The 123,614-nt window shown below is 39.4% G+C and overlaps 2 protein-coding genes across 2 annotated transcripts; one reads left to right on the top strand and one right to left on the bottom strand.

Moving 5' to 3' along the window:
• Positions 1-9,178: 9,178 nt before the first annotated feature.
• Positions 9,179-66,327, top strand: KCNK10 (potassium two pore domain channel subfamily K member 10). The gene is made up of 8 exons (XM_036384784.1): positions 9,179-9,279; positions 10,138-10,195; positions 33,187-33,515; positions 38,915-39,032; positions 42,017-42,177; positions 53,948-54,134; positions 57,210-57,352; positions 59,300-66,327. Exons 2-8 carry the CDS (start codon positions 10,144-10,146, stop codon positions 59,918-59,920), a joined length of 1,611 nt encoding a protein of 536 aa, XP_036240677.1. The 5' UTR covers positions 9,179-9,279; positions 10,138-10,143; the 3' UTR covers positions 59,921-66,327.
• Positions 66,328-116,421: 50,094 nt separating this feature from the next.
• Positions 116,422-120,648, bottom strand: GPR65 (G protein-coupled receptor 65). Its single transcript, XM_036384705.1, has 2 exons — positions 120,626-120,648; positions 116,422-117,750 (listed from the first exon to the last, which is right to left on the bottom strand). Exon 2 carries the CDS (start codon positions 117,627-117,629, stop codon positions 116,592-116,594), a length of 1,038 nt encoding a protein of 345 aa, XP_036240598.1. The 5' UTR covers positions 117,630-117,750; positions 120,626-120,648; the 3' UTR covers positions 116,422-116,591.
• Between the last annotated feature and the right edge of the window lie 2,966 nt (positions 120,649-123,614).

Raw genomic sequence — 123,614 nt, 5'->3', positions numbered from 1 at the left:
AAAATTAAACTAAAGTTAAAATAAAATAAGATTGGGTTTTGTTTTTTTTTTTGCAGGGGAGTGGGCAATACTGGTAATTTTCATTTGAAGATTTGACTAACCATTTCTGTTGCATTCCAGAAGATTTTGAGGAATACATTACTGGTAACTAACTCATGTTTTCTGTGTTATGACTGATGCAGTGTTACTGATTTGAAAACTCATTTGTCATAAATAAAATGTATAGCTATATTGGTTTTCTGTTGTCAGTTCCCATGGCAGCCTCTCCAGCTCTAAAGATGGTATCAGCTGGCAGACTATTCTGTATCCAATGGTTGCAACAGCTGGATTTCCTCCTACTACTATGTGTTTGTTTTAATTACATCATCCCTGAAGCCAAAACTGAAATATTACTCATTTTGGAAAACTTCATGACAAAGAACAGCAATCTTAGAGAATATTCATGCACAAAGTTCTAGTCTCTGTAACTCAAAATATGTTGGTTTGTGTTCATTACATAACCAAAGAAAAAACCCACTTGTTTAAAATCCATCCCAAGTCAGTGAAGCAGAAAGAGGTTCTATGGGCCATGAATATGCTACAACTCTGAAGATGAAAAAAATGTGTTTAAAAGACAGATACTAAATATCACCTCATTTGTTTTAGAGCTTGTCACAACTTAAGTGATTACTGCCTTCAGTGTTTTTGGCAATTTCCTACAAGAAATGGGCAAACAATAGGTTTCCAGCATTTCTGTAGTTTACCTTGAGTGAATGTCTTTACCCAGTTATGAGAGAAGCAATATTATGTTTAAAAGAACTGAGCATTGTGCAAAAAAAGTTTGCTTTCTAATTATATAAAGTTGAAATAGATATTTAATGAACATACCTGTATTTAATTCAGTTTTGACCACTGCTTCTCAAGACAGTGGAATGAAGATAAAAAAGACAAAGAGCATTATGGAAGTCAGAAAAAGGATGTTGAGGCATGAGGTTAAATTGACAGGTATAAGTTTCTGTTCTTACAAAATGGAAAATTAAAGAGTCTTTGTGATTTATCCTTTTTAGACTGTTAAAAAATCAAGGAAGAGATATTTATTATAATTAAAAGATGATGCTATTCTTCCATAAAGTGATATGAAATTGCTAGCATGTATAATTTATAGATGTTTGTGGTAATTGAGGGAGAGAGTGGTTTTATGCAAAGATTTAATATTGAATAGATTGCTGGAATAATAGGTGTAATATTATAAAGCAAAATGATAATTACAGTTATGTGTATATCTTGGTTCTTATACTATTTCTTTAACAGCAATGGTTTTCAGTATACCAGTCTGGGTTTTTAGGTCATAAAATTACCCTTTTTTCTGATTAAGTGGTTGCATTTTGTAAAACCTCATTTTCACTTTTCACTGTATTGAGAATTTTCATGAAATTAGATGACGTGCTAGACCATTCCATATAGCAATTAAATAATCTGAAATGGCTATAATAATATTTATTCTAAAGGGTTTCCATGATTCAGTTTATCTAGTGGACTGTTTTCAGACACTGAACTGGAAGACATAAAGAAAATAATGTTAGTTGCATTATTTTTCTACTTGAAATAGCATGTACAGGCACTGGAAATTGCAAATTATTAATCTGCATAGCAAAATTCCGTGCCTCTTTACATATTTAGCAGCATCTAATGTTAGTTAAGTCCAATTTATGGAAACAGTTTTACAACCACAGCTGCTCTGAGTTCCATCCCAGCATTCAGAAAGCTTGTACCATTAATCATCACCTGCGCACTACTTCTGAACTCGTTGACAATGGAGTCCACCGTTATCACTTTGTGCAGATAGAGAATTATGATGGTGTCAGAGCCTTCATTCCATCACCTTTCTTTACTCAAAATGCTGGCCAATAGAGTGCTCTGCTAAATTCTTTTCTTCTTTAATTCCACTAGCATGGTTACAGTACTGATGCATTAGGTGATATGTGCTTAAGAGATCTGCAAGGTATTTAGATGCCTACCTAACTGTCATTGACTCAGAGTTTCTTGCCTAAATACCTTTGGGAACTTGTGAAACTATTTCTTTGTGATAATGAAAAAAAAAGGAGAAAGTGCTTTCAGACTGCTTAGCAGAGTTTTACATGCCTTTTTTAATAACAATTTTTATCTGGCTGTTCAATAATGTTGTCTCTGGGATCTAGATATTGCCTACATCACATTAGTTTATATAGTAAAAAGGCAGATCAGAATTATTAAGTGGGATCTGTATAGACAAATACAATGTAAAGATGTAAAAATACATAGTGGTTTATATTGTTCCTTTTAAACAGAAGATCTCAAGGATTTTTTATGCATTACATACAGAAGTAACTGCAGCTGGTTTAGAGCTGTAAGGGTGCATTCCTGAATTACTCCATAAAAGGCTTGAAGGGAGTGTTCGTTCAAAATCTAAATGTATAATGGAGGCTGCCTGCAGACAACCTGCAAATTTTAGCTTAGGAAATTAATATATATTACATTTTTCCATTCTTCAACATGAAGATATGTTATCTTCAAAGATATATAATAGTTCCCAAATCACATAAACTCTTCTTTGCCTTTATATTACCAGAATACAAATGGTCCAGAACATTATTACAATTATATACAGTGACACATTTCTTTAGATGTGTACCTGAATGAAATGCATGTCACCTCTTGGTCTGTAGGCTGTAGCAGATCTGCTAACTGTGAGAAGTCACTGCCTATGGGTTGATTCACAGTGAGGTTCTCACTTTGCTGAGAATATGCCATGTGTGAGTAACACTGCATTCTCTTGCCATGTTACATCTAAACTGTTGTAATTCCACTATATCTTCTCCCACAAAATACTATGAAACAGTTAATGAAATGGAGAATGGTGATTATTCCAGAAAGTTACATTATGTATTAGGATAAATCCAATTTTTTCAGTGCTCTCTTTTTGCCAAATGCACTAGATTCCCCTCATGGATTTGTGTTGGGGGTTTTCTTTTTGTTTGGTTGGTTGGTTTTGGGATTTTTTGTGACTCTAGATGTGTATGCACAATTTGCGTAGAAACCCAAATTGAGATGCACCTACTGTTAGGCTTTGCATCTTCAGAAATGCAGAAATAGCTTTTTCCTTGTGAGTATATTAAGACAGTCATGAGCTGTTTTCATGATTGTTATACTGCCTGACACACTGTTCCTACTATTAATATTGATGATTTCTAACTTACACTCAGAACACAGCCCTCACTCTTCCTACAACAGAATAATAATTTATTGATTTGACTTTGCTTGAAATATCATCCTGTTTCAAAGTAATTTTCCCCTGAGAGCTCCTGCACTGAAGGTGGCAATGGTGTGCAGATAAGGGGACACAGGCAAATCCCAGTGTTAACCTTCTGAACAATGGCTAAACTAGTGATTGCAAAAGTTCTACATCTGGCTGAAAAAATGCATGTCTTGTACTAAAAGGCTGAGGAAAAACGTGGGACAGTGTTGGAGTGAAACTCAATAGAAAGCCTCTTCTCATTCCTTATTCCACAGCTCCAATCTCAATTCCATTGCTTTCACTTTTTGGGAACTGCTTCTTACTACTCGAGCCATGTGAGAAATATGTTACTGAATTTAGAAAGTAGTAAAGCTCTTCTGAGTACTGTAAAAGTGATGATGATTAATGCAAGAGTTGTAGTCAGCCCTTCAAATGCTCAGTGTAGCTTCTTTCTTCCCTTGCTATTGAGAGTAGAAAAGAAATAGGCAAGACTGAAAGCTATAGGAGGACTGGTCACAGTGAATGGTGTTTGTGCAGACTGTTCCTCCCTACTTCAACTGTTCTATAGCTGCATTAATCCCCACATTTAATAGGCTGCTGATATGATATATTGCATTGCAAAACACTGAAAGGAACAGCTGCTGTTAGTGGTTGATTCTAAGAAATGTGGAAGTTTTCAGTCAAAATGGGTGGTAAGACATTTCTTTTGAGATCAGCATTAATGTCTTTGGTGTGGATGGCCCCTGATCCTGCCCCACTGGCTGATGAGGCCACTGTCAGCTCTGTGGGAGGTAAGGTCAGAGTGCAGGATAATTGTTCTTCCATGTAACTGCATTCGTTCTACTCTTCCTGCTGAGGAACAAGCAAATATGCAGGCTAGGCAGCAACACAGAAAACAATCTGAACTCTTACCCAAGATCTCTGTGTCTTCTAAGTGCAAAGCTTTGTAGGTTTGTTTCTTATATCTGAAGGCTTTAAACAAAGGGACATTAGTGCAACAAGCATATACATAAAACTGTGGGAAGTTTGGCTCTATTTTCCTTTCCTTTCTACTCAAGCAGTGCAATTTTGCACCTTGCATGTGAAGGTGTGGTTTAATGTGTTTCTTCCACTCATTTATCCCTCGTTCTGTATGCAAGCTAGTGAGTCTCTCCAACCTATTTATCGTTACCCTTCTCATGTCAAAGCCATTTATTCTTTGATCTTTTATTTGTATTTCAAGTGTTGGGGTTTTCCTGTTTCTTTCTGAGCTCCCCACTAACATGGTTGCCCATGCTTCTGTCACTATGCTCCTGATGTTGATTGTCTTTCATCTGCTGCCTCTCATTTTCCCTTTCTGGATATTTTGTGTGCTACTCTTCCTCCGTGCCTGCTGCTGCGTTCCTTCACAAGGTGACAGTGCCACTGCCCTGGCGCTGCATTGCCTTGGCAGGCGGGACTCTCACACGGGGCATGGACCTCATGCCCAGCGGGGCTCACAGCCCCGTTTCCCCTCCCCGGCCATCCCCAGAGCCGTGGGACCCATGGGTAACAGACGGCCGGGGCGGCAGAGGGTGTCCCTGTCCAGGGTCCTGAAAGCTGGCTAGGCTGGCTCCTGCCACCCGCCTCCGCCCATCCTTTCGTGGCTCTGCTGCTGGTGTTAATGGCAAAGAAACGGAGGTATCTTCGAAAGCTAACTCCCAAATTTCCTGTTTAATATGGAGGAAAGTTATCAGCTGGATAAGATAGAGTTTCATGTATCTATCAAGTAAGAAATCTTTGAAAAGTGACATGAGGGAAGAGAATAGTACTGCTTAAAATGAACTTGATGGCTTGTTTTTATTAATCAGGCTTGCTATTTTTGTCAGATATCAGCCTTTGATCTTATAAGAATTCTTCAGGGACATCATGGAAAAACTGAGAGCCAGATTGTAACTCTCTCATGAGTATGATGCAGGAGTAATTGAACTGAAGTCAAATTAAACTAATGTGAAACAGATGTAAGTGGGTTCAGACAGACTCAGTTTCTGCAGCTTTAGTTAATATTTGCTTACAAGGCAAAAAAAATCTACACTACACTAATACACTAATAATGTGCATGTAGTTTTTCAAATAGGAGAAAAAGGTGAGGGAACTACTACACTACAGTCCCTGCTGGCCATAGAAAGGGACTGATATAAAAGGTGTCTGAAAGCAGGAGTCTATTTAATGATGAAAGGATACCAGAAAAGAGCCAAGAATGGTGAAGATGATTACAAACTGTGAACCAGGTACCCCCTGTGCTCTTCTGGCACTTAGATGACTGATGTGTTAGGATGTGAGAAGCAGGATCATGGTGTATTCTGTTTAGTGTCACTGGCCAAAGGAACTGCAGACAGGCTGTGGTACCATCCCAGCATAGTTTAATGCTGATGTGTAGTTTCCTCAGGCAGATTCACTGTTTTCATTTAAACTGTTTCTGCCAATCAGTACATTTTCTGTTCTGAGCATTAATCCATGAAATAAGGAAAACATGGCACCTCATGAGGTAACTTAAAAAGCGAAAAGAAACTCCATGCAATAAAAGACAATAAAAATAACGTTTCCTTTCCTTGCGTAGTCCTGTTTCTTAGTTAACTCTCTGATTCCTAACGACAGTAAACCTTCTGAAAACTACTTGAACAAGAAGTTTTCAGGTTATCCTAAAGAGGAGGTTTTAAATGTTCTCCTTGACAGAAAGCTTCCTGGAGAATAAAGAAATTATAAAAGGATTCTGCACTGGATCATGTCCAAATTAATACTACTGCAGGATGGGTCAATAGAACATAAAGAACAGGATGCAATTCACTTGAGTTGCTCTCTTGGTTTCAGTGTAAATAACAGCACTCCTGTGCCAATAAACTGAAAGAAGAATAATCTTCACAATTAGAAACACCAGATTTCAAACAACTATATAGGTAACCATAAACTGAATAGTTATATACACAGAGTACAATGTTAAGTCTAGAAAAAGACTGTCTAGGCTTCCATCTAGCCCTGCCTCATTTCTTCAGAGCATGTAAGAAATGGAACGAACAAGTTACACATGATTTCTGTCTACTATCAAGGATCAAGTTATTTTCCCATTCCTGCTCACTAGATTTAAGTAGGTATAAGTGGTATTTATTCATCTGGTTTTCTATGGCTTTCTTTGAATTACATCAATTTCACTTCTAAATCACTCACCACATTAATGAACAGTAAAAGGGCACTTAGCATTTTATTCATTTTCCAATGAGATGGCTTGCAATAGAAGGCCTTTTATCTTTTGTGTTGTGACTGTCACAGGCCCTGTCGTGTAAGGTGCTGATTTTCAACTAACTTCAACTCTGAGGATTTTGAGTCTGAACAATAAACCCTGAGTGAGAAGTAAGAATTTAGGAAGACTAGTCAAATCCTGAAAATTCCTGTCCAGGTACTAAAATAGGTTTATTTTCTTGGTGATCTTTCATTTAAACATTAAATACTACTGAATCCACTTAGCTTAAAAATTGACAGAGTAACAGCTTGAAACACTATAGCTTCAAGGCACCAGTTCTCCCTGTCATAAGAATATGACATCACTGAGGGGTGAAAGGCCTTTTATTTGCATAAGATAATAGTTACGTTTCTATGCAGCAGCTGTGCTGTCAGTGAAAGATGCCAAATTTATCTCTGAAGTAACCCCATTGATTTTAAATGAGTTACTTTGGGAATAAATTGGCCCTCTCAATAAAATTGCAGGTTTGAGGCATTGAAATAATTGAGCAAGTTTTCCACGATCATAACATGATTAAAAAATTACAAAACAATTATATGATGTCATGCATTTATGTACCCGATAGACCACAACTGATTTGCCACAAGGTTTCTCAATCATAAAGCTAGAGCAAGTATGTAGAGCTTACAGATATTTTTTGGGAGTATGGGATTAAGGGGATACAAGAAACATAAATATGGTATTGTGCCATTATTATCTATTTAGTTTTACAGTAAGTCAAACAATTGTGAGATGTCTCCATCATGTCATTTTCATGACAATTCCTCTTCTTTAGCCAGTAACAATCAGGATGCATTTCTGGTAATACACCTGAAGAATTCACCTCCAGACTATAGACTTCTTGCATAGACATCTTAGCAGGAATTTAATGCCCTCAGCTTATCAATGGACTATTTCAGTTTGGCCATCTTAGATGAGTTCTCAGTGTACCAGTGTCTGTGGCAGAATACACTTCATCAGTTAACTGCTGATAGTTATGGTGGAGGGACAGGGTAGTGCTTGGGTTAGGGTGACACAGCTGAGTGATATTTGTCTTTATGTTAGGTTTTCCCTGGTGATATACAAGGAAGACACCAGTAAGCTGGAAACTTCTGCATGCTAAGGAAAAGTTATTTACACACATATATATATATTATACATGTGTGTGTATAAATACATGAATTGTTCTTTATTGATACATATTTGATAACTTGTCTTGTTGGGGGTTCAGAAAGCTTCTGAAGCCTTTTAGGTCACTGTAACCATAATTAAAGTGATTACACAGCACAATTAGCAAAGCCTACCCTCAATTTTGTTCCCACTAAGTTTGCAGAAGTAACATCAACAGAAATCCCGAAGCGTGTTCAGAATGCATTGTGGTTTGCTTGCAAAGGAAATACCTTCTGCTACTGATGTCATCATTGCAATCATCTCAAATTCAGTCTGACTGAGCAGGCTCATTATCATTCTCACCATGTCCTCCCTTAGAGCAGCCTCTCCCTCCTCCTCCTGTACAGCACAAAACAAGAGCCACAGGGGTGCTCAGATTAGGGGAACGAGAGACTCCTAGCACCTCCCCCAAGAAAACTTGCTGCATTACTTCCATCTAGTTTCTTCAAACTACGTGCTGCTTTACAGGACCTTGCACCCCAAATGAAAGAGTGGATTCCCAGTACTGATTTCCTCTTCCTGTTTAGGGTTGAACAAAGACTAGGAGAAAGCATGGATTTAGTTTCACAACGTCGATGTGAAAAGAGTGTGTCAGTCTTCACAGTAAGAGTTTCCTAAGGAGAGTCACACATTTTGGACTGCTTTGAGTTTGTTTTTTTTTTTCTTCATCAGGGCAGATTTCTCCTTTTTGGTCTTATGAGGTTAGCTCAGAGCTAACATCGAGCAACAGATAGAAAAGAAAAACAGAAAAAGGGCAGTTGAGAAAAAAAGTACAGGGAAAAAAGCAGAGCACAAATTATCACAGGATCACAGGCATCAGGTTTAGATCCCAACCACATTTCCTGAAAATTCAGAAGGTCTATGGACCTCTGGATTAATTCTGGTATGGGTCTCTGACCATGACATATGAGAATCTGTAGATCTGTCCACTAAATCATTCCCTGTAGGTGATCCCCTTCACACAAAGAGTTGATTTCCACTGTGAAAGAGAATAGGCGAGACAGGGTTAACCTCACACAGTTTTCCTTCAGGCTCCCAGAGGGGCTGGGGTTTTGTTTTCCTGGTTAAGGGAGGGAAGCTGGGGCATGTATTGTATCTGGAAGTGGAGACCTTTCTGGTGTTACTAGCCTGTTTTGGGTTTGAGGGAAAGCCTGGAGAATGAGGAAGAGGAGGGAGAATGCAGGTCTGGAAAGAAGCAAGCGCCTGGTAATTGCACAAGTGTCCTCCGTTTCCCCGAAGGCCCCTGACAGCTTAGGGCAGCTTCGAGGAACCTCCAGCCTCCTGCCCCCTCCCTGCAGCTTGGCCGCATCTCACAGCCCCGCTGTGCCAGGCACTGCCTTGACGCGAAGTGTCTGTCCCTGTCCACAGTGCGGATCGAGGACAGAAAGGGTGCAGGGGTCCCTTGGCTTTCGGGGCACCCGGTCCTGGTCCCCAGAGGCTGCGGGGGCTCGGGCGATCCCCTGCCCTTCCCCTCCCCCTGCGCTGCAGAGCCTCTGGATGCTGTCGTACTCCTGCCATGTGCTGCCGCCGCCGCTCCTGCTGCTCGTAGCTTATTCGAGCGTGTCTCCGGCTGCAAACTCCGCCAAACAAGGCTGCATTCCCCTCCCGGGAAGGATTCCTCGTGAGTACCAGCCGGAGCCTGCCCCCTCCCTAGGCACCCGCCACTGCCTCTTACAAAGGGACTCGCAGGCTCTCCCCACCCCCTTTTTATGCCAGTGAAGAGAGGGGCTCCGTGAATTCCCTCCAAAGCTATAGGGTGGCTCCCTCCTCCTCCTTCTCTTCTTCCTGCTCCGGCTCTCCTGGGCGAGCCAGGCTGCTGCTGCATTGAGCCGGGGTAGTCCCAGCCTCGCCCCTGCCTCGCCCCAGCCGCGCTGCTGCGGCTCCCGCCCCATGGCTGACTTTTGCTACCCCTCTAGAGCCCGGGGCTGAACGGAGGTGCGCTCATTTTTGGGGGATGGCTGAGGCCAGGGAGCTTGTGCACGTGTGGGAGGTGTCTCTGGGGGCGTGGGGGGCTGGACGACTCCCCGATCCTTGCAAGCCTGCGTTGTTTCCAGCCCGGGTTCCCCTCGGGTGGGCGCAGCAGAGGGGCCGCGCTGCAGCGGGGACCCCGCCACCCTGACATCTGCAGGTGGACGGGGCGAAACAGCTGCGGGAGCCTCCCCAGGAGCCAGCAGCTCCCTGGACCCGCTGCCTACCTCAGTCTGCTCCGTTCCTGCTCCTCCAGATTCTCTCCTGTCCTCAGTCCATCCCTTATACCCCTCTCTGTGCTGGGGTGCCTGCAAACCCCTCCATTCCACTCCCCTGCCAGCCCCTCCCCACCTTCTTCGATTTATTTGTGTATTTCTTTCCTTGGCAACCACCAGTTTCCCTCTGTCAAACAGCGCAGGCTCCCTATAATTTGAAATTAATTTGTTTGACTGCAGCATCAGACAGGAAGGTTGGGAATTTATTTAATTCTTTTTACTCCCTTTGCAAAAAGGAAGCGATGAAATTTCCAATTGAGACTCCAAGAAAACAGGTGAACTGGGATCCTCAAGGTTGGTGATTCTCTATTACTATCATTACTACTGTAATGACAATTTTTATTATTCCTTGTGTCTATTGACTTGTAGCAGACTATGTGATTCCAAATGGGAGGAGGCATTGGATGTTTGTCTGCTTTCCATGAGCACTGCTCAGTCTTTCTTGCTCAATCCTATAGCAGTGCATTAGAAAATGCTACTGAGATGTCGGGTTGGGTGGCTGCATGGCTAAAACCTCTTCTAGGTATAAGTTTTACGGTTTTATATTTGATATCTCTCTTGCCTCCCCCTCTCCCTTTTTCTTGAGTATTTTCAAGGCAAACTTGGCTGGCATGGCAGTGATCTCTGGCTCACAGCATTGTTTGTTTTATCAGTGGCTCCTTTGTTGTTTCTAGTGATCATTGTCTCTGCTAAATGGGTGGTACAGGAGTGGACACAGATGTGAGTGCTTGTTCAGGGCTCCTTGATGGCACGTGTTGGTTGGCAGGAGCAGAATGCTGCAGCAATATCACCTTTAGTGTGGACAGAGCTTTAGTCTGAATGGTATAAAATGACACATTAAATAAGGGAGCCCAAAGGGACCTTCACACTCTTTACTGTGTCCTATTAACAACTGATCAGCCCAAGTGGATAGTTTGATTAACTACATTTGGTACATTTGGACTCAATCTTAGGAAATGTGTTTGTGTGATGGTGGAATGAGATTTACGCCAGTGCAGTGGTTTTCAATAAGATGATCCAAGTAGCATTTAAAAATAAACCATAGTCAAATACTCTCTTTGCCTGACATGGGGAGGAGGTTCATCTGCATCCTACAGAAGTGACTGAAAAAACTCTTTTGGTAATTTGTACACTGGTGTGTCATATTTCTGTGCATTGGTACAGGAGCAGAACAACTTGAAGCCATTGCTCAGGTTTGCAGCAGAACTGCTGGCAGCCAGTTGCTGTACAGCAGTGCTTGCAGGAATTATGAAGTGATAACACGGGCTTTGATTATTCCTCTTTATTCCACAGGTTTGGTTTTAGTGGTCAATTTGCCTGTCATCCTCCATGCCCTCACATTTACAAAATGAAACATTAGAAACAGTTTCTCATGTTATAGAAGGAATACAGCAGAACAATCTGCTGTACACACAATTCAGGTTTAGTTTAACCCTCAGTATATCTTTAATTAGATGAAGGCTGAAATTGACACATCAGCCTCCTCCGCCCTCATCTTTCTAATGAACACATGGGTAGTAGTGCTAACAGAGATTTAATTATTTAAAAAACAATATATTCCTTATCCTAGGGTCTAAATTTTTTGTGGTGAAAACTTGGTCTACCCAGGTGCTTTTCTAAATGTGTGTTTGCTGCAGTTTAATTTAAATCCATTTTATGAATTGCAAAATATCTTTTAATGAAAAAATCTTTTTCCTTCTTTTCTCTGACAAGACACATAGGAGGATATATGATGGCATTCTATGCGCAGCTCTTTGCTTGGCAATCAGCTTTAAAGCATATGGATCCAACAGGTGGTTGGCCACAATTTACTGATGTGATAAAATCATAGTATTTTAGCAGTTAAAACACCCCAAACCCAGCAGGTTTCCTCGCCACCTGCTAAAAACTTCAGAATCCTACCAGTTATTTCCCCTCAGTGTATTGACTTTGTTAGGTAGACAGAAAGGATGCTGATGTGTTGCTAAGAAGGAAGCAAAAAAAGTTCTTTTCTAATTCTCCAAGAGACTCAGAAAATAGATAAGATTTGGTATAATAGAAAACAGGCAATTTGACAAGGAAAAGCTGTCAAAGTCCCTATCCTTTAACCAACAGAGGAACGGTGCAGTGACATTGTACTCACATAGTCCCACTGAAGAATTATGAGTGTAGAAGACAAAGTAGATCAGAAATCTGTTATTTTTGAAACAAAATATATTTATGTAGATATAAATGTTACCAATGATCTGTGTGAAATAACTAAAAACTCTAAAATGAATTTGATTTACAATCACACTTATAGTCTGTTCTCTGCATGTACAAGAATGATGTTATGGTTTGCATCCTGTGTGGTATCTCTGGAATTAAGAGCTGAAGTAGCTTTTCTCAGATACAACAATCAATGTGTAGAAAGTTGGTGGTGAAGGGATGCAAAGAGTCCTACGTATTAGAGCACAGCTCATGTCCAGTTAGCATTCTCACTCTAATACCAGGCTCATTTCAGAGTTTATTTTATAACTGTGCCCTGTTCTGATTGTCAGCCAGAGAACATGCAGTTTCCATACTTTTGTCTGGTAGGAATTGTGATAACTTGTGCTAACAGTATTTGGAATAGATCAACTGATGCTCCTGGCAAGCAAGATAGCAAGGACGTAAGTGAGGGCTATGGCATCTCAAAGACTGTTTAGACCTGATTATTGCAGGCAATATTTTCTAGAAACTATACACATTTCTGAAGGTTGGGACTCTTTTTTTGGAGATGTGGCTGGCTTGGAATTGATGATATTGCTGGTTTGAACCCAGATCAGAATGATAGTAATTGAAATGAATTAATGCTCAATGCCATAATGCTGACTAAACTATAAATATTTACATAGATAAATAGATTAGGGGTTGCTGGTGGCTCTCTCTGGCATAGAACTAGTATTCTCAGTTTGCATCAGCAAAAATCAATTTACCATAGAAACTCTGTTGGCCACAAAATCAACAAAGACTTGGAGAGTGGAGAGAAGGTGTTTAAAAGAATATAATTGACAGGAAGAATGGTCTGACAGACAGGTGATGGGACACTGATTTCTTAGCCATTAAACTGGTCCAAGCAGGGCTTGGAGATGAAACTGTGACTTTATCATGTTGTGAATTATCTTCATGTGTCTTGGGCATAAAGTATATCTCTGTGTTACATGTAAATGCTGAGTGTGTTTTATATATAAATCAAATATTTCATAAACCTGGAAGTGTTAAGTCTGGATTCCTACAGTGAAGTCCCCATACTAAATCAAGCAATCAAACTATATGAACCCCTTAACAAACAGATCAAACTAAATCACAAAAATCATTGGGACTTGGCCTTAACAATTCAATGTGAAATATGCCCTAGAATTTTATATATATTGATTAAAACCCATGTAATTAATATTCAGTGAATTAATAGGTTAAGAAATGACTAAAAAACACCCAAGCAGGTACTTCAAGAATGTTTTAGGGAGCACTGGACATGTTGAGTAGGATTAATGATATCACAGTACCTGGCCTTACATTTAAAAAAACAAGCTTGCTATTTTGTGTTACTGGTGGAATCAGCATGTATGTACTCAATCAGAAAACATTTGATCTGCCAATATCTTATTGTCGCTTCTCACATTTGGTGCAAATCTCATCTATACATTCCAGAATATAAGATTGGATTTTTAGCAGCATATGAAGACTTCAATTCTCATAATTGTTGTTCATATCTCTCCTTTCTTGCAATCCTCCTGCTGTTTGTTACACCCACCTGTTTTCTGTGCTTGAATTAGCTCATGTCTTTGCACATGTATTTTTATATAGTACCTAAAACAAAGTGTGTCCCTCATCCTGTCTGAGACATCTGGATGTCACAGAAATATAATTTTTTTCCTGAAAATTATCTGCTTAAAATTGGTGTTTCTTTGTAGGAAAAAAAAATAGATGAGACAGCTTCAAATATGCTTAGAAATTATCCCCAAGTGTGACTATCTTTTAGGGTGAGGATGAGATGTCTTTTTCAAGGGAAGGATGTCTTGTGATGCTCATAGCAGGGAGCAAATGGAATTCAGTCTTGTTTGTTCCTTTGTGCCTGCAGTTTCTGCTGTCATTGTAGTGATATGGATTGTCAGAGCTTTTTGGATATCCAGCTCAATGTTTACCTCAACATTAAAGTTTTGGAACTCTGAAGTTTGCATTCAAGTTCCTGCATCCTTTTACAAATGCACTGTTTGCAGTTTGAAACTCTACAATCATGTATTTATTACCATCCTTACATTTAGCATGGGAGTTAATGGTCTGTGGGAAATAAAAACTGTGGTTGAGAGTCTGGAGTTCCTCTTCAAATTTTGCTACTGACTTACTGTTTAACCTTCAGGAAGCCACTTACCCTTTCTTGTCTTCCCTTTTTCCTAGACTGGAAAACAGGAATATTAATACTTCCCTAATGCACAAGGGTGTTGTGAAATATAATTAACTGTTCAGAGCAATCTAAAATCTGCCATTGAAAGAAGAGCTTATGCATTGCAATTAAATGCTAAAACAATTAGGAGGGAGCAAAACAGCCTGTCAAGATACACAGATCACATCGATTAAGAAATAAGGTTGTCTCTGAACGTTACAACTAGAGGAAACTAGTATCATTTCTGCTCCTTTACAGAAACTGAACAGCCAATTGAGTTTCCCATTAGAAGTACCAAAACACCTTTGATATTCCCCAGCTGCTGCTTCAGAGAAGCTCAAATCTTCCATAGGTCCTTTGTCACCGACCTTGGGATTTCTCAGATCTGAGACACCTCAAGCAGCACTGGACACCTATGTGTGGGACAATTAGCTGAGTCTCAAATGCCTTCATGCAGGTATCAGGATTGGACCATCCCTTGATGACTGTTTGAAAAATCTTCAACATCCGTACTCAGTACAAATTAAATTGATGCTGCTGGTGAAGTGTTACAAATTGTTGCAGTACCTGCTTTTTCTGTTATTTTGTTTGAAGAGACTAATGCAGAAGGTAAGCTTGATTAGAAAGGCAGAGATGAGTAGAATAAAGGTGCTTGTTTCTGTCCTCTGTTTTCAAGGAGAGATGTAGAAAGGAGTAGAATGCAACTCTGAGTTGGACAATATCTTTCTGCACTAGCAAGTCAGTTGTTACTAGCTCAGTAAATAAAGGCTGTTCTGGGAAGATGTAATGTATGAAAAATTAGGTCTGATCCCTGCCAATGACCCATGATCAGGGGGTACTGACCCTGTGCTAATTGTGCCACAAAGTCATATTGGCTACTTACCCACCCATCGGATAGACTGGGACTGCTGTGCCTGGTTAGTATGGATTGTAGAACACTGCAGGGAGTTTATTTAAATGAGATATCTGAAGGAGGATATAAACTGGACAAACAGGAGGACACCTGGAAGTGCAAGGTGTAGGCACAATAGTGCCAAATACAGTAAGGTGGAAAATTTGAAGAGTTTGGAAAACAAATAGAAGAGAATAAAAAACCCAGAGCTTTACTGAAGGCTGTGTGGAACCTGCAGAGAAGACGGATAAGTACTGTGGATGCCAGTGTGGTAAAAGATAGAAAGATGCAACTGAATTAGGAGGAGAGGAAGAAAGACAGCAGACAGCTATTAGTTTTCTCATTGTTGTCATTAGGGTGCCCTGGTAATGGTAAAACAAAGGATTCAGAAAAGTAAAATCAGTAGTAAGAAAGTGGCAGAGCAAAAGACTTGACAGTAGCTTTCTTAGAGTAGTGAAGGAAGAGTGAACTCTAGTCAAGGTAAGAAGTATGGAGGGAAGGGTATCATTAAGATGTCATCTGTAGTTTGAGGAAAAGGGAATGAGAAAAATCAAAGGCAATAGGAAGCTGTAAGTCTAAGATAGGAAGAGCAATAGAATTGTCATCAGTGGGAGAGGTTAGGACAGGATTTTGATTTCAGTGAAGAATACCAATGCTCTTTTTTGCTGTGTATGTACAAGAGTAATCCGTTAACGTCTTTTGGACAGAAAAGTCCCTTGGGCAACTCTTGAAAAAACTGATGGTACCTGAAGTGATGGAGTTTGCTCTTGGGATGAAGATATATGATACCAGTTGTAATTGGGCAGGTTTTGGTTCAGCTTTTGGCATTTATGTGGATTTATGTAGCTAGTGTGTGGACTATATCAGCTTCAGGCAGAAGAGTGCATATAGATGGCGATACAGTTTAATTCTTACCCTCCTTATTTAATCCAGAGCTAGGACTTATACCACTCCCTTCAGTGTGAGCAAAATGCAATTTTTCATTTTTAAAGAACTGTGTTTTTGCTGCAGGCTACTAAGTTAAGAGTAAGGGAGCGCCTGGAATTACTGGGAAAACAGAGGCCCTAGATTTTGTGCTCTAAATAGGGTAAGCACCTGGAGTGCAGAAATGGGAAGGGAAAAATGAAGAGGTCGATATAAGAAAGGGATAAGCAACACACTAGTATTCAAGGTCGATTATTAAAGACCTCAGTGTGATGCAAGGGCGTAACGTTTATTTTATAATAATCTCAATGTAATAGCAAAGGCCAAAGCAGAGAATATGAATGCTGAGCAGTTGTCTTTTTTTTATATAGAAGTTTTATGTAAAAGAAGTGACATTCAGCAAAAGGCTAAATAATACCTTTTAAAATACCTTTTTCATAGGAATATCTCTGGTCTTTTCTGTAGGAGTTAAAAACATCCTGGGACCTGGCCTTTGTCAAACAGAGGCTGCTTATATCCCAGTTCCTGAGACATTGGTTATTGGTAGTTTGTCTATAATGTAATGGGAAACCTGCTCTAAGATGAACCTGCTGACTTTCATAAATGATGTGCCATGCAGTTCTCACTGGTTACCCCAATGAGATAAAATAACAGGTGAGAACAGCATATATCCTACACCCTTGCACTTCACTGTGGTAGTACCAATCCTTTTTAGTCCATGGACCACTATTATTCTCCAAGCATACTTTCTGGACTGCTTTTCTCACAATCAAATACCAACTCAGAGTATTTAAACAAAAATATACTTCAAAATTTAACTATGTATCTGTTACCACGTTAATGAGTCACAGAATTTAGGGACTGTTTCCTTGGTTTGGGAATGCTGAAACCAAGAATTCAGATTTCATCTTTTTCTTTAATTGCTAACCAATCCATATGCTATTACAAATCTTACTATTGGCAAAGTGTCTCAAGTACATGTGTTAGTATGTGTTACCCAGTTGTCCTAAAATATGATGAGCATAGGAGAACATTGGTGCAATTTTGAGGTTAGGGTAGAATTTTCAATGTGGGTATATCATGGTGTTGGAAGTTGAAATAAAAGCTAGTAGGGTGATAGAATATGTTATCAAAATCTATATGAGAGAATAAAAAGGTGGAAGAGAATGCACAAGCCTGGCTTAATTTTATTTTTATGCTTTTAAAATGGAAAGGAAACATCCTGCTGGAAACTGGAGTTGTGACAAGAGGTGTGAGATATAGCATATATGAAAGGGATTGAAATATGCTGCACTTAGGATCTGGAGTCCTGAAAAGGAGTAGTAATCAGTTGCAAAATCTGGGTGTGGTTCAATTTCTTTTTTGAAACTCAGACGTACTTATTTCCAGCATTTTGTGAGAGTTTGCTATTTGAAATTTTAGAAGGTATTTGAAAAGATATAAAGACCTAACAGAGAGAGACAAAATAAGTTGCTTCAGGAAATATGGATTACAAAAGTGTGGGTACAAAGTGTGATAGGGTCAAATCTGCTGACAGAAGTACAGAAAATGCTGAATGAACAGAGTGTACCTGTGGTAAGGCAGAAAATGCAGTGAAAAGAAAATAAATGTGTAGACATAAAGATGACTTTGTCTGCCTTCAACTAGAATTCACTGTTTTCAAGTACATGTTGTTATTTTGACTCTTAGAAGTAAGCATATATTTTAAAAATCCCTGAAATATCTTTGTGTTCTCTATTGGTGCCACAGGCATGTATCAAGTTCTTCTGTGATTCAAACTAAATCACATTATAAATAATCTCATGGACATATTACAAAATATTTTTAGCTCACGAATTAAGTATCTGTCTTAGATGATGATCTGTTTATTTCACTAGTCTTTCATTGGAGAAACATGCTTAATGTTTCTTCCTTTTGTTCCTCTATTTTGTCCTCAAATGGATGCATTTAATAGAACTTTAAATTGCCTCAGTTCTTTTTCTGGTAATCTGTGTATTATGCAGGACTGTGTGACATTTTTTTTGCTGAAGACAATGGACTGTTTTGCTAGCAGAGGATGACAAAAAACAACACCCTAAAAATCTTGGAAAGCAATACAAGTTATTATGGTATCCCTGTCCTACAGGATCATCACAGTGCCTTAAGCACCAGGCTTTGAGTACCCAGGTTTGTTAGAGCCATATGTTCATATCTCAGCAGGACTGACTCATCTTTTCTTCCTGGGGAAGAAAAAACAACATGCCACTGACTTTACTGGATGAAGATTTTGGATTTTGGCAACTTCAACTTGTGCCACTGAGTTTTTGAAGATTCAGTGATATGTTGTTGAAGGGTGTTTGAATGATTTCCTACTTGATACTGCACTATAATAATATTAGTGTGGTTTGAAACCAGAAAATACATACTGACAGCTTGTCCGGGGCTTTTAACCTCTCAAATTTCAGCTTTTCATCTTAGAGAAACAAAAGGCAGTCACTAACTACTGTGTGTGAAAGACCTCATTGATTGAAAGAATTATGAAAGATGGTACTGCAGAAGCTCCCAGCTGAAATGCAGGAAGCAGCAAGAACATCTCAAAGATGTTCTTCTAGGTTAACCCAAATCTATCACTGATTACTTAAATGTTAACATTGCTACGTTTGGATTGCACAGGAAAGCATTGGGCAAAGAGGCTTGAATAGCAGCAGTCATGACAATTGCAAAAACCACCTCAGAGTCACCTCTTCAGGATCCTACAGCCTAATTTGTCTTCATAGGAAATAGAGTCTGTTTATTGGGTTACAGTGATGAACTGACATGTAACTTTGTGACCTGAATTTTTCATTCCTATCAGACATTTTTTTCTTGATTCAGTTTTCTAAAAATAGGCATCTGCTCATATTTAAGGGGCTTTAAGGTAGGTGACATATTTGAATAAGCCTGGAATATGTGATAATAGACCTAAGGAAGACTTCTGCCCTTCTGGAGCACAGCTTAAGGTGAGTTAGGTTATCCCATAAACTCACACTTGGTTGTGGTATAGGCAACTGAATTGCACCATTTGAGTATGACTTAGTTGGAGAATAAAACAGCCACAAATAAGTAGGTATCTGAAATTCTAGGGTATTCTAAGTTTCTAAGGACCTTCTATGGTTTAGGGAGCTATAGGCAAATATGGTTATTGGAGCCAGGAGAATTTTCATTTAATGTCTGGTTTAGGGTCAGCAGATTCTCTCTAGGCTGCACTGATTGATTTGACCACATCTGTATTGACAGATTAATGGCATGTAATCCAAGTTACAGACAAGCAAAGAAATGAGACAAGGGTTGTTTCTGTTGACTTACACACTGAAAGTGTAAAAGAAAAATGTGTGTCTTACAAAGAATTTAGAGTAAGAGGATATAAAAATGCCTATGCTGAATAAATATGTTTCAAACAGCAACTTCTTATTCCTTGTGAAAAATGTTTTCTGCACAGATTAATCTTGTCCCACCTGTTTTGTATGTATTCTTCATCCCGTTCCAGAATAGGTTTTTAAAGTATTGAGAAGCTTTCATTCACTTTAACTAAGAGTATTACAGTATATAAGAACTTAAGACCACAAAATAGATTGAATCCTCAGGTTATGCAAATAGTATAGCTTCAGTGAACTAAGATTTCAGACCATTTCCACATGGAAAGATCCACTTTTATTGCTGTTGCACAGAAAATTTGAGAAATTATCACTTAATTGAAATGCTAATGAGGTTTGCTTGAATTTGAAGTATTTTTCTATAGTTCCTATGCAGTAATCAGACTGGGGGACATGCCACTAGCCTGATGTCGAGTCAGTGATGCTGCTAAAGTCCCCTTCTCATGACTGAGATGATCAATAAATTCCTTCACTCACTGTAAGGCTGTACCTCTGGCAGACAGCCAGCATTAATCATATTTCAATGTAGATAGCTTACATAGCTTCCTTCTAGGAAGGCCAGCACGAATCTTTGCTTCTTGTCTCTGCCACTTGATTGCTTTACCCCTAAGTTTCTTTTAATAAGAAAGTCCCTCCCTTTGTACACAGGCCTTCTTATGCTAAATTCCAAGACTGAGGTTTCCTTGACTATTTGGTCTGGCCATGCGACCATTGGCTGAATTTCTTTTCTGACTCTGTGAGACAGAATATTTGGAAGATTCCAGCAAAATCCCTGACCCTACATCATCCTGTGAGTACTTTGAAGAGGAACACACTGAAAACCTGTGGTGGGAGATTCAGACTCTTCCTAAATATTGCTGGAATCCTGGGACACTTCCTATTGAGGAAAACTAAACAACTTGCTTCAGACAAAGCACATAATGGTGTAATGAGAAATTTTGGTTTATTCTATAAAAAGAAGATTATGGATAAATAGAAGCATCATATTCAATCTGTCTGTTGTTCACTGAAGGGTGAAATCTGCAGAGAGCCAGAGAGCAGCTGTTTATTCTTTGGTGCTTGTACCATACTGACAAAAAATCAGTTTTTCTATATGTTACCTAGTGAGGAAAAACAATGATATGGTCATTTCTTTTGACAGGGACTCTTTTTCATAAAGTCATCTCTACACCTCAAGATCTTGAGCCAAAAGCACTTGCTTCCTATTTGGCAGAGGAGAGACCTGCATGAACTAGAACTCTCAATTTTAGCAGGAGCAAGAACTACCAATCTATTGCTAGGGAAACAAGTTTTCGTATGATCTATTACTTTTAGTCTTATTTCAGGAAGAGAAAGGTGAGAATTTTTCATGAGTTTCTCCGTATTCAGTTTCTCTATAAATAGCCTCATAAAGCTGATAATAGCTCTGCTGCCAATGAGTGTGTTGGAACAAACACAGTCACCAATCTTGAAGCAGGATGGTTCCATATTTGGGACTTGCCCCTGCCAATCACTTCTAATCTCCCCTCAGTACTTTCCTGCTCCTCATTGTAATGCTCTTGTGCTCAATTTTTCATTCTCCTGAAGTTCATTGATGAGCCCTGTCACACATGGACATGGGCTTAGATGTCGGGGGCTGTGGGAAGGGTAGTGCTGAGAAGAGGAACTGAACAGGGAGGTAGGGGTGTGCTACCTCCCATGCTGCCAGCACGGTTGGAAAGAAGTGAGGGACAAGAGCAGATGGATGGATTTGGAGGAGGGCAGGGTAGAAGAGAGGTCAGGAGAGAGAGAAGGCAAAAACAAGGGAAACAAAATCCAAACAGCCCTCCAGCAGTGAGTGTACAATCTCACTCCAGCACGAGACAAACCTCTATCAAGTATTCGTCTGGACTTGGCAGCTCTGTAAGTAGTGCTACAAATGGTGTCAGCAGCAGTGCATCTTCCTGCAAATGCCAGTGCTAGCTAGGAGCCTCCCTAAGGACTGCTGTCCTGAAGCCAAATGAGAAAAAACCCCTGATGCTTTCAGCTATTCCTGGAGTTCATGTCCTGCCTTAGCACATCCATTCTTTTGACCAGTGAGCTGTCACGTATGCATTAGAATAGCGCAGTGCCTGGGAGAGGGAGGAGGGAGGGGAAAGTATCCCAGCATCCCATGACCATGACTTTTGCAGATTTTTTTTAATGTCAGTGGATAAGTCCTGGCAGATACCTGCTCAAGCCAGCCTTGGGCTTCCTGTTGTTTCCCTGACATTTGCATAGCCTCAGCAGCAGGAGCTCTAAGGCTGTGTTTGCAGAGACTAACTTTTGGGCACTCCGTTTTCAGTTCACGAGCACGCTCAGACTGCAGTTCTGACAGAGGAGAGGCTGGTTCAGAATCTGGAAATTCTTGTAAATAATATTCTAGACCAGCTTACACATGGTCATCATATTTTTCCTTTATAACCAACAAAAGAAAGAATCTGGTTTATGGCTGTCCATTATATTTGTAACAGATAGAACGGCATTCTAGTAGCATATAGTGGAAAAGAGCACGTCCCCTAAAAGAACTTGAAAATTTGCTAATACATTGATGAAAAATCATTGTACCTTCTTGATGCACATATGAAAAAGAGCTTGTTTGATCAGCTTTTGAAATTAATTTGCTAAGTTCTCTGTGGCAGTGTTTACATGAAGCAAATTGTGCACACATACAGTGTTGTTTCTTTCCAGTGTCACAGGGGTTTATCTATTATTTGTGAAATGCTATGAGATTTAGCACAACTGATACAAAAAGGAATGTTGAGGTGTGAATGACTATCTTACATTGAAGGGGAGAGAAAGGATTTCAAGAGCATTTTCCTGCTAGGAGTTGAGACTAGATTGTCAAGATGGATGATTTTTATTTATTTATTTAATTATTTCTTTTAATATACCTTTAACATTTCAGTAGTTGGGGTTTTTTAACAGATTCTGGATGTTGAATATGAAAATATTTGCTTGTTTTTCTCTGTTACCCTTCACTGGTAGCTTTTCTTCTTGGATTCACAGGGATATGCAGGACATGAATAACACTGACAGTTTCTGGCAGGTGATTTTATGCCCTGTTCTTAGATACTTCCAATAAAGCTCATTTCAATATATTGATGGCTGTTCCCATGCTTAGCTCTCGTTGTAGCTAGACTTTTTCCTAATATATATTCCCCTACTTCCTTGGTACAGATTAATCAGTTATTTCCTGCGCTGTTCTTAAGAGATCTAGGAAAGAATTTATCACTCTCTTTAGTTACTCAGTGTCTGCTTTTTCTTATTTTTGTGAAATTACACTTCACCTTTTTACATATAATCTAAACAGCATTTTCATTTATGTTAAGCAAATACTTTGGAAGCTGCAATGGAAATTGATGTGGGATGTTGAATAGATGACTGCATTGACTATTAATAAGGACATATACAAAAACTAATTTAGGAGCAAACTTATTGGCATAGTGAGATTTTCTGGGGTTTATATGGTTAAGGGCACTTAGATTTTATCCCTTCAGACTTCTTATTTTCCTAGACCACCACTGTGAATTTTCCCTTTCCCTGTTTTGAAAGCTGCTGTGAGATGCTTGAACTGCCATTCTTCTGTCCTTTAAAACATTCACAATTAGAAATGGCACTGCCTTTCAGAAATAGAATAAGCATGAAAATGGTATTCAGACCCTCCTCTCTCACTACACTTTCTTGACTAAAATTAAATTTGCTGATGCATACGTTTTTCTATCTCTTTAGGGACAGTAGGTTCAGAATTGCTAAATTATAGAATAGCAGAGTTTTACAACACCCTCACAAAGCAGAGGGACATGGCATAGCTCAGGGGAATGATAATTGCATAGACTTTTTAATCTTTTGCATACTTGTTAAACTGATTACAACTAGATTAATAAGTAATCCAACCTCTCAGGTTTACCCAGCACCCAATTTCAAGCCATTTAACATCTACAAGAAGACTGAGGTTTTCTTATACTTTTTTAGGATTTTCAGAGGCATCACATTGTATTGGTACCTCATTGGTTACGTATGCATGGGCTTCCTGCCAACATGAAAAATTTAATCAATTTGACATTTAGCTTTATGTGAAAATGTATGCTGCTGGCATCCATTTTTCTTAAATGTGTGTAGAAAGTGAGTGAAATAAAATGCTTATGTTTGAGAAGGGAAAACTAGAATGAAAGGTAATAAAAAGTGAAAAAATCAAATCCACTCAACAAGACAAATGAATGTTTTTGTTCCAAATTGACTCAGCTCCAGTAGAGAAGGACAAAAATGCCTTATTGTTGGAAGGCTGTTTGCTCCCTCTGTAGCTAACTCCTGTTCATCATTGTTCTTTAAATCCTGATCTATACATTGATGTTCTTAGTGCTTGGACTGATGACTTTTTCACAAAATCCATATGCAAATAACTGCTGGGACTCAGGGGAAAAGTGTTGCTGAAAAATACAGTCTGAGTTGTGTCCTCATCTTTATTGCACTTGTGCAAACTCTCTGTGGTGGGTTGACCTTGGCTGGCTACCAGGTGCCCACCCAGCCACTCTCACTCTTCCTCAGAGATAAAAGCAGGGAGACCAGTTAGAGATTGCCATCACAGGCAAATGAGACTTGAATTGGGGAAAGTTTATTTGATTTATAGCTAATTAAAATAGATCTGGGTGGTAAGAAATAAGGACAAAGGTTAAAATAACCTTTCCCTGCTTTACTTTTTCCTAGCAACTTTATTGCTTCATTCCTGACTGTTCTTCATCCTCCCCACCTCACATGGTGCAGTGGGGATAGGGAGTGGGGGTTTTTGGTGGGTCTATCTCCTCTAGACTGCACCTTTCTCCTTATACTTTTTCCTTGCTCCTGCATGAGTCCATATCATGGGGCTGCAGTCCTTTAGGACAGACCTCCTCCAGCATGGTCTCTCCACAGGTAGCAGCACTTCAGGAAATATCAACCTGCCCTGGACTGGGATCCTCCACATACTGCAGTGTGAATATCTGCTCTGGTGTGATCCTCTCCATGAGCTCCAGGGAAATACCAAATCTATCATGATCTCTTCCAAAACTCACAGGCTGCAGGAATATATCTCCTACAGCTCCTGGAGTGCCTCTTTCTCTTTCGCTGACCTTGGTGTTTTTAGGATTCTTTCTCACACTTTTTTCCTCATTCTTCAAAGTCTGTGCAATATTTTCCTTTTCTAAAGTATGCTTTCACAGAAGTGCCACCAGCTTCCCTGATGGGCTCAGCTATGTTCTGTTGTGAGTCTGTTGGAATCAATAGGAACTGTCTGTGTCCAGAAAGGGGCAGCCCCAGGCTTTCCACAGAGACCACCACTGTAGCCACCCTGCTACCATCACCTTGCCACCTAAGCCAGGTTTTTGTTTCTGTCAGGCACTTGCTGCACAGGTAAATGGGAGCAGTATGTTCTGGTAGTAGGACAGTGGAAACTGGAGAAGATATCCTCAAGATTTGTTCTTTGGAAAAAAATGGTTTCAGATAGGAGTGATATTTTCCTTCAGTGGAAGGTAAAATTCATTCTCATTACTTGCTGCATAGCTAAGTTCTTGTCTGACACTAAAGAAGCTCTTTAGGAAGAGACAAGAGGCTTAGGTTCTCCTTAGTTCTGATGATTTACAGTGCCACCAGAACCACCACTATGTGTAGACTCTCATCATTGGAAAGCTCTTTCTAAAGAGATACCTTAACTCAGGCATAACTGATTTCTTAATTTCTACCATGTTCCAATTTAGGCTGCTTAATTTTTTTTTTTTTTGCCTAAACTATAGTTTTCTAATGAAAAAGAATGAAAAAAATTATAAAACAGTGCCTTTTTGTTCTCTCATAAAAGCTGTGTTCCAGATTAATTAAATAGCTAGGGTATTCCAAGAGTTATTAATTTGTATGTTTCATTTATAACTGATACAGCAGAATTACGTAGATTTTTTTGTAAGCTTACCAAGAATCATTATTTTGAGCACTAGATGGGAATAAATGACAAATGGTACAGAAATTACAGAACCCTTTTGGTATGACATACTTCCCAAAGCTGCTGCCAGGGATGGCAAAACAATGGCCAGATACAATTCCCTCTGATACATAGTGCTGACATTTCTCTCCCCACCAACAGAGACAAATCAGTATTTTTTTACTATTATGAACTTTTACTCTATTTCACTAACATTATCCTATAATAGGAAGAAAACAGTGCCTTTATTCCCTATGCAGCATTGTAACCTAACTTACTCCCCCTTTTTCACCACCCCACTCAGGGAAAGGGGCAATTGGGAGGAATCAATGCTACTTTTCTTCTAACAGCACATCCAATCTATTTTGTTTAATGTGTATTGCCCTTTCTGCCTTTACCTGTCTCCCATACTCCATGTAATGCCTTGCTGCTGATGACTGCATTTGCAGCAGACAGCTGAGATGTTGCTGAAGTCAGCAGCACTAATGCTGCATTAGAGAATCCTCTTCAGGGAAAACAGTGTTAGATTTAACCCAGGGGGCTGTTGCTGCAGTGAAGAGCTCTATGCTCTGAGCCACTCCGTGTTTTCCTAACAAATAATATGTCAAGCTTTGCTTTCATGAACAGTAAATGCAATAGTAATGTTTCTCACTTGAGTGGCAGTTCTCAGCAAAAGGCTGTAGAAGCAGTAGGGTGAAATTCCCCTCGTGTGGCAAGCTTGCGATGACTTCCACTGCTCAATTTGTGTGCCTTGAGGATAGGCAGAAGGACCAGGGCCAAGCTGGTGTAAAACATGTCAGCACTGATAACAGTTTTCTTGATCCATGACTGTAGGAATCCCATGGTCCCCAGACAGCAATTCTTATTATTCTTATTCCTCAATCCAGAAAAACTGCCACAGGGATACTAGTGTTCTGTCCCATATGTGTAATCATAGCCTGCAGGCAGGATTTTTCTCCCATTTCTTGATCACAGCTGTAATGTCACCTGTTAATTAGCCCACATCATGCAAAGATGCTGCACAAACACAAAGGCAAACATGATCATTTTCTACTGGGGTTTTGTTCTAAAAGCCAGACTTTCTAAACCAGCATCAGATTTTTGAATGCCCAGTTATAAAAGTTCAATATTCATTGTGCTGGTTAAATGGATGCTCCCTACAAAACCTGTTAAAAACCACAGCAGAAAGAGATGAATGGGAGATGAGGGGGAGTGGAATAACAAGCAAATCAGGTAGTGGAAATTATTTGCCATATCCTCAAAATGCAAAATTTTGACGGTTTAATAATTTTTTGGTAACACATGGATAGAAACTTCAGTATTTCAATATTTTCACCTGCTTCCTGTTAGACCATCCAATTCCCTTCATTCACTGATCTGCATGCATTTTCTGTAAGTGATGTATTCTTGAGAAGTTCCTATAGGTGATAGCTTAATACACTGATTGCCTCCACTGTTTCTCTAACATACTTCTTATACTTGCTATGACTTCCAAGCACAGCCCTGCTATCCTAACTCCAGCAGCCCTTATCTGAAAGAACCTGAGGAGTCTGTGGGAAAGATTTGAGATTGGAAGCAAACGCTAGATGCCCACATCCCCCAGGAATTTCTGTTTGGAGATGAAGAAAAGCCTTGGAGTGAAAGATTAATATTTTATCCACTGGTGGGCTGCTCATTTCCCTGGCTTCTATATTGTTCAGTCAGGAAATCTTTTAATCTTAAATTCAGTGTGTGGCTATTTCAGAAGAGGAACTGGGGGAGGAAAAAACCCTGTCCAGTTTAATTGAAATAAATGACTTTAAAACACTTATGGTCAGTGAGGTCCCTTCATTCCCTAGTCCTTTATGATCCATTCTAAAGAAGGTGGATCCACTTACTCTTGGTGGTCAGTTCAGGGAAGCTCTAGTGGACTTTGTCAACACCTCACAGACATTTCTGAGCTTTGGTGCATGAGTGCTCTGTCCTGCAACTTCATACACTTGACAAAAAATTGTATTTTTTGTCAAGTGTATGAAGGATTGTATACAGTACAATATAAAAATTGTATTCAGGAAGGAGTGCTGGCTTATTAAGTAGTGCTACAGGAAGGATGTAGAAGTGCCAATAACCCAATGTAGGATCTTGTAAAAGCTGTAGGGAAGACTATTTGCTCCTGAATTTTCTCAGTGAAACTGGACTATATGATGAGATTATTTTATAATTTTAACTAAATTTCTAGTTTAATATAAACATAAGAAAGGCTTCATGGAAATTTGGATGTTTGACTATAAACATGTCTGAAGAATGCATAATTTTCTTTCTTTGAAGAAACCTCCAGTTGTATTATGAGGATTTTGGGAAAAAATACTGGTACATACCTTTAGACATGCATCAAAAAACCTTTTTACTTGAGCTATTTTATTTCCTTCCTTTGATGGCACCAATAAAATAGGAGATGAAATGCTGAGTTTCATTTTTGATCAACTAATATTTCAAGCTTAAAGCCTGGGCCTGATTTTATGAATGTGTAAGTGCATATAGCCTCTATGTAATTCTGTGTTGAATCCTACGAAAGTAGCATTTTTATTAGATGTGTCTATTATTCTCTCATTAAAATGCACAACATTGCTGTGTGCCTGTGTAACACAGGAATGTGGAAGAAAATGAGGTACTAAATAAGATACTGTTAGACCTGACTTACATTTTTTCACATTAGAAATTGTGACACCAGTAACACAGAGGAGGGTGTGTTTATTTAAAAAAAATATTTGGTTTAAACTATTTAAGAAGCTCTCCTCCAAAACCAGGAGGTTTTCTTCATATCTCCTATCTTCTTAGCATATTGAGTAAGATAGTTGTCAGGAGGTCACAGAGGTCACTGTGGCAAAGCCACATTTTGTTATTTTCACAGTCAAAAGTAAGTGAAGACTGAGGCAAAAAAGTTGTTGAGTACCCCAGCTTTCTCTTCATCTGTTGTTACCAGTTTGCCAATGTTGTTTATCAGGGGGCTTCTTTGACTTTCCTTTTCTGGTTAACATACCAGTAGAAGCCCTTCTTGTTATTATTGGTGTCCCTTGTGAGGTTGAGTTTCAGCTTTGCCATAGCCTTCCTTTCCCCGTCCCTTCATCTCTGTACTCTTACCAGGTTATGTGTCCTTGTCTCCACTGTCTGTGCATTCATCTCTTTACCTTTAGTTCGACCAGCAGTTCCCTACTCTGTCTCAGCTACACCAGTCTCTTGCCTTTCTTGTCCAATTTCTTGCTCCTGGGGATTGCCAGGCTGCCTTCCTAGAGGAATTATTCCTCTCAGATATTTCCCTGGTGTTTCCCTATGGCTCCTTTTAGGACTCCCTGGCTCATCTCCCTACGACTGCTGGTATGGTCCGGGATGGCTGGCACAGTTCAGAGTCACTGCAAAGAGCCCTCCCTAGCACCCTGTCCCTCCATCTGTCTATTTTCATATCTTCTCACGTTTGCCAGGGACAAGCCTCATATTGCCCCTCTACCTGCTCACATCCAGTTCAAAGCCTTGCCAGTGAGCCCCACTAGTTCCTGAGCAAAGACTCTCTTCCACCACTGAGAAGGGTGAATCCCATCTGATGCTAGCATGCCTAGGGCTGTGTGGAACCATTTCATTGTCAAAACCCCCAAAATTCTGATGATGACACCAGCCGTGGAGCTCCAGACTCAGTTTGCCCATTTCTTCCCATGTTGCCACCTTCAACTGTAACTAGAGAGCAGACTATAACCCCCACCCCGGATTCCCTCACCAAACGTCTGAAGGCCCTGAAGTCCTGTTTGATCACCCTTGGACCATGTAGGGGCCCATTTCCTCGGCCCCTTCCGTGGCAGAGCGGGACAGGCAGCGGTGTGAGGGCCGTGCCAGCTGGAGGTGCCCCGGTGATGGCCGAGCCCCAGGCCCCAGGGCTGGCGCGCCCTGCCGTGGGCTAGGCCCAGTCAGCACCCTGGGCCCTCTGCTCTCCCCGGGAAGGAATTGCCTGCAACTTTAACCAGTGAAGATGTACTCATCTTGATGATGAGTGAGAGTTTTGCTTCCTCAATTCCCATCAATTTTAGCAGAAATTTGAGGTATTTAAGCTCCTGACACGTGAGACCTGGCAGTGATGTATGCCAATAGAAGAACAGGTAATGTGGTGATCTCAGATGTGAACAACTGTATAGATCCTAAGATTGCAATATCACTTGTAAAATTAATATCTTCAGTTGTTTAATTTTGAAGGTTATAAAAAAAATCAAGAATATACCTTTCTTTGCTCCTTGGCATCCTTTTACTGGGATAAGGCCTATTTTGAAACACTGGAGTGCTCCTTTGAGGGTTCTTGACCTATGAGATTAGCTGCCAGCTAATATAGTGCATGCATGTGAATGGATATCTATCATTGCTTTCACTGAGGCTGATTAAGACTTCTTTGATATGATTTAACAAACATATGGATGAGGCTCTGTTTGGGGAAAAGCCTGTTCTGATAGCAGCTTGTTTTGAAAAAACATGAACAAATTAAGAAGGGATTGTTCTGCATTTATTGTAAACATGTCCTCTTCTCTTTTGCTCTATGTTTGTCCTAAACTGTGGTGTAAACCATCTTTACAAATGCAGGAGTTTATGTAGCCCTTTATTTTTTTTAAGATTTAAGGTCTAAACCTCTGCACATTGTTGAACTGCCAGTGTAGTTCATCCTTTGACTTTAGTAAAACTACCTGTTAAACTTCTGGAATTTTATGTAGCTCTTATTTTCAGAAATGGACTCTCCCAGGGAGCTTGTAGAAAAGTAAGCACTACTTTATCTTTTTGCAGTTGATGACACCATGATTTAAAGGTAAATGGCAGCACTTTTGTGAGAGTTCAGGTTCACAGAGACAGAGTTCCAAATAGAAATTAGGATTTATGACCTCTTACCATGTGCTGAAGTCACTAACCCCACTGTCTTGTAAAGAGTGGGATAGCTCCTAGATGGAGTATCTACAGTGTTCTTCCAATACCTAACTCCTGCTTAAAATTCTCAGCAATATTGACTGCTGTTGTGTCTTGTGCATTGGCTTTGTAAGACCATTTCTGTTACACATCAGTTGCTTAACTAGCTGCTTTAGTACAGTCTTTATATTCATTTATATAATATAAAATACTTTAGGATCAACAGTTCTACATTCACTTAGGATAGCTATTACTAATAAAAGAAAATGAAAAACTAAAACAGTTCTCTTCTTTTTAGAGATAAGCAGGCTGAGCACAGTAATCCACTAAGCTCTTTAAGTGACAAAATATTTATAAGAACGTTTTGTGTTCTCTACTGTGAACTTCCCATCTTGTTCTTAAATTAGTACAACACATTCTCCTTAGAAGACAGAATCAAACAGGCCATGATTTTACTGTAAGGCTGTTACTAACACTTTGCCAGAAACATTCTTTGAATAAGAAAAATCATTTTTACTAGCAGACAGAAAAAGGAAACTCACAAACACTGTTTTAATGGTACCAGCTCTTTGCTTCCACCTTCTTGACTTACTTGTGTCATATCAAAGGCACTGCTTTCCACTGAGAGGCTCACCCAGTTCTACACTGGACTATGCCAGTTGTGGTAAGGTGGATACCTGTTTCAAAAAATCGTAGCATTATTACATGAACTCTGCTCTCTTCTTACCACATGAGCCTTGGATCCTGACGCTGAAAAGTGTGAAAAATCAGCCCTCAGGCTTGCAGAATTTTTGTTGGTTTACAATATACACAGTAGTTATGGGCTCTAACTAATTAAAATGGTATGAATTTTATGGAATCTATGTTACACTATGTTACACTGAGTTACATCAGCTGAGCCACTTCTGTGAGTACTCAAATTTAGTTCAGTAAGGAGATGCTGTGACTCAGGTTTAGGACACTTGTCTATGGAGAAAGGGTAGTTCTAACTGTTTCATGCAACCTCAATATTTTATGTTTCTTCTGCATACTTTTCTGGTGTTTCCTGTTGAAATTCACTTTATTACAATAATACTTTCAGGAGACTTAGAGAATAAATATACTGACATTCTACAAAAAATGTGACTTTTTTCTAATACTGTCTCTCTTCTTCCTATTGTCACATAAAGTTCTTAATAGTCACATGAAATACATCTGGAGGTAAGAGAAAATATCCTTTTAAGTTTGATATTACTCCATCCTGGTTAGTAAGTGTTGGGAACCATAAAGACCTTTTGATGGTCAAACTGAACAGCTATGCCACAGGGTGTTGCAAAACAAACAAAAACCGAATCAACTACAAAGGCTTTTGCCCTGATCCTGGATCCTTTCTAATCTGGTATCTGGAAACTCTAAATCATATATGAAATGAAATATTAACTGTAAGCATAAAGCAACTATAGATTTCTGTAGTTTATTGATTATCGAGGAATCTGGAAGCTCTATCCTTCATGTAATGCTTCAGAGTTGTATTGCTTGTAGGAAAACATGACTGTAGTAAATGCCCAAGTTCTGAAATTATTCAGGATCATAAAATGGTTTCTGTTGGGAAAGAGTTGTGGCCCACCTCAGAATCAAGGTATAATCAAGTTGTATGTTTAAATTTTAGAGAATGCAGTTACAATGCCACTCTGATGGGATGTTCTAAATCTTTCTGCTTTAATTTCTAAGTGAAACAGCACAGACACATTGTGAATAAGTTCAGAGAATGAGCCTAAAGTAGCTGTATTTTAACTGTAATCTGATTTAGGTCTGATATGCAAAAAATTAATCTGGTTTCAAAGAAATAACAGGCCAGTGGCAGCTGCACCATGGTAAGATTACACAGGAATTTGGTTTAAAATGAATCCAGCATCTTCAAATCCTACATGTGGTACCCTTATGTCAGTGGATGCTGAGGAACCTGGCCTCATCTTGCCATTGGTAACACTAGCAACACAGAGTGGGGAAGTGTGATGATGGAACACCTGAAGTATTTGGAAGGGACTGAGCTTTGATTTACATGCCTTGGTAGCTTGACACAGTGGTTGGGCTGTTAAGTCCAGCTGGAGGTCAGGACTGGTTAGCTCTGATGTTTTGTAAAGGTCACCTGGGCTATGCAGTGTCTCAGTCCCAAGATGAGAGGTCCACAGTTGCACTTGGTGTGTAACTTTGATCTCAGACATCTCACATACTCTGCCTAACACATGATTTATACTAAATTTTGTGAAGCTTCCAGGCTGTAAGGACATTTTCATGAGTGATGCTTTTGTGAATCTAGATAAATGGTATGGGCCACTTTATGTTAGTGAGCCAGATAGCCCTGTGATTTGCAAAGCATTTTCTGTTTCTGTCAATACCAGGTCAGGTGGTGATCAGCGTTCATTAGCAGTTCAATTTCTTAGTGCTATGAATACTGTTAGAATTATGATTTAAGTTTATAAATCACTGCCAGGGTCCTTCACCAAACACCACCATGTGTAATTTATATGCTAGCTGGTCAGAATTTCCATGTTCATTTTGCATAAATGGTTTTCTGCATATTTCTGAACTTTTTGCACATGTAACTGGCCTGTCCAGTTCTAGAGGTAATGGGTGAAGTTCTAGAGGTAATGGGCAAAGCAAACCCTTGAGGTGTCTATTGAATATGAATGGACAAAGAAGACATGGAACTTTCTAGATGAGAAGAACCATATCTATATGAAGAACGTGATTTATGTAAAAGTCTTGAAAATATTATTTAAGATTTTTTTAAATGTAAATCAAGGTTATACCTCAAGAGATTTGATTCTGAATAAGGTTTTTTGCTTTGTGTTTCAGCGGCTGTTCCCCCAGCAGTGAGGGCTCGTGAGCCTGAGCCCAAAAGTATCAGGCATTACCCATCCTCACAATTCGCCGTTTCCACCCAAACCACTGTTGTTGCTGCCATGGAAGACACTTCTCAAGGCCGGCAGAAAGTCATGGATTGGAGAGCAGTGGTGGCCATCTTTATCGTGGTGGTAGTTTACCTGGTGGCAGGAGGACTCGTCTTCCGTGCCTTGGAGCAGCCCTTTGAGAACAGGCAGAAGAACACCATTGCATCAGAGAAGGCTGAGTTTCTTCGGGAGCACCTTTGTGTCACTGAGCTAGAGCTGGAGGCACTCATTCAGGTAGGCCATGTGAAGAAGATGGTACTTGGAAGTTAGGAGAAACAGCTCAGTGGTTTATTGACCAGCTGAGTTGGTGGGGAGCAAAATTGTTCACAGAGACCTTGGAATGGGCAGGCTCTTTCCCAGTCATTTTAAGGTCTGAGAAGCAGAAACTATGTGTCCAAAATGTTGTAAATATATGTAACCATAGACTCATAAAATAAGCTTGGGTAGGAAGGAACCCATCATGATCATGGAGTCAAACTCCTGACCCTATGCAGGAGACCCTGAGTCACACCGTGTGCCTGAGAGCATTATCCAAATGCTTCTTGGACTCTGTCAGGCTTGGGGCTGTGACCACTGGGTATCTTGGTCCAGTGTCCAACCACTGTCTGGGTGAAAAGCTTTCTCCTGATATCTCTCCTGACTCAGATTCAGGTCATTTCCGTGAGTCCTGTCACTGGTCATGAGAATGAAGAGATTGGTACTTATATTCGCTAGAATTATGAAAGGTGTGTGCAAAGAAAAGCAGAACATAATATCTGGGAAAGAAAATTTAAGAGAGGTGATAGATTTGCAAGACTTATGCCCTCATCTCTACAAATTTTCAAGTAGTCTTAAGTTCTTAATTCTTTCTTCCAAATTAAACACAGCAACCAGGAGAGCACATAGAATATGACAGGTGGGATTTTTGAAATAAATATTCAGCCAAGAATTCTGAACATACAGGTTTACTGTTGTAATTTTAAAATAAATTAAGGAGGAAGAAGTATACAAATCAAAAAATAACTGTCATTTAAAAGCTTTGGAATTTTTAGTCTGATGTAGTATGAAAAGTTTTAGAATCAATTTTGAAGGAAATAATTATCGAATATGCAAGGATAAGTGGAAAATGTATTAACATGCAAGAAAGGTCTGTCAAGGATAGATTTATCTACCCTTAATTGATTAAAACTCTAGACAAGGAAAGTACAATGGATCTTACAAGACTTCAGTAGAGTTTCTTTTGGGATTCCATGTAGAAGCCTATCAGTTAGCCTGGATTTATGTAGTCCTGGAGAAAACAAAGATTAGATAAGAAATGTAACATACCTAAGCCTCAGTATAGATATATAGGTAGATCACTTCTAGGTTGATTGGTTCTTAAAGTCCTTTGTGGGATAGGTAGAAATATGGAAGGAATGGACTTTGAAAGTTGTTACTTTTGATTAAACCAGAAAAAAATTGCTGGCCTTGGTCCTTAGAAAATGCTGTAGTGGAAAAGTGAATAAATGTCAATTTATAATGAGGGTCTCTAATCACTGTATAAGAGGTGGTGAGAATAAGTAGAGAGGTAGGCAGTATATTAAAAAGTTATTAAAGAATTAGTTATTAAAAGCTGTTTGCTAATGAGAAGCATCCTAATAATCCTAATCAAGAAATATCAGAGCATGAAAGGCAATTGAAGCAACTCTTTGTATGCCTGATAGCAATCTGCTTGGAAAAACAATTGTCGAGGGAGATAATAATTATTGGATTAGAATGATCTGTGAAGAGGAATTAATAGAGCTAGGCAAAAAAAGGACTAGAATTTTCTTTTCCTATGAAATTCCTATCCTTTATAACAAATAGAGTAGATACATCTTTGACTGTCTTGAGATCATATCACTTGAGAGGGATATTATCCTTATCCTTGAAAAATATTTTTCTTCTTTCTACTTGGGATTTTACTGGAAAAATTACAGAAACATGAACAAATGAAGCAGATAAAAAACCTTTCTTCATGGAGAAACCAGAAACAGTCTGTTTTGCTCTTCTCTCTCCTCACCAGCTGCACTGGCTTCCAGCTATCTTTTTGCTTGTGTAAGTGGAATTGATGAAGTGTACTTCAGACTGAGATGCAATTTGGTTTCACTCTTTTTGGGAATACAGGACTCAATTGTCCCAGTATCACCACAAAATGCTGGGCTTCTGCTCTGGGATTTGCCTTCAGTCCCATGCAGACCATGTCACCACACTATGTCTTTTTTCTTCCAGAAGGACTTTACTGTGTTGATACTAAAGGGGCTGAGAGTAAAACACACATCTATGGAAGCATGGGGAGAAAACCAGAAAATTGTGATCAAAAATACATGTTTTTAAAAACAAATAATATCAAGTACTTTTATCTACTTCAGTAGTTTTGTCATTCTCTTTGCTCCTACCTGTCTGTTTGCTTTAGCATGCATCCATCGCTTGAACATCCAGAAAGACAATTTCTGCCCTTTGAGGTATTTCAAATTATTGCCTTCCCTGAAATGGGTGGCATTTCAAAAGAAAAAAATACCATAGGTTGGTAGTCATTCAGTAAAGAAGATTGGACGTTCAATTTATAAGCTACACTGAAAAATACTGTGTACTTGTATACTGTGCTTGTAGCTCCTCTGGAGAAGGAAAAAGAGATGGGGAAAGGAGCAAGTGTGAAACAGCTTTGGGTACTCTGATGACCTCTTACTGTCAACAATATTTCGACTATAGAAGTTGCTGAAACTACTAGTTTAAAATATCTTAAATATGTGAGGCTTGTTAGCAAAGTGTTTAGCACTCTGGAAATTAGCTTTTTTCCTACTCTGAGATAACCTGAGGATGCCTCTCTTCAGGTCATTGCTGCAAAACCAATCTGAAGTTTCAGATGGGAAACTTGTAAAATTTCATGGATTGTGTGAACTGGGAGACTCTTGCCAGTAATAGTATCATTGTTTAAATTTTGTGTCAGTTTCCATCTAGCAGGATAGTTCTGTGTAGGTGGACTTGTGGTGGTAGTAGTAAGGCATCCTTTTCTCATGCATGAGCTGAAATTGGTTGTTTAAGTGCTGTTAGCTGCAGGCTGACGGCTGCTTTTGTTTTGCTGCTCTCTTTTTGTCCTCCATCGCTGTATGCAAAATACAATGTATTAAAAGACAGCATTGGAATAGATGGATATTTATAAATGAATGATGTCAGTGAAGATTTAAAGAAAAAATTAATTTTTTCTGGATGAGAAGGGAGTCTGAGAATCTCAAAGCTATCTAAGGCAACAGCATACTCCTTCACTTCAGGGGTTCGTGCTTGGCCCTGAAAGACTTGCTAAACTGTGTAAACTCAAGTGTGATTTAAGCGTAATTAGCTTGCTGACATTCACACACTCACGGGGAGGGCAGACAGCATTCTTTGGCAGAAGTAACCAGGGTAGCTGACAGTGTGTCATGGCCTATTTAAACGGGCAACCTGTCTGTTGTGCTGATTTATGCTGTTCTGCATAAACCAACAAATGATCTCTGCTTTCACACCACCTGCAATATGCAGCAACTGGTACAGAAGCCCTTTCAAAGGGTTTGGTCCGAAACTCATCCATTCTCTATATCCCTAATTCTTGAGGTATGGACACGTGCTGAGGAACCCTGGCTTTCTGCCCACATGAAATGAAACTGTTCCAGCCTGGAGCTTGATTGTGCTCTAGTTTCACTATCAGCTTAGCCTGGCATGTAGTATCTCTATGTCTAAAAAAGGCTGTCCCATACTGATGTCTTTAGATGTAGCTGTCTCTGTTCTTGCCCATACACCTCTTCTCCCACTCGTTTCCCTTTTGTGAGGCAATGTGATGAATAACTAAAAGCTGGGAAGCAGATTAGCTACAGCTTGCCCAGGCTAAAAAAGCAGTAGAGGAACATTTATGACCATGAAATGAGTTGGAAATATAGGCAAAAAATGAGTGAGAAAAATGGAAGTGGAAGAAAGAATGTGGTAAACAAAGCATTGGTGGAAAGAGATTAATGAGGAGGAAAGTGTATCCTGAAGGCTAGGGAGAGAAGGTGTTAAATGAATGTGTTTAAAAGTCAGTGCTAAACCCATATAGGAATGTGAGGTTTTAGAGAAGATTAAGAGATAACTCGTAGACATGACCAGGTAAGAAGTGGGGCAATGGCAAAATAGAATGGCTAAACTTGCTTTGCACATGGACAGTATAGGAGAAGGTGAAATAGAAAACCACCAAGACAATTGATAAATCATATGGAAAAGGGAACTAGTTAAAGAAATGCAATAAGAAAAGTCAAATCTGTGTTGATAGGTGGGAATTCCATTTTGAACATGCCAAAGAAACAGAGGATGCAAGAGGTGGCACTTTGCTTCACCTGTTGAGCCCAGCAATCAGTTCACTGAAACTACCGAGGCTAAAGATTGGTGGCAAGATTTAGGAGGAGGAGCAAATAACAGAAAGAGAAGGAGAAGGTCTGGCAGTAGTGTGAGCAGCTGATAACAGCAACATGAAGTGAGGCTGGACCACAATGGGAGAAAAGCAAAGAGCTGGAAATGTTAGGAGGAAGAAAAAGAGAATCTTGGTTCCTCTGCAGTGGTTTTATGGAAATTAGAGTTGGGAACATTTGGAAGGGAGAAAGGCAGACATTTCTGCTGCTGTTCAAGAGTGAGGTCTGAATTTCTCTATGATGAAGAATACCTTGTATATGATCTAAAAGCAACTTGAAAATACCTGCTGAAGGGCATATCAAAAGTCATCTTAGAGCAATTCAGGTGAGTATACTGGATGCTGATGAGAGATTTATTTCTGTACTTTGTAGGCTGATGTGCTCAGCTCTGTCTTCCTTTGGACTGTGAGGCTGCAATGAACAGTGAATGTGTATGTCCCCATGATACAATATGGTGCATTTTTAGAAATTCCCAACAAACATTCAGGAGGCTGATATGTCTGCCTGGTTTGATTCAGTATTATGTGGGACACAGGACAGTGACCAGGAAGCAGTATAGCTACCTCAGCTTCTATCCAGAATATGCTTCATTCAAGCACTGTCTGGGAGTCTCTGTATCGTGTTGTATTTATGGACATGAGATCATGTGTAGTGTGGCAACTGGGAAGCTTGAGCTGATCACAAACTTTATTTATGATGTTTCCATAGATATGTTATTTGTTAATTTCAAACAGGGTATATATATGCCATATTTTTTTCTTTTGTTAGCATAAAATATAAATTACTTAATCAATTACTGATTGCCTTGGAATTTAAATTCTTGGCTGACTAACTTCAGTTGATTTCAGAAACACTATTTGTATTTACCACCTTTCTAGCTGCTTCTAACATAACTGTTCCCAATGAGGAATTTTTCCTTTGGCAGTAGTCGCTACAAGAACAATATTTATGGAAGAATTTATGGTGTTGGTCCTTTACTTCTCAATTGCTTTGTATCTTTTGTCATTTTTTATGCATTTTATCTTTCTTCTACCTTAATGGGTAAGTTCAGTCGTGTGTTCAACTTATGTGTACAGAAGAGCTGTACTATACTCTGAGCACATATTAAAAACTTGAGGCTGTTTCCATGGTCCTAGAAGTTTCCCTTTGGAGCCTATACGAAGTAGCATAGGTACAGTAAGGCATGCCTGATGCTGATTCTTTGTATTCTCTTTGCAGCGTGCTGTTGATGCTGATAACTCAGGAGTCAGTCCCGTTGGAAATTACTCTAACAAGAGCAGTCACTGGGACCTTGGAGGTGCCTTTTTCTTTGCTGGAACAGTCATCACTACTATAGGTATGTTTATTGTTTATTTTTTAAAAAGACACAGTCACACTGAGACATAGATAATGAAATAAATTTGAGGAAGGTAGGCAAAAAAGAAATAAAGTAGCTGAAGTGTATTTCTCTGTTGGCAGAAGACATGACTCCAGCATGTGTGAAGGGCACTGAATCTTAGGGTAGGTGTCAGAAGCTTTCTACATAAATGGGGTAGAGTAGCAATGCTGAGCTGAAAACAGGTAAAACTCATGCAGGCTTTATAACTGTTCTTGATATAGATTGAAGCAATCTACAAACAATTGCTTGAGAACAAGCAATTCTTTTCATATCCTCCCCCTTTCCATAACTGGAAATATCTTCTCATAACTACTACATCCTTTTAAAAATTCTTACTTGCTTTCATACTAACAATTGGAAGGAATTACACAAATGATACATTGTATAAAAAAACCCCTTTTTTTCTTTCTAGAATTCATGGCCTTGATTATTGATACATTTCTCTGTATTAAATGAAGAGTACGCTGAACTGCTCCATTCACTTTTCTTGAACCATTTATTTTAAAAAGATAATTATTCAGGCCCTTATCATCTCTCTCCCCATGCATTGTGTCCAATATATTTAGAATTAGATCTCTGAATGTTGTTCTTAGGTATGCTAAGGTTTTTAATCTCTCCTCTGTAAGCCAGTTCCTCTCTTGAAGAATGTTCAACAAGCTTGGATTTCAGAAGATGGTCTGAAGAAAAAAGAAAATAAACCAACAGCATTGTTGATATAGTTAATCTGCAGAAAATTATACTGTAGTTTTATAATTTTAAGCTTGATTTCAGTGCTGTCATAATAATCAGATCAAGAGATCTAATTATTTGGAAGTCACTGGCAAATTGTTATTTTATTTGCATTTTCTATGAGTATTACTCTGTTTTCAATATTGTATAATTTGCTTCTCCACATTACAGCTGTGGTGCACACACTGGTGACTGTACAGAAAAATAACTTGATAATCACATAACCCTTCAATAAATTATGAGAATCTGACTAAATTCTGTAGGCTTTTAAAACAGATAATACAATAACAACAAAAAGAATCCTGTGGCAGTTGAAGACTTGCTGTGGTGATCATCTCTAACAGTAGAGTTAGAGATGCCTTTGGCTCTGCCTTTTCTTTGCTGTCAGAGTGAGGGGGAAAGAGTGATTGTATAGAGTGTTTCTCTATATTAAGCTACATTACCACATATTTTTGATGGTTTTGATGGTAGCATAAAACCAGAGGGTGGCAAGAAAGAAAAGATTTCTGATTCATACGTAAGAAACCCACCCCCCCCCTTAATATTTGTTTACTCAATAGACCCAAGTGACAAGCTTTTAAATTACTCATTAAATAAATGCCACGACGTAGGCATAGTTCATGCAGGCATATTCATTGACATCTGCTATTTAAATAATTTTGAAAAGACCTTGTATTTTTGCCCATATTTGTTGTAAATTCTCCATGAATGAGATTTTTATAAATCCCATTCTGCATAAAATCTGTGTATTGTGTCAGGGCATGAAAATGGTTTTAGTTTATGCACCAGAGGCCTGTTAGGCCTCCTCTTAGGCAGAAACTCAGATTACCTGGTCAACCTCAGTCCAGTGGCCCATGGAGCCTGGACTTTCTTGGAATTTTAGGAGACATCTGAGATTATAGATGCAGCCTGAAAAGGACAGTAGGTTATGGGACATGCATTATTGTGTGTCAGTAGTTCTTTCAGCATCCCATGACAGAGAGGTATATCTGGTGCCAGTGATGCCAATCCAGCAGGAGCAGGACCTGACACTTTCATAGATTTCCTCCTCTCTGGATGCTTTATTGATGCCTTAAGATTTAGCTTTCATATTTTCCAGATTCTTTACTGCATTAGTATGTAACTCTGAACTTCATATAAAGTGCTAGCAAGTTCTCTTCACAATTCAGTTAGGCAAAACAATCCTTTTCCAGCCTGAGAACCAAGGACACCCTTGCAGCTTCAGGCCCAAAAAATATAAACAACAGTGAATTAAGGAGAGCAATTTGGAAGGATGGGACTTCATAACCTGAATCTGTAATTGGACAATTAACCCAGTATTAAATATAAAGTATTAAATGGACCAAAACTTATAAAAGTGTGAAAACCCATGACTCAGGGTCCATCTTGGGTGTAGCCATGGTCAGGCTCTTGTACTGCCCAAGGTGTATCCTTTGAAGGCCTTTTAATAAATACTTTATTCCTTTAACAAGGTCTAGCCTCTGTTCTAGGTAGCCTCTCAAGGCATCATTATTGCATCAGGGGTTTGTGATTATAGGGTAATTTTTAAGTAATAATGTATAGTGAAAATCAAAATCTCTATGATATTTCAATTAAAATAGCCGATCTTAAATAAAAAAGGTGCATATATTACTGTCACAATTCTTGGGTTTTTTTCTCTTTAACATTTTAACAGAAATACCATGTCTACTGGAGTCATAATGGTTTATTGAAAAGAGTTCAAGGGCAGATTTGCATGGTGTGGGTACAGTTTGGAGGCTGCAGTGTAACTAGTCAGTATGATGAGGGGCTGAGCAAAGTATGAGCTAAGCACTGAAAATGAGCCTTGTCCACTGAAAATGAGCCTTGTCAGGTGAATCACACTCCTGTCAGGAGACCAGTGGCACAGGCCAAGAGGAGCAACAGCATGCAGGCACCAGGCCAGCATGGAGGGATTTTTGTGCTGTGGCATCAGTTAGGTCAATTAAGCAAACAACAGTTTTAGAAAGACAGAATCTACAGAAAATATGGGTAGCTGAGGCTTCAAGAAAAATGGAATAACAGAGGGTGGCTTACCCAGGAAATGATGTCATGCCATTGAAAGTCTATAAATAGGAATTATAGATGGAACAAAGGTATGCCTGCAGGAAGACCAGTTTTTTAAAATTGGTTAGTTTGTTTTCTAAAAAGCCATGTATAAGTTCTGAGAGTGTGACAATTGTTTTTCTCCTCAGGATATGGGAAGATTGCCCCAAGAACTGTTGGTGGCAAGGTTTTCTGCATCTTGTATGCCCTATTTGGGATTCCACTGTTTGGCTTCTTGCTGGCTGGGATTGGAGACCAACTTGGAACCATCTTTGGGAAGAGTATTGCAAGGGTGGAAACGGTTTTCAGAGTAAGTTCACAGACAGTTTTTTGCTTGTGTTGTATAGCTTACTCTTAATTTTGTTGCTATTACCTGCAGCATTTTTTACATGTTGGACACCATGAAACATGTTGAGATGATAGTTAACATCTGTAAGGATCTCTGTAGTCAGTGGAGAGAAACAGACTTCTCTAGATGATGATGCAGGGGTTATAGGTCAGACTCTGAATCTCCTTATTGAGGGTGTTGCTGGGGAATGTATCTCCTAGGCCTGTTTCCTTACAAGGAATTGTTGTAAAACAGTCTTCAAAACACCGCAAGTGCTTTAGATACATACATCTATTCACTGAAAATGGAAAGAGGGTAATTGTTCCCTCAAGGAACAGGGATGTGGTCCTGACTGTGTTACTGATACAGCCAAAAAGAAAAGCAGGAAAGCAGGAAAGCAGGGTTGCTGTTGTGAATGTAAACCTGGGAAGAGAGATGGTTGACTGTTATGCCTTCACTGCAGGGCAACAGATGTGTTGGTGTAGATCTGCAGCTCTGCCACAAAAACTGCTGTAATGCCACTGGCTGAAATCATGATCATTCTCTGCCCTGCCTACCAGGAAGACATCCTACCCTAAATCTTTGTGTAGACCTCCTCATGTATAATTTCCCTTTATTTTGCCAGTACCCTCTGGTTTGAAGTCTGAATTGCTGTAAGCAGTTCTTTTGCAAGCAGTGCCACAGACCTGGCAAATGCTTTTTTGCTAACTTGCTAATGGTTCACTTCAGGGATTCTCTCTTTGAGACAGAACTTCTAGAGGTGACCTGTGTGATATTTCCCTTGGAAGTGGCATAATTGAAGGTAAGTCTTTCCAGGGACGGAGTGGATGAAAAGCTGCCCAAGCTGGTTAGTTTAATAGACATCTATTTCTAAAACATTCCCACAGATGAGAGCAAATTGGTTGTAACTGTTTTTGGAAGGAAGTAATTAAGTATTAGACTGAAGAATGAGCACTTTCCATTTTGATTAAATGATTTTTAGGTGTCCCAGACCAGACATAAATAGTGTATCAGAATAGTGACTAGTGATTATCGGTGAGTAAGCATGTACATGCCTGTCTGGAGAGCACTTCAAAAGGCTTAAATTTTCATTTAATAAAAAGAATCTTATTGAAAAGTGTCTCAGTTCAGTTTGGTGAAAACACAACTAAGATCCCTAATTTATTTTTTGTCTACCTTTTTATTACACCTGCTTAACTTCAGTGGAATCTCTGAACATTCCAGCCTGCTTCTGCCCAAGAAAAATCACAATCTTTAAGTCATGATATGGATTGAGAGTCAGAAAATCTTTGATTAATTGTCAGCTGAGTGTTGTATTTCTGAGTGACATGAAAAAGACATTAAACTGTTGGTATGATAGTTTATGATTAAAATAACCAGAAAATCACAAAATAACTGGGGCTGGAAGGGATGTCTTGAGATCATCTAGTCCAGCCTCCCTGCTAAAGCATAATCCATACTCAAAGTATTTTAAGATTCACAGATGAGTGCTGATAGTAATGTTTCATCCAGAGTATAGCCATTTGGCACATAATGTGAGTTCTTTTGGTATTCAAAGTATTCCTTAATTTTCTTGAGTCAATGCAGTTGCTTGTTGCTTATAGCCATACAAAGTATTTGTTTTCCTCCTTGGTATTTTGTCAGCTTCAAAGGAATTTGGAGATTGTGGTCTTCTTGTTTAGCCAAGATGTGTGTTTATTGCTTTTATTTTGATTGTCATAAATCCATTACATTCCATTACATCTATTATTTTGTGATTTGGTGAACAGGGTTATACATAATTTCCTTCATTACTCTTACTAATGAGTTTCAGCTATTTCAAATATTTCTGATGGAGTTTAGAATTTACATGCATCTTAGTAAATAGTCTTAATACCAATAGTTTCATTTCAGGTGATTATTTAACATTTGGCATATGCAGAATATAATAATCATTATAATTTTAGTAATTATTTACTTTATTATCACATTATATTTACATTGTTAGGCTTCATAAATGTTTGTACCTAATCAGATGAAACCTCAAGTAGAGTAAGAGTTCTTGGTTTAGTGCTGAGCACTGAGCAAATTTTAACTCAATGTGTAACTCTTGTTTCTTATTTTGTGACTGTCTCCTTAATGAACTGAAATTCAGCATGTTTGTGGGTGTAAAACACCATTACCACCTGTAAAGAGAGGACATAAAAATTAGGAGAGTAGTCATTCAAGAAACTAAAAGGAGAAAATATAGGCTAAAAAGACACTGAAAAACATAATAATGTGTTGGGTGGTGTGCCTGACAAATCTTCCGGGAGTAGCTGAGAAGTCACTGAGTGCATCAGTGCTCTAGAGAGAGTACAAACTATCTGTATTATTTGTCCTCACAGGCAATTTGGGACAGTCCAGTTTCTTGTGGAAAGAATGGGAAGAAACTTAGCATGTGTATAATGCATCAAATTTCCATGTTCATATGCCTTAGCACTCTGCTTCTGTATGTATCCAGTTGCCTCTGTTTATGCCCTTCACTCTTAGGAATGTTGCAGGGCTGGTGTCAGGGCAGTGAAAGTTCTGGAAATCCTTGCAAATATGTCATTGCCTGAACAGGTTGAAGGGACTTGAGGGCAACTTGATCCTGCATTGTGGTTAGGATCATTTTTGAAGCTAGGTAGGATGCAGGATGCACACGCTGGCATGTGGGAAGGAGAAGAGGAATTTTCTGTTGTCGCTGCAGTCCTTTCACCAAAAGCATTTCCTTAACAGGTCTCTTGCTCCATCCAGCAGTGTATCTATGAGCATGGAGCCCATGCCACACTAGGGACAGCTTGCCTCTGGCATTCCTCAGCATATCTGGAAAGATGAAAGGAGGATTTTTCCCAGAGGAGTTGTGCTAGTGCATTTCTGCTGCCTCTGACATGACCTGTGCAGAGCTCCACCAACCTTACCTTAATTAACACCACAAATTAGACCTTAAGAATCCCACATTTAGCTCCTGCAGTAATCAGCATTCTGTTGGAATTTTAAGAACAATTTGAACTACATAGATTGAGAAACAGATTTGCTCTCATCCAGTACACACTACCCCAACAGTATTGACAGAATATTTCAGCAGAGGAGCTGGGCACATGCCACCACTCATCTTCTAATCCAAAATGTTACCATTATTTCAGTGTGTAATTAGCCAGGAAAACAACTACTCATTTATGAGTAGGTAGGGCTGGAGGTACTTCATTGCAAAATAATACTTTGTAAAAAATAGAATTTTTCCTGTACCATTTTAGGAAACGGAGGCACTGGCAGGATGATGCTATCCCAAACACCATGCATTGAATAGTTAATGCCATCTGTCCTACTGGAATGGTTATATTTGGTGCAAGTAGATAAGCATCAACCAGGTCAGAGATGTAAACCAAAGCTTCCCCCACAAAAGCCCTGTCTTCTCAGCTCCTGGTTATTTCTGTATGTTCCATATTCAATAATCTAGGGCAAAACCTGGGTCCCAGTCTGTTTTTACATGCATGCAACTGTGATTCCCCAGAAAATGAATATGTACAAGGCCAGACACAACAGAAATGAAATATGCATTTCAAGGTGACATAATGCCATAAAAGCAGTATTTTTATCTTTCACAGGTTGTTCATAAGATCCCTCATGTATGTATGTTTCTATAATAAACAGTAGAACAAAGCCCCATTCTCTTGGCATGCTCTGTACACACAGTCTGCAAGCATCTAAAGATAGAAAGCACTCCATAGGCAGAGTACACTGTCACAGAATGCAGCAGCTGCCATTATCATGAGTTAAATATAGGCCAATTCAGATCATCTTTTTTCAAACCCTGAATGAGTGTTTAGTCTCACCAGAATTAGATGGGTTTAGCATAACCTGAATGATCTTCACTTATCTTGCAGTTTAGTACAGATGCAGGAATTCAGCCGGGGCACAATGAGTTTCTGAGAGCACTCCAGGATTTTCTGGCTTCTGAGGTGAGGCCACTGTGAGCAGTTCCTGGGCTTGGTTGTTGTTTCACTCCTCTGGTTTTCAGCAGGACACAGAGTACAGGTCTGGCAACACAGCTGGTAGACTGAGAATTGCAGTACCAGGATGTGAGCAAGCAGCCAGAGACATGAGTGGTGGCAAGTCTGCACCACTGAAAACACATTGCTTTGTACAGAAAGACAATGCCTCTGCAAGCACCTTGTGCTTCACTGAACCAGGGACTTGTCAGAACACACACTTCTGCTGCTTCACTTTCAGGTTTTCAGCTCAGAGAACAGGTTTTGCTCTAGTTTTCAGAGACATGCTATGAAAGTGATCTACACTTAATATTTTTCTGAAAGATAACAGTACACATCACCTAACCTTGGTATTGTCCTAGGAAAAGTACCTCTTAATTGGCAGATAGGGATGGGGCTGGGGTAGTCACATTGAACTGGTGGAAAGATTTCTTTTAGCACCTGTCAAAGCTCTACCTTTCCTAAACTTTATTGTTTGTCTATGTTTGAATACATCTGATCAACTCTAGCTACTCTTTCACTTAAAGATTCAAGTTCTTTTTGGAGATTTTTGGCTTCTCTGTTGTCTTACTGCAAAAGTGACAGGAATTCCTTCCCTGAAAGTGAATGGAAAACACAATCTGGGGAAAAAACTTAGTATAAGACAGTAACTGTGTAGAGGAGAAGCACTTAAAAATGCAGCCTTTTTTCATAGTCTCCCCTCTGTTCATAGATTTGCTCTGTTCAAGACAATCTCTTAATTACATAACGTTATGAGCCAGCATCAGTGTGTTATTACATCAGCTACTAAAAAAAATAACTGAGCATATTAATACTTCATCTTTTTTTTTTTAATATAGTGTTATTCACTGCTATTTTCTGTAAGGAAAAAGGTAAAATTAAAAAAAGATATATTCACAAAAGTTCTACAGAGTAACTATCTGATGCAGTGATCTATCTGCCATCTGCTGGCATCCTGTCTCTGAACAGAGCTGTCAGGACAGGGTGTGAAATCCAACCTCCTGTTGCACATTCACATTATTATTCAAAAATTATACAAGGTTTATGAGCTGAAAGTTCAGGGTTCAGACCTCAGCCTAGCAATTTGCTGAGTCATTTCCACCAAAAAAAAGGCAAAGAAATATAAAAAATCAGTGATTAGAAAGGTGATTTACAAACTCAGAATAAATGCATGTAAACAATCTCAGCTCATGATCTGTTCTTTTGCCTGTCACACCTTAAAGGTCCTTCTAAGAGTCACATTTCCCTGAGCAGGGTTAACATAGGGGTGCTTGAAGGCTTGATGGTGAGGGTTGTCACTGCATTACAGGTGGTGACTCCTAATCAAGAAGAGCCAAATTTGAGTTCTGTTTTAGGTTAAACCACTGTCTTCCATACATTGGGTTTATTCTTTGGATCACTTACCCCTTCCATTATATCTGAGCTGCAGAAAAGCATTTTTTCTGCACAGACCTAAGATAGTAAGCTAGTACTAAAAAATCAATTAGAACATCTATGGATCCCAGATTTTGATATTTTAGGCCATCTAACTGGGTATTTAATTTAGTTAGTGATGCTTACATCTATTCCATTTCAAGGAATGCAACTTAAGTGTAGCAGACATTTTGCTAATTTTGTTCTTATCCTCTGGTCTTTGATGGTGAGTATGTTATACCAGGAATGGCAAGATCAGATCCATTCAGGTACAGGGAAGCTATGTGAAACAATCTTTATTAACCCATTTTTGCACTCTCTGGGTGGGGGGGACATAGGTGTAACTCAGACATGAGTTGAAGGAGGGAAGGGAGGAGCAACACATTACAAATTCGGCCTCTAAAATTGCTGAAGTCTATGCCATCAACTGCTGTCCTTTGTCTGCTCCAGTGTTTGAGGAAGGCCTATGTATATATGGATTTTTCTTATTCAATTTGGTTTTTTGCTTCTTTTTTTTTTTCCTTGGTCTGAATACAGCTCAGCCATAACAGAGGTTTAGGATCATAATTTTTATTTTTGTAATAAGCAACATGCATAAATTAGTGGGTCCACATCAGAAATCCCTCTGTGTGCTTTCTAGTGAGAGGAAGAAGATGGAAAAGGGCATATAAAGCCTAGAAAATGTCTGAGCCAGTGTTTCTGTATTTTCATGACACAGTACTCCCATTATAACTGCAGCAAGATCCATGCAGAGATTTACAAAAATGACATTAGTGAAAGCTACTGCTCTGTGAGAAGCTTGTTGCATATTCCATCTGGGTCTAGACAAACACCCTACAGAAATGTGGTTTTATGGGGAAAAAAGATGTTAAAAATAACATAAATCCTTCATTACTCTGCCCTGTGTCTTGTATGAGTTCAGGATTGTGTCTCCCAAGCCTAATAATAAATGTGACTGCTTACAGCTTTTAATATCTGTCTCTCTCTGGTACTGACTACAGTTAAAAAGCAGAGGATGGATTCTGCACCTTCTTGTGCAGCCATAGCAGCATTCTTTATAAAACATGAGGACTAAAATAACAGTGGGGCACCAAGAGGTTAGAATGTATGGGAAGCCCATATCTGGTAGAATGGTTCAACCCCCTTTTTATAACCCGTGGAGATGTCTGAAATGTCATCTATATTTTAACATATATTATAATTCTGCTGCTTGTTTTCAAGGAGTGTTGTCTTCTTCACTGATGTGGTTAGTAGGTCCTGGCTGGCAGCAAGCACCCATGCAGCTCTTTGCTCACTCACCTACAACGATGGAGAGAACATGGGAAGAACAATGGAATGTTCTCTAAATAACCTCATGGGTCAAAATAAAGACAGCAAAGTCACTTACCATGTACTGTACTCTCACAGGCAAAACAACCTTGATGGTTGGACTTTAAATTAATTTATTGACAATTAGCATAAAAAAATTAATTACTGAGTTGAGTGTTTGGAAACAAAATCCCCACAAACATTCAAAATGCCTTTCTTCCCCATTTTTCAAGCTCAGCTTCACTCCAGACACCTCTCCTCCACCCATGTTGTTACTGTGGGTCACCTTCAGTCCCTCTGGAGCAGCAGCAAATGGCACAGGGGTTGGGGTCAGAGCACAGTGGTTTCTCTGCTGTTCTGAACTCTTTTACTCTGTTCCTTTGCTGGTCCTCCATGGGCTGCAAACCCTGCAGTACTGGCGTTGTCATGGAGAAGCTCCCACTCACCTGACCTTGTTATTCCCTTGTTCTGTCCTCTTTCCCTTGTCTTCTGCCTGACCAGCCTTCCTGCCCTTTCTTAAACACACTTTCCCAGAGGTGCCACCATGTCATCTCAGTGGCTCATCTGTGCCCTGAGGTGGGCCTGTTGGAGCTGACAGGAACCAGCAGTGTCAGAGAACAGAGAAGAACAAAATATTGTTATATTTTTCTTAGGTGCTATGTCCAAGTCAATGATATTTAAAATACATTTCATTTCAGTCTCATTTTGAACATGAAGGAGCTTGGACAAGTTACAATGAAATCCACAGTGACTGTTACAGGCAGCAAAGAGGTTGATGTGACCAAATCACTGATGACCAAGCCAGTGCTGTGCCAGTCTTTCCATATAGCCTGTTGAGAAGAGCATCACACTGTGTGTGCCAGGCTGAGCAGAAAGACAAGCAGTGTGAACTATGACTGCCTGCACCATCCACAATAGCTTTGCAAACATATTTTGACTAAGGACATATCAAATGTTTGTGAGCTGATATATGTGATATTCTGGTTTATGGCTTTGGTACAAAGACTGTCATTCCTAGTGTTAAAATATTTTGGTCTAGAGAAAGTGATTTAGAAGACAAGCTGTTTAATTAGTGCATGGGCAGAGACAATCTGTTCTCAGAATAGTTGGCAGCATGGGGAAGGGCAAAAAGTTAAGAGTAAGTGAAGGGAACAAAAGAAATACTAAAGAAATATGTTTTGTTTTAAATGTGTTTTCTCTGCTCCAAAATACAGAGCCTTTTGGAGAGGTGAGGACAGCATTTTCCATGCAGGTATATTACATTATCTCTAAAAATCTGCCATTGGTCATCTAGCAAAAAAGGTAGCCAGCTTGCCTGGAGCCTTGGGGAGATTTGTCAGGAATTCAGAAAAGGAAAAGTTTGGAAGACAGAAAAACCATCTGAGCTCACTGTGAGCAGCAAATGTTCCAGTGCTATTTTTGATTTAGTAGTACTGTATAGTGGGGGAGCTTTCTATGAAATGACAGGTGACACTACAGAATCTTGGAATAAGCTCATACGAAATATGCTGTCCATGGAAATATATATATATGTTCCACATATTTACCATTTAGTCTATTCTGATAAATGACTGTAGCTTCTTTTGATCCCCAACTTCATGCCTCCTCCTCCTTTTTCATAGGAATATATATCAACTGTGTGGTCTCAGTTTGCAAACTTAAAAACACTGTTTGGTGCTTTTATTGTCAACCCTCAGGTCAGAAAAATTGTACCTCAGTAATTCACCTGAAGAAAGCAGAAAGCATAAAATAATCCACTATGCTGGCTTTGATCTATTGGGCCAGAGAGAGAAAAAAGAAATAAAAAAACTCCAGGTTTATTTTAACTCCTGAAATTATTAAGTAAGACCAAAACTACTAAAACCCCTGTATATATAATACAAAATGAGGAAAAAGTGAAGATGCAGTTACTGATGGAAAAGATGGATAACTAAATTCCACTGATAAGGGTGTGTTCATTGCTCTGTCTGTCCTTACCCCTCTTGGCACAAGAGCAGATTGACAGGAGGTTGTTTGAATTCATGTAAGCAAGTAATGTATGTAAACTAATTAATGTAATCATCAGTAATGTTTGGCCAGTTTAGCACTTAGCCACCTCAAGAATAAAATCAGCACTGTCAGTGGAAAATGGGAATGACCCTGATGGGTGCACAGAAAATTCTCAGTTCTTAGATACTTAGATTACTTTGATGTTTTTCAGATTAGTTCTGGGTGGATTTAAATTGGTCTCATTAGCCGGCACTAATTTATTTATATTTGAGGAATGACTTACAAATCATCTGCTTCATCACTGTGGAAGGAACTTGTGGGTAAACAAACTTGAAAAGAAAGAGTGGAAAACATCTCTTTTAAAGGTGTTTTAATTTTACTTAAACAGCTATAAGATTAGCTACCTTTCTTGGAGGAAGAGGTTTGTTGTTTTTCCTTTTGACACCTATAAAAAATTCTCTATTCATGTCACAAATATGGGTTCAGATTATTTCTTAGCCTGGCAGAAGTTGCTCAGCTATTTGACAATGTTTCGCTCCAAGCTGAAAATACTATTTAAAAGAGAAATTTGCGTGAACTTATTCAGACTTCTAAACCCCTAGTGTTATATAATGTGATTATTTATTTATTTATTGTAATAAAGACTTGGTGTAACACTGCAGTGGATTGAATTTTGTAGTATGTCATTATTACAATGTACATATTTCATTAGTCAGTACAATTATCCCTTAGCATTTTTATTCATCTGTAACAGTTAGACTCTACTGTGAATTTCCTCTGAATGCATGCCTAACTGTAAAAAGACCCTCCTTTTCATGTCAGTCCTGCATTTCATGTGTTATTGTTCATTAAGTAATTCTTTTTCTGAGTCCTGCTTTTGTGTTCTTTTCAGCAGCTCTAAAAATGCTGTGCCTGATTCACCATTGCTTTCTACCTTCATTTGTACCCTCAGCTGCTCTGCTTTTGTGTCAGTGACAAAGGTGCACGATAACCATGAGTCAGGCCTTTTACAGATCCTTTCATTAACATTGTTACCATTTTTACTTAAAAAACCAAAAACCTTTGGCTGAGTTTATTGCTCCCAGACAAGGGGATGTCCTGAACATTTGTTACTCTTTGAAGGCCATTCTTTTCATTCCTTCCTCTCTTATGAGACAATTCTGACACATACTGAAATGCATTTTAATTTTTGCTGTGTGGGGACTGGAGGAAGAATTATTATGCACTACTTTGATGCCAGGCAGCTCCAAAATACTTTTTGTTCAAGGATGTCCAAGAGGCACTTGTCTCCTAACTTCCACAAGGCAAGGCTTCTGACATTTCATTTTTACATATCAGGAAACTGAAGCATTTAGTAGAAGTAAACAAGTCACCTTGGTCAAACTAGAAACTAAACCTCAATTTGGTTAAACCCGTATTCGCAATGAAAAAAGGCAGGGGTGCCAATGTAGGACACTATGTAACACCCATGTGATCTGTTCCTTTCACTACTCATTGAATAAATCTGAAATCCTGCCATTGTGAAGGTGTGTCCATACCTCTTAAAGAAGATAGATTGTCCTTTGGTATTTTAGCAAAATACTCAAAATGACTCTTTGGAAAAAGAGGTGATAAGGAATGAATTCAGATTTTATATTTTTTTGTTGCTTTTCCTCTTGGTACTTGGCACTTTCTTCCAGTCTTATATTTGGCATTATATTGTTAATCTTATTGAACTATTTCTATTCATCCAGACACAGAAAATAAACACACACCCAAATGAAATATTAAGCATAGGGATCATATTAAACAGTTTCAGAACTAAAAGTATGAAATATATTTATGCTACTAGTTATGAAATCGTACTAAAAATTGCTCCCATTTTAGGGTAGCACAGTATTGCTCACAAGCTGGTTAGATATTAACCAGTTCAGGCAATATCCCTTCTGTATATTACAAAGATAACTTCTGAGATCTTATTTCCTGTCTAGGCAGTGCCTTAATCTGAAATGAAATCTCATTCCTGGGTTAAGGGAGATGCTTGATTTGAAAAACTAATTTGCAAATATGACTTACAGTGACCTCCACATTGCTTTTTCAGAATAAATAGAGAATTTACACTACCACTGAAATGAATCCACAGTAATGTTTCTAGTAATTTACAGGCTTCTCATGAAACTTTATTGGGTGCTGAGATTATTCACAGCAGAGAAAATCTGAAATAAATCTGCCAGAGTCAATTGTGTTAATCTAGGCTCGCATCAATATTAATAGAAACAAAATCTAAGTATATATTAAATAAATTGAGAGTTTATATGATTTAGGAGTGTAAAATATTACAACTACACTTTATTTTTGAATTATTTGAATTATTGAATTCAGTTTATAGAAGCCAGTAACACATACTCTTTGTTCAAGAGCTTTCCAGTGTGGATTTACATAGGTAATTTTATCTCAGGCTGTTTGGTATTTGACATAAATCCTTTTTTTCTGGAGTAAACCAATAATACAGTTTTCTATTTTTGAAAAGGCGATTTGACCTTCATATTTGTGAATGAAAGCTGGAAAACCTGAGTCTAGAAAACAAAAAGCATGAATTATTTCTACATAAAATTGCACCTTTTCAGTGAGGGAAAAGGGGTTTATTTTCATTTTAACCTTGGTCCTGTTTGTTGAATGCTTGGTGCTGGTGAGGCAATGTGGGTGTACACATACTTGTATGGAGGTGTGAATGTGCACTTTTTCTTAGGCATTGAACCTGATATGGAGCATATTGATGCTTTTCTGAAGCTCAGGAATGTTTTTCCAGGTGGTGTTTGTGGTAGATTAGTCACTTCCTAGTGCATAGAAAATGGGAATCATGATAAACTGGGGCCAGAAATGGGGGTTTACTGTTACCTGGACAGGACTCTCACTAACAGGGAGAGAGGGTTGTATTCCCAACAAGCTCAGAAAAAGGCAGAAAGAGACATACCAGGTGACACCAGCAGAATCAGTGTGTCATTCACAAAGAAAACCGCTCCAGAAATCCACTCAAACATTTTTTGTTTCCTGTTATTTCCTTTTTCTAGAATAAACAAGTGAGTCAAACAAAGATCCGGGTGATCTCCACCATCGCATTCATCCTGGCAGGCTGCATTGTCTTTGTGACCATTCCTGCAGTTATCTTCAAACACATCGAGGGATGGACAGCCTTGGAGTCCATTTACTTTGTAGTTGTCACTCTGACCACTATTGGCTTCGGTGACTTTGTAGCAGGTGAGCAGCTTTGAGCCAAGATGCTCTGCACAAGGGCCTTGGCTCTTAGAATTTGCTTTCTGATGTAGAGAGGAGGCTCTTCACCATGTGTTATGTTCCAGTGAAATCATGCCAGGTGTTTCTGTTGGGATTACTGTGCAGTACAACACCAGGCTGATTTAAGGTCCAGGTGCCTTGCCATGTGTAGATTGTGAGCCTTTGGCAGCGGAGATAACGGGAGCCTGGAAAGTCCTGATTATCCTTTATCATGCAATGAATTATGCAAAAGTAAAATTACTTTCCCATTGAATTAAAGATTTGTATTAGTCCATTAGTGCTCAGTCTGAGGCTGACTGCAAGAGCAAGCAGCCCAGATGATGAATGGAGGAAGCTTTTACAAGGGACAACTGAGCCATAATTTTGTAGAATTCTCTGGTCAGATGCAGTAGTGAGCTGCTACTACAGGAGCTGCAGCATTTCAAAACCTGCATTCTGTTTCCTAACCTTGGCTGAAATTTTGACATTGCAGTTGACCTGCTAAGGAAAACTCTTGTAGGAGAGAAGGACTAATGGGGTATGTATCTCAATACTTGGGGGAGACTCTCCAAGATTAATACAGTGCAAGCAGGAACTATAAATGTCTACCCATATACAATTTCCAAAGAGGGAATTGAGATAGCTGGCTGGAGAGATAAGAGAGACATTTTTTTCACACAGCTGCTTTGCTAACAAAATGGTGGTTAAAATAAGTGAATTTTTTCCCATCAGTGCATGACCTCTACTCCTCATTCCTGTCAGTGGTCCTAATTAAAGGTATTAAGTTGCCTGTGTTACAAACAGTCAGGATGTGCTTCTTAGTCCCTATAAACAGAATGAGTTAAAAACATCAAATAAAACTACAAAATTTTCTTTGTTGAAGGACAGTAGACAAGTCTTTTTCGTAGAGAATACTCTAATCTTCCTTTTTTTATGACATACTGGCATAGAAGACATGAATTATTGAGGAAAAAAAGTCACTGAACAAAGAAAGACCCAGATATAAAAAAGAAAGTTTTAGAACCATTCAGTTACAGAAACGATTGTGTGAGCTTTGCCCATTTTAACCACTTAGATGTGTAAAGGAATTAACTGAATTCTTTGAGGTATCACAGTATGAAATAAAAATAATTTACAATATTTTTCTTAATAATACAATATTTCAGTATTGTTTAATAATGTGATAGTATAAAAAAGCTCTGAATAATAAATTTTTCTATATGCACATGATTAGGAGAACATAATCCACAGCTGGGTGGCTACTAACAAGCATGATTTTTCAAAACTCTTATGGAAGACCCTGAATAAGAAAACTTCAGAGGCGTTTTCATTATAAGAGTTTAAGGCAGGTGATCACTAGGAGATTTGGGGTTTATTGCTGGTTTTGAGAGAGATTTTCTGCCCCTTTTATTTTCTGTCACTTTAATCTTTCAGTATCTTTGTTCCTTCAACAACAAATAAAAATACTCTACCTTGATGGTTAAAACAGTGTCAATGGAGCTATGCTGGCTTATTCCCCTAGAACAAATCCCAGCTCTTGGGAAACTAGGAGGTTTTTGTACTACAGTTGGAAATAAAATTGTGCATGGAGCCTGAAAAAACACAATGTCTGATAGGCTGAAAAAAGTGGTCTCATGCTTTCTCAGTCACCTGATTACTCTGCAAGATAGATCCAGACAATCTGTTTCCTAGTGAGTTCCTCAGGGACATGTATGATCAGAAGAGGCTTCTTGTACCATAGCAACAGCAGTCCCTACCTCCCATTGTTTCAGACTCTTAAAGACTGGAAAAAAAGAGTGTGATTCATGCAGTCTATGGGGAGAGATTAACATCAAAACCAATGTTTGGGTCCCTGCCAAGTCTCAAATGTCTGACCTTCTATGGGGTGTTCAAACATTGTAACTACACTCATATTGAGCCTTGATAAAATAAAAGAGTCACAGAAATGTCTCAGATTGCAAAAAGCCAAAGGGGAAATGCTGAACTGCGTTGTCTGGTGATTTTAACAGGGAAAAACCCTAAAATCTCTCTGCAGTCATACAGAGGAAATATGCAGACCTCTGCCTGAGTCTCCTGGCAGGTTTGCTCTTTGGGCAGGGATTTACACAGGTATCCCCAAGGGGATGTTCACTTGCATTGAGGGACATGGCAGTGCCCATGGGGCTCTGCAGACTCTTTCCTGCTGACTCTCTTCCACTCAGGGCTGTGCTTGCCTCTCACTGGCTCATTCTTGCAGTGCACATAGCACTGTGATGGGACTGAGAGTCTCAAAAGTGTGGTTGCTTTCTTTTGTAAAAATTTCTGCATTTTACTCTATAGCAGGCAGAAACCTGGCCCCTACTGCACTTATTTGGGAGTCTTCATAGTCCATTAGGTATGCCAAATGTCTCACTTCTTGTTTTGCCAGCTCACCCAGAGACTTGCATGAAGAACAAGATAGTATATTTGTTGCTTGGTTTGATCCATATCTCCTATGAAGATACTGTCCAGAGAATGCATCCCTCTGAATGATTCCCAAGACTGTACAATCTTATTTTCAGGGCTAATGCATGGTTGGCTTCCTGTCAGATACCCTGATTTGGAAGAAAAGGCTACATTTCTTTATTCTGCACACATATCTCTCAATCCTGTAGCTAAACCCAAATAGTCTCAAAACTCTAAAGGGCTTGATCTGTAAATTTTCTTAACTGTGAGGCTGCAGGCAGTTCGAATAAGGAAGACCAGTTATATTAAATTTTTTTCTTGGACAGATGTTTGTGCTGTTGCAAGTACTATCCAAGTAGAATTTCAGAGCTGCTTCAACCTATGAGCAGTATAATGGAAAGTATTTATTGAGTGCTCTGGCAGATCACATAGCACCAGAACAATAGGTAATTTTGAAGACTTAAATTAAAACAGACTGGGTTCCTCCCATCTGACAGGCTTTTTGTCTTATTATCAGAACTACAGTACTGTTGACAAGAGTTAGGAAATACTTTTAGGCATTTTTCAGAATTGCAGATATTTTGTAATGATTTTGGCACCTCATGATTTGTAAGCATAATTATATGCTTATTTCAGGAGGAGATGCTGACATCACATACATGGAGTGGTATAAACCCTTAGTGTGGTTCTGGATCCTTGTTGGCCTTGCCTACTTTGCTGCCGTTCTGAGTATGATTGGAGATTGGTTAAGAGTCCTCTCCAAGAAGACACAAGAAGAGGTATGATCAGTAATTTCTCAGCAGTTTGTCATTTTACAAGAGAGATTTAAGGGCCTGATTCCTGCTTGTCTAAATAAGGATGCTGCTCTTCATGACTTGGGCTAAATATGCCCTGTGGTTTACTGTCTGCCTTTGGTATACAGTTAACTCTGATCTTTAGCTCCTTCACAAAGGAAGAGAAAAAAACCATGGAAGCAACCAAGGCTGTTACACCTCTATCAGTACTCAAAAATACACAGAACACATCAGTAGGATTGCAATTACGGAATGAGACACCAGCCTTCACTCTGAAACTAGTTATGAAATCGTACTAAAAATTTAAGTGTCCTCACCTTAAAAATTAGGAGATTTTCCTGTCTTTTCCTATGCCAGGGAATGTGGTTCTGAATAGAAGTTTAGATTCTGGTCCCTTACTGTGTACTCTGTTTTTAAAAGTTGAAGAAACTGAGTAGTCAGCATCAAGGAGAGCATGATTAAATTCACTCAGAACATGCCCTCCCTGATTCAAAGAAGATGCTGCTCTAGTTCCTATTTTTCTATTTTTCTCTTTCTATTTTCCACACTTATTTGAGTGTGGATATTTTCCACACTCAAATAAGTGTGGAAACCAAAAAGGCAATTGCCATGCCTCTAGAGCTGAAGCCTGTGGTGGAGGATGTTAGTAATTTAATTTCAAATTTTAAGGCAACCCTGCATTTCTAGGAAATTTTACCTGGCAGGGTTAACCAAATAGCAAAATTTGGCAGGGGGACAGTGCTGTTTCTAATTTTTGTAGGCATCTGCACCACCCAAGGCCTGGTGCATCCCCCATGCATCTCCATTAATACAGGGGACTGCAGAGAGCACAGCTGTTATGTTGATCATCAGGCACCCACAGGGAGGAATCTGGTCTCCCACACAGATGCCTTCTGCCACAGTGCTAAATGGACACCTGCACATCTGGCCTGCAGAAAAAAAGATGACTCCTTGTGGGCTATTGGATGCAAAAACTTGAGTTCAGGCTGCAGCAGCACAAACAACTCATTGACCGTGGTGGGCTCCTGCAGACACTGTACTCCTAAATCTGTTCTTTAGCTGAACTTTGAGAAAGGCTTGTTTTAACTGAAATATTGCTTGGTCATTTAACTTGATTTTTCTCATTTTGGAAAGTATATTTATTGAGTACCGACATTGCTTGGTGCTTTATTATTAGCCATTATTCCAGCCTCCAGTGCAAAGGAGTAAAACAGAGAAAGACAGTAGGACATTCAAGGACATAGTCATACTGCCCATACAGAATGTATGTTGAAAACTCCTCCAGATGGTTTGACGGTGTGGTATTTGGACAGATGTGCAATGGAAATCTCCATTAAAGACGGCTACATTTGTCCCTGAAAATGAACCCTAGACTGGGGGAGTCAGAGGGCCACTTGAAATTAGCTAATGGGTATTAAACATTAACTGCTCTGTGACCCCGTGGCTCTAAACAGAACCTTCAGTGGGACTAAACGTCTGCATCCATGAGCAATACAGGAAAACACATTCCTGTACTGCTGCACTGGTTGTTGTGTTGTTCTGAAGTGTATTGGTTTAACTGTGTGTGATTAACTTTGCCCACTCTTGACCATCTACTGCTGACATTATGAGTCAGGAATTTCATTCTTAATCAAGGATGGATTAGTATGAACATGTCCCATGATGTAACACAGCTATAAAATGTATGGGGTGGCAAAGTCACACAGGCAGATGAGTTCTATGTCACATAAGCCATCAGTTGGTTTGTTTAGAGTTTGCCCAGTGTAAGCCCTTTACTACTGAAGTTTGGGACCAGATGGATGCAGTGGAGATGGGACCTCTTCCAAGTTTCATGCCAGAGAAGAAAGTGCTTGTGTTACTGTTACTGTTCTACAGGAAAGATTTTTCTTTTTTTTTTTTTTTAATTAATTTCTCTTTCCTCATGTTGTGAAGGTTGGAGAAATAAAAGCCCATGCAGCAGAGTGGAAAGCAAACGTGACGGCCGAGTTCAGGGAGACGCGGCGGCGACTCAGCGTGGAGATCCATGACAAGCTGCAGCGGGCAGCCACCATCCGGAGCATGGAGCGCCGGCGCCTGGGCCTGGAGCAGCGGGCCCACTCCTTGGACATGCTCTCTCCAGAGAAACGCTCTGTCTTTGCTACCTTGGAGACAGGACGCTTCAAGGCCTCCTCTCAGGAAAGCATCAACAACAGGCCCAACAACCTGCGCCTGAAAGGGTCAGATAAGCTCAACAAGCACGGGCAGGGGGCATCTGAGGACAACATCATCAACAAATTTGGATCGTCCGCTAAGATGACCAAAAGGAAAAACAAAGATGTCAAAAAGACCATGCCTGAGGATATGCATAAAATTTATGAGACCTTCAGAAACTATTCTGATAGAATACTGGATGAAGAAAAAAAGGAAGAGGAGACAGAGAAGATGTGTAATTCCAAGAATACTTCTAGCACTGCAGTTCTGACCAACTCTATCCAGCAGCACTCAGACCTGGAAAATGGAGTGATTCCCAATGAAGCCAAAGAAATGAAGCAGAAAAACAAAGTGTTACTTTAAGACAGAAGTTAAATGTTAAAAGATGTTTGACTTGAATTAACAATGTTGGTGTTTTTATATACGTATATATTGAGACACGTGCCTTATACAGACTCCTTATTCAGTCTGAATTATATAGCATCCAAGAATATTTCACTGTGCCATAAAGACTCAAGCTTGCTCTGCCAAAACAAATCAGGAACACAGCACTGCAGAATGGCAACAGAAAGCTACGCACATGGAAATTTCAGCCTGTATAAGATTACCAGGGCAAGACACAAAGAAGGGCTTGGACCATGGCAGTATCACCAGAGGGCTCCTACCATGGTGTGATATTAGACAAAGGACAGCTATGCAAGAAGGGCCTGTGAAAGGGATGAAAAACAGTGTATCTTTGTAATGGAATATGCATCCATAAAGCCTTTCCCTGGTGATTAAAAAAAGGAGAAATGATTGGAGTGAACTAGACACTTTCAGTAAGGCTTAGTTTACGTTTTGGCACGTGATCCAAGCTAGATTTTTTTTTTTTTTCCTATACTGGAGTCAGATGCATTACCTTTCTAAATGCCAAAAGAATGTTCATGGACACAGCTAGCAGCTGAGTGCTGGTTGGAAAATCAACATAGACATAAGTAAGGGTTGGATTGCTCTTTTCAGTAAAAAAAAAAAAAAGAAAAAAAGAAAAAGAAAAAACAAAACAAAAAAAACCTCTGTGGGTATTTATCTTAAGCAATGAAAAAAAACATAAAAAAGAAAATAAACAAATGGATTTTTTTTTCTCATGTAGGAAAATTCAATGTAAAGTCACAGCAAGAAAGTGCATATGAAGAAAATACAGCATTTCATGTTATGTTCTTTAAAAGAAGAGAAACATCAATTTAATGATATTTGGCTAAAAGTATAAAACAGTGGGCCAAGTTTTTTTTTTTTTTTTAAGAATTTATCATTCACACCTTCCACCACTGAAAAAACCCCTTCTATTTTAATGCTGTAAGACTATAAGGACAGAAGGGAAGCTGTAGCTTTTGCATGTCAGCAAACTGCTGTTCTCTAGCTAAATCTGAATTTTTAAAAATAGACATAAAAACATATATGCGATTCAAATGAGGGCCAGAGCTACCATAGAATCTCAGGGCTCTCTGTTCCCTTTTGCTGGGTTTGGTTTAGACATAAGCTGCTGTCATAGTCTCAGAAAAAAAAAGAAAAAAGAAAAAAAGAAAAAACAAAAAAGAAATTTAGGAAAAAAATATTGTGGTAATCTTTTAAGTGCTTATAGCTTTAAGTGCCATTAATGCTGTCATATTTTTTAACTTTTTAAACAAGTATTTTGAATTATTTGGTTCATTTTCTTTCAAGTACAATCTTTGTTGGAAACTTGCTATCCCTTTTATAGATAAGAACTAAAGATGATCTCTCTGCATTTCTAGACTAAAGTGAAATGTAACTAAACTGTGGGCATTTTTAAAAATCCTTTGTGCTGTCTGGGCATATGAATATGAAAAATAGAATTGTGTTTTCAAAGAAAATGCTGCAAAATAATTAATGGGAATTGCAAACATACTAAATTTTTATAGTGTCAACCTGTGGGCTACTGGGAGGGCGATTGCAGATAGAAGATTATGCATGCTGGAAATGAGATACACATGATTGTACCAGCAATGTTTTCCCTGAGCTTTCACAAAATCCTAAATATTCTTGCAATTCAAACTGTAGGCTTATAGGTAAGGTAAGCATGGATATTGATTGCAGAGACTCATGCAAGCTAGTCAAACATGCAGACATCCACAGGTCATGCAGACACAGACTTTTGGAATTGCATGCTGATGTCTACACACACAAAACTGCATGTATGATTCTCTGATACTTTCTGAGATTTTATGCACAATAAGACAACTCAACATCAAACTGGCCACCAGAATTCAAGATTGCCATGGCTATGAACAGAAGCATGGCACTGTGTATGCAGATTTTGAGTATACATATTTGCATATCTAATAACTCTGCTGAAATTGCAGGAGGGAGCCAAATTCCACTAGTGCAGAGGAGGAAAGAAGTTTTTAGTTTGTTGTGTCTGCTGGTTACTTCTCTTGAAATATCTTATCATATTTCTAATTTTGTTATCTGTCTGAAAATCAAGGAAGAAAAAGCAATGTTTGAAAAACTTCAAGTCATTTGGGATTGCTCTAACTCAATATGATCCAAGAGAAATTGAATTCTGCTTACTTCACCAGTGAATCTCTGAAGGTGCAGGGCTGCGCTCTGGCTTCACCTTACCAGAGACAGGACAGTAAGCTCAGACCCTGGAGAAGTTCCACTTAACTCAAGAGCTGCCATGGCTTCTGGAGACCTTCGTGCCAGACAGCCCTGTGCTTGGTTTCACGCACACAGTGGCTGGTGACCATCCCAGGATCCCATGCTCCTCAGGCCCCAGGCAGACACCAGCAAGGTGCAGGTCTCCTCAAGCTCTGGAGCTCTTTAATCCACCTGTTACTGCTGGTTTTGGGCAGGCCTTGAGTTCCACATATAAGCAAATGTTCTGTAGTCTTATCCATGAGCATCACTAATTCTGTAGTGTCAGGATGGATGAAGCGTATCTGGACATAGCAAGGCTGTTCAGATCTGGTGTTTTATTGGTAGGAGGTTAGGAGTGAAAGCTACAGTTTAGATTTGTGTTTGAATTTCAGAAAAGGTTCAGAAGTGCTAAGATGTACAATTAGGGTCTGAGAATTGCAGTAATTCCTTGTTACATCATCCTGTGCTTTGCATCTGTGAAGGATCTGACACTAAAAACATCTCATCTGACTCTGAAAGCACGCAATCCATTCAGTTTTGCAAATAATTCTCCTTGGTTACCAAATGCCAAGATCAATATCATGCATGCAGTGTTATCTGTTCTTCAGATGAGTTCTCACAAGAAATGCTTGCCTGCAATAGAAGAGTTCTGCACAGTCACACAGACATCTGTAAGGATATGGGAGATGCACTTTCCATATATGAAATATAAAGTTTAGCCATTGCCAGGGCATTTCTTCTGATTAAGGTCAGGGAAAGTAAAGTCTGCCTTGTAGGAATTATCTGTGTGAACAGGGAATTGGACAACAGAAAAATCACAGAAAACAAATCGACATGGAAAAGTGAGGAGGCAAAATTTGTTGGGCAAACTCAGAACTGTTAGCTCTGATGCAAGACAAAGACAATGACATCTTGGTATAGTTTTAATCTTAACTTTCTGAGTTGTCAATCTGTCCCCTGTCCATATTCTATGTGATGGTGTGTGTATATCATTCTAATTTCTGATTGGCCATGCCATGCAGGAGCCCCTGGCTGACATTTTATCAGCTGTTTCTTCAGCATCCCCTGGTTTGGGATATGATAGTTCAGGGACAAAAGGTGATGCTCAATAAACTCAGTGAGATACTGAGCAGAGCATTTGATGACCTTTTATAGGAAAACAAAATGCTCTCTTTCATTCCTCTCCATTTCTATGTCTGTGAAACTTGCTGAGAAAGTTACCAGGCTATGACAGGAGTAAATATTTTCTGCTAGATGGTTGTCTATTAAATACCTCAATATACATAATTTTTATTATAATGTGGGAAGTGCAAATGGTGTATTTCATAGGGGGCCAGACAGAAACATCTGGACACCTAAGATGAGGCTAAATTGCTTTTACCCTTTTAAAGGGCATCCCTTGGTTTTAATTGTCTGCAACAACTTGAGAGAGAATCTCAGTTCACACATCAAGTGTTTTTATGGCTAAAATTCTCATCTTCTGGCATTTAGTAACACCTATTAAAAAACTTGTAATGTTATTTCTAGTGAGGCTATTCCACCATTATAGAAATTTTTTAGCAAAAGTAGTCTGAACCACATCCAAAACTTCTTTCTCTAAATTAGTTTATTAGCTTATTTCCCAGCAGCCTGAAAATAAGGCTGGGTTACTGAAGGGTGAGTTACTGACTTTAACTCTCTGATCCTGCCCTGAGCATAACATGACTTAACATGGGAATTGGGACCTGAAAGAACAAGGAAACATGGATTTTCTGTAGCTGCAGCCCTCACACACAGAGGATGACTCAGCTGCTGCATCCCTGTAGCTTTCAGCTCTACAGTCCCACTTTCCACCTCTTTGTGCAGGAGAATTCTGCTACGCCACTTTGGGGATCCTTCTGAACCATTAACCATCATAAGCATTGCTGAACTTGTGCAGCTACTAGTTTTCAAAAGATTCGTAATTTCATTACCACTTAATAGGGAACATTATTTCTAATAAATCCTAGAAATAATAGTAAATAAAATACAATAATCCCCCCCTCACCAGTGATTTATATTCATGGAACCTGATTTGGATTGTGGCCATGAAATTATAAATCACTCAGGCCTCTGCTGCCTGGCTTTAGGATGTTGCTAGTACCAGTCTGCTTCCTCCAAAGCCATTAAAGGACTATGCCAGAGACATTCTGCAAAAGTCTCTAACCCATAATAAATGAAATTATGTCTGAGTTCAGGTTATCAAAACCTTGTCCTTAAAAGCCCTTCATTGAAGTATTTGTATTTATGCTGTACATGGGCTGTTTATTTGCCAGCTTTGGTTTTCTCAGGGGTTTATTTGTGTTGTCAGGTTGCATGATGTCTGCTACTCTCACTTATCCCATCGTCCACTAGAAATAAATTACAGGTAAAGACCAAGCATCATGTTATGTTGTGTACTAACCTAGAGCAGGAAGTCTTCTACTGAACAGATATGAATTTGAAAGGTGGCTGTTTCAGTCTTTCCTGTACATTTACTTGTTCTGAGCTATGTTTTGTCTAATCTAGGCCAAAATCTGACCCTGTACATCTCTGCAGTAAAAAGAAGCTACCTTGTTATTTTTAAGCTTTTTATAGCAAAGGCCTGATGTTATAATTAATCTCTACTGTGAAATTTATACTTACTGGAATGGCATTATATCAATACTAAACACAAATAAGCTGAGCTTCAGAAGCAGTTCCCTAGGCATTTAAATATCAATGAAAACACAAGGCAAATCGACACAAATCTGTGGAACTCAAAAAAAGGCTTGTAGATTAATGTATGAAACTGGTTGGCCAAAATGTATCACCAAAATAGTAGATCTGAAAATTCCTTTGGGTTGCTGAAATTTTCCCAAGGTCCCCATCTCTTTACTATCAGTAACAGTTACTGTCCTTAATACCATTGTTAAACTGGACTGTGTTTTTTCCTTCTGCCACTGCAGTTCATAACATTGTTAGTCTCTGTTGACTTGTGCTGTTGAAATCATGGAGGAAGCAGTTGCAAAAGCTAATTTGGAGTTGTCCTGGTGTAGCCAGTGCATAATCTGTGAGCTGGATCATGCTGGGATGGGAAGGTCACCCTAAAGGCAAGCCTTATTCACCCCACTGGTGAGTTCTTAGGAACCAGCTGAAGAATGGCCCCGTGCTGGTACCCCTCTCATGGCTCACATAACTGGCTCTTGCACACAGGTTTACAGGTGATGCCTCCTCGCTCCATGCAGGTGGATGAAAACCTCTTGTGCTCCCTCCTCTCTGGTTGCAGGTCATATCTGAGCTAGGTCTTATCAGCAGGAAATGACAGGGCTGCTGCTTTGGGGGAAAGTGGACATTTCTACAGCATTTATCCTTTTGAGGCAAAGAGGATCTGCTTTCCCTCGCTGATCTTCAGAGCAAAGCAAAGGCAGGTGATACTTGGCATGTGAGAATACTTTTGTCTCCCAAATACATTCTATCCCCAAAGTGAGAGCTGGATGCTCTCAAGAGGAAAGCTTATGGTGCGTGCTGTGAGATGTAAGCTGAACATACCAGTTTTCAGTCTGGTACTATTTTTCAAACCACCTTTCAAACCATTTAGCAGTTTCTCAGATCCTGGATTCATATAGTAAGTTTAATTAGAAAAAAAGCAGATTTTGTGTCTAGATCATATCTTCCCAACAATTTAAATTTATTCAGGGCAGCTTATCAATGTAGTTTTAGAGTGATTCTTTTCCAAGTTCTAATAGAACTTGATCTAGATCTTGGACAGTACTGAGAAACCACTATTAGTCATTTTCAGCTTTGTATTTTAAAAAAGAAGTTTCTTAAAATTTGGGGAAACATTTTTTTGGGATGCTGTTCTAAAATTTTTTCCTGATCAACTTCAAATTGTATTATAAACAATCAGTAAAACCACTTGCAAGGGTATTTTATCTACTTTCTTGTCTCTGTCCCTCTTTCACTCTTTCTGTAAGATTCAATGGTGCTTTAGGAAGGCAATCTCAGAAAAATGAAAATTTCAGAAATGTCATTACCAGAGTGCAGAGCAGAATGTGCTTGTACCAACTTGATAAGTTTTGCTGCTATTGTCTTTATTTTATGATGTAATGTTTTGAAAGATTAAAAAAATTGCAACAAAGACCATCCAGATGAAAACATTTTCCTTGTTGTTTTTTTTTTTTTCCTTCTCTTTCTGTTGTCTTATCATCCAACAATGGGAGAGGAACTGTAATAAATCTCCTCTTTTGTGTATCTCTAGAAAACAGTGCATGCTGGTAATATCACTTTTGCTGGAAATTTGAGCTTGTGTTTGCCCCTTCCTTCTGCCTTTCCTCTTTGGTTGATGATCCAGATTCCCGTATTTCCTGGGTGTCTAATTTGGGAAGCCATGGTGCTGGACTGGTTTCAAAAGAGAGACACAGATTTCCAGCCATACTTCTGTTCATACTTAGCCATTTCTTCATTTAGTGACCAGTCAATAGGGAAGCATGAATCAGAACGTTGAGGAGGCTCTGGCTCTCTTTCCTAGTTTCTTTACATAGAAACTATTTGCTAGAATGACTGGAAGAAGAAGTTATGGATGGAGAAATGAGGTGAAGCTTTTTGATGTTGGGAAGCACAGACAGGTTGGAGTTGTCTTTTACTGTGAATTCTTTTGTCTTCTTGCGGCTTTTTTAATGTCTGTGTTGACTATTTTCTATGTTGGGCCTCAGATTCCCTCACTGTCTTGTTTTTCCTTTAGCTTGGGAAATTACAACACAGGCCGGTCCACTCAGAGGGTGCAAACTCTTGAGCTATGGTTCCTTTTGTCAGCATATTGGGGTGATAAAAATTTCCAGTAATCATGGTTCATAGTTCTGCATAGTGTGTATAGAGATCCCTCATGGCTGAGCCTTTGTTTGACTTTGAGAAAAAAAACCAACAACCCAACAAACCTTCTCTGGATTGAGCAAAACAATCACCCTTGTATTTGTGCTACCTTTTATATGCTGTTTGTTCTACTCAGTCCATACTGATTCTTGCTACTTGTGTATTAACTGTGCAAGTCAATACATATTTCTCCAAAGGCCACCTCCATCTCCAAAATTCTCTCTCTCTTTCCTTATGAGTGTCTTAATTGGACCTACTTTAGCCACCCCGTATCACTCTTATTTTTCATGAAAAAATGGTTATTTGCATTTTCAAGCTTATGCACATTCTGCCTGTTCACTTAGTTTCCAGGTCCAGACTTTATCAAGCTACAGATGTTTTCTCTGACTTTGTGACCTATTGCCTGGGATATAGAGATGATACTTAAGTTTCTGGAGTCCTCCAGCAAACTGACCTGTCGAGCAAACTGACCCAAGTCACTTTTCCAAGAGGTGATTGAGAAAGACAAAGGAAAGAAGAAGAAACTCCAACAAGCCAGCAAAAACCAAAGACTGGACATGTGACAAATTGTGAAATATCTTTTTTTTTTCTCCAAAATCTGTATTCAGGATGCTGAGGGTTGCAGTAAGATTCTTGCTGAAAAATGATTTTCTCAGTACAGTCTGCTGTTTTGCATAATACCAACTGTTTTTGAAACAAATTGTTACATGGTAGAAAACCAATTAAAGTTGCTTTAAAAACAATAAATTAGTATATAATAGTAAAGCAACATAGTAAAAGTGAATAGTTCAGGAAGGAGTATCTCACAGAGATTTCACAGCACATTTTTTGGCCTGGCACTTGTCACTGCTTTCTAGCAAAGCTTTAGATCATTTCCACAGGGCACCCTGGAGACTTTCCCCAGTGTAGGAGGCTGCCTCTGGGTCATCTGTTCCTTTCATTCTGGCACAAGATGCTGGTGTTTTTTTTGATGGAGAACTCTTTTGACAGTGCCATTTCTGAAGCAGAGCAATGTAAATGTCATTACCAAACCCAATTTAAACAGGATGGATGGAGACACCATTGGTTTGGCTTGAAGCAATTAGCTAAATGGACCTCTGCCACTATTACCCTCTAAGCACAATTATCTGGCTGGGAAGAATAAAGCTGTAAATTAAGATTGTATTACATTCCAAAGCATGTGGTCCATGTGAATCTTGTTTGTGCATATGAAGAGCTTGCTTTCCCCTTGCATGAATATCTGGGCAGAAAAAGAGATACCAAAAATTCTACAAATGACAGAGGTTGGGCCTGCACATCTCTTCTTCCTACAAGGGTTTGCAGGAAAAAAATACCCAGTGCATTCCAGGGCACGAGCTGGGAACATTGTGATTGAAAAAGAACCAAAACAGCACATAAACTGAGGCTGTTTTGCAAAGAGTCATTAAATACAGACAGGAACCTCACAAGATCATTTTTATGATGTCAAATGACAGACCCTGAGAGTGACTTTTAAGATGTCGCAGCAGGAAAAACAGGAGCCCTGGCAATCATTGTCACATCTGTTGAAGTGTGGAGAGGCTGGAGCAGGGCTAATCAATAACTCCTCCACAGTGAATAGAGCAGCAGGTGTTTGAGGGATTAAGCACAAATGAATGATGACTGTGTGTTTTGTAACAAGTGAAATAATAGGCATGATCTGAGTAACAACAAGATTTCAGGTGTGCCTTAGGTGCCAAAAGATACAAGTTGTGCTGTCAGGTTTACACCAAAGTGTTTAATCCTCCAAACATGGGTGTCTGTAAAACAACAGCCTACTCAAGTGTTTAGCCCAGACTCTATCCTAGAGCAGGTCCATCTTGTAGGGAATTCATGCTGTGCTGTGAAGCCAATTATAGTCTTTCATTTCCTTTTCTCAGTCTGATGTAGCTCAATTTGGCAAACTAAACATATTTTGTCAAGCTAAGAAAGAAAAAAAACCCAACTAAATACAAAATAGCAACAAATATCCCCTTAAAGTCTGCAATTGTCACTTTTCCCCCTTGGATTCCTTCAGCTGCCTGCTGAGAACGATTTATAACAGAATTTACAATGTTGTTTAGAAAGAGCAAGTCTTGCTGTCTGAAGAAGGGTGCATGACTGTATTTCTTATGAGAAGGAAAAGAAAAATCTCAGAAATCTGGTCTTGTCTTAAACTGAAAAATAAATTTTTTACTATCACATCCTGCAACGATGATTTCCTTTTTAGCAGGAAGTTATATTTCACAGCTTAACAAGAGCTTTAAAGGAATAATTTCATTCCTGCTTTTGATTGCTTAAGTTTCCTGCCTTGCTAAGCCCTCACTAATCTATGAAAACAGGTGGCTTCCTCTCTGTAGAATGGACCGTCCCTCCCCCAGGATGACTACTAATAAATTAGGCCCTGCCCACTTGCAATCCTGTATGAAGCAATCTGAGCTTGTTAGCTCTTATTTAGTAGTTCCCAAATAAGACAATTTAATGCAACAGCAAAGCGTTCAGGCTGTGCTTGGCAGTTTCTCTTGCTCATCATTAGTCACATATTCCTCCCTGGGTTTCTGATTCCTGCTTGTCTGCTCCTCACTAATACCTGTGGTAAGGGACTTGCCTGCAGTAATTTTAATCTGAGTTCTCTGTAAGGGGGTGGCTGATGTGTGTTTTTTCATGTGTAAGTTCAAGATGTTAAGGCCAAGAAAATGGAGGTGCTTTCTGTGAATATGATAGTGACCATCATATTTGTGGTCCTCAGGCTCTTTGTCTTAAGCAATGACCATCTCTGGTGTGTGGATCTGTGTGTATTGGTCTAGGCACACTTATCTGCTATTAACATGTATAGTACAGTTCCACTAAGCATACAGATGGTGGGGAAATGAGTACACTGGGCTGCTATCAGGTGCTGAAAGAAGTTCCAAAGCAAGAAAGTGTTACATGTCAAACCTTGTAGCTCAATCAGAGGGAAATAGTTAAGTCTTTTCCTCTCTGTGCCTGGTGGTATTTCTCAGTTATTCAATCAGCTTGTTGGTCAGTCTGTACAAAGAATTAAAAGGAGACCTACAGGTGCCTATGGGACCCAGAAAAGGGACTTTGTTTTACAGTGCTTTGTGGTTTGGAAAGGAAAACTGTCTTATGGGGGAAAGCTCCTTTTTGGAGGAGGTTTTCATGTCCATTAATGTAATCACCAATAACTTGCATTGCAAACAATATGTGTCTGGAGTGCAGAAATCAGAAAATGTTGGCTGAAATGCCAGCCTGTCAAGCCACAAATCCAGATGTGTCAGGGTCTCTGGGCTAGGCAAAGATGTGAACTTGTCACCAGCTGTGGGGACACTGCAGGGCCAGCTTTCAATGAGGAGTACTGCAGAGTAGGCAGAAGTGGGCTTTCTTCTGCTGTGGCCAGGGCCCTTCTTTGGCATCTCTGGTCCATTTAGAGACAGAAGAACTCCCTTTGTTTCTGAGTATTTTAACAACCACAACAGCAAATTTTCTTTCCATTATAACAAAAATTCTGTTGTATCATGATGGGTAATAGAAGTAGTTTTCCAGAGAAGCAAACTCTGCTAAATAATAAGATTTGTTTTTAAAATTTATTTTAGGAAAGTAAAATAGGAATGGATTGGATTAAGGAATGCTGTGTTTGCATCAGACTTGAAATAGGGATTTGATCAAATGTTAGAGGCAAAATTGCACAAGGCTAGCAAAATACTATGACAATTTAATGTCATTAGCTCATGACAAACCTGGGCTAGAGACAGACTGGAAAAGAGATGAAATATTGGCAAAGCTGGAGCTCAGAATCACTGATCTTTCAGTTCAAAGATAACATCTGCAAGAAAAAAAAAAGGCACCATTTGTGGGTCAAACCAAATTGAAGTAATATTTTCTCAGTAAAATACAAAACCAGTACAAAATCTCCAGTCAAATTCCATTAGAATTAATTATCTTTCCAATCTGAAAGCAAATGTCACATTTCCATTTAAAATGAACTTTTCCCTGAAAGTTAGAGGAGCCATATACTACTTCAAAGGAAAAAAAAGGGCTTGTGAAGGGAAAAAAAAGCCCTTTTTTTCCTTTTTTTTTTTTTTCAGGTGAATAACCAACGTATAATTCAACTGAATTTGGTTTGTCAACCCAAATGAGAAGTCAGATGGTTTAGCCAGCAGGAGGCATATATGGATCAAGTAGGAGTCACTGGTTCTTTCCTGTTGTACACTAAATCTCTGGGCAGCTCTGAAGCCTGCTCTCACCAGTGTGCCTTGAACACAATCACTAAATCGCTAGAAAAACCAAGCTCAGATTTTGGACACATAAACTTTTCCCACTAGGAGTTTCATATAAGGGACCAATTTTCAATTGAGCAGCCAATGCTAAGGTTAGGGCATGTACAAACTCTTGATAATTTCTATTATTTTGGTAGCATAGTAAGTGCTATCTGTGTATTAATTTAAATTCTAGACAGAGGATGTTTTCTTCCTTGAGGCTCTTATTTCAGCTTCATATTTAATGTACTGTGTTATATTTTTAAAGTCACAGAATTTACATGAAGCATTAGGAAGATAGGAGAACGTGAAGTGCAGAAAAAATTGTAGTGTTGTTAGTGATGTGATTATTAATATTTACTTACCTTTTTTTTTCCTAGAGGAACACTTCCTTGACAGGTCCCATGTGCTAGGAAATAACAATTAATTGTTGTCAAAATATTTAGTAAATAGCCTTATTCCTAGTTCATAGCATAGGAAATGGATTAGATAATTCACGTTGCACAGAAACCTGTGTCCAAGCAAGGGTTTTAACTCTAACTTGTTATTATGTGCTCTAGTAGCTGCCCAGCCATGCTTCCTTGACTATACCATGGCTCAGGTAAGATTTTCCTATAAATAAGCTCCTGGATTAAACTTTGAGAGGATTCCATGTACTTTAAAAAAAAAATTAAATTAATTGCTAAATTGTAGTCAGGCTTTCACAAAACTTCTAGATGCCAGAATTGAGATTGTCTATGCACTTTAATTCCTCCTCTTATGTCTGCTTTATGGGGCAATCTTTGATTTACATCACCTCAAACTTGTCATGGGGTTTCTGTCTTATGCCATGTGTTCTGATCAGTTGTGGAGTACTTTGTCTGTTCCTTCATGTTCACCACATCAACCCTGGCCTTATTTACTGAAAGATTTTCCACCCACACTCTGTGGACTGATCCTTTCTCATGTGCTTTGCAGCAATGTTAATCATGAGTGCATCAGGAATGACTCACGAGCACTGACTACCCTTGAGGGGTGCTGCAGGGGGGAAAGGCAGTGCTATTCCTCTGCACAGAGGGCAGGATAAAGAATAAAAAGTGCCTTTTTCTTAACACCATGGTTCAGTCTGAGGAGTTTGGAACCTGAGATTTTAGTAAAGTACTATGTAGCACCTTGGGATATAACAGTTCCAGGGGTTAATGTCCAGAAAATGAGGATGAATCAGATCCTGATCACTGTAAAAAAATCTTGGTTATATGGCTTGTTCAGCATTTCTAAGGAGAGAAAGGAAAAAGAATGCAGTTTTTTAAATGTAGCATTTAATTTCCCAAACTAGACCTTGTCTAGTTTCTGTATCAGAGTTTTTGAAGACATACCACATCCTGAAAGAATACAAGTGTTTTCATTAAAGTCTACGCAAAATGCTTGAGGAATGACACTTGAGACTTACTCTCTTCTTCATTCAACGCAGAAGCTGAATTAGGTAAGGCTTCAAGAATGTTTTCTATTACAGCAGCAACCTTTCAGATGCCAAGGAGGTTACTGGATTTGTCCTGAAGTTCTTTCTGAGTTCTGAAAAGATCATCAGATAAAAAGCCTTGCATATCTTAACCCGTGTTGGAGCAATGGCAAAAGAGGAATATCAGTGCATGAAGATATGAATCCATCTGTAAAAAGGAAATACAGCATAGAGGGTTAAAGAAAAACAGTAGCATAATGCAAATATTTCCCTGGTAAGAGAGTGAACTTTTGGTGATGATGTATTATGAATAGTCAGCCTTTCTATGCCCTGGATGTATGGCTTACTGCTGCTTTGTTTTCAAGCCCTGGAGAAAAGTGAAAGGTATATAGATAAGACCATGGATGTTTCAGAAAATATTTCATGTGTGCAGTTCAATTTAAATCCTTTTATGAGATCTTAAATTTACAGAAGTTAGTACATGAAATACAAAAATCTCCACAAACCTATAGTATTTTGTAGTTAATAAAAAGAAAAGGGCAATTTTCCAGTGAAGTATTCCAGAAAGTCAGGATTCTAAAAGGGCATTAAAGGGAGCACCCACATGTATCCATGATAATTAGATTCAGAAATAACACAGTTTGCACTCCTCTTGCTTCAGGCAGAATTTATATTTTGGCTTTGCAGCTACAAGGCACCATACTTCGGGGTTTTTGTCATCTTATTATTTCATAATTTGCTCATGGATTTTGGGTAACTCTTTGATCAAGGATGGAAGCAATGGCTCAGTTTTGGAGCTGCCTGTTGAACTGCCTCCCACGTGGGCATTGCACTGAGACCTCAAATTTCTTAACATTCTGTCCCCACTTCCATCAGTTAATGAGAAACAAGAGAGCAGTTAGTGAGGGAGATCCTGAAATAGGACCCTTCTCCAGAGAGTCCTACTACACCAGCATTCAGTCTCCTTTTTTCCAACACTTTTTCTCTTTTTCTCTTTTTTCTTGCCAAGTGCAATATTTTTTTTTCAGTACCCCTTTTTTCCCTCCCCCAAGGCTTGTGAGCATCAGATGTTACCAATGCAGATGTTAGCAGTCCTTTCAGCTGTGCCATCTGGTGAAGCTGACACTTCGAAGACGAGGAGTCTCTTGTGTTTGATATGGCCAGTTGTCCTGGCAAGGGGAAAGGAACAGGAGCTTCAGGCAGAGAGAGAATAACAGGAGGGATGAGGAACGTGCTCCTGAGTCAGTCTGGCCTGTCAGGAGCGAGGGAGTGGGCTCTTCAGTGCACCCCAGTGCTGCTATGGAACAGTCTGGCAGGAAGTGGGGGCTCTCATGTTTGTCTCCCATGCTGTCCTTCTGTCCACACTTTGGAGTGCTCTGTGAAGTACATTTTCCTCTAAGCTTGGCACTTAAAGCTGTCCTGGAAGCCACTTGTATGTATTAGACCTATCCATATCTATCTTCACCCATCCCAGAAAAGTCCCTTATGAGCAGATACCCTTATGGAAACATCTTTACTCTGAGAAGAATTCTCCTTTTATTCTTCTCCTTTTGTTGTAGTTAGCTATTAGCTCAGGTAGACTTAACCCCATACCTTTTCTTCTTTTTTTCATTCTACAAAGGAAGAAAAAAATTGTGTTGGAGTTCCAGGGAAAGTATCTTTTTTCCCCAAATTGATCTCCATCACAGATTTTAGTGGGAACTGAATTTGGGTTGCACATTTGTAATTTGAATTAAAACTAAAATAGTGCAGCACATTTTGCTTTAAAACTGGGAATCTGTTGCTTGACCTCACTTGTTTTTACTTCACTATATTTCCTTCAAGTTGTACATAATTATCTCTAAATAGAGTGGCAATCTGTGCTTTTTCTTTAGTGCATCTTTTCTTCTATAGCCTGTGATTAGTTATTTTGTTATATGATTATTTGATTTTTTTTTTGCTTGTTTGTTTTAAGTGGCCATAATAATGCCCCAGTTCATCCTCTGGCAACTTTATAAAAACTACTTTTTTCAATGGCTCTGGCAGACTGAGGTTTTGAAATCTTTGATCTGGAACATCACATAGTCATTTCTTTATTTCAATATCTTATTGAAGGTCTGCTTATTAGAGGTCTATCAGCCTTAAGGCTGTTTCCAGCTGAACTTCCTGTGATGGCTGAGCCACTCCATTTTCTCAGTGAGGCCCAAGTGAAATGCAGAAAAGCCTTAGTGCAGTTCCTTCTCCCTTGGCTGCATTAATTGTGCTGGGCTAACAGAGGTAAGGAATAGAAAGTATTTACTCTTGGCACTGCTTTGCCATGGTTTGGAATACACACCACAACATGGATGGGTTCAATTACCAGCTTTATATAGCAAATTGTCAGAGTAGAGCCACACTATCAGCCTAATGTTTACCAGCTGTTTTAGAGATTGAGTCACTTTTGCACCATTCTAGTCCTTTCTAGGGCAAAAATAACATTCCCTAAAATGAAGAGGGCAGAACATTTAAGGTTCATCCTGTAACTTTTCAAGGTCTATTATAAGTATTTTAACTGAAAGGATTTGGAATGAAAAAATAATTGCCTTTTTCCCAGCTCCAAAAGACTATATTTTGAAAACATTTATTTCTGAATTCAGTAGTCTGCTAATCATGGAACATAAAGCTTTTCAAAGAGTCCCAGTTGTTGTTCCATAGATTTCTATACAGTAAATGTTTAGCTCAATTTCAAATTGAGGAAGTGGCTTTGACATAATATTATCTAAGGAAATTTCAGTCCTTTATGAGAAATGTGGAGGGACCAGGGGAGTAAATTTGAAATTTTACTTCTTATATAAGTAATTTAAATATAATGCAAACATTTGTGAACCTCTGTGAGCAAAGAGGGATGGAGAGACAGTTACCCTTCAATCCCATGAGGAAGTATTTACAGCCATAAATTGCAAAGACATTGAAGCAGCATTTTCAAAGACCTCTTTATCCTCTGCATTTTCATGTTTAGCTGATGACTGAGCACGGCAGAGCCAGTGTGACATTTGTCAGGGATGGGGACTGGTCTTGGGTACAATGGGGACTTCATTACAATATGGCAATATATCTCAGAGGACCCTTGCTAATGGTGCTAGATAAATAGGGCTGTGCATGTCCAGTACCATAAATACATGTTCTCATGCCATACCACTTCAATGAGTTTATCTGTTTATATATGCATCAAAGGGAGCAAAAAATGTTTAACTTGCTTCAGTGAGCTGTAAGCAGAAAGAGAATAGATGAGAGCTGAAGGGTTTGGAGCACACTGAATTGTATCTCATTCAGGAAATCTTCTGAATTATTGATTATGTTTTCCTTTCATTTTTCATTTTTTGAGTCACCGCATTTGTATTAGCCAGCCACAGTTTTCTGAGGTTATTGCACTAATTTAAAAGTGGCTTCTAACCATCATGCTAGTTCAAAGTGGGGTGTGCCCTTTTTGTCTGAGATGGTCAGCAGCCAGTGTGGAGTGATTAATGTGGATCCCTGCCTGTGCAGAATGGCTTGACAGCAATGCCTCCTTTCTGCTGTCTCCTAAGCAGGTACAAAGGCAGCAAAGACCTTTGCTTAATGAATCAAATTCACATATGTCATTCAGAGCTATTCACATCTGCCTCTCTCAAACAGACCCAAGAGGCTCCTGTCTCCCTCCCCCTCTTAGGACTTCATACATTTTTACTGAAGATTAACTTCAAAAACAGCCTTGTGCTGTTTCATCCGGAGGGTTGTACTGTCACTGTGCCTGGCAGGTGCTGATTTTCTGTCATGGGGACCAAAGCATCCAGAAAGTGAGGTCTGAAGTCAGTAATAAGCCAGGAGAGGGGATGACCTCTCCAGGTGAATGTGGACCTGGCACAGGACCTGGGACCTGCTGTCCCTTCTGGCAATGCTATTGTGCATTCCAGATGCTTTGTGGTAAAGTGGTTTTAGGCAAACAAGGGGATGACAGGAGAGGTTCTGCTCTCCATTACTTAGTGTAGTATGTGGCTTCTGGCACCCCTTTCGGTCCTCAGTGCTGATGAGCTGTGGCTCTGAAGTGTGAGATTGCCCAGTGCTGGTGAAATAAATGCAGGGATTCCTTCTAAGCTCAGGGAATCCACAGGAGAGAGAGCTAAGGAATTATCTCCATGCAAGGGTCACAGGCTCTGTGAGGTCTTGGTGTTCACCTAGGCAGCTGAGTGACTCCTGATGAGCCTGCAGATGATTCAAAGGACTCTGGAACCCACGTGGCTTGGTCTTCTACTTTCTTGTTCTAACTCACTTCAGTCTTCACTGCACAGTATATATAGAACAAACAGATGGTAGGAAAACAGAATCAATCTCAATCAGAGGTGAGATGATAATTTTTGCATGAATATTCCTTTCCATGTGCTGGGGTGACTCTGGGCTTTATTGCTTACCCTTGGTGAGAGCAGTCCTGGGTGGCTGTGGGGTGCTCCTGCTCTGACCCACCTTGGGGTGGCAGCTCCTCCCCACCCCAGGCTGCCCCACCTGCCCTGTCTGGGCTGTGTCCTCATGGCTCCCACAATGAGAACATAGAAGATAACAGATGCTCTTACAGTCACTTGAGAAATGCCTCTTCTTTCAGTGGGGGAAAAACCCCAGCCCTTGTATGAACTCAACAGAAGCACAACAGTGAAGTAATTGTTCCTTGAACCATATATTTTGGATTATTTATTTACCTCCTTTTAACATAGCTTTTCAACTATTCTGTTATCAAAATCTCTAGTCAACACAGGTCAGGTTGTGTTACTTTTTATACACAAGTCTTTGATACTATTTCATGTTTTTTTAAAAGAAGCCCCTGGGAACCTCCTATTATCTCCCTTTATTGTTTTTTTCCTCAGATAAAAAACAGAGAAGAAATTCCTTCTCTTATACTCTGAATACTAGAGTTTCTAGAACCCAGCACCAGTTATTTAAGAATTTCTAAGTCACTCAGCCCACCAGCTGATGGACAAAAGCCTTTTGCCTCAGGCTCCCAAACCATCTCTGCATACATAGTATGTTCTGCTCCTTGCTTCTAATTACACCACAGCTAATTGCAGTGCCTGGATAAAGTGCAGCTGGGGGGAGCTGCCCCCTGATCCTGGGGAAGGTCCCTGAGCACCCAGCTGGTGTCTGGACAGAGATCCTGCTGGGGTTAGAAGGAGAGGGAGCATTGCCAGCATGTGCTTGTGGGCATCCTCCTGGATAAAACCCACTGTGCTGCTGACAGTCACCACTGTTTAATTCAGGGAGAGCCTCAGTATCACAAGGCAACATTGCCAATACTTCTATTCCAGGAGAGGAAAGAGTGGGAGCCTTTCCCAGGCCTTTGGTGGAGTCCTTCAGAGAGCAGACAGACTTGCAATTGATGAGCCTCTATCAGTTATTGGCCCCAGCCTCAAAGGGCCTCGTGCAGTTTAAGGCTGTCCCATCAAAGGGGGTGCTGGGGGAGCAGGATTAGCACATCAAATCAAGTCACGTGCTTTGCCTGCTATAAACTATGAAGACTGAATTAATAAACACTCTAGTCTGGGAAATCCAACCCTCAGTGTTCAGCTGAAGAGATTTAATTACTACCAAGTGTCTCAGACCCCCTGCAGCAGCAGAGAGCATCCCAGCCAGCTGAGGGTGTGCTGCTGTGCTTGCCCTCCCCAAAGCTGCTGTGCCTGGATCGGCTGGGATGGTCCATCTGATACACCCCAGGCTAGTCGAGGGGCTCCTCCTTCAGCTTAGAGAGGAAGAGGGGAATGGCCATGAGGAGAATCTCCCCATGCTCTGGGTTAGGAGAGCTGTGTGCTTGGGAATTGAAGAAGCCAGGGGAAGGAACTGAGGATGAGAGATGGCTCTGACTGTGGGTGGTGAAAGACTTGAGTGCCCTGGGCACTGTTTTCAGCACAGCTATTTATAACAGTGATGTTACTGGGGGCAACAAAACCAGTGCATCTCAACAAGAGAACAGACACTTTTTCACAACTCAGTGAATAAACTCTAATTAACCTCTTTACTGTATTTCACCCAGTACATTGCTAGTCTTGCACCAAAATTCTGTACCAGAACTCTTGGAAAATAGGTTGAAAATCCTGGTGGTCTCACATTGTTCTATGTTTGAGCTACCAGGGCTCCATGCACTGGGAAGCAAAGCTGTGCCTTTACCCCACTGCTGCTCCAACCAGCCCACAGGAGCTCATCCACAACACTACAGAAATGTCTCCACTTGAGAAAATCACCATTAATTGCTGCCATATTCCCTGGGAAAACCATGTGGCTGAAACTGAGAACTGGAGAACAACCAGATGGTAAAATTACTAAATTCTCTGGGGAGGGGAGCAGCGTCTCTGCCTGAGCATCTTGCCATATTGGACTCCTGTTTTGCTAATCTTCACTCTCTGGTGTTTTTTGGACTGTTCCCTGACTGAGATTAAGACAGAGCTACAGCATTCACCCTAAAGTGGAGGGAATGCAGCTGGATATGGGAGAGAGAGCTGCTGTTCTCTCCTCTGTGTTATCTCCCCACCTGCCACTCAGCATAGGGATTGCAATCAGAAGGAACCAGGGAGCTCTGCACATTGCACAGACCAAGGCCACCATCCCCAGGGGAGAAGATTGCTTACCTATGCAGTGCCTTGCCTGAGCATTGTCATAAACCCAAACACTTGAAAGAAGCTTGGCAATACCCAAGAGGTTTGTAATGGTGTGTGGTCCTCTAAGGTTCAGTCCAGGACAAATAAACACAAGAACACTACCTGAGAAGCTAGTTGTCTATTTGGGAATCACAGCATTTAGAGCATTTTAGAAATGTGCTTCAACTGTCCAAACTAAGTAAGAATATTGCTGTGCTGGGCCAGACCCAGTGTGTCTCTTGGCTTCATGTCTCATTAAATTCTCTGTAATATTTTACATGACAGTACCATGGGATACAGAGGTAGAAGTGGAACATGCATCAAATCCTTCTCCTCCTGCTTTCTGCTTCTCCTCTGCCTCCTTGTTTGAACTGCCAGATAATATAACTCCATGCTTATCCTTTCCCACTGAGATCTCCTGCTATTAGCAAAGCACTCTGACTACACTTTTCTCCTCCTTGCTGCATTTTAGCAAAGGTCACCAGTGTTAATAATTGGAGCAATCATTTATATTAATGCTTATCAACCAGATGGCTCAAGGGAGTAGAGCAAAAAAACAATAGAAAAGAATTTAAATTTTTACTCTGCAAGTAGCAGGAGCTGGAACTTTGGAAGATAACACAGTGAGAGTGAACCTTTTAGTGTTAGAAATCTCTGTCAGAAGCAATTCCAGGAGAGCAAGGCAACCCAGCAGCAGCTTTATAATACCTGGGACAGGTAAATAGGAGCAGACCTAGAAAATGAGGGTGAGGGCTCTGTTACAGGTACAGAAGGCTCCAGTGTGTACACCAGTCAGTACCAAGGGAACGCTCCAGCCCTGGAAACCTGAGGTGTGCTTGGCTTGCAAAGCTGTGTGGGAGTGTCTGTGTCTGCACTGTCCCTGTACCTTGCCTGTGATGCCAGGAGAGAGCAGCAGGACCCATATCCCTGCTGCCATGAACCTGCCCTGTGTGCTTGGACACGCTCAGGCAGGTCCAAATCTACATCTCACACGAGCTTGTTGTGAAGATACCTTCCCTTATTCTTCATTTAAATCACATATGGGGTCAATTTTAATGTTTCTTTTTCCTCAGACGGAGTTTTATCAGGGATGGATGCATCTGGTTCCTTGGGAAGTGAAACAAATGATGAGGAGATAAATGTGCTGCTCTGTGGAAAGCTTCCCTGTGGGAAGCTGTCTCTGATTGCAATGATCCTATCTGAAGCCAGATAACGTAAAAAACACAAAATGCACTTGAAATCTCAGCCTTCATCACTCTGAAATGTCATAAATATCTAAAAATTCAGGATTTATTCTTAAAGTTTGGTCTTGCCCAGACTCTGAAGGACCTGCCTGTTCTGTAGACTCCAACCTGAAAAGCCTGCAGTGGCCAAATAAGAGTCCTCAGAGCTGTGCATTGACCATGGCACAGGGTAAATCTGTGTGCAATTCCTTGCCTTGCCACAACTTTGTTTGCTTTGCTTTTTAATAGCTTAAAAATTCATAATTCTAAAAAATTCATAATTCTCAAAAATTCTGTCATGGGTAAGTGATTTTTGCTTGAGACCATTAAAAGGAAGGAAATAATTTTTATTTTGTTTTAGTTTAAACCACTTGAGAAAAAAAGCTTTCATGCTCAAAATTACATCCATATCACTGATTTTGTTCAGGTAACCTGCCCAAAGGAATTTATGGCCCTGTAGTTTCAGATTTATGTTCATAGCTGTGACATTCAGAGGTTTCTTTGTCTCATGGCTGCTAAACAGCTTATTTAAAGACCTTGACTTCATTCTTTCCTCCTTAATCCCAAGGTAGTTATTAATCCAGTTACAAGCTTCTTCTGTTTGTCAAAGTTCAAATACTGTGCTGCTCCCAGACACAAGCTGGGAACACAAAAGGAAAGGAATCCATGTGCCTTTTCCTCCAAAGAATCCCACAGAACTGATTTTATGTCAAATTTATGGGAAAATGGTAATATCTGAAAACAGTGAATTGAAATATTCTAGCACCAATATTGCACCAAAAAAGTGCTGGAGGTAGAATTGTGCACACTCTTAACACATGAAGACAAGCATCTTCCTGCTGGAACCCTTATAAACTTTGCCATATTGAGAAGTACTAATGTATGTCTAGGGCTCTAGTGCCAAAGCTCACCCCAGCTGCTGGGCTTGCAGAGCTGGGAGGTGGCCAGGGCAGGAGCCTCAGGGGCTGACCAGCAGCCCAAGGCCACAGGGTGCAGAGCCTGGGCACAGCCCATCACCACTTTGGTCATTACAGATATCACAGGGTGCAGCTCAGCTGTCAAAGCTTTGATAAGCAAACTAATCCTAACCTTCAGGCTTACTTTTGAGTCTGTAATTACCTAAGCAAGTCAGATCTCATTCTGGGATCCTCTCTAAGGTGAAAGCCTTACCTGTAGTGCTTCCTCTGGCTTGAGAATAATTCCCTTTGCCTTGGGTCAAAATGAGCAAAAGGATAGAGCTTAAGGTCAAGAGCCTTATTAAGCCTTTTGTTTATAAAGCAGCCCAAAAAAAAGAGACTTTAGGAAGTGTGCCAGTGCTAGCTACTCTGTAGCATTTCCTATTTGATATTTCTATTAGCAGCAGAATTCTGCTGGGTAAGAGCTGCACAAAGCATCAGCCTGGGACCTGGGTCCCTTATTTCTGCCAAAGGCACAGAGCAGATGGACAATAAGGGCAGACCCCAGAGCTTTACTTCTGCTAATACTGTGCAGGGCATCTCTTCATAGTATAGGTATAGTTTGTTTAGGCAAGAAGGTATCTGATCTATAACAGGCTGGGTCCATGCTGAGCAACAAAAATTTCAGAAGTTGTGGGAATATATATCTATGTAACGATGCAGGAAAATAAAACAGATCACCAGAAGCCTTCAATGACAATTTTTTAATAATACACTTTAAGTCTTCAGCAATTACTCCAGGCAGACAGGACAATTTGGGATTTTTATCCATGTTTTGATAATGAGTCCTCCCAGTGTAAGGACGTCTTCTCTTTGCCTATCACCTAAAATTATCAAATTGAGATCTGGTAATAAACTAAAAAATTAACTGAGAGCTACAAAATATCAATGCAGGCAAACTGCCAGCCTACTTAAACCAAAGCACAAGGAAAAACACTAAATTTGCAATAAAACAGGTGACTAACATCTTTTAGCCAAAGAGTAGGGAGAGGAAGGATTGACTCATTTTAGGCTGTATTATAATACTAAAGCATTAGTTATATATGCAGAAATAATGTTCCATATGTATGTAATAAATTACATTAAAAAAATTATTATTTTTTTGATTAATGTGTAAATAGGAATATCCAAAATCAGGCCTTGGTATTATTTCCCCCTTAATTTCATCAATTGCTTGAATAAAAAGACAATTATTGCAAAACAGAAGTTTTGACCAAATTCTTATGAAATATGTTTGAAAGGCCACAGTCAAAATCCAAAAAAACCTCTTGCTCCCCAAGGCTTTCCTGAATGGTGATTAATGGCAATATTTACTTTGATGAATTCTGCAGATGTATTCTGCTTTCAGTAATGACCAGGAAAAGGAGATTTTGGGGGGAATTAATTATTTTGTGGAGATAATAATTTGTCCATTCATCTAAGCTGGTAATTAATTCACAGGAAGTGTATCCTTAGTATTTAAGCAGCGGTCATATAAGTTTAAATTAAAATTACTTTGGGAAACCTACTTCAACATGAGTGACTGTGGGAATATGCTACCCTTAGCTCATGTCCAGCTGGACTGCATTCCAAGGATTCATTTGCAAAGTCCTGTTATGGGCACGTGCTCCTGGCATACCTGCAAAGCCACAGATTTGTTGTTGTGGCTGACATTTTCACAAATTTACAAACTTGGGGAAAACAGGCCCAGCCAGTTCTGGAATGAGGTAAGAGCTCAAATACAGGTTTTGCTTGTCTGAGTGAAGCAACAGGAACTGTGTTGTGCCAACACTTCTGTGCTGACCTTGCTAATGCTCCTCTGTGTCATGCATGGCTGTTTAGCTGCAGCAAAAGCACCATATCAGATTTGTACTTTGAGGTGATATGGTAAAAGGGTCTTTGTCCTAAGTGGTAGATGTTATATAGAAGTTTTGAAAACTGCCTCTGAAATGTGTGTAGTTTTTATGGATATATCTTTTTTCCCCCCCGAGAAGCCTTTTTCTCATCTTTAAGAGAAAAGTTTCTAGAAGTTGGATGCTTATTCTTTATTCCTTCTTCAAAAAGTTTGTTCTTTGCTGCTTGTACAGTTTCTTCTTTCTCCCCTCAAAATAGAATAGTTCTTACTCCATTTTCCTTTATATAATCTCTTCTTTTCTCCTCTCCTCATGATACGATGTTAAGTTGTCCAAAACCCAGACAAAAAATAGCTTGTGCCTCCACTCCAGCAGAACAGAGTGAAATTGTTGCAGAATGGAGTAAAGGTTAATCCCATTTCAGTTCTGGACCACCAGTGTGCTGATACAAGGTTGACTCAGAAGGGCACTGCAAGAGCTATAGATATTTCTGTCTGCAGAGCAAGAGAAAAGGAGCCTCTGAAAAACTACAGAGGGTGGTGAAAACCCTGCTGGTATTGACTTGCTTGGGTCACAAATGGCTCTGTTTCTGAGAACAGGATCTGTTGCTTTGTTCCCTAAGAAATTTTGCACTTAGCTGCAGGGAAGAATAGGCTGTCCAGCACAGCCTCCCCACCAGGTAAAGGAGCAAGCAGGTTGCTTATGCTCTTTCTCCATCCACCATCAGTTGCTGACTTTCTCTCATCAAGGTTCCAAATGTGTAGCAGGCAAGGTTGTCCAAACAGATTTGAGGGAGGCTCTTTAACAAGCCCTGCTAAGTTTTATCCTTTGGAAATTATTTCACATGTATTCTAAGTCAACATTGAAAGAGCCTAAAAAATCCCCCTCGAGATCAATAAGGAATGCTACTGTTTTATGGTAAATATTTTAAAATTACATTAAAATAAAAGGTAAATTCAGTTTAAATTTTGCTGAAGTTCAGGTTTTCTGCCATAGAATGCAGTTGGTCAAATTTTAAAAAGCCTTCTTGAACAGCCTTTTCCATCTGGACTGGAAGCAGAAACTCAGGAGAAGCTATGTCTCAAAGTGAGATAAATCTGAGCTCTGTATTTTGTAGCACAGCACTGATTGCAAATGTCCTCTGGGGCCAAGTATATTTGAATCTCATTTTTATAAGTGCCATTTTTGCATGCAACCTTCTTTGTGCTTAGCTTTTCAGTGAAGGATTCTGACATTTTCTCCTGCATTTCACCTTTTGTTACTTGTTCTGACCCTGTCCAAAGATGGCTGTTTCAGCTGGCCCCAGTATTGATGTGCTGAGCATGGTTATTCACCAGCTCACCCTTCAGAGCTCTGCCTGGATAGCACCAGGCAAGCCAGACTGGAAGGGTTTGCTCTTGGTTTGAGTGCATGCAACTGTGACAAGCTGAAGGAAAAGAAGGAAAGACAGGAAAATATTCTTAAATATCTACAGCTAGCAGATAAAAGATCAAGGAGATTTCAGTGAAGTTTCATATTTAAATAGCTTATGAAATCCAATATATTTCTTGTTAGAAAGTGTCACTAAGATTTAGAAATACCAGCTGATATGGACAGATTCTTAAACATAGACTGAACACAGGAAAAATATATTGGTAAATTTGAACTGAAATTCCATATTGCAGGTGTTTCCATGATACATAAAGCAGGGAAATAGGAAGTGGCCCAAAGTCACTCTTACAGTTTTGGGATCATTGAGAAGTGATCAGTGTTTGAGGGATCAGTGGCTACCTCAGGTACACGATATGTTCTGCTCTGGCTGCCTGTGAGTTCCAGCAGTAGTCAGACATTATTTTAATGAGAATTCTGCAGACAATAATGCTCACTTTTGGTTGTCTTTTGAGGACTTTCCTCTTCAGTACCAAAACTGGTTTATATTGGAGAGTGTATTTGCTTTCTCAGTAAGGAGGGTGTGGCTTACTGCTGGAGAACTTGTGTAGTGGAAAACAACTTTCAACAGTACTGGGGAATAAGTACATTGCTGAACAGAGGGTTTTCACATCTTTACCAACTTTAAATGTAAGTGTACATTTTCAATATTTTGCAGACTTAAGTACTACATCAACCTTTTCCAGCTATCCTGAATATAAAATTATACTTACCTATATCATATGCTACTCTACACTCACAGTATCTGACAGCATCTCTTATAAGTGTAGGGAAATATTTAAGGGGAAATCCTGACTTTCTGAGGGAAAACATTGCAAATGGAATAGTTATTTCATTAAGTTATTCCACAGAGTAAAAAATTTGATGATCTTCACTTCTCTGCTCAGAATGAACTGGTAGATTTCATTATGGGATCAATTCCCATGCCTCCCTGCAATCTGTAAAAATCATACTCCAAGTCTCCCAGCAGAAACTATCTGGAAGTGAATATGGTTTTGTCTTGCCAGCTTGTAGTGCTGGTACAGAACTCTAATAAATGTGTGGTTAATTTCATTATTTAAACACCATACAGTTGGTAAGGAATTTGCATTCTGAGGTCCTCCTTAATGCCATTTGATTGCAGAAGTGTTCCAGGTAAATTAAAACAAATGTAAAAGCCCCAAAGGTATCTCATTAAGGCAAATCATAAGTCCCTCTGGATCATGTAAATGAATTAATATACTACTTCATGCTTCCAAATGTATTTATTAGCAGTTTACTTTCAATATGTTCTTCAGTGAGCTGTTTTCTTTACTAGTCAGCTGTTAAATTATATATTTTCTGTATGTTAGCAAGTGATATCTTCTGTCACTTAAAATGTTAATGGGTAACACAGGACTGATACATCTGTTTGAATTGGCATGAATGTAGGAAAAATCCCATAATATGCTGGTAAGCTACTTCACGTGACTGTTCCTACTTCCTTGGTGCAAAGATACTGCACTAATTTAAAAGATGTGCTATTATAACAGTTGATCTAGATGAATCATAAAATTGCATCTTTGAAAAACTGTAATGGTATTGTAGAATAAAATTTAAAGAGAATAAAAGTAATTTGGGTTAGGGACTCTTTGACTCTTTGAAGCCTAGGTGATGTTGCAATCTGTATCTACACTGCCTTGGGAATGCTGCCTTGTGCCTGTTTGCCTTGGGTTTGCAAGCCATGCCCAAGTGTGGTACCCAGCACCCATTCTAGTGCTGCCTATCTCAGTGGAATATCAGGCATTTCTGATAGTGTGCTCTTGGGACTTGATGGTGCCTCATTTGCCTGCTTTGACCGGAGCTGGTTGCTGTCTGTCTGTCCCCAAGAGGCCTGATAAGACAGACTGCCACCCACATCAGTCCCAGGTCACGTCCCTGCTGCGCTGCAGCCCCGGCTGGCAGCTGGGGACAGCCTCTCATGGGGATGGACTGGCCCATCCCAGGAGCCCCCATGGTGTGCAAATCCTCAGCTTCTACCCCACCTTTCCTTCCAAGAGGAAGGACAGATATCTTCCTGGGAAATTATTTCTTTCATCTTCTAGAAGCTGCCTGAACTTTGACTTAATCAGATTCTCCTTTAGAAAGTTTTGGTTTTGGAGACAGTCTGTCAATACCCACTTGGGTATTGACAGACTGTCTCCAAAACCAAAGGAGCCTCTTTTCTAGTTGAGCATGCAGTGACAGACAGAAAAAGTCTGGATGAGGTGGGTCAGCTCAATGCCAGGTACCTGTCCTGCAAATACAACATTTTGCATGTCTGGAACAATTGCCCCAATTGTGGGTTCCCACAAAAAGAATTAATCCAAAACTATCGCTAGGAGAGACAACCAAATTCCAAAAAATACACTTGACTATTCAGGGCACACTATCCACAGCTGGGTTCAGTCTGAGAATGGTTGAAGTCCAGCCAGGCAGTGAGAAGAGAAGGATATCTTTGCAGCTGTATATGTTCTTTACATTGCTGTCAAAGGGAAATGAAATGAGCAGCAGAAGTCATGAATCTAAACTCATTGCATGACTAAAGCAGTCGGGTCATGACTAAGGCTGTTGTGAGACTCCACATACCAAACTGCCAACAATTAGTACAAGGCTGAACTGTGTTCCTAACAAATACTAAACCCACAAATGTGCAGTTACCAAATATGGCTGGCTTGCAGAGTTCATTCTGTTTTATTCTAGCTGTTTTGTCCCCATGCTGCCCACTCACATCCTCTGCAGTCAGTAACCCGTCTGTTGTCTAGAACGATGATGGTTCAGTATGACTTCTGAGATAACAAAATCTTGATTAATAGGAAGATTATTGTGAGGATTTATTTTATGGAAGATGGCTGTGGAAATAGCCCATATGTGCCTGCTTCTTCCAGATTGAAGGTAGTCACTTGAGAACCTCCTGGGAGCTAGGCAAAAAGAGAACTGGAGAATTGATCCAAGGAAAATTTAGAATGTTTTTGATCTACAAATGGGCATCTTGAAAAAGCTCTTTTTGATTTGCTCATTTCACCAAACCTTAGTTCTGACTTTCATAATTTCATTTTCTCCTCAGTGAGAGTTTAAGATGCTTTTGTTTTTCTCCCTTTCAGTATAGTACTTAGCAGATTTGGTGCTCTCTTGGTGTTCAGAGACTGAACCGTGGATAGAATGGCTCAGATGAAAAATCCTAATGGCATGGTCCATGAGACAGAGCAGAATTCTGATGAAAATCAATTTAGAGAAAATTAAATCTAGTTAAAGAACAGTAAGCATGCAGGAAATCCCTTTTCTGGTTTCTGCTGCACAAGTGGATATAGATAGGCATCTCATAGAACCAAGACCAAAACCAAGACTCCAATGTCTTGAAGTCATGAAGCAAACACGCCTGAAGTCGGAAGGCAGTGAAATGAAAGCTATGCTTATTTTAAAGCTATGTTTATTTACATTCATTTTAAAGCCGTGTTTATTTCAAGCTGAGTTTGGTGCAGCAAGCAGGAGTTCACCTGCTGTTGTAAAAGGAAGTGTCACACAACATTTGTGTTTAGACAAGATGTACCAGATTCAGGTAATGAAAGACCCAAAAGACAGTCCAGATGAATGTGTTGACTTTATGAATGAAGCATGCAATATATTTCAACACTACATTAGTCACAAATATCCTGTGACAGACACATAAAATTGTTCATGCACGTTCTCACCAGAGAAAGCAAAAAACCCCATAACCTGTGGTTAGGTGACACTGTAAAAGTTTTTCTTTTGGTTGTAGACATTTTCATGAAATATCTTTTCTCAATGGAAGAGACCAATGGAAAAAGAATGACTTAAAAGAATTCCTATTTACAAAGACTAGGCACTTTGATTTTTATTACGTGCTGTTTTTCTCAGTTTTGACTCTCATCTACCCCTCCCACTGTCACATTCCAGAGACTATTTTTGCACAGTCTTAGAGCAAAACATTGGTAGGGAAGAAAAGCTTTCCCTGCAGACATTTGGAGAATAGCTAGCAGAGGTACCTAGTGAAGGGGTACAGGAGAAGAATCTTGTAAGGAATAAAAATTGCTACTGCTCCATAAAATCTGTGTGACACTAAAAATTCCTGTATGCAATGGAGGAAACAGGAGTTTCATTAAATAACAGTTTGAAGATTTCTACTTTTCCTGAATTGTTGACTGTCAGATTGCAAAGCTTTGGATCTGTTAATTATCAGATTTGTGATTTTCCTTACTGAATAATTCTCAGGATGCAACTCCTGTGTAATGCAATAAGTAAGTAGCTGACTGAGTAAGTTTACTTATGGGAGGTCATGTTCTGTCCTTTCATTATAACACAAGGTTTATAGTACATCTTGCCACTGACTGCCAGCAAAAGCAGCAATATATGAAATATTTCCTTGGAGAATACTTGGGCTAACATTGACCTTTTAACATGTAACAAATGCTACTAAAGGTCAACACCACAGGCTCCCCAGTAGAGGGTTTGCCTTCAAAAAGTCTTTGAGAATTGTAGGTATACTTAAACCATCAAACTACAACAGTTGGATTATTTGATGCAAACCCTTAAGCATGATCTTTTGTCTTCCTTTCTCTCATCCTAACTACAGTAGAGTGGGGAAATGTTCTGCCCCAGTGAATGCATTAAAATCATTACAGGTAACACAGCTGCATTGTGCAGGCTATATGAGTAGAAATGTGTGAAGAATGGGGACCAGATGCTCCTAGACTCTCAAAGACCTCTGAAATCAACACCTCCTTATCTCAGATGGATTAATATTATTTCTTGCCACCCTCACATTTGGTGACTATGAAGGTCGTGACAGAAATCAAGCTTGATGGTTCTTTCATGTGTGTAATATCAGGTGATGCTGTGAAATGTGTTCTCTCAAAACCCCACAACTGAGTTTCCTTCTGGACCCATGCTCAGATTTTTTTTGGAGTTATGATGAAGAGCCACAGGGCCTAACACCAGGCAGGCTGTGAGCAAGGAGACAAGAGTTTTTTGACTGCAAGGGTGAATCTGAGGAATTATGAGGTCATTAGAGTGGGAGCTTGCTCCAGGCATTGAGCTTGTTATTCCAGCTTATGCAATGTACAGGCACGTCCACAGGTACACCCACGTTTCTGTGAAAAGTGCAAGAGATATTAGGTAAAAAACACTTTGCTCAAAACCAGGGTCCTCTGACCTCAGTATCACCTTATATCCATCACCACCAGAGCCTCATAAACCTCAGGTTTGAAATCCTGGGCAATGTGGTGATGACAAACAGGCTAATACCTAATCTTGTCATGCCAAGACATCCAAGCACACCATGCCCCCACAATACCCCTTTCAGCAAAAAGACTTTGGAGACATCTTTAGCTAGAAGTGACTTTTTACTGACCCAGGTGTGTTTGAGAGCCTACAGCACCACACTTTATCACCTCTGGCTGCAGTGGCTCTAACAGCTGTGACATCTGAAATGACCTACCTCAAGCTTTAACTTAATTTTTATTCCATCACCCTTGCACCATACTAAGGCATTTGTTTAGTGGTGTTTTAGAGGGAAGGTGCTGACATCTGACTCACCATTTCCTGCAGCATGTAGGTGTTTCTTGGAGCTCCATCAAACAGGGCCCATCCCGACGTTGCTCACCATGAGAGCTGGCTCTGAATCACAGCCACAGCATCACAGCACTGCTTAAAGCTGGAGCATCCTGGCTACTTGTACAGACTAACAAGAGCACTTTATAGTAGCTAAATGCACCTCCTGTATGTCTCCTGCTTTGTGATATCTTTGCTTTGTTTTGCACTTTGAAAACAAAGGATAAAATATAATTTCCGGTAGAACCAGAGTTGTTGCAGTGGAGATGGACTAAAATGGAAATGGCCCCAAATATTTGATTCACTCTCAACAGAACTGAAAAGCAAAAGGATTAAATGAATTGTAGAATGCAAATGAAGCTTTTTCTGCCCCTCGTTAAAAGTGAAAATCAATGCAGTAAGTAACATGGTTGTCATGGTGATCAAGTGCTTGTTTATGATAAAATATATCAGGCAAAGCTAAAATGTTTTTAATTTAAAGCTCAGATGATGGGAAACTGAGTAATATAAGCCAGAGCAGAAATATATCTTGGTAGGTACATGCATTAATTATTTTTCCTATGGAAAGTCATGTCAGCTCTCTGTGTTTTTTCTGCCCCTTTCTAATCTTCGTTCAAGTTCTCAATATGTTTGTCTTCCAACAGTGCAATGAGCCAGCAAGACAGGTTTCAAGGAAAATGGAAATGGACACTACTCACAGGCACACTCCTGCTAGTAAACAGACAAAAGGCCCTCTTCTAGTGATGTTTCAGAGAAGAACAATTCTTCAATCTGAATGCTGCACTGTACATTCTGTGGTCCTGGTACCTGCAAATACGTAAGCACTCAGCTTAATAATCTGCAGCATTGCATTAGTTCAGCATTTCTTTCTCCTGAAATTGTCAGATGATTCAATTGTCTGAGCACCAGAGACTAAAATTCAGTTTTCTTTGCCTAAATATAGCATTCATTAAAAAAATAGAAAAGAAAGGTAATGAAATATTCAATTTCCTTCTATTTAAAATGAAGGGGAAATCCTGTTAAGGGAGGAAGTGTCTGACAGACTAGAAGATAGTCTGCCACATAATTACATATTAGTTGCATGTAATTACTCCTGTTAAGCTGCAACAGGCCCTAGCATTGCAAGGAACTTTGTGAAAACATTGGGGTAAAGCTGCCTACTTAAATTTGATGGCAAATTTCCCAGAGACTTCAGCACCTCTGGGCTCAGCTGAAGACAGCTGAAAACCAGCATCCTCACCTACAGCTGTGCAATTCCAGATGGTATTTCATGTCCATGTCAGAACATCTAATGGACTGTAACAGGAGATTTCCACACAGAGCTCGGTTATTGTAGTGCAGGAAGCAGGGATTTTGCAGAGAGCCTAAAGAACATCACAGACATCACCTTGGCTCTCCTTCTCTCCACCTCTCTCTGATTAAAGGCAATGAATGTGATAAACAGAGATAAGTATCTGAATAAATTGGCTCACAGGGGAGACTTGGTGGTAACAGAAGGGAAATACAGCTTCTTTTGCATTTAATGATATTTTTTGCAGCATGACACTTTATGCTTTATCATTTTAAATGAACTGGTGAAAAATAAGCTAGTAACAATCATTACAGATTAATGGTCAGAGATAAATCTCATTGAATTCAGTAGTAAGGCATATTAATTTTTACAGGCTTGAGATCAAAACTTTCCATGATACAAGCTAGGTACCTTTTGAAGATGTCACTTCAGAGTAAAAGAGGAAAAATATTAAAAGTTCTCATCCTATCAAAGAAGAAAATATGTGGTTTTAAGTTGAAAAACCTATCAGATGACTTTGCTAGATAATTTCATTTTTTAGCTAATTAGGTTTGCAGATATATTCCTATAGATCATAGGAATTGTTTTCATGGCATCATTAGTAACCACAGCATTATTATTATCATCATGAAAATAGCTTTTGGATGAAATTTCCATCTCTTCATGCTTCATCAAGGCAGTATCAATTTCACATTTATTGAAAAAGAGTCCTTGGGCATGGATGAAAGTGGAGGCAAATTTATTATTTGGCCTAAGAAGATATATTAAATCAGTGTAGCTCAAATTATTTCAGTAGTTGTATATTTCTTTCAAGCCAAAGTGCATGTCTTTTAAAAGAGCTGAAAGTCCCTCAAGGTCTCCATTTTGCACAGCACAATGTCTTTGAGGTGCAAAATTAGAAAGTAATACATAATTAGATTAAGGCTAAAATTCATCCAGATAGAAATACTTGACTTGTGAAAGCTTGGTTTTGATAAGAGCTGCAAGTGTGCAGCCCTTGGGTAGTGAGACAGGAGACCTGTGTGACCATTTTAATCTGGATAATTTTAAGCTGAATTTCTCAGGAGGTGATGCACAAGTCAGACCTGAGAATTAATGCTAGTTCTCCTGGCTACTCACAGCCCAGGCAGGACACGTACAGGTAAACTCAGTAAACAGCACAGACATCTTCTTTCTGCCACTGACCTTACCTGTGAAGCAGAATATTTTGTTTACAGTAATAAAAAGTTTGTCCTTTCATCTTGGTCTTAATGGTACTGAACGATGCCATGAGCTTTGTTGTGAGGACACCTGCTAGAAGGTGGACAGAGATCTCCTAACTCTTCTCTCATCATCCATAAAACCTTCTCTTGCACTAAGCAGGAATGGCCTGCACATTTTTTTGAGCTCTGCAGTCCATTTTTTCCCCCATCTCTTATAGATTTCCCCTCATGTTCATCACTGAAATATCTGATCATATTATCCACATCCCACTCAGGCGCCATGGTAGCATTATGGAGAAAAGAAATGGTTGAATAAACATGATTTTCTTTGTGTTATGCTGTGTTTGAGGCTTCTCTTTTGTTATAACCATTTAATTTCATTATTAAATTCAGAGATGAAACACTAGCCTGTGAGTTTCCACTGGCGTGTGCTAAAAGGGTATCTGCTTTCCCTTCTGCTTCCTCTGTCTGCTTTATCATTTTTCCACAGAAATAGATAAGGATACAGATTTTCAGCAAAATGGCAAGGAGAAAGCTGAAACTCCTAATGTGCCAAGGCTGCTTTGCTGATGTGAAATCAGGCATGTTCCTGCCTGTCAGCACGGGCTGGGGTCTGCAAAGTGGCAAAAATGCCACTTTGTAAAGAAATGAAAAAATAGGTTGAAAACTTCAACAACAATGAAAGATTTTTTGTTTTGGTGGAATCCTGGTCTTCAGCAATTTTTCTTAGTGGCTTTCAGCCTCAGACCTAAAGTAAGAAAGTCTGTATTTAAACTTCACTAGATGTCTTCTGTTTATTCTTTAGAAAGGCAAATAAGATGCCTAAAATGTGGTAGCACATGTACAAAACAAAATTATAAACATTAAAAAGGCCAGATAGTCTTTGTTCAAACTCTATTTTTTTTTTCTGTGCTGAGATTTTGGTGTGTTAATAAATTATTCTTTAGCCTTTTTATTCTGAAGAATACTAGAAAGGTATAGTATTGCTCAATAATTTCAGAATGCTTGAGCTCCTCAGAATATTTACCATATTCTTTTGGCAGCAGGCAACATGTAGGCAAGTCCCATTGTCTTATTTATTGCAGTATTACACAGTTTTGAATAATCCTTTCAAAATACTAAAGGTTACAGCACAGGGAGTTTCACAATCTTGTGTGGGGTGTTTATCTGTACCTAGACAGTCCAGACCATCTGCCAGGATTGTTTTTCCTTGACTATGGATCAAAAAAATTATAGTGACAATGAATAATTATTTTCTGTGATAAACGAGGAGGCAGATTAATCAAAAGACTAGTAATGCCTAGAAAACAAGTCTTTGTCTTCCAGTTTACTGGTTCAAATGCATTTTGAGCCATAACAGACCAGAAATCAGGCCCAGATAGTTTTTGGGACATTGTATGGAATAAGCTTGTATTATTCTGACAGTTGTGGGACCTCATGAGAAAGTGTGGAAGTCTGTACTACAGTAACATTAAACATCTAACTCCATGGCAGCAATATGATGCACCAAGAAAGGACCATGGAAAAATGGAAAATGTGCAGTGTTTGGGTCTCTCTCATGGACACATGAGAACCTGGCAACCAAGTTGGGACTGCAGCTGCTGAGGACCATCAGCAAACCACTGAACTACAGATATAATAGAAGAGAAAGTGGGAAATCAGTCCTTGGTGGTGGTTACAAAAATAGTAACTATTTACACATTTAATGTATAAGCTGTCTTCTGCAGGTCCCAAATTGTGTTATGGATGCTAATGAATTAAGTTTCAATACACCCTTATGAGATATTTTATTCCCAATTTGCTCTTATCATTAATGTATGAATAAATGCACAGGGAAATGAGGTGATGTGGCACTAAACCCACTGTAGGTTTATGTAATATTGTATAAAAATTTGGCCTCATGGCTCCAGCTGTCCACACCACAGCCATTAGATACTTCAGTTTCCAAGGGCATCAGTTAATATAATAATATTAATAAGCTCAGGGCTTGTCAGACTGTTCAGCTGCCCTCTTCATAAAGGATATAAAAGAAACAAGGAAATTAGAATTTCTGTGCAACAATTACTTATTCCTATTGATTAATGGAAGGCTAGCTAGGTTAATTTGTTTTCCTGGTCACTTAAAGTGATGTTTCCCCATGTACAATGATTTCTCTTATCCCATTAAAAACAGAGGGAACAATGCAACTCTGAAATTGTTTAAAAACTACACAAAGTTTTTAAAATTTCATGCAATAACCAGCAATATCAACAGGGATTATGGAAAGAAAAGATTCAGAGATTTATACTAAACTCTTTTTTTCTGAATTTGCACTATCTCCAATGTATTTTAGGTTTGGAGTAGTTACAGAGAAAATGCATTATAGGATATACAAATCTTTATGATCTATCAAATAGGAAAGGTTCTTATTCTTTGAAAAAATTAATTCTGTGTAAAACCAAAATCAGCTGGTTTCCTGTGATCAAAATCCCTTTTCCTTTTAATGATCACTGCATGTATAAGGAAACTTGAATCTTCTGGTTTTGATTTTTGGCTCAAAGCTCTGGTTCACTTACAGGTGCTGTCCCTGTCCTTTTGGATTGTTTAGTAGAGGACACTTTGAAACAAACTAAAATCCAATTGGAGCAAGTAACTGGCTTTGGTAAAAGCAAAGCCTGCTGCTATCTTTTTCTTTCTTTTTTTTTTTTTTTTTTTTTTTGTAATTGAATTTCAAAATATCTTTTTCACATTAGAGCAAGTTTAGAAAATTGATAATTTTACAGAGAAAGAACTGTGCTTTATCTGTGGTTTACTTTGTTCCCACTACTATTGTTGAAGGTTTTGTTCTTTTTCACCTTACATGTGCAGTTCAGAGTTGCTGTCTCTTTTCAGAACAGCCCTTGAATGACAGCTCTGACTGTGCATGCCATTATTCCTGCATTGACTTTCCTGCTGTTTACCTGATTCCAAGGGAGCATTCCTGATGTACATCACTCCGGAAGGAGGAGTGGCTGGAAATCAGAGCCGTGGGTTCCATGGCATGATTGGCAGCTCAGGAGCCCTTCGCAGCAGCTCTGCATCTCACTGACAGCTGTCACTTAGTGCTTGGTTCTGGACTTGGAGCTAAGCACTTAGAGCCTGTCTGTTGTTAATTATCTGTGTGCAGGTCATTTCCAACAAGCAGCACTGACTTTGGCTCCAGGGGGGCGAAGCTCAGCCTTCTGCACAAGCACCTTTGGCTGCAGTACATGAGGAGAGTTTTTGCACAGTTTAGGTGAAAGCACTGGCTTTCTCTTCTTCCTTCTAGTAAAGCAGGGATTATATTAATAATTTTGTTTTTAAATTTCTTCCTCTTTAGTTACACTTTCAGATTATTAGCTGCCCTATGCCTCTAAAAGCTTGACCAAACTGAGAGAGAAACACACATCTACTCCTGGAAATGCCTTTCGGGGAAATTTATCAAAGGCACAGAAAGGAAGAAGGAACACAAATTATTGGACTTTTGAAACTTTTGACTCCTGTTTTAGCCCATTTTACCTATAGAACTGACAGTTTTAAATAAGGCAGTACTTTCATTTCAGTTTCTTCATAGCTTGGCAGGCTGGCCACTGAGAGAGCTGTCAGTCAGCTCTCAGAAGGCACATATGGCAGACATGTTAGTGTGCTTGAGACAGAGACCCGTCCCAGGTCTTTCCTATATTAATCTTTTTCCACTCCTTTAGCCACTCATGTCATTGAATACCTTCCTTGCCTTTCTTCTTCAGCTATGAGAGCCACTGTCATGGGTGCAAGATTTGAAAAACAAGCTCTTAGCTGCTGTGTGAAAGGATGTATCAGTAAGCAGGATTTACTTGGTAGGATCAGTACATGTTTAACTGGAGAGAAAGCTTGCACTGGCCTCACATCATTCTTCTTTGAACACCTCCTGTGCAGATCCCTCAGTTACCATGTCTGCATTTCTCTCTGCTTCTCTGTGCTGAAATATTCTCCCATGACCCGTTGCATTACCAGATGGAGAAGCTGTCATTCAGAGAGGAAATGGGGATTTCAAAGTCAGCTTGCCTTCATCACCTCAGCAAGCTGGACTAGCCCTAAATGAAGGCAGCCCTCTTGGCTCTGTAGGGAAGCACTACTGCAGCATAGCTTGGACATACTCCTTCAGTCAAGTAAATTAGCCTGGGTCACATGTTTTCCACATATATACCAAGGGATTAATTTTTTTTTCCAAAGGAGACTCTTTTTAAACTGTATATTAACAAAATAAACCTTCAATGACAGGGATTCTGCAGGGTAATTAGACTCCATATGATACAGTAGACTTTACACTGCCTGCAGGGTTAGACTTTATATGATGCATTACATAAGCTGATGAAGTTTTTTAATTAGTAAATTTTACACACACAACTAGAAGTATAATGTGAACCTGAAAAAGAAACTGATTAAAAAAATTATTCTCATGATTGGAGCTTGTTAGGAAGTTTTCCCCATCTCTTGGCAGTAACTGGCCAGTCTAGGCTTCACATCTTCATGGTTTTGTCTATGGTTGTGTAGGGTGGGATTGCATCCTTGGATCTCTTTTGTCAAACAGATTCCCTTATGGGAAAGAACCTGGAGCATTAACAATGTCTTCGAGTTCACCTGCTATCTCCATTTTTAAATTTTTATTTGTGCCTGTATGTATTTTATTAAAGGTTAAAGGTTGTTAGGGAGATTTGGGGAAATATTTTATGGCATGTGGGAGTAAAGGGGAATCAATACTCCATGGATCTGGCTGTGCCTACCATTGTGCAGACACATGTTTGAAGCTCACATGTTCACTTTTAGTCTTACATTTCTACTGTCCCAGTACCTTTTTAATTGATCTGGTAAGGTTTTCACATCTTCATGTACCACAGAAAGCTTGTTTTGAAAGTAGAGTCTTTGAAGTGGTTTAATGAGTTTGAAAGGCAGAATACAAACCAAAAAGAGAATGTGAATGGTGAAATATACTGCTAAGACAATTTTAGATGGCAGGCACGAACCTTCCTGAGATGCCATGGTAGTGGGAATGATGTGGTTAAACAAAACTGCCCAGGGCAATAAAGAAAACAGACATTTCTCAAGTAATTGTAGGAACTGGACTTAGGAAGCAGAATAATTGAAATGAGATACTATTAGCCAGAAGGGGAAGCATAAATCACTAGCTGGAGGAAAATGAAATGACAAATGAGACAGTGCTGGGGAATAGGCACTAGTACAGCTAAAATGACATCAATAACAAAAGATGAAATCTACAGCTGTTCTACAGAGCCCATTTGTGAGTAGAGAGAAACTAAATATCCTGGATGATGTATTTTTATTAATTTAGATAGTTAATTTCTGCCTACATGCTTGCTACTTTATTTTGATAGTGATTACTTACAATTGTGGACAGATCATGGAGAACATATTTAGAAAGCCTCTTCTGATGTCAGCAGTTTCTTTGATTTGATGGGCAATGTGAATACCTACACAACCACGAGTATTTCTCATATATGTAATAATATCATTGATTGGAAGAAGGTGGCTGTATGCTCCAAACTTATATTTATTCTTCAAGCTGACACTCTCGTGGAAACTGGACTCCAGACTTTTTAACTGGTTTTGGTCTGAAATTATTTCAGTTTAGATTGCAAAACGCCTTTCATGAAAGGGGAATGTGAAACAACAGCAGGCAAACTCCTCCTTAAAGGTAATTCTTACCTACAGATTGTTGTACTGACATTACAGAATGTAAATCTGTAAATTTGTAATCCTGTCATAGATGTTTCACCAAAAAAACCCCAAAAAGCAAAAAACAAGACAAAGAAACAAATCCAACAATATTCACATATTTAAAGGGTTTTACTGAAATACAGAAAGATTAACCTGACACAGCACAGCTCTTTCAACTAAAAGTTTTTTATTGCATGTTTTTAACACAATGTCACATAAAAGCAAAAACCTTTTATCTTCCTCACAGGAGGCTGCACAAAGCGTTTAGCATCTACTTCAATAGCCCTTACTCTGCAGAGCCTCCTGAATCTCAGGTGAATATCCCATTTCATTCACAGCCAGCAATCATGCTGGGGAAACCAGCTCATCTGTGCTTTGGACCTCTGACTCCTGCTGTAGCTCTTCAATCTGTCTTTCTGTTTCTGTGTGTGATATTTTATGCCCTTTCGTTCATTCTAAATAGGTTTTCTCTTTAACCTTGTGGTACCAAAACATTTCATTGTATTTGAAACTAATGGCATTTGGTAATTGGCTGTGCACTAAGTGGCAAAGGGCACCTCCAGTAATTTGCTTGAATGCTGTTTGAAACTGAAATAATTTGATTTTCAGAAAAGAGCTATAAGCACACTAACAGTGTCTTCTGAGCCATTAGCGTAAAGAGGCTGTCTTGGCTCTGCACTGTGTCTGCTTTAAAATTAATAATCAACACATATTGATGAGGAGGATAAGTAGTAATAGCTTAAGTGGGTTTGGAAGTATTTTTCATAGCTATTTTTTTTTGTCTAGGTTATATAGTCACTTTACTATAACTTTACATTTCGATATGTAATCAAAAATCAAAAATGTCTGTCATGTTGAAATTGTAGCTTTCTGCCTAAGTGTTATCTGTATGCACACAAGGCAGAGTAAGAAAATGAAGTATAAATATACAGTTATGTGTGAACACAAAAAGGCATATGTACAAGATTCACTGTGGATTAAAAGGCAATCTGAGCCCTGGGGCTGTGTACAGAGCTCAGAGTTGGACATTAAACCTTATGGTGCTTGAACAAAATGATTGAAAGCTATAATTGACCATATGAACTTCATATGAAGTGAGCAGTGTGTCCTAAGTTTCTCCTTCTTCAAAGTGGAAATGATGAATTCATTCTGTGGAGCATTTTAGAGCCTTTAAATACATATTTCAGGCAAGGAGGACAGGCAGAACAGGGAGTCTTTCTAGCTTCTATTATTTTCTTCTGTTTCCATAAAAATGTAAAGATTTGTTTTGGCCAAGTCTATTGTATTTAAGCTAGTCTTGTTCATGTAAGAAGGCATTATTATCTAATAATACATAAGTTAAGTATATCTATTTTGTTAAATTACAGGTGGGAATTACTTGCCTAAGCAGAAAAAAGAAGGGAATAAGGAGAGGGGCACAGGGATGGCCATTAGCAGATTCACCTGAAGTGAAATGCAAAAAGATCAGACTGACAACCCACACCAGAGACAGAAGAACTTTCTAGGTGTATATTTTGATATGTAGTGCAAATGTTTTTTGCCTCCTATTTCTCAAACCATTTCATCTTCATTCAGAACAATTCTTATTCATTTACATGTCATTATACAATGCTGATGGTATGTTTAATGACAAGAATCACATAAGCCTGCAGGTTCAGCAACAGTTCAACTAACAGATAGATGTTTGTTCCTTCTTAATGGCATTAATTTGGGTGACATTGGCTTTTAGTGCACATTATTCATGCTCAATTATGGTGGAATAGATAAAGAATTGAAAGACACAATCACATCTGTGTTCCTGAATGAAGAGTCTTTGTGACATGCTTAGAGAGATTGAAGTGTCATCCAAGTGAATTAATTATAACAATCTGCTTCCCAATTCAATCTGGCAATTATTTCCTTTTCAGAATAGCCAGCTTTGATTTTGTTTACAGATTTTACACAAACTTTGCAACAGACCCATAACCATGTCACCAATTCATTGCTTTTATGAAGATCTAGGGAGAGAGCTGTGCAGCTGCAGAGGTTACAGCAGGACTGAGCCTGGGGAGGGAGGGGGGTGGTCTCCATCCTCTGCCATTGCTGGAGAGCATTAGGGCAAGTCTGTCTGTCTGTCTGTCTGGCTGAGCAGTGGATGATATTTCTGAATGTGGATCATCAGTGGGGGACCCGAAATGACTCTGGTACTCAGTCTTTCCAGTTCTGAACTCTTAGTATGTCACGGAATCACAGAGTCATAGGATAAGCTGAGCACAAGGATCATTGAGCACAGCTCCAGGCCCTGCCCAGCACCATCCCCAAAAGTCTCACATGTCTGCCAATGGCACATAACATTTGTGTGGTAAGTGATAGTTTGATTGTTTTTCATAGAAGATTTTGATCTGTTCATGTTGAAGTCTATAAGACAAAAAAGGACTGAACTGGCTCATGTTTGTCAATGTGAGTACACAGAAGTAGTAATGATTTTTTTTTTTTAGACTGAAGTTCCTTTTTAAACTCATAACAGTGCCTTCTAATGTTTATTGCTATGAGGTTTGTCTTCACACCACGTGTGAATTTCACACGTGCTATCAGGGTGCCTTTATCATCAGCTCTCTTTGAACACACACTTTTGTGCTAATACTTTCCTGGACTCCAAATCACAGTTTTAAACTGACTTCTTCCTATCTTTACCTACTTTTCCTTTAGTGGGATATCTGCAAATTAATCCTGCAAAAAGGCAGTACTAAACCTTGCCCTATTCAAGAAAAATTCAGATCATGAATAAACAGGATCTGGATTTGCGTTTCATTACAGCAAGTCTGAAACTGGCTCTTATATTTCTTTGATGTCTGACATAGTTTAACTGATGGTGATCTTGAACCAAATGTTGGATGGATGAAAGTATGAAAGTACATAATTTCTACCAAAAGGTACTTTATGGCATTTTTCAAGAAAAATGGAGAAATGCAGGTTGAGGGAGGAATTTTTTAAATTGAAATATTAGGTGTCTCATGGTTATTCAATAAATGAATCCATCATGATAGTGCTGTTTCCAGAGAAACTTTGAAACTAATTCCCTAGAAACGAGTTGAAGATCAATTATCTCCTGCAAAAGTGCAATAGACTTACAGGATGGCAAAGGCATGCAATGGGAATAGTGGCAAAGGCAGGTTTTTTTCCCTTTAGTATGTCAGTCATAGTAATCAGCTGCTTCTTTTTTATCCTGTTAGATGGATTATGAGGAGGAAGTGCTATTAATGTAAGGAGAGATGTTTTCTTGCCAGCATATGCCCCTTTTCTAGATGGTGTTGAAATATTTTTTAAAAAGGTGGCATCAAGAGCAATCTCACAGCAAAGGAGGTCCCTTGCCAGCTACTTCCTAGCACAGGGCAGGCCTTCCTCTGGTGCCTCAGCCACAAGTTGTGTACTGGGTTTGCTTTGTGTGCTAGGGGCCATCCACAGCAAATCACAGGGGGATTCAGAGCCCTCCCTTCAGCAATGCAGGAGAAAAATAGATTTTTAAAGGTGAAAGAACAGCATGAAATGCTGCAGAAATAACTCCTTTAATGATTTGTGAATCTAATTATTATTGTTATTAATGATGACACCATGCTTAGAGCAATTAGTATGAATCTTGAATAAATGCAGGGAAAGCATTTTTTATAGCCTGGAATTACACATTCTAAGGGATATTCATAAGTAGAAAGCTGCATTACAATAATATGCATTACGGTTGTTTTATCAGTTAATTCTGCTGAATTTGTCTAATTTTTGGATTTGCTTGTAAATCTTAATTAGCCATTGTGGAATTGAGTGCAAATAAAAGATTAGTGAAAACAAAATAAAATGTTTAGATAAAACCTGTTAAATTATGAGAATGAATTCTGTGACTTATTAAGAGAAATAAATTAATTGACTTTAAGTTGTACCACAGCCATTACAAAAAAGCACATTTCATTCCTGGTTTTCAATATTAAGAGCAAGTTGGCTTTGTTGCCTGGAAGCAAGGGACAGTAGACTCTCATGGAGATGCCATCAGTACATATAAGTCAGGGAAGGTACTCTTTTAGCAATGTCCTCCATCCTTTGAATTTAGATGGACAACTGCCTTCAAAAATCAGGTGCTTATATAAAATGCAGCCTGGCTTTAATCACTTTCACCTCTAAAGTGTCACATGCACCCCCAATTACAGTTTTACAGTAACTGTGTCCTTTGGAAGTTTTGAGGTGTTGATGAAACAAATCCCATCACCAATGAAGAGATCTTCAAAGTAGCTGAAGAAATGTTTATCCTCAACAGAACCGGAGACTATTTGCTGTATTCTGGTGACCTACCTGAATACCTCCATACCCCACACCCCCCACCCCTCACATCCAGTGGAAACAATAGGTCTAAGACAAAACCTGGTAGCTCAATAGGAACCAGTCCCTGCCACTGTTTCTGGAGAAATGGAAACAGAGATTTCTATAGTGAGAGGCCTGAAGATCTCTTTGTGCTCTTTGATTCTGAAATGCCTCAGCAATTCTGTATGCTAGCCTATAATGTGTTACCAAAATTAAAAAAAAGACCCCACAGCTCTTAAAATAATGCTTCTCCAACTATTTCCTATCATGAATACTGTTTTGAATCACCCACTGCACACACTGAGCCTCATGCTTTTGTGTATTGCTGTCCCTGTCCTCGGTACTGAGTTACAGATTTCAGTGCTAGTGGCTGTAGCTGTGATATTGAGGGAGCAGCAGGAATGAAACTCCAAGGCACAGCCTGTTTCCTCCTTCGTGTTGCACAGAGTGGTTAAAACACACTCCTCTGCTGGCTGTGCAGGAGTGGGGGCAGCTGCAGCTCCTTCAGCCACAGTAGAAAATCTCTGCTTGCATTCAGGATAAGTGGCAAGGATTCAGTCACTCACGGGTCATCACAGTCTATCCTACTTATCTAGCCTGCATCTTTAAATGCAGAATATTTATGGGGAAAAAATGGATTATAGGTTTTTTGAAACTATTTTGCCTCATTTTAGAGACTCCAAGTGACAGTGCTGCTGCCTTGGAGCTTAACAATGTTTAAATACCTGTTGTACAGAAATGGCCTTTTCCATATGTCAAACTGCACCTTCTAAGCACTTGGACCTGTAATCCTTTCTGGGTAGCCAGGCAGATAAGCTTCTCCTGTCACACACATCTTTTCAATGTCTGAACATGTAAGAAAGTGATCAAATTACTCCTCAGCTTTCTTCTTGGGTGATCAAACATCTTGAATCCTTGAGACATGCAATACATTTTTCTAGTGCCTGGATCTTCATTTGTGAAATTTAGACTGTGCAGCAGAAAGCAGTTCACATCTCTTAAAAATTGGCACGAACATAGCATTTTATCATACAAAACAACCAGCAGAGAGATGCTTCTCTCCTATTGTGAACTCATCTGTGCTTCACTCCTAATAAATATTTATTTCTCTTTACTGATGTATTGACAAAATGTCATAAATGTTGAACATTACATTTATTTAGCCTTAATAGCGCTCGTAAGACAGCACTAATTATTTTTAGGAACTACTCTGCCATAGTTAGTGGTACTAACACAGATTTGGAGTCTACCTCATGTATTGATTTCCAGTCAAACCAAGAAGAAATGCATTATTTCCCAGGTGTGCCTTCTCTGGGGTTACTAAGGCAGACTCGCACTTCAGCCTTTTTTACTGAAAGGTCAGTAATGTAGTAATGCCAGCTAGTTGGCTCCCCTCTCATTAATGTAACAAAAGGAGCTATATCCAGAATGGATATTATGGAGTATATGTCGTGCCCATCTGTTACAGCAGGGTATTGAGAGCCTGGAGAGGATGATTCACAATTCTGAGGCGATGTCCTATGGAAAGCATAGAGCACGGTGGCAGATGGGAAGAGATGGATCCGAGCAGATGGATCTGGGTGTGGTTCGCGTCTCACGCACTGGTTTACTCTGGGATGGAGCACTGGGGCTAATTTCTTGCCAGCAGGAACAGCCTGCAATGTGCACTTGTAGCAATCCCCAGCAGATACCAAAATAACTCTGCTGAGGAGGCAGGAGTGCTCACAGTGCTGCTCATCCCAGCGCGAGCACAGGCTCAGCAGCTGCACTGCAATAGCCAAGGGCAGTATTTCACTTTCAGAACAGAATGCCAGGGTGAGAAACCACATAATGTGCTCAGGTATGACTGCTGCAGTGTCTGAGTGTGCTCAGGATTGACTGACAGGACTCCCCAGATGCCCACAGTTTGTAGTCAGTGACAGCGAGGTGACAAGCACATTGCCAGCAGAAGGTACTGCACCACATCATCTCCTGAAATGGTGATAAGTACAGGAATGACACAATTTGATTGAAGAAGGCAGTTCTTGGTAATGTTAGAGATCATAGTTTCACTTGCAATATAGTGTTTTCAAACAATATGTTAATACTTGTGATGCTCCATAAAAGCAGCCTAACCAAATGAAATGTTTAGCAATGACACTGTTATGGAAAAATGAATTACACCAATTAAATACTACTTTCTATTTAAAATTTGAACTTGCCATTACTAATATGACATGTGCTACTCATTTGATGAAATAGAGCATAGCCCAGAGCTCTCCAAACTCCCCAGGAATCTTTCTTCACAATCTGACAGGAGCTAGTTTATGGTTTTCCTACACTCATATTGATTTTGGAAAGAAAGTCGCTGCATGAAAAAAACATTAACAAGGTGAGACAAGATGATGAAAAGAGAAATAAGTAATATACCTTGCCACAAGTGCTTCCCTTCACTGTTGCCATACTCAGGGAAACACTTTTATTTTTACACTTAGCTGAGTTAATTTATTGAATTAGTGAATACAGTAGTTAAAAATCAGCATGTACATGCAATTTTTAATAGCTGCATATTTTATGTGACTTCTCAATTGCAATAGATAGAAAAATGACAGCCACATTGGAGACAAGGGGGTTCTTCCCTTCTGGGCAGAGATGATGACTTCTTTAATGTCCTCTTTATAGAAATCTTTGTGGTTTAGCACCTCATATGAAATGTAATACTTTTCCACAAATAGCTGACAGTGAGGAAGAAATACAATTATCTCAGGACAAAGAAGTTATTTTTAGAGCTCTGTATTGTCTGCTTGGCATTGGTTTTTTATAACACTTGATATGTGCATGACATATATAACACGTATATAATTGGACTTCTTGCTGCACTAGTATTCAGACTCTGAGCTGCACTGTATTCAGACTCTGATCTTATATCTTTGCTGTGGGAGATTTATATCCAGGTGTGGTGGCTGAACTGCTCAGCAATAGCCTTTTTTCACTGTCTGGCACAGTCACTGGTAAGGCAAATACTGTTGGTAGTGGCAGTTTGCTCCTAGTCAATATAGAAAAAACCCTGTATTTGGAAAATAACAGCTATTATATCTCTGCTTTTAAATTCATTAGGAAATAGGGACTGTGCTAGTGATGTATGTTTGAGATGACATAATACTTGTTAGGTAGGTGTGGCTATGCAATACAGGATCACAGCTTCCCATAACTCAGTGGGAATTACGGAAATTTTCTTGGCTACAGTGATTCTCTGCAAAGCCATTTTCCAGCAGTCTTAGATGCCTGTGAGTGCATGTGTATACCTGCACACATGCTGCTCCCCTGCTGACAAAATGCACTACACCTTCAAAGAGAAGTGATGCCTAACACAAGAAAAGAGCAAAGCACCATCCCAGGATGGCAGCGTGGTGGGAGAGGAAGAGCGTGGGCAAAGTGACTCTAGCCTAGCAGACACTCAGCACAGCATCAGGGCTCTCTGTTCCTTTGGTATCTGTTTCATATGAACATGCTTCCACAGAACCAAATGTTTCAGATACCTTCCTTGTTGATAAGAATATTGGGCACATATTTTCTTGTTCTGTCTTGAATGGCATAGAGTGAGAATTATTGGGATGTGTTATTCTTATGGTAAATTACACAACCATTTATTCTTGAAAAAAAGATTGTGTAAGTGGGAAATAATAATAATAATTATTACTACTATAATTATTTTAAAAAATATTAATAGTAATAGTAATATTACTATTATGGTGGGAGCGACTGAGAACATTACCAAAACATATTCTGAGATAAAAAACTAAGTCTGTTTCCAACACTTCAACACTGGAAGTAACAGAGCCTGAAGCTTAAATCGTGTTTTCTTGACAAAGATTTATATTCCCAGCATCTGAACTTACCACTGGTCCTCCTGACACACTATTGATTAGTTCTGCTTTTGTTGTTGATGAGCATTGTTGACAACTACAGACCACAACAGAGTCAATACTGATTGAGGTGAGAGCAGGAATCCTCCCTCCATTCAGCTCTGCACATCATAACTATTCCAAGGTTGCAAAAGGAAAGAATGGGAAGGTTTTTTGTGTGTCTTGTATGAAGCTCCATGATCAAAAGCTAGGAGACCATTTAAATGTGTATAGCTCATATAGTTATTTGAGCACCTCGTTGCAATGCTTATATATCTACAAAACCTTTCAAAGCAAATAAAGAAATTTAATACTTTTCTCATTACCACTCATATCTGAGAATATGGAGAAAATGTCTTTTTTTTCCATGTTTTTCATTGCAAGAGGAAAAATCATGTTGTTTAAATAAGTAGTTGTTATTCCTGCCCAATATAGCACTCTACAGTTGTTCTGTGTTTATTCACATATAATTATTAATATGATGTAAGAGCTCAGCAAGATCTTGTCTTTTCTGACCAAGCTAATTTATCTTTCTGTAGTAATCTCTTGAAATTCAGTATGAATTTATGCTCATGCTCATAGTATTCTAAGGTAAGGTAAATGATGTTATTCTAGCAAACAACTTTTAATTTTAAAAGTGCACTTTCTAAGTCACTTCAGTTGCATATTAAAGAGCTCTTTGGAAAAGTAACTAACAGGGACAAAAATAGCCCAAATAAAAGGGGGGAAAAAGTGGGGAAAAGCACAGAAGATTGCAGTAACAAGGAACCTGGGTTGCATGACATCTATTTATTTTGCCATCACATTCTTATGAAAATTCATAGAGTTCATTTAAGCTCTGAGAAAATTCTCCTGAATCCTGCTTGCAGCTGCCATTGTGGTAAATATGTCCTTCCTGACCTAGCCAAAATACTGATACCTAGTGAGCTTCTTTTTTCCTTCCCCAACAACATGACAGTTCCATGTGCTGTGCCATGGCTCAGGGTTGCTTATATTGGTAATAAAGATGTGAGGAATTGAGCAGAGATTTTCAATAAATATTCTTCAAGACACATCATGGACCAGGGTGGAGCAATATAGAAGAATGAACTCTGGAAAAATAAAAAAAGCAAATGAACATAAGGACTAATGAAATGGAGGTAGAAGAAGGAAGAAGAGAAACCTTAGGCTTCATATTGGATGGACTTGCACAGCATAACACTGAACATTTTTCTTTGTTAAATATAACGTTTAGATACAGATGACTGAACCAGAAAAATGAGAGCTCATGGTGTACTACTGTAGACAGCTCTCAAGGCTCCCTGTTGGGCTGCTCCATTTTGCTCCTGGGTCTGATGACTGACAGCCTGACAACTTGCTGCAGCTCAAGGCAGAGGTTGAAAGGACCATGGTGGCTCCCTGCAGCCTCCCGGGAACTCGGGCAGCAGTGGCCAGCTCCGTTCTCAAAGTTTTCTTCTGTTTAAGAAACACAGCTTTAAACTAGGGACGTTTTCATGCTTTTCCATGAAGCCTGCCTAAACAGATCAAAATCGCCACCTAGTGAGGACAGTCTCTCAGCTCACTCAATTTACACAAGGCTTTTGTAAATACAACTGAGGTAATCCTAATACCCCACTGCATTTAAGTTTGAGTGATAATGATAAATAATATTTTGAAAGAAGAAAACCCAAGAATTTAAGAAAAACTGTATTTGCTGAAGTGACAGGAACACAGGCATTTTCCATAAAATAATATCTATCCAAGCGCAGGTGTTCCTGCAATCATTAAGATGCTTACTTTATTGTCTTCAGAACGTATTTACAGGAATCTTGAGTGAAGAGCCAGGTTTAACGTCTGTGTTGGGTGTCTAATGCCAGGTTTAACATCTGTGTTGGGTGTCTTTTCCTCCTGCATAGGTAGCACTGCAAAAGGTCTCCGAGTTCTTCTTCCTTGTTTCTCTGAATAAATTGCTAAAAATAAACAGACTGCATAACTGGCCAAAACACAAAGAAGTATTAAGAAGTGTTTTTTAGTATGCCTGTAATGAACTAAAGTGAATGTGCAAGAAAAGATAAACCCCTATGTACCACGTTGGCAAGTTTTTGAAAGGCTTCCAGCTAAATCCATTTTGCAGGTTCCTTTTGCTTGATCTGAGTGATCAAGAGACTTTTCTATTATTTCCACCACGACACACCATATGTAAGTTTTTTCCTGTTACATTGAAGAAATAAACTGACTGTTAAGGTTCAAAAAAATGCATAGCAAATCACTCTTAAGATTTTATTTAAAATCAATTACAGTTAAATAGAATATATTTTAGATTTAATTTTTCCTTCCCTACATTTAATCTTTTAAAATTAACATGTAAAGACTGAGACTGTACATTTATGAACATAAAACACAAGGGGAAGTAAGGAAAATACACATGAATCCCCAAATACAAGAGCTGTGACTTTCAGGGAACCACATGAAAGAATTCTGAAGAAAATGTGAGTATAAACAACAGTGAGACAGGAAGAATCAGAGGTTTTTTCCCTCAGATTAAGTTATTTTCTTTGACTTGCCTTGGTAGAGATGCAGTTATGGTGCTTACTGCCATTGAATATTTCTAGATCTTTTTGAAACCGCATGTCAGGCTTATATAAAATCAAATTTGGAATATACTAGCAGTGTACTAGGGATCAACAAAACCTCCAGGATGTTTTTTCCTCTCTAAACATGTCTAATTTTAAACTGCTAAATGCTACTGCCTAAATTTATTTCCAGCTTTCCACAGAAGTAAATCATCCTCTAAGTTTGAACACTAGACTTCATCATTAAATGGTCTTTTTAGAGCATGGGGAATTTTCACAGCTGGAAAATTCAATGCAAAGTTACATGTGGAATCACAGGCAATACACAGCACCCTTCAGAATACATTGCAGTATCTTTATCTTTCTGTTATGTTATGAGGTCTGAGTCATGCATGAACAGGGTTTAGACCCTGCATTGGGAGCTAAAAGCCGTCAGACAGGGAAGGAAGACTGGCACTGATCACATCAGAGCAGATGTCCAAGAAATTATATCCTGTATTTCACACATTTCTGGCACAAACTCTGTAACAAATGTGACTGCAGCATTGTTTCCCTGTATAATGTCTCAGGATGAAGCTTCTTCCTAGGCTAGTTGTGCTCCACAGAACCTATATTAGGTTCACATACACTGAGCTGCCAGACAGTGACATGTGCTTGTTCTCTGCATGCCAGGAAGGAGGGCTCACAAGTTTGCATGGGGTTACCATGAATACAGCAGTCCTCAACAGCTTGACCTTTTCTGCTTTTTATTGCTGCAACTCATTCTGAGAAAGAGCAGAAACTTTAGTTTAGCGAGGATTATTTGTTGGGTTGCACTGCATGAGGATAAGCAAAAAGAGTGAAGCTATGTATTTATGTTCTCTTTCTGAGCACACAACGAATCACAGGAATTGTTTGGTAGGTATTTGGCAGAGTTAAGAATTCCTTTTACCCACTGAGGACTACCTTTTTAAGTCCTTGGGTCTCCTGTGGAGAAATGATACCTAAGATGAACTGCCATAAGCCAGACCACCTGTTCAGACCAGGTACCTCAAATTAGGATACTCACCTCAGCCTCACCAGTTCATTTCATTTAAGGATGTGAGCCTAAGGAATTCCTGATTTACGGGATCAACAGCACTTTCCTCACACATATAATTAAGTATGTGAAACAACACAGTGTATGGATCTCTCCTTTAGACTGTAGCTTTCTGGATTTAGTACTTGTTGGGACATCTGGTAAGGCAACAGCTACCAGATGAAGGAAACTGTGGTAACAATTTCTCCAGACATTCAATATATGCCTGAGATATGAGTAGGATTGAGATGCAAAAAATCTCTGTGCTAAAATGCTAGGGATATGAAATAAGATTGTTCCTGGTGTAGTTCTTCATGTGGGGTCAGAAAAACAGCCATTACTTTGTTCCCTTGTTAAAAGGAAGGAAATTTTTTTTAAACAGGGGGAAATGGCAGATAAGACCAAGATTCTACAAGAAATCAAAATAAAGCTGCAGCAGGTATGAAATATAGCAAATTTATGGATATTAGGACCATCTCTTGTGAAAAGTTTGTGCAAGTCATTGTTTATGTTAAACAAGTGAACTTCAATAAGTCACTTGAAAGGCAACGTGCCATATCTAAATGATCTGAAGAATCATCATAGAGTTATAGAGTGACCAGGGCTGGAAAACGTTGCCATCTTATTACAGGGGTTCCATACTGCTGTCTCCTTATCGCAAAAGTTGCATACCTTCTGGATGTTTTCTTGTGGGCATCTCCTCAGAGCACTGACTCTTTCTTCTTCACAAAGTGGCCAACTGACTCCAGCTCCCCTCCTAACAACCCACCCAACCCTTTCATAGTATTCTTCTTCTCATTGCTTACAGCTGTGGCCTGTTAAAGTCAGGCCTGTTCCTAATCTTTGATAATTGGCCCAGCTGCAACTCCTTAGGGGTAAGATTACTTTCTACACTATCTTTATTTTCTTATATTCTATCCCACTACAGGTAAGCACCTGAAAGATCACTTGGTTCCAAACCCCTGCCATGGGCAGGGAAGGTTTCCACAACACCAGGTTGCTCCAAGCCCCATTCAACCTGGCCTTGAACACCTCCAGGGATGGGGCCTCCACCCATCTTCTTTGGGCAATGCATTCTAGTGCTTCACCACCCTCACAGTAAAGAGTTTCTTCCCAGTATCTAATCTAAACCTACTTTCTCTCTGTTTGAAGCTTTTCCCCCTTGTCCTATCTCTACATGCCCTTGTAGAAAGTCCCTCTCCATTTTTCTCATAGGCCCCCTTCAGGTACTGGAAAGCCACAATTAGGTCATCCTGAAGCCTTCTCTTCACCAGGCTGAACAAACCCAAATCTCTCAGCCTTTCTTCATAGGAAAGCTGCTCCATTCTTCTAATCATTTTTAAGACCCTCCTCTGGACTCACTCCAACAAGTCCACGTCCTTGCTGTGCTGGGGACTTCAGAGCTGGATGCAGCCCTGCAGGTGGGGTCTCAGCAGAGCAGAGCAGAGGGGCAGAATCCCCTCCCTTGTCCTGCTGCCCACGCTGCTTTGGATGCAGGATAGGATTGGTTTTCTGGGCTGTGAGTGCACATTGCAGGGTCATGTCCAGCCTCTCATCCACCAGCACCCCACAAAGGTTATATGTGATTGGGCACTAGCACAGTGCTTTTACCCACTCTGTCCTCAGCTCTGTTTTTCATCCAGCAACAGATCTTGACACTAAAAGAAAATTAAACAAAAGTAAAGAAAATAATCTTCTATCTCTGTATTGAACCTTTAGCAGTTGCTATAGCAATAACATTTCTCAAAATACAAAATCCAAAGTACCAGCTACCTTTGCTCTTGAGACATCATCTTTTATTTTTTCAATTTCTGTCACACTCCATTTAAAGAAGCTGTTAGTCTGTGCTCTCATCACCAAAATATTCAAAGTTAATTTTGAAAAGAAAACAAAAAAGGAATTGACCTATTTTCCCACTTTTTTTGCACCTCCCACTATTTTAGCACTTCCATGACACATTAGTGATATGATGCGTGTGCTCTGATACTCAGTGAGAGATGCTATAGGACACACTCTCTGCTGTACAGAGCCTGGATACAGGCTGTAAGTGATACACTGAAGACAATACCTCTAGGTTGGCAGAGATGAGAATCTGACTCTCACTTGTGCAGGATCTTCATAATTCACCTGGATCAGGCTTTTTACATATCATCTGATGCAGTCTTCTCCTCAATGTTTTCAGTCTCGTTTTTCTTGTTTTTTTTTTTTTTAATTTTATTTATTATTGCTTTGGTTTGTGTTTCTCTTTTGTGAAGTCCCAGTCCAGAACATACTTTATCTCTTTCTAAGGTATTAAAGGATTTAGGTGAAATAGCTTAGTTACTTTTAATTTATAGCTGAACAGACAAAATTTCCCTGTGTCAGCTCAGGCCAGCAATTTGTGTGTAACACAGCCATTGTGGTGCAGCAATGAAAGAAAAAAACTTCATGAAAAACACATGCACAATGTGTTTTGCTCTTGCCCCTTATCACTGCTTGAGCATCAGTTATCAGATGCTGCCTTGGCTCAGCCCCCCTGGGGAACCTGCAGGGGCAGAGGAGTTGGTGCCTTTGGGCAGGGGCAAGCTGCCATCTCACAGGGCTTGGGGACCACCAGGAGCTGCTCTCTGACCCAGAAGCATTTTTGAGCAATCTAAGAAATTAGAAGCCTACATTTTATTATCATAAAGGGATAGGACCCTGGACTTATCTGAGCTTTTTCCTGAAGCCCAGCCTATGGGCCAGCCACAGTCATGGTTTCCCTTTATCTTGAATTGAATCTCCAGCAGGTACCACAGGAAATGATGCTGTGAAAAACATCTACAGATACCTATGTAAGCTGGTCCATGCTATGGCTTTCATGAGCATTGGTGAAATATTAAAGAATATAAAATCTCAGGGTGAAATTCTGTGGAAATGAAACTTTTTGCAGAGGCTCAGGGTCACTTTACCAACAGATCTGTGGTCTCTTCTCCTACAACATTAGGAATTAACTGCCTGTGCACAGGCCAATGCTGACATGGTGCTGCCATGTCCAGCCTTGTACCTTGCTGATCCCAACCTTGCCTTCCTGACTTGGCTTCCCAGCTTGACCTGTGACCTGCCTTGTCAGCAGAGATTTGTCTGGTGATCAGAGTTGGCCACACCTGCTTTTCTGCCTTGCTGGATGCCATGGGACTGTGGCTTGTTGGTGATGATGCTGCCCAGTCTGCCTGGCTGTCCCCCTCAGCTCCTGGCTCACTGCCCATTGTAGAGCTGCCAGCTCTCACTGCTCCCTGACACAGAGGTTTATTTTGACTCGATTTTGTTGCTTAGCTTCAGTTTTCATTATTCTTTAAATTAATTCCTAAATTTTTTAAATTCAAAGCTGAGATAGAATTAACCTTCCAACCTTTATGGTATGTGAAAGATTTAAAAATGAACCACACTGAGCTCTTTTTTCCATGAAGTTACAGAGAAGTTTGGTTCTGCTTTCATTTCAATGCTATGTGAAATTTCACATTCTGCTGCAAAATGCATAGGTCAGCAGTGGAAAAAATTCATGATTAAGTAACTTGCACTGCTGCTTGCATAATTCTTCCTTCATAATATATAAGAAGGAACTACAGAAAAAAACCCCCAAATCAGAAACACAAACCCACATCAAAACAGAATTCAGTAAATGGAAACAAAAAAGAAGGGAATGTAACTTTCCAGAGAGGAAAGCAACAGCCAGAATAGTGACTACCCACAGGATTACAGGACAATTGTGATTCAAAGGGACCTCAGGGAATCTCAAGTGCAACCTTCTGCTAAAGGGAAGGTCACCTACAAGGTCAGATGTTGCTCAAGCTTTGTTGAGCTGGGTATTGGAAACCGCTGAGGATGGAGCACACAGAACATGGTGCAACCTGCTCCACAGTTTATCAGTTCTTCATAACTCAGAAACTCTTCCTTATATCAATTCTGACCCTTCTTGCTTCAAGTTTTACACATGATTTCTTGTCCCTCTTTGTCCTGTTTTCAGCTCAGGTAGAGTTAAGTTCCTTTCAATAGCTGTTACAGTGCTGTGTTTTGAATTCAGAATGAGAATGGTGTTGATGACACACTGATGTGTTTTGGTTTTGTTAAGTGTTTATCCTAAGTAAAGGACGTTTTTCTTGTCTCATGCTCTGCCAGTCAGGAGGGCTGCAAAAGAAACTGGGAGGGGACATAGCTGGAACAGATGACCTGAACTGGCCAAAGGGATATTCCACACAATAGAATGTCCTGCCCAGTAGATAACCTGGGGGAAGTTACTCAGAAGGGTGGCTGATCTGGGTTCAGGAAGTGGGGTCTGGCACTGGTCAGTGGGTGGTGAGCAATTGTGTTGTGCATCCTTTGTTTTTCCCCTCATTATTATCATTATTATTATAATTGACCATTATTCTACATTTTAAATTTATTTTTGATTATAAAACTGTTCTTATCTAAATCCTCAAGTTTTACTTTGATTCTCCGTTCCATTCCGCCTGTCCGTGGGGGACAGAAGGGGGCTGAGTGAGTGGCTGTGTAGTCCCTAATTTCCAGCCAGGCTGAAAACACACCACTCCTGCTATGAGCTCTTGTGAAGAGCTCAGCTCCATCTTCTCAATATCCTCTTTGCAGGATTGCAAAGCTGTCATTAGGTACCCCAAAGTCTTCTCTTCTCCAGGCTGAACAAGCCCAGCTTGCACAGCCTGGCAAGGTCCCATTTCAGAATGTGAAATTACCAGAAAGTATAGACACACAGAGCAACTCATGAAAACAATGGAAATGCTCTTTACAATGGAGAAATTTTTTATTTAAACACAGATTCACACTCTCATAAGAAATATCTTATTGCTTGTGACCACTTTATACACATCCTCCACACATAATATCAGACCTAAAAGGTCTGAAAAATGCTGGTCAAAATTTTTCCACCACAAAAATTTGTTAGAGGGCAATTCTTTTTTTTTTTTTTTTTTTTTTTTTTTATGGAAATAAATTTTTTTTCCCTATGAAATAAAAATAACACCATAACCAAATATTTTTCCTGGGAATTGAGAATGCGTAAAAAGGTTGTGAGAAGAGAAAAAAAATGTAATGTTTTAACTCTTTTCAGAGGGTCAGGTGTCTGGATGGGACAAGGAACCAGGGAGCCAGGCAGCTGTTTCTGCCTGCACATGAACATGTCCCTGAATTAACAGCTGCACTTCTGATTTGTGCTAACACCAACTTTTTAAAAGTATGGGTTCTTTTGCTTCCATTCTTACTGCTTGTTGGTACATTCATGCTCTTTGCTGGGTTGCCAGTATTGCTGGCTGGCTCATTTCATTTTTTTAAAACTGCCAGACTGAGAGCCCTGGAACCTCTAGCTGAGGCCTCCATGTGCAGTTAAGTAAATGGATACAAACCTTACTCTATTGAGTAGGAAAACGGAACCACACTCCAGATTTCAGTCACAATAAGCAACTCTGAAGGCTGGCCCTTTACATTGCTGAAATGTGAAACCTCACCTTTCTATCCTTCTCTTCCTCCCCTGCATGTATCAAGAAACATTTCATCCAAATTAAAACACTGGTGGCTAGAATTCACTTCTTTATAGGCACTTGAATTAATGAATCTTCAACTATCTGAAACCCAATACTGGTATTGTAATAAAACTGCATGACATACAGCTATATATTAGGACATATATTTTTCAAGAAAAACAAAAGCTTCAGTGCAGGTAAATGTCTGTATACAGCAGGGTAAACAATTTTAAGAAGTATCTGATCTCAGGGGTATGCTAAAGGAGAATTGGGGTCTTTAAAGAAACACAAGAACCTTCATAGCAGCATAAATAACAACATGAAATTTACCACACTTCCTCTGTCTGGTCCTTTGCTATTCAGGACAGAGAGGACTTCAGCCTTCCTCCAGCTTAGTATTGCAGCAGGCTGGCTAGCAAGCTGCCACAGGAGACAGTTCTGTGGGAGATCCTCAGTAATTCTGTTAGCATGTCACAGCCATCCTTCTTGACTGTGCATTTGTCTGTTGTCACTGATTTATATACCACATGTGATTTCAAGATAGGTGTTGATAGTCCATTGATTTCATTGACCCTAGAGTAAGTTCTTATTGGCTCCAGCTACTGGTTTTGCTTAGAATGGTATCTCTGACTTTTGGGGCATTTCCTAGCTACACAAGTTCCTTAGAGAACAACGTTTCTTTCTTTTCCTTTTAGGTTATCCAGTTTTCATTTGCATGTGCTCATTAGGAAATTTTGACAGTCTGTGTTTCACAGGAACTTCTGTAGGTGACCAGTGCAGTGTTTTTTGTAGCAGAACTGTACAGAGCATGTCCTTTCACTTGGTCTTCCCCATGCTTTCGTAGGCACAAGCAATACCTGAGCAAATTCACTATCTCTGTCCGTGCAGTTTCACTCACAAAGCAGTACAGAATGGGATCTGCGATGCAATTCAAACTTGTTAAGGCCTGTGTGATTCTGTAAACCTTATACAGCAGCAACAAAATATGTGGGTCAGAGGTGGAAGGTTCTTTGATGCTGCGGATAAGCAGTACAACGTGATAAGGAGTGAAGCAAACAATGAAACTAACTGTGATGTTCACAATAAGTTTTTTCACTTTTTTCTTTTCTTCATCTACTGTGGCTTGGTTGCACCTCACTACTTGGTAGATTTTATGGTAGCAAAACAGAATGATTATCAAAGGGACCAAGTATCCTGAGCATATCCGGAATAAATTTATGTTCGCCTGCCACCCTTCCAGGGGGTAGCTATCATAGCATAATGTATGATTAGTGAAATTGCAAGGATCATTGAATACTTCTTTTTTCACCAATATGACTGAATTAAAGATGCTTTCCAGAAGCCAAACAATTGTGCTGACAATCAATGAAAATCTTCTTGTGCGCAAGTACTGGAGCTTCAAGGGGTGAACTAATGCCAGGTACCTGTCAAGAGAGATGCAAGCAAGGAACGCAGTGCTGGTGTAGAAATTCATATACGTAAGGAAGGCAAAAATCTGACAAAGCAAGGCAGAGAGCCTCCAGTCATCTCCATGCCAGGCATAATCAATCCACAGAGGCAGAATCAAGGAGTACAAAAGGTCAGCCAGGGACAGGCTAAAGATGTAGACTGCTAACTCATTCTTTTTCCTCACCTGAATGCAAGATGCATAGAGGGATATGCAGTTGATGGGAATACTGATCATCATCACAACGCTGTACACAAATGGAAACAAATACTTATCCAGGGTGTGATCATCATGGCATGCAGTGCTGTTGTTCATTGTCCACCCTGGTGGCACCCTTGAGATAATTCCAGCCTGGGTGCAATAAAACCCCCTGTTGTGGTCTGATGGGTTGTCATCTGTTAGTTCTTCAGGACCTGATTGACAAGATTCCAGCCATCTGCTACCAAAAAGGAAAAATGTGAGCTATTACATTTCTGTTGTTTTTATGGGATTCTTGGTGTGTTTTTGGTTTTGTTTTGTTTTTTTTCCTAGAAGAAAGAAACTATTTTTATGAGATCAGAGGATGTTAGTACCCCTGGAGTTAGGAATGCATAGGAAGAGGAACCCAAAATCTAAGGTTGTCAAAGTCACTTGGAAGCTTCCACAGCAGAAGTAGGATGGGTAGTTAAGATACTTCTTCTAGGAGTGGGGTGCTGTCCTGCAATGCTGGGAGAGTTAAAGGAGATCAGAAAGTGGACCACAAACAAAATAACAGATGTGCGCTTTCAATTATTATGGTAATCATAGCTTTGGGCATATGAATATGGCAGATTTCTTATTTCAAACAACCTCCTCCCCCTAAGGCAATGGAGAGACAAGGATAGAAATACAGGGGTTCAGGTACCACTGGATGTTGGGATCTGCTCAGAAGGGGAAAATGTGTGTCTAGTATCTTTCTGTATTGCAAATCACTCTTGTCTTGTTTGCATCCTCACACATCCTTGCTTCCTCTCTCCTCCTTTGTATGTGATCCCACACAAACTTGCCATCAAGTGTGCTGTTCCAGCAAGACTCACTGCATGTACCAAAACCCTCGTGTGAAACCTGCCAGGCTACTGGGTTCCTGCATGCACATGACAATCTGCTGGGTGTCCCTTTGAACACATGAGGTGGAGACTGAGCAGAGTTTATCATTAACACTTCTCCCTTCTAAAAATTGCAGCTGTGATGCACGAGCTCATACAGCCATTAGCAATTAAATTTTTCTCCGTCAATTCCAGGACTGTGCTTATCAACATCTTCAATATGAAATATCATTAAAATGGCAGCCCTGACTAAAGCAGTGGGACTGGAGGCGTTGTGTGTGTGAGCCTTAGGAACACATAGAAGAGCTGACCTTTAGAAAGGGTGAAGAAAGGGTAAGAAAGGGTGTACAACTGTAGTTGTGAGACAGCTGGTACTCACTGATAGTATCAGAGCTCTGACACTTGGCAGTTTCCTTCTCTAGAGAACTAATTGTTATGTTCAGGAAATACAGGAATGGAAAATATTGGTTGCAGACCAGCTATACTGCCAAATATACTAACTGCTTGAGAGACTGCTGTGCTAGCTGACCTGTGCTTTGAGCCTGCAGCAGAGGAGGAGAAGAGGCTGAAGAACGAGTAGGTTGCAAGACAGCACATCTACAACTGTTGTCACGTGGGAAAGAACTCCAATGCAACACATCTTGTGTGCCAAAACTTTACCATGTGGTAAGAAAAAATCAGCCATTTATAGGTTGGATGTGTTTGTGGGTTTATCAGAAAAATCCAAACCAGGTTTATTGTCTGCGCTGAGAGGTTATTATACAGAGCTCTTGTCCACAAAAAAGCCTCTTTCATTATTATTCATTAAAAAAAGGAGCAATGACAAAACTACCCAGAAAACACATACTCAATTTTACCTGCCACTGCCTTATTTGATCAAGTTGCCTAAATTATCAGCTAGAGCTAAACTCATTCACAAGCTTGAAAGCCAAAGAAACTTCTTGAGAAGGACTTGCCAATTTGGTCCATTGAGGAACCTCATCAACATGATGACTAATTTAAAAAAATGCAGTGTCTATATTTAAGACAAGCATAAGATGTCTGTATTTCAGCTTGGTTTCATAAAACCACACAGTAAATAAGGCATTGTAAGCTTATCAGTACAGGTAAGTATCACAAAATAAAAATCTAGCTCTAGAAATTGGATCCCAGGGTTTTGTGACCCACTTCTCACCAAAGAGAAATCAAATGTATGCAGACAGACCAGATGAATCAAAGATAAAATACCTACCTCTTCTCCTAATCACATTTTAGCATCTCTTTTCCTGTGACAGGTCTCTTCATGTCTAAGAGGGAAACATGCCCTTTCAGAAGCATGTGTGTAATGCAGCAAGTGTATGAGGCAGTGTTTCCTGGTCTCATGACTGAGAAATTGGAATTCCTTCTCCCTCCCCCATAAACTCTTTCTCTTTTGTCAACTTGTATTACAGACTCACCATATTTGTAAGCTCCCAACTTCTCTCTTATTACCCACAACAGATTCTTTTGTATCTCCTCTTAAACCAACATGCCAGTTTCCTCATACCACTTGGATTTTTTTCAGCTTTTTCATTTTAGCTCATTGTTTCGAAGAATTTCACTCTGTTGATCTTACTGATGATAAGGTAAACCACTTCTTATATTGCTCTTATCTGAATAAACCATGTTTTTTGGGGCAAGACTTTGCTTTGCTCTTCTGCCATCTGCCTTAAGGAACTAATATCTGAAAGTGTCATTGGCTAGTGGCAGGCTGGGACACTAAAAATGAAATTCAAAGAAGTGAGTTGAGACTACATGAAAATTTTCACCTCAGAAAGTTTTTTCTGTCCTTCATAATCACAAGTCACTGTACCCCATTGCTTTCTTTTCTTCTTAACCAGTATGTTCCTTAGTTCCTTTGAACACAGCCCTGGAGGCTGTGCAGCATTGCCAGGTAATCCATGTTGAACTTTGATGACACATTGATGGCACTTACAGGAGGACATGCTTGCAATGATGGCAATAACCAGAAGTGTGTCATTCTGGCACGTATTGATGACCTGTACTTAAATGTGTCAAAGAGCCAGCAAATGAAGCCTACCACAAGGCATGCAGCAGTTTCTTGCACAGAAATATGAAAGCAGAAAGCACCACTTTGTCCTGATTACAAAACATTTCACTCAGATAACTTGGGGCCTTATTTCAGAGGAAGTAGTCCATATCACACTTTCTTGCTGAGTTGCTTTTTTCATAATTAGGACTTTTTAATGCAAGATGATTTTTTCTTACCTGAATGCATGATCTGAAGCATTCCCAGGTTTTCTCTCTGCTACTAAGCACACCTGCTGGCTTTGCCTAGGAGGATGGTATTGGCTTACAGCTATCCTAAAAAACAACATTTGATTATTTTCCCCAATTATATACTTTTTTTAACTGTCAAGGAATTTTGGTTTAATGATATGGTCTAATGGTTTGACTTTCATGGTCCAAACCTACTGTGACTAATTCCATATACTTGTGACTTATATTACAGACTTGTTTTGGTATGTGATGTTTCAAATAAAAAAATATAAAAATTCTTAACAGTAATTTTTTCTTTTAGACACGTTATTCAATTATTACCATAGTTCCTGACCCTGTCATTTTGCTATAGAAAACCTACTGTACAGGATTTCTGAAGAGTCACTAAGACAAAAAATTTAGAGAAATGGACTAGCAAATGTTATGCTTCAAGTACTGTATGCAAACAAGCCTGTAAAGGAACCCTGTGAGATTTTTTAGTGAAAAGTAGTCATTATACACTGTATTTGTATCAACACATTTCTACAGCATCTCCTTCAGGTTCACAGAGAGCTTTATGTGGTCTCTCCATTTATGACATTTTGAAAGCTGCAAAGCACAAAGTTAAACTTTCATAAGCTTAAATACAAAAGGACATTCCATACTCCTATCTGTGAAAAACCTTGTAAGGGAAGAAATGAACAATGCTGTGTGAGCTACTGCAGTAGCTGCTATACTGGTGATACTGTATATCAATCATAAGATGGAAAGATAAATTGTTTTCTTTTTTCTCTTTAAGCAGTTTTAACAAAGTAGATTGCTTTGTGTTCTCAAAATAAGTTCTATTGCCAAGTTGAGTTCTTCAAGTACAGGGGATATTCCATAGCTAATTCTTTTTACCTAATGAGCAGATCTTACATCTCATTTCTGAAAAACTTCACAGTTTAGGGGAGCTGAAATACGCCTTTCAGAAACATGGCCTTTTTTGCTTAAAATGAACAGCAATTTTCCTCATGCAACATTAAATTTCACCCACAGGTCTCCATGAGATTCTGTAGAGACTCAAACAGGTCTAAAAGAGCTCAGCCTTTTAAAGATATAGTTTACAGACTGTTTCATTGAGAATAAACATTCACTAAATGTTTATTTAGAAAATAGAAAATAGAAAATATTAGAAAATTGGAAAAAAAACCCCCACATTTTTTAGAATGTAGGCCATGCAGCCAAGTATTATTTTGCTCTACCATTAAGTGCATCATGTTCTCCTCTATGCATACAGAAAGACGTACAATATTTTTCACATACATGATACATGGCATTCAAAGAATCTACTTTTACCAGAGCTTCTTTTTCTGCTAAGTTTTAAGCATTTTGCATATTCAGTGTCTGAAAACACTGGAAAACACTAATTACACTTACTGAAACCCTCTGTGAGGCCTGAGGCACATTTTGCAGTGATGGGACAGCTCAGAGTGTTGAAAATTCACCCCCAAATACAGTTCTTCTCCATTCTTCCCCCTTTTGTAATCAACAGTAGTTTGATTATGACAATGCTATTACAACAAACAATTAATCAAGTTTTCTTTCGTAATCCTAGGCATGTCTTTCCTAATTCAATCTTTTGAGGTCTTTTGCCTCAGTCTCATGTTTTGGTTGCGCTGGGATTGAAATAACCCTTCTCCCACAGCAACCTTTTCCAGCCCCTTTCCTGTCCCTTTTTTCAGATGTTTGATGTCAGCATCCCATTAGGGAGAGCCAGGCTGAAACTTGTCCCAGAATGTTGAAACCTGTCCCAGGCTCCTGAGCACTCACCTTGGCCGCCACGTGTCCCCGCGGAGCGGTTCCCGTTATGCCATCGGCAGTGTAACCCGCATCTGCTTCTAAGAAAAGTGTCTGCTTCTGCTTGATCAGATACAGAGACAGGAAGCGGCTCGTAGATAAACAGGCAGCACTTCACAGATCTCTTGGTTTTGCTTCCTTTTTTTTCTTTCTTTCTGCCCCCAATTCCTTGTTGATCTAAGCTTACCCATGAGAAAAAAAAGATGATGAACAAAGGATGGGAAGCAACCTCAGTAGATACAGGAATACTTTTAGAGACTTCATAAAAGTTTCATTTAAAATATTGCCTAATTATATGAGCATAGTACATTATACACTCCTTATCTAGGAGACATTATGTTCTGCAGAGAATCCAATCCACAGAAATAAAAAGCTGTGTTTGATTTGTGTTTACTTGTATAAGTTCAAAATGTGTATGATTTTTGTTGACTGAAGGACCTCACCTGCCTTTCCCTACAAACTGATCACAGAATCAAATAAGAATCCACCTAAGAAGAGCTCAAAAATGTTTTACAATGACTTTAGGAGTTTGTGGAAAAAAAGAATTAAGTATTTTCAGAATTTATTTCATGAATAGTTTATTTCAGAATTTATTTCATGAATAGTTCTAGTTAACAAAGGATAAGAGCATTTCATGCATGGTGACAGGTTACAAATTTACATATTTTTATATAAACTGACTCTGAGGTTGGATGCAGTTTTCAGGGGAGTGATTCTTTTAAAAGATAATTCTATTCAATTAGACTGGTGGAAAGTTGTTACACGAGCACGGTTCTTTTCCCTCTCTGTGATCAGAATAATTTATTGTATTTCTTCTTAAATTCTGTTTGGAACAATACAATTCTGCTTTAAGAAAGTGGGTACAATTTCACTTGAAATGTCGCTCTGTTGAGTAACACCAAAACTATCGTTTGATGATTCAGATGCTAAGGAGAAATGAAAGAGAACAAATTGAAAAGTTCTAAAATAGGGGCAAACTGACTTCCTTGAGAATACCAGGCAGCTCCATAATATTTAACCACTGCATGCAGAGATTGGGTTCCCTTTTTCCAGTCTGTGTGACCTTTTCATCCACAGTTTTTTACTGATCTGACTGTTACATGAAACCTAAATTATCCAACACTTGTGGCCATTCTCAAACTGTTATAATAGCTGTCTG

Source organism: Molothrus ater, chromosome 6, assembly GCF_012460135.2.
Source record: "Molothrus ater isolate BHLD 08-10-18 breed brown headed cowbird chromosome 6, BPBGC_Mater_1.1, whole genome shotgun sequence".
Taxonomy (NCBI): Eukaryota; Metazoa; Chordata; class Aves; order Passeriformes; family Icteridae; genus Molothrus; species Molothrus ater.
This window is presented reverse-complemented; position numbering and strand designations above follow the sequence as displayed.

Excerpts from the sequence above, each read along its gene's own strand:
- KCNK10 (XM_036384784.1), top strand. The coding sequence starts at position 10,144 with ATGAAATTTCCAATTGAGACTCCAAGAAAACAGGTGAACTGGGATCCT. Across the intron at positions 39,033-42,016 it reads AACAGTCATCACTACTATAG|GATATGGGAAGATTGCCCCA; the intron begins GTATGTTTATTG and ends TTTTCTCCTCAG. Across the intron at positions 57,353-59,299 it reads CCAAGAAGACACAAGAAGAG|GTTGGAGAAATAAAAGCCCA; the intron begins GTATGATCAGTA and ends CATGTTGTGAAG.
- GPR65 (XM_036384705.1), bottom strand. The coding sequence starts at position 117,629 with ATGAACAACAGCACTGCATGCCATGATGATCACACCCTGGATAAGTAT.